A 144,179-nucleotide genomic window follows, 5' to 3' on the forward strand; every position below is an offset into this window, starting at 1 on the left:
GCCACCGGCTCTGCCACCCAATCTTGGCTAAGCTCCTTAGGATCCATTCCTTCTGAACAGGATTCCTTTATGTTTATCCCACGCATGTTTGAATTCCGTTACCGTTTTCATTTCCACCACCTCCCGCGGGAGGGCATTCCAAGCATCCACTACTCTCTCCGTGAAAATATACTTCCTGCCATTTTTCTTGAGTCTGCCCCCCTTCAATCTCATTTCATGTCCTCTCGTTCTACCGCCTTCGCATCTTGGGAAAAGGTTCGTTTGCGGATTAATACCTTTCAAATATTTGAAAGTATATATATAAAAGTAGGACAAGAAATGCTGCAAACCTGTTTGCTTGTTAACAGCCCTTTGCCCTCTGGTTACAATTTATGTTGCTGTCATTTAAAATGTATTATATATTTTGTGTAATGAATGAATATTTGTGTTGGTGATCTTTTTTTTTTGGTCCATCAGGAGACTTTTTGGATAGGTAATGTATAAAATTTAAACTACAAATAAATACAGTTCTGAAATGGCATCTCTTTGATATTGGGTTTAATTTCATACAATTGCTGGAAGGGAAAAAGATTCCACAGGAAAATAGTTACATAAAATAAAATAAATTACATTACATTCTTAAATTTAGGACTGTAGGGCAAAAATTCTGTAACACATTTTACTTATAAACTTTTTCTGTGGAGTTGCTTTTATTTCCTGGTGTTGCAGAAATCTAATATTTTAGACAAAAGATGTACCATTTCAAAATTGGGCAAAACTTTTTTTTTTTATTTTTTTGCCTCACTTCTGCCCAAACCACAACCTGGCCCTTTAAATATTTAATCTAATAACACTATAGGATTACTAATCAGACGTCTAAAATCTCACTTCCAAGCTCACTACTGCAAACCATTTTATGGTATTTGCGTGCAAGAGAAGAATCTGATGCAGCTCACAACAGAGCCTCTACTACAGAAAAATTAGGTTCTTACCTGACAATTTTCTTTCCTTTAATCAAACCAGACCAGTCCAGACTAATGGGTTGTGTCCATCTACCAGCAGAAGGAGACAGAGAAAATAGTTCCAAGTAAACCGCCCCTTAAGGGTATCGTGCAGCCTGGAATGTTCAGTATTTCGAATAGCCAAGCAATGGTGCTCTGAAGTCTAGAAGAAAACATAGTTAATACCAAACAGGCAAACTCTTGGAGCCAATATGCAGATCACTGTTCCTGCTTGGCCAAAGGCAACTGCAGCCTCCCCTCACAGTAAAGTAAGCGGGAGGGAATGGTCCATACTGAGCTTGCTCAAGCACAGAGATCTACCCCTGAATCCGGGGAAAGAACTCTGTGATGCCAAGTAACAGGAGTCATACAGAGCTGGCACAACAAGTGGCAGGAGATTGAATAGAGAAGATGAAGTAGGCAGTGCTGTAGGACATCCCAGCGTACTAAAACATCATGGAACAACCAGGGATACCTAAAGGAAACACTCTGACAGACTTTAGACAGGGAATCCATCTGGCCTGGTCTGATTAAAGGAAAGAAAATTACCAGGTAAGAACATAATTTTTCCTTCCTTGTCATCTATACCAGACCAGTCCAGACTAATGGGATGTAGCAAAGCAGCTTCCCAAGGGGGGGGGGGGGGGGGGGGGAGAAAAGAAGAATGCAGAAGGTTGAAAAATCAACAAAGCTATACGCACAGCAAAAAACTGATCAGCAGAAAAGGATCTGAATATCCGAACCACCAGGCTACCAAAATGGAACAGAGTTAGACACTAGAAAAGGAACTGAAGCCATAGGACATAAAACAAATGTCCTGAGCAAACGAAAAATTACGTACCCCTATCCCGAGAGTAGTAAAAGAAGCAGCAAAAGATACTCACACCAAAGGACTCCCCTTGGAAGGAAGGCAGCAGTCAAATCAGAGCAACAAGGAGAAGAACTGTCTCTCCTAGAGCAGGATCCATTTCTACAAACCCTGGCAGGACAAAGACTTCCTCCCAAACCTGCCAGTCTGTCTCGAGTCCAAGATGGTCAGATGAAACGACCCTAACAAGTACTAGGAGTACGCAACCCCAAACAGTGCGCCACACTTCAAAGAAGAAAGGAAGCAAGGCCCAGGAACCACCCAGACCCACGCCTAGTGAGAGAATCAAACTCCACAGAGTCAAGAGAACGAACTAACTGGAGTGCTAGTCTCTCCAGGAGAACCATGAAGAAAAGGGCAGCATACCAGGCTACAACCGTAGAAAGAGTACTCCTCAACCAGCTCGCTCTGGACTTAGGGATGAAAGAACAAAGCGAGACAAAAAGAAAGAGTTGAGAGCCACACTGTGGAGAAAAGACCCCCAAGGTGCCAAGTAGCCACAAAAGGAGCAGAGACTAATTCAAACTCCAGGAATGGAGAAGCTTCTCGCCAGCCACCAAGAGGCTATGGCAAGAAAAGGTGCCACAGGAATGGTAGCTAACAGGAGACAAGACAGCCTTGTCTAGCAGACTAAACTAAAAAGCCACATGCTGAGAAGTTACTGTATCCAACCCGTAGAAAAAAGCTGGGGTTGACCGACAAGGTGAAACAGTGCCCAACAGGCAAAGGAGAAAATATGCTCCACAGTCAGAGACTGAACTGTGCTCAAGGGACAGAAAAGAAGCTGCGCTCATCAGGCAGAGTAGGATCCGTGCTCAACAAGAACAAATGGATTTGCACTCAAAGAACACAAACTAAGCCACGCACCACGGGCACAGAAAGAGCTGCACGCCTATGACAAAGATAGAAATGCACTGAACAAGCAGAGAGGAAGCTGAGAGTAACAGACAGAGGATGTTAGAGGTACCTGCAGAACTGAAGCTGCGGTAGCGATGGAACTGTGTATAAAACGCAGACAAGGAGCTGCTTTCCACACGCAAACAAGGAACTGTGCTCCGGATGCCAGCAAGAAACTGGGCTCCAGACGCAAGGAGCAGCGCTCCACACACCGACAAGGAGCCATGCTTCCTACGCAGACATGAAGCTGTGTAGCACCTGCAATCACAGAGCTGTGCTCCACTTCACCCAATTTGCAGAGAAGAGTTGTGCTAAACATACAGAGATGGAGCTACACTCAACAGGCGATGGAGCTGCGCTCTGCACGCAGACAGTGAGCTGCATTCCATACGCAAAGAGAGCGCTGCATGCCACGCAAAGAGAGAGCTGCATGCCACACACAGACAAGGAGCTGCGTTCCACAGGCAGACACAGAGCTGTGCCCTACACGTAGACACAGGACTGTGCCCCACGCTGAGACCTGCAGAGAAAGAAATACACTCAACATGTGACAATGGAGCTGCATTCAACATGCAGAGATGAAAGGTTGCAGAATAAGCAGCGAAAGAACTTCATTCAACATGACATGATAGAGCTGTCCTCAACATACAGCGATGGAGCTAAAGCCAACCTGGAACTGTGGAACTGCACTCAGCATGCAGCGATGGAGCAGTGTTCAACACGCAAAATGCATAGATGGAGTCCCGGGGAACAGCCACAGAAGAAGGTGCTGCCAGGAGGCCAACAGGAAAGGAGCACAACTTGTGGAAATGCAGACCTGGCACTGCACTCCCCTGGCTCAGAGGGACTAAAACTACAAGAAGAGAAAGCCCCGTGCCCCAAGAGACACTCTCGGCCCTCAAGTGGTCTCTGAGCCACTATGACCGTCCTCCTAGGCAACTGATACGGAGCAGCAGTCAACGTAGAGCAAGAACTCCCGCCAAGAGGGAGGTAAGCATCACGAAGCTGGAATCCTCAGACCATAGGGAGCAAAATGCAGCCGTAAGGCAGTGAGGAAGAAACAACTTTCGCCAGGCCAGGAACAAAGAGGAAGCTGGCCACTAACACCAAACCGAGGAAAAAACCAGTTAAGTGAGAGTCAAACTCCAGACCTACAACAGAGCCACTTCCCTACAGAAAAGTAGAGAAAAGCGCAGAGCTAAGAGGTGATAATCCAGATGCACATTAATAGATCTGCTCAGCAGGAAAGAACTGCGCCCCTTACAGAAAAAGGAAGGAGTGCCAAATGTGCCAGGAGAGGCGCCTGAAACTAGAAAAGGCAAAATCCACCTGTGCCAAGCTAAAACTCCCGCCTGAAAGCAAGGAAGAGCTGTGGCAAACTAGTCCTAAAAAGGCACATTCCCATAAAGAGACACTGAACTGAGTCCAAGCAAAAGACTGGCAAGAATGGCGTTCCCGAGGGTACTCCGAAGAGGGATTTGAGCTAGCAGTTGCACACCAAGGGCAACTCGGACCCCCACCAGAAGGAAAGTACCCTGCAGACAAACCAGAGCAGACAGGAGGGATCCATGGGGACGAGAGAACCAGAACCTCCCTAAGGAAGGGAGGAAAAACTGCTGCCAAAACAAGAATCAAATAGCAGGGGCGTCTCAAGCAAAATTCCAGAAGCAGCAGAGACTGGATGGTCTGAAAAAGAACTGACCAACAGCTGCGTAAGGCCGACAGGAATGAAAAACATAGCCCTGGACTAAAAAGACCGAGCCTGCAGCCAGAGCCAGTGAGAGACTTCACCCACTTTGGAAATGGCAGACTAAGACCTCCGAACCGCAAAGGTACAAGTTCCAGCAATGGGGCCGCCCTCTGAACCAGCCACTGTCTAGGACCGCGAAGAGGAGAAAAACAACCAAGTTTCGTGATCCAGACATAAGCCGGCTCCACAAAAAAAAAAAAATCAAAGCAACTGGTACCAGCTCAGAAGGGTCCAAGATCAGATCAGACACCGGCCAGCGAAATTCAAAGAAACTTTGCAAGTGGCTCCCTAGAATACATTGCCAAAGGCAGAAAATAAATCAGGTAACAGGCAAGAGAAAGAAGGAAAAACAATTTTTTTTTTTAAAACAACCTTCTTCACTAGTGACAGGAATTAAAAAAGGTTTACCTCAGAGGCAGAAAGGAGGGAAAAACAAAGATTCTCTCTTTTTTTTTTTTTTTTTAACAACCTTCTTCATTAGTGACAGAAATAAATAAAGGCTTACCTCAGAGGCAGAAATTTAGATAAACCTACCACCACAGAAGAGAAGAACCCCACAGGGGAGACAAGTTACTCCATGCCAACCATCACCCTGCTAGAAAGACAGCCAGGGGAGGTAGGGGAGGGGAAGGAACCAGGGTCACTGGATATCACCCTAGCTGGCAGATGAGGAACTCAGGACCACTGAGTATCATCTAAAACTAGCCCCAACACGGCTACCAGCATACCCCTGGCTCCACTGTCACCAGAAGAATCTGGGACAGGAGCTACCAGCCAGCAATCCAGAGCAGCTGGCATGATCCGTCCACCATCCGCTAGGAGACAGAGAAAATACTGAACATTCCAGGCTGCACGATACCCTTAAGGGGCGGTTTACTTGGAACTATTTTCTTTGTCTCCTTCCGCTGGTAGATGGACACAACCCATTAGTCTGGACTGGTCTGGTATAGATGACAAGGAATGGGTCATTAAGGAGCAGACCAGGGCAGCCCTCCACTGCCAGGATGCTCAGAAGAGAAGATGCCAACTTGATGAGAGAGAAAAGGAAAGAACGCGAAAGCGGAAGAGGAGAAAGTGGTTGGAAGAAGGGAGACAAAAGATGAGAAGCTGAAGGACACAGGACAAAGACAAAAAAGAAAGCAAATAATAAAAATCGGGTAGTGCAAGGTGAAGGATTTGGCAAGTGGGTTACAACAGCACTAGCATCTCTTGCCAAGGTTGCGCCATCACTAACTGGTGTTTGTGGAATTCCTGAGGGTGGTGACAATGTGGAGAAGAATTGTAAAACAGAAAAATGGGAAATACAGCAATGCTGCTTTGAATGTTAAAAATAAGCAATATTTCAAGCACATACCAATGAAGAGACAGTTTATTTGACACTTGCAAGGGGGAAAGACTAATCAAGAATTTTCTATATTTAAATAGTGAAATCATGATAACATAGGACTATAAAACTATTTTATAACAGAATAACTTACAGACCCTCAAAGGGTGGTGCCAAGTTTATAGGGACATATACAAAATAACTTAAAAATATGAGTTGTCATAATGTAAATTAAGTCATTAGACCTTTAAATCATTAAATAAAAAATATCAAGCTTTTTCCTAACTAGGAGTCAACACCCCTATGCTACCTGTTCTCCAAAAGACTATAAATACCTTCTGGAGACTTTACAACCAACTGACATTTACATACATCTAGCTTACAATGAATCAGAAATCCAAATATATGGATATTCAGATCTGACTAAAAGAATGCTTGTGAAGGACATTTCCTCAAATATCGTAATTATTACTTTTTATAACAAGTTACTTTTTTTTATAAAAATACTTTAATATACAATTTGCAGAGCTAGAAATATGAACAGAATATATTACATTACTAAAATGGTCATATAAATATTATATAGCCACACACAGATTAACTCTTCAATGAACAGTCAAAGATAGTACATAAGATAAACTGTCTATATTCATGCTAAAAAAAATACATCGAGTGTCAAGGCGCGTTATTTCTTTTAAAAGAAATACTTGAATTTTATGAACTAGTTAAAGGAGCATTAAAGTCCAATTCTGTTCTTTGAATTAAATGCACATGACAGCTAAGTTACTCAAAGTCTTGTGAGATTGTACGTGTCTGGGTAGAAAAGTCGTGTGCTATAGTATAACACATATTCCAAGTTTTGCCACTTTTAAATTTTAGGATAATTGCAGTGGTGTTTTAAACTATTTTGTGTAGTTGAATTTCATATGTATGTATCGTATCTCCACAAGAGTTTGTTAGAGCGAATTTCAGATTTTCATATACCAGAATACAGTTTTGCACTCGGATATCTCTAAGAGTTTTAATGTTACTGAAATGTTCATTCCCAAGTATGAATCCTTCATTACAAAAATAAAGTATGAGATGACATACATTTGACTACAGTGACTATTCCAGTTCAAAGAGCTGAGGGGCAACCAATATTAAAAATCTGTACATCATACCGTTGCACAGATTTTAAAATGTATCTTAATCAGGCATGTCTATGTTTAACTTGGGAGGTGGAACAACATACTTCCCAGGACTCTGTGTAATGACTACATCAGTCTTTTTGCGAAACATGGGTGCAATCTTTGGAGGTTCAGGTGCAGGCATTTCTTCAGCTTCTTCATTATCCTCATGATGGAGATCATAAGAAATATTTCCATACTCTCTCAAGAATGGGAAGATTTCCAGTAGAAACTGGCAGAAGTCTTTGCGAATTCCAAACCACCCTGGACAAAACAAATTATTCACATATACATTATGCTCCCCACTATTTGACCTTTTAAGCATTACTCAATATTCAATTATATTTTGCTTTAACAAACAAATGTTTCTGCCCCAGGTCCAGTACTATATCTCAGGTCTTGGCAGTATCACCCACAGCTCCAGGTTCAGATTCCTCATGTATTGGGCCTGGTCAAGAATGGGCACATCATGAACATAATGCTTTGAGGGCCAGAGATGGACAGAAGATGGGTGACATTACTGTGGTGAACTCTGTTGACCAACAAGTGACCCTTAGGATGTAACCCTCCAGCTCACGCTAAGGTAAGGAGTGCAAAAACACAGGATGATGATTAAGAAAGGAGAAAAGTAAAACCCCCAAACCCTTCCCTCTGAAGAACCAAGATGTGCATCATGTGGAAACACATTAATACATACACACATTTAGAGACCATGAACTAAAGTGCTTTAAGCCTTGCAAAACGTCATTACATACGAAAACACAGCAACAGCTGTTGTCCTTATGTAATTTAACCACTGTACTACAAATAAAGGTGGCCATTCAACATGTTAAAAATCTTAAATTAGTTGGTTGCATCACCTCTCTTCCCTGCTCCTAACAATCCAGCATGGCTCCATCTCTCCCACCCACCAGCACCACCCTGTCTCCCTTTCCTCTCCACTCTTCCTTGTTCATTCACATGATCAGGCTGCTTCTTCTCTTTATCTACAGAGAGAAGGGACGGCAGCAACAATTAATAGAAAGCAGGCAGACAAGGGGATGGTGGTAGTGGTGGGGTGAGGGATGGGGCTTCACTGGATGATGGTGGGGCAAGGGGGGAGAGATGGGGCGATGCTAGAAGGCAGCAGTGATCCCATAAATGCATACTATGATTATGATCAAATGCACGATTACATTTTTTTTAAATCGTGTGGTTTATTTTGATTAAAATGTTAAATCTTTGCCCACCTCTAAACTACAAATGATTTTGCCACATTTAGGGGTCCTTTTACTAAGGTGCGCTAATGGATTTAGCTCATGCTAAATGATAAGAAGCTCATTATATTCCTATAGGTGTCATCATTTAACGTGCATTAATCGTTAGCACATGCTCGAGTTATCTGCTGCAGATAACTCGAGCTAAGCTTTAGTAAACAACCCCCTAAATCTGTTAGTGCACCTTAGTAAAAGGACCCCTTTAGTTTTTTTCTTTTTTGGGGAAATTAAAACAAAGTTCGTTGCTAACGAGCGACAGTGATGCAAAACTATGCAAAGCAAAATGCTAGCTACATATGAAAAACACTGTGCAAACAAATATTCACAAAATAGCTATACCTCAATGAAATGTGGATCTGCTTTAATGAGTATGTAGAAGAAGTTACCGAGTAAGATTTTTTTTTTTTTAAACCAAAAAAAAGGGGGGCCATAATTTAAATCTTGGCTTACACTTGAGTCTGCTGGAATGCCTCCACTCCCCCCCCACCTTACCTACAGTAAGGGGGATGAAGTTCTGTGCATAGAAGAGGAGCAAAATCTGAGGTACTACTGTTTTGTATGATCCTGAGGTGGCCAAACACATGGATAAGGTGATGGCAAGAGGCTGAAGTATGCCCCTGCATAACTCTCTCCGGCGAGACCTCATTTGGAGTATTGTGTGAAATCCTGAAGAGAGTACTCTCAAAAGGATCTAAACAAGATGGAGTCTTGTCTGTAAGGTGGCTACCAACACCGTCAACAGCCTTTGTCATAAAGCATATGACAAAGACCTAAATATGTATCCTAGAGAAGAGCCAGGAGGACCGATATGATAGAATGGAAGATGACAGAATAACCTTAGGAAATATTTATTTACAAAGGTGGAGACATACATGAGGAACTAGCTCCCAGTGGAGGTGATGGAGACATAGGAAAAGCATAGAGGATCTCTGAAAAAAACAAAGGGATTGTAAGAGCTGAGCAACTGGTGTGCATAGGCTGGCTGAATGGGAGAAATGGTTTTGATTTGCTGTCACTTTTTGATGTTTCAGAAAATTCTAGAGATGTCAGGGCATCCATCCTTGAACTGAAGTTGAGTCAAAAGTGGATCGTGCAGCAAGACAATAAGCCTAAACATTCAAGCCAGTCTATTACAGAATGGCTAAAAGGAGAATATATTCGTAACCAATTCCCTTTCCTTGATTCCTGCTAGAGATTATAAAGCATGGTGCAGCATGAACTTGCTTCACCCTAGGCAGTTCACAAAGTTCGCTATCAGAACCATACGTATTCTGAAGGCAGAGCTGTCATCTGGGGGATAACAGTATACTACTAATGTGTTTAAGCGGCAGGTCTACTTTGCTTTCAAGTTCTGAAAATTCTTCCCACACAAGCTTGCAGTATGGTTAGAACTTAACCTGTGTTCCAATAAGGTTTGAATTTACTACTGTTTTGTATGTTGCTAAATTTGATATAGGAAAATTCAAAAACCTACATCTTCATATATCTACTTACAATGATTTCCTCCTTTTTGTCCAAATGTTGTTGCCATTAATGTTATCAATGAAAGCCAAAGAGGAACAAATATAGGTATATATGAAAATAAGTTATGGCCATCCAACCTGTGTACAAGTAGAATCTAAAAAGGAAATGAAAAGCTGGGTCATTTTCAATGCTGAATACACTGGATCAGGATTAAACAGCTGTCAAAACACAATTAACTTGAAAGCAAGCATATAAATTCAAAAAAAAAAAAAAAAAAAACCTCTAAAGAGACTACAATTGGGCAAAGTTGTATAAACACCCTACCTGCCAACAGTTCATTACAAGCCCACAAAAAGGGGGGGGGGGGGGGGGGGGGGGGGGGGGGGGGAATCATTACTGAAAATGTTATGAGCACACCAACACTTCATAATGAGAATCTATTAACAAACTGGATCAGTGGCAAATGCCACCAACCGGGATGTGAAGCTGATTTGAATCACACAAGGGGCATAACATAAAACAAGCATTTGATAATCACATGTATCACTCCATACTACTCTCAAGCAATAATCAAATAACCATCCGTGCAAGCCAATTTTAACAATGTGTCAATTATAATGAACTTTCTGGCCAATATTCTAAGTGATTTAGCTGGCCACTGACCAGTTAAATTCGATTGGTCAAGGCTTGACGCTAATTTTCAGCAGCACTTAGAGTGTTCTTTTACTAAAGCTTAGCTCAAGTTACCTGCAGCAGGGCCCATTTTATTCCATAAGGGCCCTGCTGCAGATAACTCAAGCTAAGCTTTAGTGAAAGACCCCCTCAATAGGCTAAGTGCCACTAAAATTCACGGTTAGTGCTTAACTCAAAGCTGGCTATCTTGGGGGTGTTCCGGGGCGGAGTCAGCAATTGTTCACTTACCCCTGGATTCTATATATCACGCCTAGATATCCGCACCAAAATCAGCAGATTCTATAACAATGCAACTAACTTAACAAGCTTAACAAACTGATGAGCATTGATAATAGCACTAAACAAGCAATAATGAGCACTAACTGGCACTGATTACAATTTAGGTACACAAGTCGCTAAGCATATTCTGTAACGATGAGCACCGAACTTCTAACGCACATAGGCAAAAAGGGGTGGGGTTATGGGCAGGGAAATGGGTGTTTCGTGGGTGTTCTGAAATTTATGCGCCTAGTTATAGAATATGGCCCAGTGCTCCTAAATCTATGTGCTGGGATCTACGGTGCATTTTCGTTGGTGTACATGGATGCGCATAGATTTAGGCGCTGAAATATCAACTAAGCATATTCTATAACCGGTGCCTAAATCTAGGTACCGAATATAGAATACGCTTGGTTGGCACAGATATCAGTGCTGATTTTTTTTTAGACGCCATATATTGAATCTCCCCTTTGAGGGCTGAGGTTCAGCTCATAAATATCCTTTTTTTTTACGTGCTAGCCCATGGCCGCTCAATTGCTGAATTAGCAACTTAAGCAGCTATGTGTTAGCTGGCTCAAAGATAACCGGATATTCAAAGCGAAAGCCCGGAGAAGGCCCAGCTTTAAATATCCAGGAATAACTCAGCAGTGAGCAAAACACTCATCACCGCCAGCTGAATATCAGGCCCTTTACCTTTAATACATTTTCAAACTATTCCAAAAAATTTAATGGAAAAGATAAGAGCATTTGGAAAAATATCAACAGAACCTCAGTAGCTTCAGTTATAAAAAGAAAAAACAAGTAGAACATTTTGTGCATTTGTCCTTTTTCTGTCGGCTAACCCAGGCTTGTCTGTGTGAGAGACCTGCTGAGGAATCTTTTGGTAAAATCTCTCTTGGATATGTGTCTCTATGATATGTAATGTGGGAGGGGTTTGGAGCACAAACTCTCTCTCTCTCTCTCTCTATCCCAGCTTTTCTACCTTCTTCCTTTCTACTCCCCCTCTCTTTCCCCTCCAAACTTCCTAATCACCTGCTCCACCATCCTTCGGTCTGCTCCAGGTAGCAGCCATTCTCTCTCAGGTCTTTCTGGCCAAGAGTGAAGGGAGCTTCAGCCACTGCCACTTGTTCAGGTGGCATGGCCTAGAACCCTCACCACCTTCTCCGAGTTGTGGGGCAAAGGCTCCCCACCACACCATAGGTCCCCAACACTTGATATGTCTCTGTGTGACCATCCACATGTGCAAACAATGGGCAGGGGGGCAAAAAGATTCAACAACAGGTGCTCCTACTACAGCCCAGTATGCCTAAAAAGAGAGTTTTATTCCATCTCTGCCAATAATACATGAAAGAAGGAACATTTCCATAATAAAAAAAAAAGGTAAAATAGAAGGAAACATCTCTCCATTACATCTTGGCATAATAAATTAAGCAGCTCTCCATTAAAAGACCAGAAGATAACATTATAAAATCATGCTCTCTGACATGTCGGCGCTCTTCTCCCATCAAAAAGACATTCAAGTACTTGCTCATGTCTTAGTATTTTTTATGCTAGACTTTTGTTAACTATTACTAAATTCATCAAACTAATTTCTCTAAAGCATCTGCAAATTATGGAACTAGGACTGTTAAATTACTAACTCATGCTCACAAATATAACCAAGTGACACCTCTATTAATTAACAAACATGGGCTGTCTGTAGCTTTCAGAATTAAGATTCCAATTATGGAGCATAGAGCATATTATCAGATTATCCCTGATTAATAAGTTCAATTTTTGATCACATATACACTGTACCATACTGTTATATTTCAAAATAGGCTGCAGAGAATACCTTCTCCTGCTTTAGACTTAGCCTGGCCTCAAAATGACATCATATAGTATATCTCCTATCAAACTGAGCTGTCTTTTTCATCAAGCACTGCCATTTCCTCCCCTCACCCTCCCCACAGACAGTTTGAACTTCATGGGTGTGACTTGGATCTCTTTCAGGGAGAGAAAACTAACAACTTATAGCAGCAGCAGTGTTGCCAGGTGGGCGGTTTTACCGGCCAATTGGGCGGTTTTCCGCAACCCGCCGCGGGAAATTTTTGCCCGCGGCGGGTTGCGTTTTTTTGGGCTGTTTTTTGGGCTTCAGGGCGGTTTTTTGTGCGGCTTTTTCGGCCGCGGGGGGCGGGGTTAGTGACGTTTTTGGGCAGGGTTAGTGACGTGGGAGGCGGGGCCGATGACGTAGGAGGCGGGGCCGATGACGTGGGAGGCGGGGCCGATGATGGGGGAGGCGGGGCCGATGACGGCAGGGGCAGGGTTGATGACGGCGGGGGCGGGGTGATGACGCGGGGGTGGGGGTGTCAGGGGCGGGGTTTGAGTTTGGGCAGGTTTTGGGCGGTTTTTGTGTTGGATTGGGTGGGAAAAAAATTTTCCACCTGGCAACACTGAGCAGCAGCTTCAGAGAGCATTTTCCATCTCACAGATAGGCTGCAGAGAAAACCTTCTCCTGCTTTAGACTTAGTCCCGCCCACCCCTAGAGTGATATGTCTTATATAACCTCCCTATCAACCCACTCATTACTTTTACCTCACCCACTTCTATTCTTCTATCACCTTCTCCCACTACTCCAACCAGAGTTACACCTAATCACACTGACCACCCTTCAACATCTTCAGTCCTTCTGTGACTGTTCTCTTGTGCTTGGCTGCTTAAATATTTTAAATTTAAATGCTTTACTTTTTGTCTATTAGACTGTAAGCTCTTTGAGCAGGGACTGTCTTTCTTCTGTGTTTGTACAGCACTGCGTACACTTTGTAGCGCTCTAGAAATGTTAAATAGTAGTAGTAGTAAAATCTGTTGACTATATCCTCTTACCTGCCACAGCTTGATAGGAGTCTACTTGGCACTCATTCTTCACCCAAACTTTTGGAATAGTTTACTATGGGACCTCAGGTCAAGTCCAATTATAACAAATTTGGACTTAAGCCTTATTTTTCTCAGAAGGTCTATTACTTATGCTAATGCAGCACGGAGTATAGCTGCATGACTGTCCATAGTGAACGAGATAAGAGCCTGGGCTTCATATGTTGAGGCACTAAGCTGTGTTTACCTAGTTGCCTGGACTTGTGTGTTCTCCTTCTGTCTACTGTATCACATAATACTACTATTATAGTTATCTCTCTTCTTAGCGCCTTGTCTTCCACTTCTTTCTGTCTATAATGTAAATGTTTGTTTCTAATAATTGGTAAACCACTCTATTGGCTTGACCAAAGGGTGCTAAACAAAAACTCTCATTAGTCTTAACCAAAGGGTGTTAAACAAAAACTCATGTGTGTGAAATGATTTCAGACATTAATAAAACTAGTTTAAAAAGGAAATGTGTGTGTGTGTGTTTGGAATAGATCACACTACTTTTAAAAACACCCCAACAATGAGAAGGAGGACACAAAGATGTACCGAGTGGTAATGTACATTATTAGTGCACCCTTAAAATTTGTACAAGCTACATTTAAAATGTGCAGTAGGTCAATTAGTGCATGTTAAAACATTACAGTGTATGTTAAAAATTGGTATTAAAAAGAATGTGTGAAATGAACTGATTATGAAAAAAAAGCCCTGACAAAAAAAATATATATCAAGAAAAATGTTTTTTTGTTCTTTGGCTGTGTGCATGCATAGTACTGAGCTGCCTGCAGCAAAAGCACAAAAATTAAATTCATTATACATACTTCAAATGTAAGCAGAGGAACGACAACCGCCATCCAGCTGACAGCCATGGTTATGTGCGTTCTCCTTTGTTCAGCAATCACATCCATTGAGCGCAAGAACAGTACAGACCACACAATATAATAAAGCACTATCAGGCAGAGAAATGACATTAAGATCCACAGAGGAACACATACAACCTAGAAGGGAAAAAAAGGTACATTTGTCAGTGTTGGTATTTGTGTAGCACTGAAACCAATTTGTGTGAACATATACATAAAACTGAATTTGAAAGTATGCAGTGAACTCCAATGAAGGATTTACATTTTAATGCTACAAAAAAAGCTACTAAAAAAAAAAGTTACTAGTAGAAGCAAAACACAAACTGCGGTGGATTTTCAAAAGATGAAGTCTGAATTTACTAGCAAAGTGCAAACATTTAGCAGGTGAAAGGCATTCACCAAGGTTTGGAGGATGGGGGCAGGGGTTGACTTAGCAGTCAGCACAAACTTTCAGTGCTAATGGGCTAAATTCAGCAGCACAAGCTGTGGTCACACAAATAGTTGCCTGGCTAAACTTAGGACTGTCAATTACAAATTTTCAGTACTTGTTTATGCATCTGACAATCTGAATAAAGACAACCAGGTTTAAAAAAAGTGAGTTTCTGAAAATCGATCCAACAAGAATAATATACTCTAAGGCTATGATGAACACCACACTCAACCATTTTCTGACTATAAAATAAAGCGTTATCTTTGGCTTTTCCATTCAATAGTGAAATAAGAGCCCCCCCCCCCCCCCCCCACCACACACACACACCAAAGGCTAGAAGGCTAAGTTCAAATACTGTACTATTGACACATTTATACTCAATACTCTCCAGTTTTTAAGAACACTCAAAAGCTATTATGCATACACCAAAAATCTTTCACTGGGTGGAATCCTAACTAAACAATCAGGAATTTTCAAATGCAGAACAAAACTTAAAAAATGACAGACCCCAGAAAACAACAAAATCCCCTTTACAAAAAGGTTAAGTATGAAAAACATACAAGCCATGGCCAGGTGATAATCCGGTCTAGTCTCAGTGCAATAAATATGAACTGTAGAATATTGACAGAACACAAGATTTCCAACTAGAAAATGAAACAAAGCATAGTGTAAATTACTTTGTAAAGCAACGGCATATGCAGATAAATACAGGCTCAAACAAATCAACTTTTAAATATAAAACTAGTTTCTACAGTGGAGGAAATAAGTATTTGATCCCTTGCTGATTTTGTAAGTTTGCCCACTGACAAAGACATGAGCAGCCCATAATTGAAGGGTAGGTTATTGGTAACAGTGAGAGATAGCACATCACAAATTAAATCCGGAAAATCACATTGTGGAAAGTATATGAATTTATTTGCATTCTGCAGAGGGAAATAAGTATTTAATCCCTCTGGCAAACAAGACCTAATACTTGGTGGCAAAACCCTTGTTGGCAAGCACAGCGGTCAGACGTCTTCTGTAGTTGATGATGAGGTTTGCACACATGTCAGGAGGAATTTTGGTCCACTCCTCTTTGCAGATCATCTCTAAATCATTAAGAGTTCTGGGCTGTCGCTTGGCAACTCGCAGCTTCAGCTCCCTCCATAAGTTTTCAATGGGATTAAGGTCTGGTGACTGGCTAGGCCACTCCATGACCCTAATGTGCTTCTTCCTGAGCCACTCCTTTGTTGCCTTGGCTGTATGTTTTGGGTCATTGTCGTGCTGGAAGACCCAGCCGCGACCCATTTTTAAGGCCCTGGCGGAGGGAAGGAGGTTGTCACTCAGAATTGTACGGTACATGGCCCCATCCATTCTCCCATTGATGCGGTGAAGTAGTCCTGTGCCCTTAGCAGAGAAACACCCCCAAAACATAACATTTCCACCTCCATGCTTGACAGTGGGGACGGTGTTCTTTGGGTCATAAGCAGCATTTCTCTTCCTCCAAACACGGCGAGTTGAGTTCATGCCAAAGAGCTCAATTTTTGTCTCATCTGACCACAGCACCTTCTCCCAATCACTCTCGGCATCATCCAGGTGTTCACTGGCAAACTTCAGACGGGCCGTCACATGTGCCTTCCGGAGCAGGGGGACCTTGCGGGCACTGCAGGATTGCAATCCGTTATGTCGTAATGTGTTACCAATGGTTTTCGTGGTGACAGTGGTCCCAGCTGCCTTGAGATCATTGACAAGTTCCCCCCTTGTAGTTGTAGGCTGATTTCTAACCTTCCTCATGATCAAGGATACCCCACGAGGTGAGATTTTGCGTGGAGCCCCAGATCTTTGTCGATTGACAGTCATTTTGTACTTCTTCCATTTTCTTACTATGGCACCAACAGTTGTCTCCTTCTCGCCCAGCGTCTTACTGATGGTTTTGTAGCCCATTCCAGCCTTGTGCAGGTGTATGATCTTGTCCCTGACATCCTTAGACAGCTCCTTGCTCTTGGCCATTTTGTAGAGGTTAGAGTCTGACTGATTCACTGAGTCTGTGGACAGGTGTCTTTCATACAGGTGACCATTGCCGACAGCTGTCTGTCATGCAGGTAACGAGTTGATTTGGAGCATCTACCTGGTCTGTAGGGGCCAGATCTCTTACTGGTTGGTGGGGGATCAAATACTTATTTCCCTCTGCAGAATGCAAATAAATTCATATACTTTCCACAATGTGATTTTCCGGATTTAATTTGTGATGTGCTATCTCTCACTGTTACCAATAACCTACCCTTCAATTATGGGCTGCTCATGTCTTTGTCAGTGGGCAAACTTACAAAATCAGCAAGGGATCAAATACTTATTTCCCCCACTGTATATACTGTTCAATATTTGTCCTCTAGTGAATTATATTTATTGGAAAACAAAGCTTATACCTTAAGAAAAATATTTTTAAAATGTTTTGGTCTTAAAAGCATTTTGTAGGAACATCTGAAACTGCTAAACCATTAATCAATTTAGTTTCTTCTGAGGTCTAATAATGTTAATGAGACGAGCTGTGACAGTCAATCCCATAGGCACTATGTTTAGCAGGTGGGTGATAATTTAACAGTTTGTTGTGTTCTCAAATATTTCTAAACCTGATGCACCTTGGAACTGACCCTGAATACAGAAGGGTGTGAATGAAGTAGGCCATACAAATTTCATATGGTATAAAAAAAAAAAAAAGTACAATTATGCATTACCTGACATTGTTACTTGGGTCCTGCCAGACCAGTCCAGACAAATGGGATTCACCCCCTTTCAGCAGGTGGAGACAGACCAATTCTGCTCATTTATCTGTCTATATATCTCTATAAACTCTCCGTCACTCTATCTATACACACGCTCACACATACATACAGGAGAAAAGTGAGTCACTATGCTATTCTACTCTCCTGCATAATATCAAAATTATCCTCCTGCTTTTTTCTCTGCTCCTTTCCTTTGCAATTCTCACTTTTCCATTTTTTTCTTTTCACCCACTTCTCTCCTTCCTCATCACAATCTTGAAATCAAGAGGGATCAATCAGTGTTTTGGCTGACCTAACACACTGGGGCATGATCTGGACTGGTCTGGCAGGACTCAAGGAATGACAATGATTAAGTACAGCATAATTTTACTTTCCTATTCACCCATGCCAGACAAGTGGTATGAACCAAAGCAATCCTTAGGAAGGGTGAGGCGTGCACCAAACTGCACCCACTGCTTGACCTAAAACTGTGATCTATAATCATAGGAAAACATGCAAAGTAACTTCCATGTGGCTACTCTACAGATTTTTTTTTTGAGACCTGAACACTGCAAAGGAGACAGCCTGTGTCCTTGTTGAGAAATTCCTTTACAATTACCAGGGTAATACCTCTGTAGTAGCTAACATGGATCCCAGGGGCATTTGTTTGAAGGAAGCCTCTCACCTGATCCTGTAACTTGTGTACCTGTGCATCCGAAAGAAAACACCTAGTATCATATATTCTCACTGCAAGTGTTCTAGAACTTAGAGAGAGTACTGAAGAACTCTTGGCTATATTAACTAATTAACTAATCCATCCTAAATTCTGTAGAAGTTATACAACTGTGGAAGTTGCCTGCATGTTGTCCTCTTCTGATTTGGCCCAAATGAGTCAATTGTCCCAAATAGGGGTAAAAAAAAATCAGTTCCTCCTTTCTGAGTGGCAGATGGCACCAACATCACAAACCTTGGTGAATGCCCTCGGTGCCACTGCTAACCTAAAGGGCAGTGCTTGGAACTCAAAATGCTCTCACAATATGAACTCAAGGACACTGAAAATCTGTCTGCATTGGAATGTTTCTGTCAAGTCTACTAAAGTTAGCAACCCTCCTGCTTGCACAGCTAAGATCATATAACACAGGAATTCTATTTGAAACTCTGGAATCCAAAATGAAGCATTGGCTTGTCTGGAGATCCAGTATGGGACAAAAAAACAAAAACAAACAAACCTATTTTGGGGGAAAATATTTAGTCCTTGTCCTGTTCCTCGAGGATGAGCCAAGACAATGGCAATTAAGAGAGTGTGAGGTACAACTTCTTCCACACAGGGGATTAATAACTGGACTCCAAGGTGGTGGCTTCAATGGGACAAATGATCATTGGGCACAAAACCATTTGTTATGCTGGACAAAACCCAGCAGTCTCCTGTAATTTTGGCTGCCTGAGCAAAGTTCCACACCCTCCCCCCCCCCCCCCCCCTCCAAACATCACCACCAGTGCCACTGAAGCACAAGCCTCAACATCACCATTGCTACAGATTCTTACTGAAGGCAACCATGAACCCTAACCATACGCTCCTGGAGCTCGGAGACAGCTGCCTCTTATGATGGAAACTGGTCCCCTTCGCTGGTGTAAACCTGGCTTATGACAACATGGGAGTCTCAAAATGTCTTCTTTCCATCTCTACATGAGGCATGAACCTTGTCCTGTCCTCCAGAAATTGGTGTCCAATACCTTGCAGGTCTTTAAAGATATTCTCCACATCCTTACCAAACAGAAGACAGCCTTTAAAGAGAAGCCTGGTAAAGTAAGCCTTGGGGGTAGCATCTGCTACCCTATGCCTCAGCCAGAGTCTTCTATAGCCAGATACAATCAAAGTCATGCACTTAGCATATGCATGGATGAGATCATAGAAGAGCATCAACCAAAAGGGCTGATACCAATTTGATGAACTCTTCTATCAGAGTTTCCTGAATCCAATGTAGCAGAGTTCTGGTCACATAATCACTAAAGATGGCTAAGAGCCATTCCTGCAGCCTCAACAGCAAGGCACATAAAGGTTTTCAGCCACCTGTTTTGTGGATCCCTCGGAGCAGCACCTCCATGACTGGGATCACAGTATAGCGAAATACAGCCAAGACCAACACATACCCCGTGGAACCTACTACTACTTATCATTTTTATAGCGCTACTAGACGTAACCTATAAGCAAGACCTCCTGCTCAGTATTTAGTAATGGATACAACCTATTCATAGGTTCAGAAATAGCTTGAATTCCAGCAGAATTTCCTAGAGGCCATGGACTATCCATATGTGGATGAAAAGACAACTACAGTGTCAGAACAGGTTGACATTTGGAACACACACTTAGCCAGACCTTAGAGAAAACAGCATCACTAAAAAAAGGTCTTATGCCCCACTCACAAATGCTCACCTTGGTTTTCTCCAGAACTTTGGATCCTTAAAAGTGAAGGACGGAAACCGGAAAGGAGATGGCAGAAATCTCACCTGGATGAAGACAGGCTCAACTATAGGAAGCACGCAACAAAGTATCGCCAAGCCTTTATAGCAACCAAAACCAGTATTTCTCTCAATGCATTGCATAGGGTGCCAATTGAACCAAGCACCTGTTCAGTAAACAGCCTATTGCAACCCCCCACAACAGAACTAGCCTGCCCTGTGAAAACTGAATTGCAATGATTTTGCTGCAAACCTTGCCAACAAAACTGAAAGTCTCCGCCAGGATTTACAAGCAATCCCACCCAGCCTCCAAACAGTTAACCAGGAATGCACAAAGTCATCCCCTCCAGACAGAGACATAGGGGCCACTTTTAACCCAATAACAGAGGAGAGCCATGACAAAATCTTAAGAGACCTTAAATACCTGATCCCTCAACCCCTGCCCATCAAAGATAGTGCAGCAGGCAAGTATGGGCTTCAGATTATGTCACTAGTGTTTGCCGGCAAGGCATCGTTTGCACCACAGCGCAAATTTCCCACTGGGGATCATACAGCAGTTCGACAGCCAGGATCTTGACATCTTCTTAGTCAAGCTTTGTCGTCACAACACAAGAAATCAACTTGACTCCTGAGGCAGGCCTTTGTGCCAAAACACGGCCGTGTCGGGTCAATTTTATATTTTTTAGAATTAAAGACTTTTGGACATCCACCTTGAGAGTTCACCTCACTTTTTTGGTTTACTCCTCATAGAATATGCCACTAAAATTGTGAACGCCTCCCTTTCTATTGGGCAACTACCAACAGCATTAAAAAAGCCCGTGGTTCACATTTTGCTAAAGAAAAACAACCTTGACCACGACTAACTTGAAAGTTACCGGCCAGTATCCAACATCCAATTTCTAGGGAAACTTATTTATTTGTTGCATTTGTATCCCACATTTTCCCACCTATTTGCAGGCTCAATGTGGCTTACAATTTCCGTCATGACTTATGCCAGATCAGAGTACAGATACAATTGGTAATTGATGATATAATGAACAATCAGGTAAAAAAGGGGAGAATATACAATAGAACAAACAATCTGTGTTCAACTCAGTCATTGGGTAGAAGAGAGAAACTAGCTAGATCCATGTCAATCTGGATTCAGACCCGGTTATGTAATAGAAACTGTCCTCATATCTCTACTAGATCTTCACAGAAACCAAGACGGGGATTTGCTTGGTGTTAGTACTGCTAGATTTCTCAGCAACCTTTGACATTGTGGATCATGATATCATGCTAGCACTACTGGCAGAAACAGGTTATTAATGGAACAGTACTTGCGTGGTTCGGATCCTATCAGACAGGCTACAATCCATAATGTTTGGCAGCACCTCATCGCCACCATGGGCAAGAACCTGTAGGGTACCACAAGGATAGATACTGTCACCCATACTGTTCAATATCTACCTCAAGACACTAGCCGAGCTAATTTGGTCAACGGACACTCAGTTCTACATCTATGCGGATGTGCAGCCACTCATACCCATTGAACCTGACTTACCTACAGCCTGAATAAACTGATTACCTAACCTTAATTCAAAAATGGGCTAAGCACAACAAACTTTGCCTGAACCCAAGTAAAACAGAGCTTCTCTGGGTCCCTAACACAAGTGGACATGTACCTGACATCAAAATCTCTTTTGGGAAGTACGAAGTCCCCCTCAAATCACAAGTCAGGAACCCTGGAATACAGTTATATTCAACACTTACTCTGATTCCCAAATCCAAGCAACCTTCAAGAGCAACTTCTACTATTTGTGACAACTACGCTGCCTCTCTTCTTACATCAAGAAGGAAAATCTTATCCCAGTTGTGCAGAACATGATAACATCAAGACTGGATTACTGTATTGTCTGACTACTAAGGGTCTGCACTAGCTTCAATTGATTCAGAATACTGCAGAAAGACTTATAAAAGGTTGCAAGCTACGTGACCACATCACACCATTTTTGCAAAAACTTCATTGGCTACCAGTACAATACAGGGCTAAATTTAAAACTCTATGTCTGATCTTCAAGACACTTAAAGGACATGGCCCTGAGTACTTGAACAGGATGACCCTCTACACACCTCCAAAGACACCAAGGTCCTCCTATAGGGTACCCCTAACCATACCCTCTCCAAAAGTCATTACACGATGTGATACCCGCAAGCGAGGCTTCTCTGGAGTAGCCCCCACACTCTGGAATGCACTCTCTGAAAAGCTCCACAGGCGAAAGCTTGGCTCTTCAACCAGGCCTTCAATGGAAGAACTAACTTGTTAGTCTCATTCACACACACACAAGGAGGGACACAGGCTGCACATACTGCAGCAGACATGTTTACCAACTCCTACCCTAGCTGAGATAACATTTAATCATCACCTCTCTTACCTTATATGCAACTTTCTTTAGTCACCTTATTTTCTAAACTCCTCTTACTCTCCTACCTACCTATATGCCCTTTCTTTGCTTATACCCTACGCTGTCTACTAAATGTTCTATTATGTATTGTGTTGACACTGTAAGTAGTATACAATGCAATACTTTGTATTGTTTGAATATTTTTACTGCTGTAATTGTCTATTGCTTGTATTTGATTTATTCTTACTGTACACTGCCATGACTGAATTCTTTCAAAAAGGTGCACCATCTCCTTAATTGCCCAATGGACTGGAAATGTCTTTGGTGGTTTAGAAATACCTTCCAAAATGAGATCCCCTGCAACAGTAGATTAAGAACCTTCATCGCCTGGATAATCATGCTTGAAAGCTCCTCTCTTTTGAATGGTGAAACAAATGAAGCCTCTTGTTCCGTTGTCCTAAGAGGAACATATCGCCTTGTGGTTCTACTCAATCGCCTCCTTCCAAGAAGCAGGACTAGGGTGAATAGGACCCTGAGGGTAAATCTTCTCCACCCTAATCTTTTTAATCCCAGTGTCTGAAGACTGGTGACTTCCTGCTGTCCCCAGCTACAATACACCCGATAGGAAGGTCCCGCTAGAAAGCATTTAAGGGATTCTAACTCTAAATGTCTTCTTTGGGTCACAAAAGAGTTCCCTAGTCCTCTTCTTTCTCTGGTTGTAGCACAGAAATGGTCATTAGCTGAGGAAGGCTCCTGAACCCTAAATAACGTGTTCTCTCTCCGCAAGTGGGGCACTTTCTGCCCCTATTGTGCCCCTTAGCCACATGGAGCTCTGTCCTAAATAAATAACTGTGTGTGTGTGTGGGGGGGGGGGGGGGGGGGGGGGGGGATATGCTGATCCTAAAACCCACAGTAGGAAAAAAAACCTACTTCAAAACAGGTTAACTACTCCTATATCACCAAAGCCACACCAAGCTTTAAAGAGAAAGGACAGACAGATGAAGAAGCAATCAAATCTGCTTTTTTTTTTGTGTGTGTATATATGCTGTGATTAATTGGCTCAAACAAATACAAGAGAAAGAACCCATGGGCTTCCATTAAATTATGGCTGTCACGGCTGCAACAGCAGTAAGGAACTATCTTCCAACATGAAACTTTAAATACAGAAAAAGCCTCTCTTCCAACCTTGCTTTGACTCACTCCAGGTCTTAAGAGAAACTGTCTTTTCTTCTCTGCTCCCTTTATTAAAGCAAAACAAAAAACAACTATTAGTATTCCAGGCAATAAGCCTTAGCAAGGGGTTCTTGCCTGACCACCAAAGCCCCCCAAGAAGGAGAGAGGGAGGAAGAGCAATACCGCTGAACTTCAAGAGCACCCCCCCACCCCACAAAGGAAGGGTTCCTGTCGTCAGCACAGAAGAGTCAAAAACAAACAAAAAAAAAGGTACTCTCTAAAAGGTCATCTGTCCTTTCTGCACCAGCATATATACAGGGAAACAAGTGGAATGGCTATGTCTCCATCTGCTGGAAGACGGGTGAATCCTACTTGTCTGAAACAGGTTGGTATGGACAAACAGGAATTAGAGCTTCTAATCCAAGGTGTTTATCATTCAGGCAATCAGGTGTTTTGGAGGGTGATACAAGTAACTGCATGTTGTTGACTGACTCAATTTCAGAAAGATTATGCCTATATTAAAACTAAATTTTTCAGCACAGCACCAGCAGTCTCACTTTCTCCCACTGATATAGTCACCAAGGCAGCTTGGGGTTGTGTGTGTGTGTGTGTGTGTGTGGGGGGGGGGGGGGGGGAGAGCCATTATCTCCTCTGTAGTCTTAACAGCGGAAGATTTGCTGCTATCTGCTGTTATTTACTGTGTTCCTTGAACAGGCCACTCCACATCCAGTCCTCACCTGGCCCTTTTATATTTGTTCTTGCTATGCAAAACTTGACTGTTGCTCACACTATTTCTTCTACTCACACAGCAACAGATGCAAGATGGCATCTGTAAAGCAGGTCAGGTTTGATTTTTGTGTGTGTTTTTGCCTCACAGGGTTTTTTTGTCAATATTTTTTCAGATGCCTTAGGTATAATATAAGGCAGACCAATGCATAAAAAGATCATCCACTGACAATAACAAAGAAATAGAGGGTCAAATCATCCTTAGCTCCTGCAAGCCCTCATTTGGCAAGCTACAGCATTGTAACATAACTGTCAAACAAAAATATAATCAGAGGATAATCTCCAGTTTACATTACATTTTCTGCAGCAGTTCTTACTACTTAAAAAAAAAGTTAAACGGATGTTTTATCACTCCCTCACCAATAAAATACAAGATGCAAATAGTTAAGTTTTGAAAAGTAACACACATTAATTTCAAATTCTTGGGGGCAATTTCTCCAAATGGGTTATTTTTGTGCATACCATGAAAGTAATGAACCTAAGCCAGGGCTATAAATTCATGTGCAGTGTCTCAGACTCTCACCTCTAAAGACCTGTCATGGCGGAAGCCCCATACACAAGCTGCCACAGACACTGGAGATACAAAAAACAACGGCATGAACACTAACAACCAGAAATGGTGTCCTCTCTCGATTCTGTCACAGACCAAAACTTCAAACATCAGTAGTAGCAGGTGGATCCCTACTGCAATTAACATTGCCTTAAACTCCACACATGTTTCACCTTCTGCCCTGAAAAAGAGAGAAAAGAGAAAAAAAAAATCAATAGAAATGTATCGGCTGCAAATAGTACCACTGTCTTGTCAATATATTATCTTCACAAAAGCTGATGCCTAATGCCTTTAAGTAACAGGCAGGATTGCATAATTACACATACAAAAGGAGAAAATTACAATTCCTGTACATTAAAACCCCCCCAATTTGAATGAAATAAACTTGAATCAATATCTTGTTGTTGTCCCACGCCATAAAGTTGATGTCGACTCATGAAGATTCTACGGATAGTTGTCCTGAGCTGTGTTCGATCTTCAAATGAGATGGCTAATTTTTGATACAGGGGCATCAATTCATCAAACTGCCAGTTTTCTTCTTTTATGCTGGCCTTTAACCTTGCCAAACATGATGTCTCTCTCTAATGATCACTCTCTTCGGTTTGCTCAAAGTATTGAAGTCCAAGTCTTATCATTTGCACTTCCAAAGAAAGCTAAGGTTTGATCTCTTCCAACATTGATTTGCTCTTCAGCCATTCTACAGTATACACAGTATTCTTCACCACCACCATAAATTCAAAAGCATCAATTTTCTTCCTGCCATGCTTCTTCACTGTCCAACTTTCGCATCCATAGGACATTACTGAAAACTAGTAAAAAAAGGCCCGTTTCTGACACAAATGAAACATGCGCTAGCAAGGTTTTCCTCGGAGTGTGTATGTTGGAGAGAGTGTGTGTGTGAGAGTGACTGTGTGAGAGAGTGACTGTGCGAGTGTGGGTGTGTGACAGAGAGTGAGTGTGGGTGCGAGTGTGTCTGTGAGAGTGTGTGTGTGTGAGTGCATATGTGAGCCACAGTGAGTGTGAGTGTGAGAGAGTATGTGGATGATACACAGACTCTGTGAGACCGAGAGTGTTTTGAGAGTGACTGTGTGACACATAGAGAGTGAATGTGATACAGTGTGAGACAGAGTGTGTGATAGTGTATGAGAGTGAAAGAAAGACACTGACAGAGAGAGAGAGAGAGAGAATGAGAGAAAGACACTGTGTGAGAGAGAGAGAATGAGAGAAGACACTGACTGTGTGAGAGAGAGAGAATGAGAGAAAGACACTGACTGTGTGAGAGAGAGAGAATGAGAGAAAGACACTGACTGTGTGAGAGAGAGAGAATGAGAGAAAGACACTGACTGTGTGAGAGAGAGAGAATGAGAGAAAGACACTGACTGTGTGAGAGAGAGAGAATGAGAGAAAGACACTGACTGTGTGAGAGAGAGAGAATGAGAGAAAGACACTGACTGTGTGAGAGAGAGAGAGACTGTGTGATAGACAGTGTATATGAGTGAGAGAAAGACACCGACAGAGAGAGAGATACCTCCCCTCCCTGGACTCAGGCCCCGCCCCTGCCGCCACGCCTCCCTCTACCCCCCCCCCCCCCAGGGTGTCACCGCACCTCCCCTCCACCCCCCCCCCCCCCCCCCCCCCCCCCGGTACTGCAAGCCGGCATGCTTATTTTTTAAGGCAGGAGAGGACGCCGGAGCAAAAGAAACCTTAGACTCATTTTAAAGTCAGGAGAGTGAGAACCACAAACCCCAGTCAGGCATCAGGCAGAGAACAGGGGTTGAAGGGGGAGGAAGGGAGGGACCTGGCACCACCAGGTGTGCACCCAAGTCCCATGACCGGGACACCTCAGACCCCAGCCACTCAACTAGACCCAGGGGACCAGGCCAGGAGCCAATCAATCCAGAGCTGCACCCTTTCAACGGACTCTGACGCCGACATCGGCCCTAAGACCGGCTCCCAGCCTAGTGCTCACGTACCTCTGAAGCCTGGAACTCTGAGGACTGAGAAAACACTGCATAACCTGTAGGGATCTGTGTTTGTGTCTCTGTGAATTTTTTTTTTTTTTTAAGAGGCAGGAGAGAAACACCGACAGACGAATCCCTAAGCAGCAGTAGGCTGGTGGGCGGAGACGGGTAGGGACCTGGCACCACCAGGTGTAACCCCAACGTGCGCAAAGCACCTCAACCCCAAATCAAGCTCAACAACCCCCGAGGGAACGGGATAGGAGCCAAATCACTTCAGAGCTGCACAGCATGTCTCTTCACCTGCTAGATAGAGAGAATACTGAAGGTAAGCTGGCTGCACATGCCCTCTTGTAGGCGAACTTCGGTGTTCTCTCTATCTAACCTGCTAGTGGAGGGACATAACCCACAAGTCTCTGGATTGATCTGGGGACACTATGAAAAGGATGTTTCGGTCAATGTAAAAAAAAAAAAATGGAAAAGCATGTACCCAAAATGCATGCCATGATTAAGCGCGATTTATTGCGCACTTAAACATTTTTAATCGCAACACTGAATGTGATTAAAATTTTTAATCATTGCCCACCCTCTAGATTTTACCAGTTCTCAGGATTTTTGTCTTCCTCACATTAAGGGGCAGGCCCATTTTGAGACCAGTCTTCCTTGATCTTGATAATCAGATATTTCAGATCAACATCACTTTCAGCCATTAATGTGATATCAGCATAGTGAAGGTTGTTTATGAGTCTTCAATGTATCAGGTTTCTTCATACAATCTTATTTGTTGATTTCTTCTACATATGAATTGAACAGGTATATGGAAAGTATGCAGCCTTGTTGTATACCTTCAACAATTTTAAATCACTGTGTCTCTACGTTCCTTCTTAATGTAAACACTGTGCATCAGAACTAGGTGTTCTGGAATATCCACATTTCTTAATGTGACCCAGAGTTTTCATGATTTACGTAGTCAAAGGTCCTGATGCACTCAGCAAAACAAATGGAAAAATTAGATAAATTACCTGATAAATTTTCTTTCCTTTAGTCCGAAAGGATCAGTCCAGACAAATGGGTTGTGACCATCTGCCAGCAGGTGGAGAGAGAACTCTAATGAGTTGTGCCTCATAAGCTTCTGCACTTAGCAACCAAACCAGTATTCGATAACAAAACAGTGAAAGAGAATGACTTCCAGAGAAAAAATTCCAGCCTCTAGATAGAAAAAGAACTGTGAACTAAAGTGTAAACTCATGCCTTAGAAATAACGGAACCACAGCAATACAAACACCAGAAATTACAGAGAATCCGGAAAAACTGAAACCATCACAGAAGGGCGGGCTCTGGACTGATCCTTTGGGACTAAAGGAAAGAAAATGATCAGGTAATTAATTTTTCCTTCCATTACAACCCAAGAATCAGTCCAGATAAATGGAATGTACAAGAGGGGAGGGACTGTGATATCCCTGCAGCGAAAACTGTGGACCCGAAAGAAGCATCTGCTCGAGCAAACACATCCAAACGGTAATGCTTAACAAAGGAATTAGAAGACCATGTCGCTGACCAACAGATCTCTGTCAATGAAATTGCCCTAGACTCTGCCAAAGACCTGGTGGAATGAGCCTTGATGTGCATGGGAGCACATCTACCTCTCAGAACTTAAGCCGAAGAAATAGCCTCATTAAGCCATCGAGCCACTGTTGTTTTGGAGGCCAGCAAACCCTTCCGGGGTCCCGCAAAGAAGACAAAAAGATGATCAGACCGCTTGAAATCGTTGGTAGCCGTAAGATAGTGCATAAGGATGTGTTTCACATCCAATAGTCGCAGGGAAGTGTATTCTGCAGAACAGGCCTCCCTGGAGAAAGGAAGAGAAAACAGTCCGATTGACATGAAAAGGAGATATAATCTTACGGAGAAAGAGATCTCTGCAAGAGAGAGCTTGAAGTTCTGAAACTTTCCATGTCAATCAAATGGCAACTAGAAACATTGCCTTTAAAGTAAGATCTTTGACAGTTGCCGAACAAAAGGGCTCAAAGGGGGCCAACTGAAGAGCCTTAAGAACCACTCAAAGGCTCCAAGAAGGACAAATATTGCGGAGAGGGGGACAAAGATGAGTGACTCCTTTGAGGAATCGTACTAGAGCAGAGTGAGCAGCCAATTAGGCATTCTGTATCTTGCCTCTGACACACCAATGGTGCCATCTGAACCTTGAGCGAATTGAGAGCCAAGACTGTTTTGAATCCCTCCTGAAGAAAGGATAAAATTTGAGCCAAGGAAGCACAAAATGAAGAAACACCATTCTGTGCAGACCAGCTCTCAAAAGTTTTCCACACTCTAGCATAAGAAGAACTGGACCGTTTTCAGGCTTGCAGCAAGGTAACCCTTCTTCCTCAATCGCACCCCCGAAGAGCCAGGCGGGATCCTCCATAAGTACTGGACTTTGGTGCAATAAGCCTGTCTGTGGAGGAAGAGTCAACCGAGGAGTGATTTGATGACGAATGAGATCCACATACTAAGGACATCTGGGGCAGTCCGGAGCTACAAGAACGACCTTCCCAAGATGGCTTGCAATCCTGTGCAACGTCCTTCCCACAGCCAAGGCTGTACCAGTGCATCCGTTCCTAGGGAGTCTTTCTCCCAGAAACGGCTGTAGAATCTGTACTTGTGTATTGAATCTGGATGCCATGAAGTCAAGAACTGGAAAGCCCCACTTTGCGGAAATGAGGTGAAATGCAGTTGCCATTGCCCCGGGTCCAGAGACACTTTGCTAAGGAAACCCGCTTGCGAGACGCTGAAATCATCAGTATGTTCAATTCTGCCCACTGAAAAAGAAGACGCAAGATGACATGCCTCCTGGGCAAGAGATACACTTTTTGTTCCTTCCTCCTTGTCTGTTGATATAAGACAGCTGTGACCTTGTCTGAGAGCACATGCACCGGCCTCCCACAAAGAAGAGGTGCAAAGGCTAGTAGAGCTTTCCAGACAGCTCGAAGTTCCAATCTGTTGATAGACCAGGAAGCCTCCATTCTTGACCAGCAGAGATAAAGAGCGCGCGAGGCCTCCACTGTTGACCAGCGGGGTGGGGGGAGGGGAGAGAGACCTGAGAATTTGATCTTGGGCTGATGATGCTGAGGCAGGAAAACCATCCTCGTCTGGGTATTGAAGCACACTCCCAGAAACTCCATGGTCTCGGTGGGGGTGAGATGACTCTTGTTGTAATTCACCACCCAACCCAACGCAGAAAGAAGAGACTGTGTACTGCAAAGCGTCTGTTGATAAGAAGGCACCCGAATTAGCCATTCGTCCAGGTAAGGATGTACCTGGATCCCTTGCCAGCGAAGAAAGGCTGCCACCACCACCATAACTTTGGAAAAATTTGCGAGGTACAGTGGCGAGGCCAAAATGCATGGCCTTAAACGGAAAATGATCTCCCAGGATCGTAAACCAGAGAAATTTCCTGTAAGGAGGCCAAACTGGGATATGAAAATAAGCCTCCTTGAGGTTTAATGAGATGAGAAACTCGCCTGGCTGGACCGAGGCTATGACAGAACGAAGAGTCTCCATGTGAAACTGCAGCGCTCCGAGATACTTGTTCACCCCTCTGAGATCCAGAACTGTGCAAAAGGAGTCTTCTTTCTTTGGGACAACAAAATAAATGGAATATCGACCCGTGCCCCTCTCTGCCAGAGGAACGGGCTGAATGGCCCCCAGTCGCCTTAAAGAGGCTAAGGTAGTTAGCACTGCTTGACTCTAGCAGAGCTGCTGTAAGGGGACAGCATGAAAAGATCTGTTAGTGGCTTTTAAAATTCTAGCTTGTAGCCATGGAGAATGATATCGAGGACCCACTGGTCTGCAATAATGGTGGTGCACTCCTTGTAAAAGTGGGAAAGACGCCCACCTATGTATACGTACAAAGAGTGAACTTCGATCCCGTCATTACGAGGGCTACAAAGCGGGAGAGGTTCTTGAGGAAGTGTAAAAGGGCTTCTTGCCTCCTCGAAAAGAAGACTGAGGAAAAGCAAGGTTTTTGAGTGGAAGCACTAGCCTTCCCTAGTCTATACCACTGTACTTCTTGAAAATGAGACTTAGGCTTGTCCTCAGGAAGACGCTGGACCTTGGAATATCCCAGGTCTTTAACAATCTTCTCAAAATCTGCATCAAAGAGTACTTTTCCCTGAAAGGGCAACTTTGCCAGATGAGATTTGGATGCCTCATCACGGCCCAATGCCTCAACCAAAGCCAGTGTTGTGCTGAAACAGCCAAAGTCAAACCCTTAGCCGATGCTCGGAGAGTATCAAAAAGAATGCCTGACAAATAGGACACCACCACCTCTAGGGAAGGGAGAAAGTCTGGAGGTGAATCCAAAGTGGACAATTACTGAATCCACTATAAAGAAGCCCTGGCTACAAAACAAGAAATTGCTGCCTTAGAATTTTTTTTTATGAATAATTAAATTTACATTCATGCAATATTACATAGATGCACACTTCACACAAAGTATTAAGCATATTATTTCAAAAAAGGCAAAAAAATTTCCTCTTATTTAGTCCACAAATTGTTGACCCAAGATCTAGGAAATTAAAGAATCAATAAAAAGAAAAAAGAAATATTACCTAGAGGAGAGAGAGCCTAAAGTATCACAGCCAGGATAAGCGTTAGCAATCAAGAACTTTTACAGCAATAATTCTTTAGCAGAAATAAACTCTGTTAACTTCCCTGGATCAAAAAAATATATAATTCACTGCATTCAAAGAAACATAACATTTATAAGGAAATTTTAACATAAAGGATCCTCCTATACGGAGAACCCTCTCTTTTAACATCAAAAACTCTTTTCTTCTTCTTTGAGTTTCTCTGCAGAAATCCGGAAATATCTGTATTTTTGATCCAAGAAGGTAAAATTATGTATAATCATACCTGATAATTTTCTTTCCATTAATCATAGCTGATCAATCCATAGACTGGTGGGTTGTGTCCATCTACCAGCAGGTGGAGATAGAGAGCAAACTTTTGCCTCCCTATATGTGGTCATGTGCTGCCGGAAACTCCTCAGTATGTCGATATCAAAGCTCCATCCGCAGGACTCAGCACTTAGAGAATTACACCCACGAAGGGACACTCTGCCCAGCTCACCACCGCCGAAACGGGGGAGGGGAATTAACCCAGCTCATCCCCACACAAGTGGGGGAGGGGAATCCGTCCAGCTCATCCCCGCGGAGCGGGGGAGGGACACCACACCCGCCGATGCGGGGGGATCTGGCTTATCCTGCAACCGCAACCGCGGGAGGAGCTGACTGACCCTAACACCGCCGAAGCGGGAGGGGTACAAAGCTGCCCTACAGCCGCACGAAGCGGGAGGGAGTGCCGGCAGAATTTATGTCTCAATCCAGCCCCGTAAAACGGAGGGGAGAGGAATGCAGCAGCTCACTGTAACACAAAGTCGTCTCAACTCTTGAAGAATCCAAGTGAAAGAAGAACTTGAACACGAAGTCCTCCTGAAGTAACTGAAGGCTAAACTTGAACCTAAAATTCAACCAGAATATAAACAGTACAGATATCTGGGAGGGGCTATGGATTGATCAGCTATGATTAATGGAAAGAAAATTATCAGGTATGATTATACATAATTTTACCTTCCATATCATCAAGCTGATCAATCCATAGACTGGTGGGATGTACCGAAGCAGTACTCACCCAGGGCGGGACATAGAAATCCCTGACCTCAACACTGAAGCTCCAAACCGGGCCTCCGCCCGTGCAGCCACAGTCAACGGTAATGCTTGGAGAATGTATGAGCCGAAGCCCACGTTGCCGCCTTGCATATCTCTTCCAAGGAGACGGATCCGGCCTCTGCCATCGAGGCCGCCTGAGCTCTCGTGGAGTGAGCCTTCAGCTGGATAGGCGGCACCTTCCCCGCGGCCACATAAGCCGCTGCAATGGCTTCCTGGACCCATCTTGCCACTGTAGGCTTAGCAGCCTGCAGACCCTTACGAGGACCTGCAAACAGGACAAACAGATGATCCGATTTCCGGAAATCATTGGTCACTTCCAAGTATCTGATGATGACTCGTCTCACATCCAGATATTCAAGAGCGGAGTACTCCTCGGGTAGTCCTCCCTACAAAAGGAAGGGAGACAGAGCTGCTGATTCACATGGAAGCGAGAACCAATCTTGGGCAGGAAGGAAGGCACTGTGCGAATAGTCACTCCTGCCTCAGTGCACTGCAGAAAAGGCTCTCGACATGAGAGCGCCTGGAGCTCGGAAACTCTTCTGTCTGAAGTGATAGCCACCAAAAAGACTGCTTTCAACGTCAGGTCTTTCAGAGATGCCCTCGACAAGGGTTCCAAAGGCGGCTTCTGCAATGCTCTTAGCACCAGGTTGAGATTCCACGCAGGCACCACTGAGTGCAGAGGAGGGCGCAGGTGATTAACTCCCTTGAGAAAGCGCACCACATCTGGCTGCGAAGCCAGGGAAGCACCCTTCAGGCGGCCCCTGAAGCAAGCCAGAGCCGCTACCTGGACTTTAAGGGAACTGAGCGACAGGCCTTTCTCCAGACCTTCTTGCAGGAACGCCAACACTGAAGAAATTGGAGCAGTGAAGGGAGAAAGTGAGCCTGCTTCACACCATGCTGCAAAGATACGCCAAACCCTGGCGTAAGCAGTAGAAGTAGAGCGCTTCCTCACTCTCAGCATAGTGGCGATGACCTTGTCTGAAAAGCCCTTCTTCCTCAGACGCTGCCGCTCAATAGCCAGGCCGTAAGACCAAAGGGAGAGGGATCCTCCATCACCACGGGACCCTGATGTAACAGGCCCTGCTCCACTGACAGCCGCAGAGGATCGTCGACTGAGAGCCTGAACAAGTCCGCATACCAGGGACGTCTGGGCCAATCCGGACCCACCAGGATTACCCTGCCGGGATGCTTTGCCACCCGGTCTAGCACCCTGCCCAACATGGGCCAGGGCGGGAACACATAGAGGAGCTCTTGTGTCGGCCACCGTTGGAGAAGAGCATCTACTCCCAGGGATCGAGGGTCCCGTCCTCTGCTGAAAAAGCGCGGCACTTGGCCATTGGCAGATGACGCCATCAGATCTAGGCTCGGCTGGCCCCAGCGCTTCGTGATGTCCAAGAACGCCTGAGCAGATAGTTGCCACTCTCCGGGCTCCAAGGTATGGCGACTGAGAAAGTCCGCCTTGACATTCATGACTCCGGCAATGTGGGCCGCTGAAAGCTGCTCCAGGTTCGCTTCCGCCCACTGGCAAAGACTCATAGCCTCCTTGGCTAGAGGGGCGCTCTGGTACCTCCCTGGCGGTTGATATAGGCCACAGCCGTGGCATTGTCCGACAGGACCCGTACAGGCTTCAACACGAGTACCGGGATGAACTCCAATAACACCAAGCGAATGGCTCTGAGTTCCAGGAGGTTGATAGACCACTTGCCTCTGCAGGAGACTAGAGCCCCTGCGCTGTCCTTCCCAAGCAGTGGGCTCCCCAGCCCATCAAAGAGGCGTCTGTTGTGACGACAATCCACTCCGGGGTCACCAGAGGCAATCCTGCAGACAACTTGTCTGTCTGCGTCCACCAGCTCAGCGCCTTGCGCACTGCTGGGTCTACGGGAAGGCGCACAGCATAATCCTCCGACATCGGAGTCCAGCGCAGCAGCAGAGATAGCTGTAGTGGTCTCATATGAGCCCTGGCCCAGGGCACTACTTCCATCGTGGCAGTCATAGAGCCCAACAGCTGCACGTAGTCCCAAGCCCGAATAGGAGAGGCTACTAGGAACTAGTCCACCTGAGCCTGAAGCTTGACAATCCGATTGTCTGGCAGGAACACTCTGCCCACTTGGGTGTCGAATCGAACTCCCAGATACACCAGGGACTGAGTCGGGCGCAGCTGGCTCTTCTTCCAGTTGATGATCCATCCCAGGGAGCTCAAAAGAGCAACTACCCTGTCCATAGCTTTGCCGCACTCTGCATAAGAGGGGGCTCGGATCAACCAGTCGTCCAGATAAGGATGGACTTGTACTCCTTCCTTTAGCAGGAAGGCCGCTATGACCCCCATTACTTTGGAAAAGGTCCGCGGAGCAGTAGCCAACCCGAAAGGGAGGGCTCTGAACTGGAAGTGTCGTCTCAGGACTGTAAAACGCAGAAAGCGTTGGAGAGGAGGCCAGATGGGAATATGCAGGTACGCTTCCTTGATGTCCAAGGAAGCCAAGAACTCTCCTGCCTTCACTGCCGCTATAACAGAGCGGAGAGTCTCCATGCGAAAGTGCCTCACTTTCCAGGCCCGATTGACCCCTTTGAGGTCGAGGATAGGCCGGACAGAACCTCCTTTCTTTGGAACCACAAAGTAAATGGAGTAACGTCCCTTGCCAATCTGATTTTTTGGCACCGGAACGACCGCACCCAGGCGGATCAGGTTGTCCAAGGTCTGCTGCACTACCACAGCTTGACCGGAGACTTGCAGGGAGAGAGTACAAACCCGTCTCTTAAGGGTTGGCAGAACTCTAGCTTGTAGCCGTCTCTGATGACTTCCAGCACCCACGCGTCTGAAGTTATAGTGGTCCACTCGCCCAGAAACGAGGACAGCCGTCCTCCAATCTGCACTGGGGCGTGGACCAAGGCCCCGTCATTGGGTACGAGACCCTGGGGGAGGACCGGAGGGAGCACCTCCGGGACGGCGGTCTCTGCGAAAGGAATGCTGCTTGGGGGAGAAATTCCTCTTGAAGGAAGAGGGGGCAGAGGAACCCGACTTGCCCGGGCGGTATGGAGGTATCGGGACGAGTACTAACCCGAGCCCTGACCTCTGGTAATTTCTTGCCCTTAGACGTGCCGAGATCGGTCACGATTTTGTCCAGCTCGACCCCAAAGAGCAGCTTGCCTTTAAAAGGCAATCTAGCCAGGCGGGATTTAGAGGCGTGGTCAGCAGACCAATGTTTCAGCCAAAGCCACCGCCGTGCAGAGACTGTCTGAGCCATGCCTTTAGCTGAGGCTCTCCAGACATCATACAGCAAGTCTGCCAAATAGGCTAAGCCCGATTCCAGGGCCGGCCAATCAGCCCTCAAGGAATGATCCGAGGGGGAAGCCCGCTGCACCATAGTCCGGCACGCCCTGGCCACATAGGAGCCGCAAACTGAGGCCTGCAAACTTAAAGCAGCTGCCTCCAAGGACGACCTTAAGGCCGCCTCCAATCTTCTGTCTTGGGCGTCCTTTAGGGCCGTGCCACCTTCCACCGGCAACGCCGTTTTCTTAGTCACCGCAGTGATTAAAGAATCCACGGTAGGCCACAGATAGGCCTCACGTTCACTCACAGCCAAAGGATAGAGGCGGGACATAGCCCTAGCCACTTTAAGGCTCGTTTCCGGGACATCCCATTGAGCCGCAATTAAGGTGTGCATGGCATCATGCACGTGGAAGGTTCTAGGCGGGCGCTTCGTCCCCAGCATAATGGCAGAGCCAACAGGGGCTGAGGGAGAGACGTCCTCCGGAGAGGAAATCTTCAAAGTGTCCATGGCCTGTAACAACAGGTTGGGCAAATCCTCTGGGCTAAAAAGCCGCGCTGCAGAGGGGTCATCCGCTCCATCCGAGCGGGGATCTATCTCCTCCAAGGAATCCGCAAAGGATCGTTGGGAGACCTCAGACACGCTGCCCTCATCTACATCGGAGGAGACAAAAGTCCTCCAAGGCCTGGAAATCAACCCGAGGGCGTTTACCTCTGGGAACCTCAACCTCTTTATCAGAAGAGGGAGCAGGGGCAGCGTTTTGCATGAGGAAAGCCTGATGCAGCAGCAAAACAAACTCGGGGGAGAAACCCCCCAGACTGTGCACTTCCGCAGCCTGGGCAACAGCCCTAGACGCACTCTCAACCGGCGCTCGCAATAGCGGGGGAGAGACATGCTGCGCATCCAAAATGGCGTCCGGCGCGAACTCCGTGAAGGAGCCGCGCGGGAAGAACGGCGCTTAACTTTAGCCGCTTTTGTGCCGTCGCCCAAATTAAGGGCGTTCATGGCATTAATGTCTCCAACCTCAAGGGCGGCCCCGAAGAAGCCGTCCGAGCCGCGTGGCCGGCCAAGATGGCGGAGGCGAGGAGCGGGGGATGGGCGTTTATGGCGGGAAAAAAACCGCCACGCCGGAGGAACGACCGGGACATTCATCGGTCACTAAACTATCACCCATCAAGGGCGAATCAGGTTGTAAAACCCCCGCATCCCCTCTAGAAGCGCTCCAGCGATCCGGGGAGCGACCCTTTGCGCCCTCGCCCTCCGACGCCATTGCCACGAGGAGAAGAATCGGGGAACCCCCTGCCCGCTATAAAAAGGTAAAATTACCTGCTTGCCGCTCCGAGCTGTAACGAACTGGTGTCCCAGTGAGTAGCTGCAATGAACGTTTAAAGAAACGTCGAATTAAACGCCTTTAAAGACGTTTAAAAATATTTTTTTTTTTTTTTTTTTTTAAACGGAGCCAGCGGGAGGGGGGAGAAAAGGAGGGACCTGGCACCACCAGGTTTGCACTTGCTCAAAAGAGCCCTCAACCCCAGGCCTCAACAAAACCTAAGGATTAGGCTTGGAGGCCTAGCCAGAGCTGCTGCTGTGTGTGACCACCACCTGCTGAGATAGAGAACATACTGCGGAGTTTCCGGCAGCACATGACCACATATAGGGAGGCAAAAGTTTGCTCTCTATCTCCACCTGCTGGTAGATGGACACAACCCACCAGTCTATGGATTGATCAGCTTGATGATATGGAAATGGGGAGTTCATGTGTCGGAAGTTTAAATATATTATTTTGATCTAATTGTAAGGCAAATGTAACTAGCAGTGTAGTTCTTTCAGTCACTACTTCCAGAGAATGTTCTAGAAACTCTGTCAATTTTACACCAGCCTGAGGTTTAATAGGCAATTTACTCATGCCAGCACCTGAAATATACTGTGTCTTGGTAATAGGTGGAATTCTCTCTGAAGGGATACGTAATACCTCTGTAAAATATTTTTTAACCATCTCTAAAAGCCAGGATAAGAGGAGTTTTAGGGAAATTAAGAAATTGTAAATTATTCTCTCTGATCTGGTTTTCTAAGTATTCTATTTTTCATTGCTAGAAGTTACTATTCTTTATCAACATTAACGTTGAGGTATTCACTGCTACTAAGTCTTTATCAAAATTCTCCATTTTGATCTTCTGTTCGGCAATTTCAGACTTTACCACACTTTGAGCTTGCTTTAGTTCAGTCACATCTCCCCTCAAAATACCTGAAATTTGCTGTAAGTTGGTGTTAAGGCCTTGTATTGCTTCCCATAGAAGTTCAAGTATAACAGTCGATGGTTTAATCAACACTCCAAAATTCAATGAGGATTCGCCAGGCTTTCCTTCAGACAGCGAACCTGTCTGAGCTGTTGTTCTCACCGGTGTTGAAGAGGCAACGGGGTCTCCACTCACATCCGCAGGGAACCGACTTCCGGACTCAGCGAGACGCTCCCGCGTTGTCTCCGCTTCTCCTCCCAGTCTTGGGGGGACTGTTATCTGGGGAGGGCTCAACAAAACTCCCTCTACGCTCTGGCCTCCAAGATCTCCCGGACCTCCAGAAATGATACCTCCGGTTCCCAGTACTCGAAGACCTGATTCCTGCAACGTCATCTGGCGCAACGGAGGGGGATCTGCCCTGCCCGTGGAGGTAGGCAAACTGGGCTTCCCTTTCCTCTTACCAATTAGGGTTCCAGGAAACTCAATTGCACAAACTCCGAGTAGGTTTCAGGAGCTCCCACGAGTGCGTCTGCTCACGCCGCCATCTTGGGTCGAATTCGCTGCCTTAGAATTTAACGTAGCTAGTTGAAAGGCAAGCTTCAAGGAAGCCTCAAGCTTGCAGTCATGCACATCCTTTAATGCAGTACCACCTTCAGAAGGGATAGTGGTATATTTAGTAACTGCTGTAATAAGGGCATACACCTTAGGCAGAGCAAACTGCTCTAAATCAGATGGCAGAAGGGGGGTATAATTTGGACATAGCGCAAGCCAACCGGAGGTTAGAATCAGGGGTCTCCCACTGAGCTGCAATAAGCTCCTGCATAGCCTCATGAATATGGAAAGATACAGGAGGTCTCTTAGTACCTTACATAATAGATGTAGCAGGATCAGAGGACTGAGAAGCAGAGGAAGAAATGTTTAAAGCCTACATAGATTTTGTAATCAACAGAAGCAAATCCACAGTCAAAAACAACCTAGCTACAGTAGGATCATCACCCCCGTCCGCCTCTGAAATGTCCAACTCAGGACCATCAGCAGAACTAGGACAGTCAGAATACACAGATAAAGCCTCTTCTGAGTCCTGGGGAGGAACACTCTGCAAATCCTGCAAAACAGAAAAAGTTTTCATTTCTTAGGAAGCTACTCCTCAAAAGCAACATGACGGAAAGGCGAGGCTGCTTGAGTTGACTTTAATAAAAAGGCCCGATGTAATAAAAGAACAAATTCAGGTAAAAATGGCAGGGCAGAGACTTCTAACCCTATAAAACCAACATCCTGGGACACGGTAACAGGCGAGGAACCAGCTGACAAAATGGCCACCAAAGCCTTGCAGAGCGCAGGAGCCACTGGCGCTGAGCCCACCATCGAAGAGTGGCCAGATTGAACTCCCAGAGACGGAGTACTTCATGTCCACAGAAGTAAAGCAAAGCTTACAAGAAACGATAGCCGAGAGCTTACCCGCCGCAGCACGCACAAGACTTAATAGGCTCAGACAGAAATAATAAATATATTCACAGAAAATAGTCAGGTGACCTCCAAGGGACTGAAGCCCCACAATCTTCCCACAGCAAAAGAGCTCTCAAAAAGAACCGCAGTGGCTGGATTAGTTTTTTTTTTTTTTTTTTTTTTTTTTAAGACAGAGGCAGGAGAAAAAGAGAAGGGAAGTACGAGATAAAGAGATAGAAAGTGGCAACGGGGGGAGTAGGGAGGGACCTAGACCACTAGGTTTACACCTGGGGCACAGAATATTCTCAACCCCAAACTCAACTGAACCTTCAAGCAGGATAGGAGGCCACACCAATCACCACAGCACACAGGAGCTGCTATCCCACTTGCTGGAGATAAAGAATACTGGCTTGGTTGCTAAGCGCGGGAGCTTATGAGGCACAACTCATTAGAGTTCTCTATCTCCACCTCCTGGCAGACGGTCACAACCCATTTGTCTGGACTTATCCTTGGGACGTTAATGTAAATACATATCCCTTTGATATTCTTTTATCTTTTCAAGGATCCATCTCAAATCTGATGTCTCTTGTTCTTCGCCCTTTCTGGAATTAGAAAAGGTTCAAAGAAGAGCAGCCACAATGATAAAGGGAATGGAACTCCTCTCAAATGAGGAAAGGCTAAAGAGGCTGGGGCTCTTCAGCTTGGAAAAGAGATATGACTGAAGTCTACAAATCCTGAGTGGTGTACAACAAGCAGAAGTGAATTGAAGGGGACACTCAAAGTTACATGGAAATAGGAAATATTTTTTCACTCAACAAATAGGTAAGCTCTGGTGGTTACTGCACCAGTCTTGACATCCAGAGGTGGTCAGTTCAAATCCCACTGCTGCTCCTTGTGATCTTGGGCAAGTCACTTAACCCTCCATTGCCTCAGGTACAAGCTTAGATTGTGAGCCCTCCTGGGACAGAGAAATATCCAGTGTACCTGAATGTAACTCACCTTGATCTACTACTGAAAAAGGTGTGATCAAAATCCAAATAAATAAATAAATAAATAAATGTAGTAACAGCAGCGTATCTGGGTTCAAAACAGGTCTGAACAAGTTCCAGGAGGAAGAGTCCATAGTCTGCTATTGAGACAGACACGGGGAAGTCACTGCTTGCCCTGGGATTAGCAGCACAGAACGTTGCTACCTTTTGGGATTTGACAGGTAATTATGACTTAGGTTGGCCACTGTTGGAAACAAGATACTGCGCTAGATGGACTGTTGGTCTGACCCAGTATGGCTGTTCTTATGTTCAGGCAGTTCTTGTTCCAAGTATGGTTGATCTCACTGAATGATCCTGTTGATTTGATCTCACATGCTGACTGTGCAATAAATGTACACAGTTAGATCATTTTACTTCAGCACTGGTATCAAGACAGATCTTTTCCAGCCATAATACTGTATCAAAACAGTACAACCAAGAAGTGAAGTAAGACACAAAAAGGAGTGAAGGGGGCAAATTTTCTTGGAGACCCAACACAGGCCATATTTTAGTGTACACCTGCGTCAGCGGTTGTCGAATAACTTGATCCAAAATTCAATATGAATGTCTAAACCACACAGAAAATAGTATCGATCTGTCTTACTTGGAGACCTACTAACAAACTTCACGTGGAAAGAAAATATCTTCAAGCCATCACAGCACAATTCACATTACACGCATGCTCCCATTCACACTCCTAATCATGGCCAGAAAACAGGTTTCACCCCCTTCAAGGGAAAATTCTATGTTCAGTAACCCAGCCAGTGAGACTGAGTTAGCTGCCAAGAAACTTCTTCCAGCAGCGAGCGTGAGAGGGAACACAGTTTTCCAGGCTGCAATAAATATGTGTTTCCCATGTACAGTGTTTTGTAAATACTAACTAGCCACTAATGAAACTGCAGCATGCTACTATAAGTTTAAAAAAAATATGGACACTCCTTTAAGTGCTTAGAAAAAATAAATCAATATTTACATTCCTAGTACTATATAAGCGCAAAATATAAGGGACATATAGTTTTCCCACTTACTTGTAAAGCCTTTAGATTAACTGGCATTACTGCTTAGGAAAATGTGACACATTCTAACATTTATAACAATAAAGCACAAAAGTAAATTCAGTAAATACAGCATGATTATATAGGTTTCTATAGTATACTCAGAAGGCACTCCATACTTGAAAAAAAAAATCTTTATTTTACCTGTATTGTGGGTTTCGAGCCCACACTCCAGTTCCCACAGAAGCCCCAACTATGACCATTAACTTCCATAGCCATATCGGAGCAAACACAGCCCAGAAACTCCACTGTATAATACCATCCAAACGGAGAGACAAGAGAACAGAAAACAGCAACAGGCAGGCATAAATAAGAAATTTGCTAAAAGAGAAGGAAAAAAATATGCATTAATTTCATTTGCTAGATCTGTGCCCCCCACATAAACACTTTATGAAAGTCATAAATTTGCAGCATCAAAATTACCTATTGGAGTAGAGAAAAGGGGAAAGAACGGAAGAGGGAGAGGCTTCTTGAAAGATTAGATCACATGAAAAGAGAAGAGTGAGGGCAAGAGAAAAAGAACAGTGGAAAAGTAACAAGCCACCCAAAAAAGGATAGGCCAATATTCAAGTGCAGCAGTCAGTTTTTTTTTTTAATAACTTTATTTTTGATCATTATTATGAAAAATACATGATTTGTTCAACCACAACACTTCACACAATCAGAAATCCAGAAAATCCTTCCCAATCCCTCTAGCCTCTCCCCTCGCCACACAGGCAAGATCCAAGCTCCTCCCACTGGAGCCCAGTGTTCACTCTTCAGAACAGGAAGCTCCCCTGCCCCCCCCCCCCCCAACAACAAAAACTCCAATCCCTTGGCTTACTAAGGACTCCAAGAATGGGCCCGGAACCCCAGATGATCACCATTAGTGATAAGTGTCCCAAGTTTTATGAAAAGTAAGCATGCAGTATAGCAGTAAGCTTAGTCATTTCATAAATATAATCAATTTTTCATGGACCTTGTCCACAGGGGGTGTTAATGGCTGTTTCCAAGCGGCCGTTAATAAAGTTTGCTCGTCATAAAAGGGCTAGTAGCTAGTTTGTTGTTACTTTTTGACTCCCACAGGCTTAAAATGGAGCAAACAATATTCCACCTGAACTGGATAGGCCACCTGAAGAATCTGCTGTAAAGTATGAATTTTGGTAGTCCAAAAATGCTGTATCACTAAACACATTTCACCAGATATGATACATGTCCCCCTGTTGCCTACAATTTCTCCAACAATTCCCAGTGCCCATCTTAAATACCCAGGCAAGGCAACAGGGGATATAGTACCAATGATATAAAATTTTGTAACAGTTTTCCATTAAGCTACTGTAGTGCTTTATTTTTAAACACCAGTTGTAATGTTTAAATAATTTTATGTATATTCAGTACTGCTACCCACAGAAGTGCTACTATATACATATACTCAGTGTTGCCAAGTACCAGTACTAAACAGATAGCCAGTGATAGCCACCATTCATACAGCTGTGCTTAAATTTAGGACAGCCTGTTTGCTGACCTAATCTGAATAGTTATTCAAATAGCAGCTGGAAGTCTGCAGACTAAGCTGGAATGCCCATGCTCCGCTGATACTAGCTAGATAGAGCTGAGGTAGTTTGTAAGAATTTTCAGAGGCACTATATAACACTGCTGAAAAAGTCATAGATATAGAATTATCCCCTCCGGATTCTGTATAAGTCACCCAAAACTGCATATAAACTAACTAGCCTTTGAGCCCGTAAAAACGGGCTATTATAGGAAGGGGGGGTTGAAAGGCCCGCCCCCGCCGCCGAGTTCGCCGCTGCCCCCCCCCCCCCCCCCCCCCTCCGAGCCGTCACCACCCATCTTTCACCCGGCCGGGCCCTCGCTCCGCTATTGAAACAGCGAGGGTCCGGAAACGCAGCACTGAGCTCTGCTGAGCTGCCGACGTCGGCCTTCGTTCTTCTTCTCTGCCTGTCCCGCCCTCGTGTGACGTAACGTCGTCGAGGGCGGGACAGAGGCAGAGAAGAAGAAGGAAGAGCGATGTCGGGAGCTCAGCAGAGCTCAGTGCTGCGTTCCCGGACCCTCGCTGTTTCAATAGTGGAGCGAGGGCCCAACCGGGTAGAAGGTGGGTGGCGGCAGCGGCGACTCGGGTGGGGGGAGCATTAGACGGCGGTGTCCCTCCCTCAGAAATGCGCAGTACAGACCCTCTGTGTTCTGCCCCCCGTCATCACGTATTGACGCGGGGGTGGGGCAGAGAAGGTCTCTACTGCGCATTTGCGAGTGAGTACGGTCACTCGCCGTTTATATGTTTGATAATAAGTCAATTAGGTGCTACCAATTATTGGTGTTAACAAGCAGTTAATTGGCAGTAATTAGTTGTTATGCATGGATCTGCCCTATGCCCCATTCTATAACATGTGCACCTAAATTATACAGCTTACAACACCAAGGTGGCATGACCATGGGAGGGACAAGGGCACTCCTGGAAATTAGGCATGATGTTATAGAATACCTGCATTTGCACGCCCCACTGCCATCACTTGGGCACGAGCGTTCACACCAGCCTTTGGTAAGCACAAATGCTCATGCCAAAAGCTAGTATTCTATGAATGATGCTCCAGCAGAACATCCGTTACAGAATACTAGGTTAGCGCAATCATCTCAGCGCCTAACTTTGGGAGCCTTTTACGGATCTAGCCCTATACGGGAAAGTGCTCTAACAGTGCACCTACATGCCATAGATTATCTTCTAGATTGTAAGCTCTTTGAGCAGGGACTGTCTTCTGTGTATGGTGTACAGCGCTGCATATGCCTTGTAGCGCTATAGAAATGATAAGTAGATAGATAGATTATTATACCGTTCTATAAATTACACAGAGTCCTGCCCAGACTCTGCCTTCATGTACACCTAGCTGTAAAATACACAAAATATAAGGCAGAATTTGTAGATTTCTGTGTGTATGTGCACACTTACATGCATATTTGCCATTATTCTAATCATTTACATGCATAATCAGCATTTAAATATTAGCACCCACTTTATATACTTGTCCCCATAAAAGGCAATACTATAAAGAGGTGCCTTCTTTTCTTTACAGAATACTGCACTGAAAAGCCAGAACACAGTAGCTCAAATTTTTGTCAAAACAAAGCTAACTAGCCAGATGTACTGCAGTTACTATGCATTTCTTAATATGGAAGCCATTTAACATTTGGATGCATTTTCAAGCCATAACAAAAGTGCAAAACACAGCATCTGTTGATAAATGAGAAATAAGCTAGAAGACAGTACTGTATTAATTTTGGTCAAGAATTACATCATGGGGATTCATTTCTCTCATATTTACATTCTCAGCAGTTACTGTGTTTTGGTTTTTTAGAGCAGAATACTAGCACAGCAAATACATGCAAATAATTTAGGTTTGACTCCTTATACCAGCCACACAACTTTTTTTTTTTTGTTACATTTGTGCCCCGCGCTTTCCCACTCATGGCAGCCTCAATGCGGCTTACATGGGGCAATGGAGGGTTAAGTGACTTGCCCAGAGTCACAAGGAGCTGCCTGTGCCTGAAGTGGGAATCGAACTCAGTTCCTCAGTTCCCCAGGACCAAAGTCCACCACCCTAACTACTAGGCCACTCCTCCACTGTTGCTACTGTTTGAGATTCTACATGGAATGTTGCTATTCCACTAGCAACATTCCATGTAGAAGTCGGCCCTTGCAGATCACCAATGTGGCCGTGCAGGCTTCTACATGGAATGTTTCTAGTGGAATAGCAATATTCCATGTAGAATCTCAAATAGTAGCAACATTCCATGTATAATCTCCAATAGTATCTATTTTATTTTTGTTACATTTGTACCCTGCGCTTTCCCACTCATGGCAGGCTCAATGCGGCTTACATGGGGCAATGGAGGGTTAAGTGACTTGCCCAGAGTCACAAGGAGCTGCCTGTGCCTGAAGTGGGAATCGAATTCAGTTCCTCAGGACCAAAGTCCACCACCCTAACCACTAGGCCACTCCTCCACTGTTGCTACTATTTGAGATTCTACATGGAATGTTGCTATTCCACTAGCAACATTCCATGTAGAAGTCAGCCCTTGCAGATCACCAATGTGGCCGCGCAGGCTTCTGCTTCTGTGAGTCTGACGTCCTGCAAACAGAAGCCTGCGCAGCCTTCTACATGTAATGTTGCTAGTGGAATAGCAACATTCCATGTAGAATCTCCAATAGTATCTATTTTATTTTTGTTACATTTGTACCCCACGCTTTCTCACTCATGGCAGGCTCAATGCGGCTTACATGGGGCAATGGAGGGTTAAGTGACTTGCCCAATCACAAGGAGCTGCCTGTGCCTGAAGTGGGAATTGAACTCAGTTCCTCAATTCCCCAGGACCAAAGTCCACCACCCTAACCACTAAGCCACTCCTCCGCTTAGACTGCTACAAAAACATGCATAGATTACAGTATTCTATAATTTACGTGCATAACTATGCTCCATCCATATGTACATCCACCTTCAAACCACACACCACTGCATTAGTTGCATTTAACAGGATAGCACATAGCCAGAATATTGGCATTAATCATGTATGTGCACACATATGCATGTACATGTTGTTATTCTGGTACCTAAATGTTGGTGTCCTCTTTATAGCATTACCTCCATAGCAGCTATTGCTATATGGATAAATGCTTTTGAATATCAGACCAATGTGTAAGTGAAAAAAAAATCAGCATAACAAATGAATAACTGACATTTGAGAAAGAATTTAAAAAAATAAGTTTTGAAAAGAAAGACAAAACATTCAAAATTAGGTTAACCGAGCTGGCAGTGACTGGAATAGTGAAGCAAAAAACAATTCTATTTTATTTTTTATGTTTCAAGTAGGACATTCCTTTGCATTCATTGTGCTGAAAAAGTATTTGAGGCAGCACTAGCCACAGAACATATTTGTGACATAGTTTAACATTCAGAGGAAGTGAAACAATTTGGAATCAGACTGAATAATTTTCAGCTCCTAAACTAAGCCTCTCCACAGAAGCAGGTCAGGTCAGGTCAGAGGAAGCCTCCAGAGCATGGAGCATATAGACAGTGCTGTGCTGCCACTGCTGTCTAAACAACTTTGAAGGTACATGGCAGCGAGCAAGGGAGAGAACTGCAGAGAGAGATGCCGACTGTGCTGCTGACAGGGGTGGGAGCGGAGGGAGAGAATGATGTTGAACCCCGGGGGGGGGGGGGGGAGAGAGACAGACAGACACAGAGCAGAAATAAGATTCTGGCAAGTTGGACCCAAAGGGGGGGGGGGGGGGGGGGGTGAAAAAGAGGAAAGAGAAGGATAGATGTTGCATTGGGGGGTGGGGAACACAGATGGACACAGGGCAAAAATAAGATGCTGGCTCCGGAGGGGTGAAAAGAGGGAAGAGAGAAGGATAGATGCTGGACCGGGTGGGGGAGGGGTAACAGGAGAGGGAAGGAGAGATGGACACAGGGCAGAAATAAGATGCTGGCAGGTTGGACCTGGGGGGGGGGGGGGAAAAAGAGGGAAGAGAGAAGGATAGATGTTGGACTGTGGGGGGGGGGGGGGGGGGAGAGACAGATGGACACAGGGCACAAATACTACTACTAGCAGGCTGGACACAGTGTGGGGGAAGATGCTGGCAGGCTGGACACCACGATGAATCACATTTAAAATTTTTAATCGAAATGCAGCACTATCGTATAGGCCTCTATCATAGCTACTCTCAGCCATCTGTTCTCCAAGAAGAAGAGACCTAACCCTCCTTAGCTGTTCACTATAGGGGCAGCTGTTCCATGCCCTTTATGATTTTCACCCTTCTCTAGTTCTGCTGTGATGGCACCAGACATTATGATGGTCTGTATTATTCTCCATTCCTTTTCTAATAAGACTTAGCATTCTATTTGCTTTTTTGACTGCAATAGCAACTGAGCAGAGGATTTCAACACATTTTCCATGGGTAAGAAAGCAAGAAGGCAATCGGTCCACAATATCCACCGTAGAACAAAAGACAAAGAGCAGGCCTTGCTGAAGAAAATGCAGTCTCTATTAATGCTCCCAGGATACACTCTCAAATGCCCGACATGGCCATGTTTCACCTAGAATGCAGGCTGCATCAGGGGCATACAATATAAGCTGGTGCAAATCTAAACACTCCACTAACATGAATCAGTGTGTATCTTTCATGGTCCGTTTGGAACAGTGAAAATGGATCCAGGAAGATACACACTGATCCATGTTGGTGGAGTGTTTAGATTTGCACCAGTAGATATTGTATGCCCCTGACGCAGCCTGCATTTTAGGCGAAACATGGACATGTCGGGCATTTCAGAGGTTATCCTGGGAGCATTAATAGAGACTGCATTTTCTTCAGCAAGGTCTGCTCTTTGTCTTTTGTTCTATGGTGGGTATTGTGGACCGACTGCCAATGCAATTGAATCAACAGTGGAGTAGACCTTCCAAAGCGTGGCACATGCAGGACTAACCTGGACAAAGCATTCTGGGCAGTTTGAAGCTTCCTTAAAATACGCTCTTTGCAACCAGCATAGATTGATTATTGTAATTCTAATTGGGCCAGGACTAGAAGATTGGACAAGTAACCTGAAAATATCTACTGAAAAAAACGGAAAATGGTCTGATTTGCTTCAGCTTCCAAAGTACCTTAAAAGATTTAGTGACTACAGAGGACACCCGAGATTCAAAGGATAAGTGCCGATAACAACAACCCCCAATATTTTAAGAGTGGTTTTCAAAGGATAAGTAATGCAGTCAATGATAAAATTGCCACAGGGACCATCATGGTCAAGCGGATTGGTTAATACCAAACATTAAGTCATATCCCAATTTAATTTAAGCCTAAATTCAGAGGCCCAGGAATCCATTAAGTCAAGGCCCGATTTAATTCTATGGAGAATTCCATGGATGTCACCTCGAAAGGGGATGTAAATAGTGACATCATTAGCATAAATAAAAAGAATAGAATCCCATAGACTTGAGTTTCCCCCCTTGCGGAGACCTTGACTTTAGAAAACCCCGAAACCAGGATATGACTTTCCCACAAAGCCCAAACTGGTCTAATAAATTTAACAGGACTCCATGATCCACCACCACAAAGGCACAGACATCTTGCATTGCATAACTAGAACCTTGTTCCCCAAGCGTATTTCTTTCCTAAAGTCAGAAACTAAAGTGGCTAGGACTGTCTCAGTACTATAGCACAGCCTGAAGCCAGACTGGGACGCTTGAAGCAAGCAAAAGGTGGAGAGGTAGTCAGTGAGCTGGGCAGTAACAATTCCTTCCATCACCTTGGCTAATAAGGGTATGGAAGCAACTGATCTGTGGTTGGGAATATCACTCAACGAGCTCAAAGGATTCTTAGGTATAGGGGTTAATACAACAGAACCCTTCTCAACTGGGAAGAGGCCTTGAGTGAACAAGAAAGATATATGCTATGAAGTTCAATGAACAAGCCAGGGGCATTCTTCATCACATAACTTGGACAGGCATCAAGAAGACAATGGGAAGAGGAATACTTTGAAAGGAAGAACTTAAACTGTATCCGAGAAGAGCAACAAAAAAGAAGGGCAAAATCTATCGGCAGGTATTCCAGCCCAATGCTCAACCATTGACACAGGAAGCACAACACTGTAGCCAACAAGATGAGAAACCACCCCCCTTAATTTTTGCTATTTTCAACTCAAAGTGTGAAGCTAGCTGTTGTGCTGTAACTCTTGCTTTGGATGATATGTGCCTTATTTCCTTTTAGATATGATCTCATTTTCTATTTACTGTTAATGTCATGTAATATTCTTGACTCAGAGCTATACCTCTTAAAAACTGAATAAAAAAGATTTGGAAACAATAAGACATTGCCTCTTACCCATAGGTTTGTAATTTCCTTAGAAGCCTTTGATAAGGACTTGATCAAATGCCTTCTGAAAATTTAGAAACACTATCAACCAGCTCACCCTTATCCACACTATTAATACAGCATTTATTGCTAATTATTCCTTAAAAGTTCAAGGCAGATAACATTTAATCCCATTTCTACATACACAAATTTGAAACTTTAAAAATGAGCTTCCCTTCCAACATTATATAACATACTGCTCATCATATTGAAAAATCCAACCCTTATTCTTACCGTTCTAGAACAAATCCATTCTTCCTACAGTCTCAACCAGAATATTAGAATTTACTAATTAATAAACACTAAAATAAAAAGTTTCATATATCAATTTTTACTAAGTTTCTTCTGAAACCTTAAAAATTAGAATGCTGGCTGTAGATGGAAGATTCTAAAAGTAAAAGACTATGCTAATGGTCACTAAGAAGCAGACTAAGAGGAAAGGCAGTTTTCTATTGGAATCAATTGTCTGATGGAATTAAGATGGAAGTCAATCTCAGCCTCCAAATAGACAAATAATTCAACCCATTCCAGTAGATATTAAGCCTCACACAGTATCTTAATCACTGTGATCAGTAACTTAAATACCCTTCAACACACTAGCAATCAATGTATTTGTATCAACAGGGTAGCTTGCTCTCTACTACTACTTATTTCTATAGAGCTACTAGACGTACATAGTGCTGTACACTTGAACATGAAGAGACAGTCCCTGCTCGACAGAGCTAACAAGCTAATTAGGACAAACGGGACAAGATAAGGGAATTACTAAGGTGGGAATAATAAAATATGGGTACTGAGCAAGTGAGTAAGGGTTAGAAGTTAAAAGCAGCATCAAAAAGGTGGGCTTTTAGCCTAGATTTGAAGACGGCCCACCCCTTACTTCCCAAAAGGTCTTTGGTTGCAAAATTTTGAATGCTCTAAATGCGACATGACAATAGCCTGCATAGCCCATTTTAGATCATCTTCAAGGCATGCTTGAATTCAGCTAACCAACTGCATATTTGTTAATGTTTTCCATACCATATTATTTTTCCCATGAATACCAAGCCAATAACAATCTCCAGGCTATCTGTGTTATCGCTTAACACTATGCTATGTCATAGAAACTTAACAGCAGATAAAGGCCATGTGGCCCATCCCAGTTTGCCCATCCTCTGTAACCCCTAACTCTTCCTTTTCCTAAGCGATCCCTCATGCTTATCCGATGCCTTTTTAAATTCTGACAGTCCTCGACTCCACAACCTCCACCAGGAGGCCATTCCATGCCTCCACCACCCTTTCTGTGAAATAACACTTTCTTAGATTACTCCTAAGCCTATTCCCTCTTAACTTCATCATATGCCCCCTTGTTCCAGAGCTCTCCTTCAATTGAAAAAGTCTCACTTCCTGTACATAAATGCCCTTGAGATATTTAAACGTCTCTATCATGACTCCTGTCTCCCAGCGTATACATATTGAGGTTCATAAGCCTGTCCCTAAATTTCTTGTGTTCAAGACTGCTAATTTTGTAGCTGCCCTCTGGACAGACTCCAGTCATAAATCCACTTTAACATTAGTCAGTATTTTGCTAGACCCACCTATACAAAGAGGCATATTTTCAAAGCACTTAGACTTACAAAGTTATATAGTAACCTATGGAACTTTGTAAGTCTAAGTGCTTTGAAAATAAGCCCCCAAAGTAACTTAGTTTTCTCCAGATTTAATTTTTTAAAAATTTCTTATCCAGTTTATAATCTATTGCTGCACCTAATAATTCTTTATATTGGCACAATAAACTCCAGACTGCCCAAAACACAGCAGCCAGACTTGTATTTGGAAAAACACGTTTTGACAGCACCAAAACACTCCGAGAAAAACTGCATTGGCTACCAATCAAAGAACGCATCACTTTCAAAATCTGCACAACTGTCCATAAAATCATCTATGGCGAGGCACCGGGATAAATGACAGACCTTATCGACCTGCCAACCAGAAACACCACAAAATATGCACGATCATACCTAAACCTCCACTACCCAAACAGCAAAGGTCTCAAATACAAATCCACCTATGCATCCAGCTTTTCCTACCTAAGCGCACAACTATGGAACGCATTACCAAAAGCAGTAAAAACTACGCCCGACCACCTAAATTTTCGGAAAGCACTAAAGACAGACCTGTTCAGAAGCGCATACCCCACCGACCCAATATAATAATACCTGGACACCTGCAACAAAATGTAACCAAAGACCGTAACGGACATTACTGGACTCTTCTTCCCCCTTTCCCTCCCTAAGTTCCCCCCAATTGTACCTACCATACATGTACCTCACTTTGTATTCATTCATACTATGTATTTGCTCAGACCGGAATCGGCTAACACCGTTAACTGTTATATGTAAGCCATATTGAGCCTGCAAAAAGGTGGGAAAATGTGGGATACAAATAATAATAATAATCTGAACATAATTTGCATACATGAAAAATGTTATACAGAGTTCAACTAGAACTACCCCAAAAGAAATCAAATGTATTAAGATAAGATGAGAAAGAGGAGAGGGAACCTTGTTGAGTCCCAAGGCTCATTTCTTCCCCTCTAAAAATGACTTAAAGCATTCAAATATGTGACCAGCAAACACTATCTCAGAAACCAAACAAGAGGAGCTTGATGATAGTCTACCAAATCAAGTGCTGTTGAATGACCTCCACTTCCTCTGTCTACACCAAAGGGCTTATTTCCAAAACCCACTAAGTCCATATTAGTTCCATTGGGCTGAGAGGGTTTTGGACATAAACCCTTCAATTAATTTTAATTACTCCATGGAGGATGATCATCTTCATCTCAATACTATCACACTATTTCCTAAACACCTAAGGCAAACCTACACTTGGCTAAATCCATGTTGGCTCTCTGACCCATTAAACCACGTTTATTCCTAGAACATCTACTATTTTGCTTGACAAAGTTAGGATCACATCAGCAAAAATGTAAGACCCAGACCCAAAACTGGTGTTGTATTGATCACCCACCAATCCTCAGGCATTACAGCCAGTTTGAATGATATGCAACAGGGGTTTGCTATTTCGTTATTAAGACAGACATGGGGGGAAGCCACTGCTTGCCCTGGGATCGGTAACATGGAATGTTGCTACTATTTGGGTTTCTGCCATGTACTTCCATTATTTACAATGTATTGTAAGCCACACTGAGCCCGCAAATAGGTGGGAAAATGTGGGATACAAATGCAAACAAATAAATAAAAATAAAATACTTGTGACCTGGACTGGCCACTGCTGGAAGCAGGATACTCAGCTAGATGGACCACTGGTCTAACTATGGTTATTCTTATGTCCCTATTTACAAGTAAATACAGGACATAAAAATCACTACCACAAAATGTGAAGTTTAATTTTAAAACTCATAGAAGTTATGAACATATTCGCATAATTTCTAAATTACAAAAATTCAAGTAACTCCTAGGTACAAGGAGACATTCTACATTTTAAATAAATTCAAAGTAATCAGAAACATATCGGGGAGTATTTATTCCGATTTCTGAGTGACTAGTATCCACTAATAACCTCCTAGTACGTGTGAGCTTTGGCCCTGGTCAGCCTGATTACTGCTCATCTTCCTCGAGTTTCGCTTTCGCCCAAAGTTTCGGCAGGCTGCGCCGCTCTTCTTCCCGAGGTACCACCCTGCCTTGGCCCAGGTCACAAAACAGGTTAAAACATAAAGTGCAACTTTCCGTTCACCCCGCATTGCTTCTAAGTATAACAACCCCCCCCCCCCCCCCCCCCCCAACCTCCTCCTTCCGGAAGTAGGAGGCGCTGCGTTTGTTTTGGGGCGCTACAGACACTGCTCCCTTCGCGAGCTTTCTCCCGCTTCTGTCGCCCCGACCCCCCCCCCATCCTAAAATAGGATCTCACCTGGGATTGAAATCCTGGAAGAGACCTCTTAGATTCATGGTACTAAAAAAAAAAATCTCCCCCGGTGCCTCTATAGGGCGGACATACCGCTGCACCACACAAACTACACCGCTTCCGGTTCCTCCTGCAGCACAGCAGCTCCACTCCGAGAGCCTGCCCCGCCCCCAACTACACTAATCTCCGAGGCTGCGCACAAAACCATAACGAATACCCGAGCGCGCGCTTGCGCACACGCTGTCGCTCTGGAGAATATCAAGTCTATGCGTCTGATCCTTGATCTAATCTTCTTAGCCTGCCTGGCCTACGTACATGCTCTCGTGGGGGTGGGATAAGGAGGTTTCATTGGCCGGCTCTCTGCTGCCTCATCCCCTCGCCAGCTGTCTCTGCCAGACTTGTTCGGTGACAGCGGCTGAAAAATTCCAACTTTTCCTCCTCTTCGGCTTCGCCGTGCACACTGTGCGAGCAGATGGCTGTGTTCGGGGGGGGGGGGGGGGGGGGGGGGGGGGGATGTCTGCGCCTAGCGCAGCCCTGTCTGCTGCTCTTGATGGGGTCGTGTGCTTCTGGGTCAGTGGTGTGCTGGTACATGTTTAACAACAGGCTCTCCGGCCGGTCCACCTCTGCACCCCCCCCCCCCCCCCAAATTGTAGAGCTGGCTATAGCCAGGGAGAGAGCTTGGTGGGAGGGGGGGCAATGCATATCTCCAGGAAAAAAAATTAAATGATCCCAGGTTCCAATCTAATTCATGTTTAATGTGGGATAAAATGCCATAAATAAGTAAATAAATATAATTTTTTAATGGTGAGCACCTGATTCTCAAAGTGGACATATTCCAAACACTATAATGAAAATAAAATGATTTTTTTCTACTTTTGTTGTCTGGTGACTTTTTTCTGATTATGCTGGCCCAGTATCCGATTCTGCTGCTATCTGTCCTCTTAACTCCGTTTCAAGGGCTTCCTTTCCATTTATTTCTTTACTTTCCGCCTTTCTTCTTCATTGCTTGCCCTACATCCGTAAGTAAAAGCTGGGTCCTCCGCAGACTTGACTGACCAGTGGATCCAGCTTCTGCCTATTTTCTTTATCTATGTGCAGTTGTTCTCCTCTCTTCCTTTCCCCTCATCTCATCTCCTTCCTCACTCTTCCCTTCCCTCCATCCATGTCCAGCATTTCTTCTCTCTCCCTTCCCTCTCCTCCATCCATGTCCTGCAACCCTCCTCTCCTCTGCCCTCCCCTCCATCCACCCATGTCCAGCAACCCTCCTCTCCCCTCCATCCACCTGTGTCCAGCAACCCTCCTCTCCCCCCTGCCTACCTCTCCATCCACCGATGTCCAGCAACTCTCCTCTCCCCTGCCCTCCCCTCCATCCACCCATGTCCAGCAACTCTCCCCTCCCCTCCATCCACCCATGTCCAGCAACTCTCCTCTCCCCTGCCCTCCATCCATCCATCCATCCATATCAGCAATTCTCTTCTCTCCCCTGCCCCCTCCAGCCATCCATAGCCATCGATTCTCTTCTCTCCCCTGCCCCCCTCCAGCCACCCATACCCAGTGATTCTCTTCTCTCCCCTGCCCCCCTCCAGCCACCCATACCCAGCGATTCTCTTCTCTCCCCTGCCCCCCCCTCCAGCCACCCATACCCAGCGATTCTCTTCTCTCCCCTGCCCCCCCTCCAGCCACCCATACCCAGCGATTCTCCTCGCTCCCCTGATTGCCTCCGTCGAAGCGGTTGCGTTATTGAAAGCCCTGCCCATCTCTAGCCTTCCCTTCGAGTTCGTTCCCTCAGAGTCCCACCCTCGCGGAAAGAGGAAATGACGTCAGAAGGTGGGACTCTGAGGGAACAAACTCACGAAGGGAAGGCTAGAGACGGGCAGGGCTTTCAATGACGCGGCCGGACGGAGGTAATAAAAAAGATTTAAACCCTCCCAGGGCGGCGCAGGCAAACGGGCAGTGGTGGGAGGTGAGGTAAACAGGGTAAGCATGGCTTGTGGCGTTCTCCTGCCATGCTTACCTCGTTTACTGGAGCCAGCTCGCCCTGCAGAACAACCGGCTCGCAAGATGTTGAAAAATTTAACAACTGGCTCTTGCAAGCCGGTGCGAGCTGGCTCCAGCACACCACTGTTCTGGGTCCAGGAGAACCATCAATGAGAACCAGGTAAAATAAAAACCAAAAACCCAGCAACCTTCTTCCATTTTTGAGAGAGAGGGAGTTCGCGGATGCTTTGCTGGAATACCAGGAAACTGTTTGGTTTCTGCACTAGAGGAAGATGTGTGACAATGATGACTGAGAAGTTAGAGATTGTTTACAACTGCGCTTGGGATCCCCCCACCTTCATTTGCATGTAGTATTTTAAGTAATAAACCCACAAACACTGCTTTTATGGGTAAGGGTCTCGCTCTGTGAAGTGCTGAGTGCATTTTGTAACCCAATTTGATGGCCATTCTCGGGCAATGTGTCGCTGTACTACTGCTACTACTACTACTTAGCATTTCTATAGTGCTGCCAGGGTTACGCAGTGCTGTACAAGTTTAAACATGGGGAAGGACAGTCCCTGCTCAAGAGAGCTTACAATCTAAAGGTAACAAACTAAGTAGTCAGTGTAGGTATCATGAATGGGGAAGGTGGTTGGGCACCAAAAGCAAGAGAGAAGAGATGGGCTTTGAGTAAGGACTTGAAAATGGGCAGAGAGGGCGCATGGCGTATGGGCTCGGGAAGTCTGTTCCAGGCATAAGGTGATGCGAGGCAGAAGGGGCGGAGTCTGGAGTTAGCGGTGGTGGAGAAGGGTACAGATAGGAGTGATTTGTCCTGAGAGCGGAGGTTACGGGTGGGAACATACGGGGAGAGGAGGGTAGAGAGGTAATGGGGGGCTGCAGATTGAGTGCACTTGAAGGTCAATAGGAGAAGCTTGAATTGTATACGGTAGCGGATCGGGAGCCAGTGAAGCGACTTGAGGAGAGGGGTGATATGAGAGTATCGGTTCACGCGGTAGATAAGACATGCGGCGGAATTTTGGATAGATTGAAGGGGGGATAGTGGCTAAGCGGGAGACCAGCGAGGAGAAGGTTGCAATAGTCAAGACGAGAGGTAACGAGCGAGTGGACGAGGGTTTGGGTGGTCTGTTCAGAGAGGAATGGGCGAATTTTGCTAATATTATAGAGGAAGAAGCGACAGGTCTTGGCTGTCTGTTGGATATGGGCAGAGAAGGAGAGGGAGGAGTCGAAAATGACTCCGAGATTGCGGGCTGAAGAGACGGGGAGGATGAGGGCGTTGTCAACAGAGACGGAAAGTGGGGGAAGAGGAGAGGAGGGTTTGGGTGGAAAGACAAGGAGCTCAGTCTTTGCCATGTTCAGTTTCAGATGCCGGTTGGACATCCAGGCAGCGATGTCTGAGAGGCAGGCCGAAACTTTGGCCTGGGTTTCGACTGTGATGTCGGGAGTGGAGAGGTAAAGCTGGGTGTCATTGGCATAGAGATGGTACTGGAAACCATGTGATGAGATCAGCGAACCCAGGGAAGAGGTGTATATTGAGAAAAGAAGTGGTCCAAGGACAGATCCTTGAGGAACCCCAACAGAGAGCGGGACGGGGGTGGAAGAAGAGCCATTAGAAAATACTCTGAAGGTGCGTTGGGAAAGCTACGAGGAGAACCAGGAGAGGATGGAGTCCTGGAACCCGAATGAGGACAGTGTGTCAAGAAGTAAATTATGATTGACGGTGTCGAAGGCGACAGATAGGTCGAGGAGGATGAGGATGGAATAGTGACCTTTGGATTTGGCCAGGAACAGGTCATTGCAGACTTTAGAGAGTGCTGTTTCTGTCGAGTGTAGTGGGCGAAAGCCGGATTGAAGCGGATCAAGGACGGCCTGAGAGGAGAGGAAATCAAGGCAGCGGCTGTGGACAGCGCGTTCAAGTAATTTGGAGAGGAAGGGTAGAAGGGAAATATAGTAACATAGTAACATAGTAGATGACGGCAGATAAAGACCTGCATGGTCCATCCAGTCTGCCCATGACAAACTCATATGTGTATACCTTACCTTGAATTTGTACCTGTCCTTTTCAGGGCACAGACCATATAAGTCTGCCCAGCAGTATTTCTCGCCTCCCAACCACCAGTCCCGCCTCCCATCACCGGCTCTGGTACAGACCGTATAAGTCTGCCCTCCCCTATCCTCGCCTCCCAACCACCACCCCCCTCTTCCCCCCAACTGCTCCGCCACCCAATTTCAGTTAAGCTTCTGAGGATCCATTGGAGGGACAGGTGGGGTGAAGTGATGTTTTTTTGAGAAGTGGTGTGACTACAGCGTGCTTGAAGGTGTCAGATTGAGGGGTTAACTGTAGGGGAGATGTTGGTAAGCAGATTGGTGGGAATGGGGTCAGAGGAACAGGTGGTGCACTTAGAGGAAGAAAGAAGGCGAGCAGTTTCCTCTTCGGTGATCTCAGGGAAGGAGGAGAAGGAGGCCAGGTTAGGTTGGTTGAGGGAGTGGGTTAAGAAGTCACAGGGAGGAGAAGGCTTGGAAGTGAATTCAAGGTTTATCTTCTGCACTTTATCGCGGAAGTAGTCAGCTAGTGTTTGAGGAGAGAGTGAGGGGGGGGGGTGGGAGTGGAGGGCACTTTAAGTAGGGAGTTGAGGGTGGCGAAGAGGCGACGAGGGTTGGAGCCAAGAGAATTGGTTAATTGGGAATAATATTCCTGTTTGGCAAGGAATAGGGAGGACTGGAAGGAGGATAGCATGAATTTGTAATGGGTGAATTCTGACAGGGTGCGAGATTTCCTCCAGAGTCGTTCAGCAGATCGGGTGCAGGAGCGAAGGTAACGGATGCAAGGGGTTAACCAGGGCTGAGGATTAATGCGCTTAATGGGGCGAGAGACAGATGGTGCTAGGGTATCCAGAGCAGTGGAGAGAATTTCATTGTAGGTAGAGACAGCCGTGTCGACAGATTCAGAAGACGAAATGGAAGGGAAGAGATTGGAGATGTGAGAGGACAGGGTAGGGGGGTCGACAGCTTGGAAAGCTGTATGTGAAAGAGCTTCAGATCTGTGCTTGAGGTGCTCCTATCCTAGCTCTTCTTTAGTTGGTAGCATCTATCCCAGCTGAAGTGGTGTTGGCTTTTCACTAGCAAAAAACACTCTGGAGGGCATCCCTGAAATGTCCCAATTTGTCACCATCATTGGAGGAAATGGGGCGGGGTGGGGGATAGAGGGAAGAATGAAACTGTGTTGCAGGGTGGCAGTGAATAGGTGGGGAGGAAAAAAGAAAAGAAGCATGATTGGATGCATGGTGGGAGTAAGGGAAAGAGACAGAGAGCAGATACTTCATGGTGGTAGGAGCAGAGAGACAAGAAGGGATGCTAACTGGCAGCGGGGGGGGGGGGGGGGGGGGGGGGAGTGAGAAAGACAGAGACAAGAGAAGGGATGCAGGATGGCAGATGTGGGGAGTAGAGGAGAGAGAGAGAGAGACATAGAGGAGATGCTGGTTTCAGGGAGAGACAGAGAGGAAGTGAGAGAGGCAGAAGCAATACTGCATGGGGGGAGAGAAGGGGCAATGCTGGATGGTGGGGGTAAGGGAAAGAGACAGAGACGAGATACTTTATGGTGGTAGGGGCAGAGAGACAAGAAGGGATGCTAGCTGGCAGGAGGGGGTGAGAAAGAAAGAGACAAGAGAGGGGATGCAGGATGGCATGTAGGAGAGAAAGATGAGCGGTAATGCTAGATGGTGGTGGGAGAGTGAGAGAGAAGATACTGGATTGCAGGTGATAGAAACAGAAAGGGAGGAGATGCTGAATGAAAGGGGTAGAGAGAGGAGATGCAATGCTGGATGGTGGTGGTGGGAGAGAGAGAGAGACAGAAATGCTGAATGGCAGGTGATAGATACTGAAAAGGAGGAGATGCTAGATGGCAGAGGTAGAGAGAGAGGAGATGCTGAATGGCAGTGGGAGGAGGAAAAAGCTAGTGAAAGACTGGGGAATAAGAGAAAGGAGAATGGGAGGGCCAGAGTGAGGAAAAGAGAAGAAAAGCTGTAGGTAGTAGATGCAGTAAAAAGAGGGAGATGGAAGACTGGATAATATGAATGAAATCTGAATGGCTAGGTAACAAAAAAATGGAAGAAAGCTGAAAGGAACAGATTAGTGTTGATGATAGTTGTTATGGAATTGGTGAAGAAGACAGAAGAAGAGAAAAAATGACACATGGACAGGAGACCTATGGAAAGAGTGATCTGTGTGTATGTGCTGAGTGTTCCGCATGCTGATGGAACTTTCAGGAGAGTGACAAACAGCTCAGGCTGGCAGTTGGGAGAGAGCTCTATTGGTGAGAACATGTTACTAGGAAAAGACTGGAAGAAAGTTGATGCTGGAGATCATCACCTGAAAGAAAAGGCGCCCACCGTTCAGGAGAGCCAGAGAGAGAAAACAAAGAGAGCAGCTAAGTGACTGAAACTATTTTAAAAAGTGCACATAAGAGAAAATAGTAAAGGAAACCTGAACAATAAGTGAGAGAGAACTAAAAGAAGAAAAAAAGAGTAGAGGAAAACTTACTGGAAACTTACTGGAAAACATGTTGGGATCCTTGGGGGTCTCCGGGGGTCTGAGGGACAGGAGAGGGGAGACTTTGAAGAGTCTGGTGTTTTGCAGAATTGAATGTACCTAATTTATGTAACTAATATTTATACTTATCTGAGGATGCTCTCAATGTTTTTAGAGACCAAACTGATTTGTGTTGCAAACCTGTAATTGAAATACATATGTTAAATTTGCAAGTTGGTAAAATGTCATTAGCATTTAAATATAATTCAACTAATAAAAAAATATTTCCTTTTTATTGTTAAACTCCCTGGTTGGTGTTGAGCCATTTTGGGGAAACACTGTGACATATTTGGTACCATCATTGTAATACCTTGCTCTGCCACCAGGGGGTTTACAGTAGCAATTGAAATGTGTTAGTTTTTTGAAATTTACATCTGCTCAGTGGCGTACCAAGGGGGGGGGGGGGGGCGGTCCGCCCCAGGTGCACGCCGCTGGGGGGTGCCGCGGCGCGTGCCTGCTCCTCCGAGTTCGCTAAACTTCATTCGTTCGCTGCAGCTCCCTCTGCCATGGAACAGGTTACTTCCTGTTCCGGGGCAGAGGGAGCTGCAGCGAACGAACGAAGTTTAGCGAACTCGGAGGAGCAGGCGCGCGCTGCGGCACCCCCCCCCCAGCGGCGTGCACCCGGGGGGGGTGTCATTTCGCCGGAGGGGGGAGGTGTCATCTAGCGGGGGGGGGGGGGGGCGCATCCCAGTCCAGGAACGCCACTGCATCTGCTCTCTAGATTTTCCATAGTACAAAGGGATGTGTCACTGTTTCTATTTCTTTGGTTTTGCATTGTATGCAGAGTATGGCTTCTTGGGGTTCAGTTTAATTTTTGTCTACATATTTCTATTTTTAGTTTGTGGTTACTTATTCTATACTTGATCAGGGTCTACTTGTGATCATGTATGAAAAAGGCTGGGTATTCTGTTAGCACTGAGTGTCTGTGTAGGACTGATCTGTACTAATCCAGCTTGTTTAGCTTTCCAAAAGGTATATTGATGATGTTCTGCCCACTGCAATTTACGATGACTCCTGAAGTTTAGTGTTATGGTAAAATTGCTTTATGGGTCCTAGGTGGGTTTTTTTTGTTGGGTTTTGTATTACTTTCCAGTATGCCTGGTACTGGATTTTGGATTTGGATTTAGTTCATGCCCTTTTCAATTGTAGTTCAGTGAGAGTTATATTAAGATACAGTAGGTATTTTCCTATCTCTGGAGGACTTACAAATCTGTGCTAAATAATTGTATATATTTCCAGAATACTGCAAATATTGTCCTGTTTAATAGGTTGTATTATTTTGGTTCACTATATTCATTTTTTGGCACATAATTTCTGGAATGTATTCAGTGTGCATATTACAGAGATACTGGGGAGACAGCTGATAGAGCTGCACCAGAACCACACAGTGAAGGATTCATTCTTAGCAGTGTTCAAATGTTCTCCACTATCATTTTACTGCTGACATAGGTGTTTCCCCCCACTGCAAGCATTTTAACGTACTCTGTTCTATTCCATCTGTCCCATACCCTGATCTAAGCCCCGCCCTATAACTTCATCTAGCCCCACCCGCTTTAGCCTCCCCAAACAGCTGAGTCACCGACCGCCTATGTGCAAGGTCCGCATTGGCACACCTATGTGGAGGTGCACTCTCAGGCCATGTCAGTGGCAGGCATACGTTGTCATGCCTAGTTTGCAGTTCAGTGCTACCCTATAGAACAGTTCCTAGTGCACATGGAGGCTCATTTTCAAAGCACATAGACTTACAAAGTTCCATAGGTTACTATTATGTAACTTTGTAAGTCTATGTGCTTTGAAAATGAGCACCATAGGCTCCTGTCAATTTGATGGCGCTTTTTACACTCGTAAGTGGTGTGTACCTCTCTAGGTGCCACTTTGTAGAATTTCCCCTATTGTGGTTTTTTTTATTTTGCCAGGAAAAGAACTTACAGAAAAAGCTGGTACAAATCTCTGTGGGGTCCGATTTCCTTGAGAAATTTTCAAAAGGAAAGTGCATTTATAATTTCCTGCACCTGCCCGGTACAAGTTAAATGTCTCATCTGAAAAGTGCTTTCCTCTGCCTGGCTGAAAGTATATAGCCAGGCTAGTACAGTAACTCAGCAGCAATGTTCGCAGAGGCTCCAAACTTTGATTTCCAGATTGAGTCTTCTGCACTTTGACTCAGCTGGGACTCTGAATGCCGCAGGGGTGTTCATAGCCCCTGAAGAGGAAGACGTATTGGCCATTAACAAGGGTGTTGCGCAGAAGCTGGAATTAGAGTCTCTGATACATGGTTCCAGAAGGAGACCTGCAAAGATTCCAGCCTACTACTACTAGTACTACTTAACACTTCTAAAACGCTACTAGGGTTACGCAGCGCTGTACAGTTTAACAAAGAAGGACAGTCCCTGCTCAAAGGAGCTTACAATCTAATGGACAAAATGTGCAGTCAATCAAATTGGGGCAGTCTAGATTTCCTGAATAGAGGTATAATGGTTAGGTGCCGAAGGCGACATTGAAGAGGTGGGCTTTGAGCAAGGATTTGAAGATGGGCAGGGAGGGGGCTTGGCGTATGGGCTCAGGGAGTTTATTCCAAGCATAGGGAGAGGCGAGGCAGAAAGGGCGGAGCCTTGAATTGGCGGTGGTGGTGGAGAAGGGTACAGAGAGGAGGGATTTGTTCTGTGAGCGGAGGTTTCGGGTAGGAGCGTAAGAGGAGATAAGGGTAGAGAGGTAATAACGGGCTGCAGATTGAGTGCATTTGTAGGTTAGTAGGAGAAACTTGAACTGTATGCGGTACCTGATCGGAAGCCAGTGAAGTGACTTGAGGAAGATAAGACGTGCAGCAGAGTTCTGAACGGATTGAAGGGGGGATAGATGGCTAAGTGGGAGGCCAGTGAGGAGTAGGTTGCAGTAGTCAAGGTGAGAGGTAATGAGAGAGTGGACGAGAGTTCGGGTGGTGTGCTCAGAGAGGAAAGGGTGAATTTTGCTGATGTTATAGAGGAAGAAGCGACAGGTCTTGGCTATCTGCTGGATATGCGCAGAGAAGGAGAGGGAGGAGTCGAAGATGACTCTGAGGTTGCGGGCAGATGAGACAGGGAGGATGAGGGTGCCATCAACTGAAATAGAGAGTGGAGGGAGAGGAGAAGTAGGTTTGGGTGGAAAGACAATAAGCTCTGTCTTGGCCATGTTCAGTTTCAGGTGGCGGTTGGACATCCAGGCAGCAATGTCGGATAAGCAGGCCGATACTTTGGCCTGGGTTTCCGCAGTGATGTCTGGTGTGGAGAGATAAAGCTGGGTGTCGTCAGCATAGAGATGATATTGGAAACCATGAGATAAGATTAGTGAGCCCAGGGAAGAGGTGTAGATTGAAAAAAGAAGGGGTCCAAGGACAGATCCCTGAGGAACTCCAACAGAGAGTGGGATGGGGGTGGAGAAAGATCCATGAGAATGTACTCTGAAGGTACGGTGGGAGAAATAAGAGGAGAACCAGGACAGGACAGAGCCCTGGAACCCAAATGAGGACAGTGCGGCAAGAAGTAAATTATGATTGACAGTGTCAAAAGCGGCGGATAGGTCAAGGAGGATGAGGATGGAGTAGTGACCTTTGGATTTGGCAAGGAACAGGTCATTACAGACTTTAGTGAGTGCCGTTTCTGTTGAGTGTAGAGGGCGAAAACCGGATTGAAGCGGATCGAGGATGGCATGAGAGGAGAGAAAATCAAGGCAGTGGCTATGAATGGCGCGTTCAAGTATCTTGGAGAGGAAGGGTAGGAGGGAGATGGGGCAGTAGTTGTAGGGACAGGTAGGGTCTAGTGATGGTTTTTTGAGGAGTATACAGCCAGGCCAGTACAGTGACTCAGCAGCAATGTTCGCAGAGGCTCCAAACTTTGATTTCCAGATTGAGTCTTCTGCTCTTTGACTCAGCTGGGACTCTGAATGCCGCAGGGGTGTTCATAGGCCCTGAAGAGGAAGACGTATTGGCCATTAACAAGGGTGTTGCGCAGAAGCTGGAATTAGAGTCTCTGATACATGGGTCCAGAAGGAGACCTGCAAAGATTCCAGCCTCAGGACTGTTGCTGTGTTGACCAGACTAGGAATAGTGGGGGTCTATTAAAAGTAGAGGAAAAAATTCCCAGGTAGTTGTGTCAAAAGTAAATGTGTTGTTTTTTTTACTCCTACTCTGCACAAAAATGGGTACAAAGTGCATGAAATCTTTTATCACACAAACTTGGAGACTACTAATTTCAAAATGAAGACCAAGCAAACTGTTGCCTTCAACAATTGAGTGCAATGTGCATGGTGCCAAAATTACCTACATATATTGCAAAGAATGCAGTCTATTGAAAATTGTCTACTTAATATATAAGGGATCATTTACTAGTGGGTAGCACATGCTCCCCATTAGTAGGTGACCCCCCCCCCCCCCCATAATATATTAATGAATAAACTTATTCTAAATGTATTACTGTAGTAACAAAATTAAATTCATAAGGTTCTGTGCAGTGAATGGCAAATTGATAAAAATTACCACATGACACTCAGTTTAGATAAGAACTGCCATAACCTCTAGAAGGTTTAGTGATCGTTGCAAATATGCAGTTACAGCTCAGATGAGATAAATGTGACTGTCAGTTGAAAACATTCACTGCTGTGGTGTATTCAGCACAAATAAGAGCCCTGCTCTCCATCTATTGAAAGAGCAGGCAAATATTGATCAGCTGCCAGGCTGACATTCAGACACAGATTGTCTACTGGTGATTCATGTGCTGTGTAGAAAAATGACAGAATCCAATACTGCTTTTGCTGCTCTACTGAGGGTCAAGCTGCAGCAGTGTAACAATGAAGTTTAAAATAAGCCATCACTTAGTATTGACAGAAGAATAAAGTACCTTTAGAGGTGAAGCTTCAAATTGTAGTGCTGATTCATTCCTTTCTGAACTTTAGTCCCCTTTCTTTGGTCTGCTCTTAGCACTGCTTACATGGCAGTACTAGCTAGATGTGGTTCCCATACTGTGAGCTGGGACCCCCAAATGGGTCGTGTCATTTGTAGGTGTGGTTGTAGAAACAGGGATGTCTGTCTCTCTGGATCTGTTTTGTGACTTATGGCCAGTAATAGCAGTCAGTATAGGGCCTGTGAGTCACTGAACAGACCATGGCCCGGGGGTGTGCTGGTAAATTGTTAACAGGGGGCTTTCTCTCGCCAGCAAAGTAAAAGAGAATTCAGGAGGGGCCCAAGCCCACATTTTGGGATCCATTTGTTAAAGTAGCCATGGAGAACCGGCTCCCAAAATTCTTAAAAACTTAACAAACGGCTCTCGAGAGCTTGTGAGAGCCTGCTCCAGCACACCACTGCCATGGCCCCTCCCTTCCTGTTGGATTGGAAACCCTTGCAGAGTACTGGGGGTCTCTTAAGTGCACACTGACACACAGGACCTTGTGCTGACTGCTGCTGCTGCCATAATCTTTGGCTAAGAGTGTGGGGGGTGAGGGGGGGAGGAAGAGAAAGTGAATGCGAGAGGAGAAGGGCATAGTAGGAACCTGCTATTGTGCTTCAATCATCATCTAGGGCAGTGGTGCTCAAACCTGTGCTGGGAGACCTCCAGCCAGTTAGGTTTTCAGGATATCAACAATTAATATGCATGAGAGAGATCTGCATGCCTACTACCTCCGTTACAGGCAAATCTCTCTCATGCATATTCATTAGGAATATCTTGAAAACCGAATTGGCTGGTGGTTCCCCAGGACAGGTCTGAGAACCACTGATCTAGGGGTCATGCAATTTTTAAGTGTTAAATAGGACCATATTAGAAAATGTTTGGGAATATACTGAGCTAGATTTTTCTAGATATCACCTTTTTATTTATTATTTGCTTGCTTCTGTTACTTCCCTCTTTGATTTGGTTTCCTTTAATTTATAGGTAATATAATACTACTTTTTATACATTTTTGTACAATAGAAGGGTAGTTTTCCACTGCCTTTACGCACTCAAAAAGCCCCACTGAAACCTCTCTCCTCCCTTCCTCAACTATTACTTGCATCAAATGAGGGAGGGAAAATAGGCCTTGTGTGTACTTTCTGTGGGAACTTTTGCATCTGCTTCAAAAGAAAGTCAAAAGGCCAAGTATGTTAATTTAGATCCCAGTGTTCGTAGCTTAGGGGCATAGCCATGAAAGGGCAGTGTTGGAGGACAGGGCCCTCCACTTTTGGCCCTCTACGCTGCACCATTAGAAGGAGTGACAAGTTCCCTCTTCTCCAGTCTAATGCTGGCAATCTAGTACTGGCTGGGGAGTGGTTGAGATAGTGGAAAGGAATAGGGTGCTGTAGGGGTAAAAGTCAAATGAAAGGGACAAGTCAGTGAAGGGGTGAGAGCATGAAATGGGGAAAATCAGAGAAGAGGTGAGAAAAAGGAAATAAGAAACTGGCTTGGGTAGAAGACAGAAGGAACTAGTGAGGGAATGAGAGGTAGAGGAAGTGGGGTGAATAAGGGAGACTTGAGAGTCAATGATAAGGAGAACAGAAGACTGGGAGAGGAGCGAAAGAGAAATGGGGGAACTGAAAGATGGAGATCAAAAGCTACTAGGTAGGGGAGAAATGAAAAGAGAGACTGAATACTAGTAATATCTATGGGTGGCCAGAGAGGTAGACTAGAGAAATAAGGGAAAAATCATTGTCAGGGAGAGATGGAAGGGAGAAGAAAAAAGAAAAAAAAACCCTGGAAAAGGACTTAGGAAAAGATTGTCAAGGGGAAAAAATAAGATGATCTAACCTCAAAGTTACAAAAATAACATTTTATTTTGAATGTTTAGTAAATTTGGAATATGTCAGCTTTGGGAAACTGCATTTCCTACTTTTTTGCATTTTACCTGGAACAAAATAAAATACTTTTCTGTGTCTCTATCTTCATTGCTCTATTGTTGAGAGAATCAGGTTTTCGCAGCTTTCCATTTCTTTTCTCTTTTTTTTTTTGTCTGTGTGTTTCTTCTTTTTCCAGTGTCTGGCCCATTATTCTGTATATGATGAAGGTCTTGTCCTCCATGTGTGACAGAAGTGAGGTATTCTGTCAGCCTACAGCTCCTGTGTAAGGATTTCTAGTAGATGGCAGATGATGTTTAATGTGAGGAAGTGAAAAGTGATGCATGTGGGAAACAGGAACCCGAAATATAGCTACGTGATGCAAGGTTTCATGTTAGGAGTCACTGACCAGAAAAAGGATCTAGGAGTCATCGTTGATGATACTTTGAAACCCTCTGCTCAGTGTGGTGCGGTGGCAAAGAAAGCAAATAGAATGTTAGGTATTATTAGAAAACGAATGGAAAATAAATGAGGATGTACTACTACTACTACTTAGCATTTCTATAGCGCTGCCAGGGTTACGCAGCGCTGTACAAGTTTAGACAAGGGGAAGGACAGTCCCTGCTCAAGAGAGCTTACAATCTAAAGGTAATAAGCTATGTAGTCAGTGTAGGTATCAGGAATGGGGAAGGTGGTTAGGCGCCAAAAGCAAGGGAGAAGAGATGGGCCTTGAGTAAGGACTTGAAAATGGGCAGGGAGGGTGCACGGCGTATGGGCTCAGGAAGTCTGTTCCAGGCATAAGGTGAAGCGAGGCAGAAGGGGCGGAGTCTGGAGTTAGCCGTGGTGGAGAAGGGTACAGATAGGAGTGATTTGTCCTGAGAGATGTTATAATGCCTTTGTATTGCTCCATGGTGCGACTGCATCTTGAATACTGTGTTCAATTCTGGTCACCACATCTCAAAAAAGATATAGTGGAATTAGAAAAGGTACATAGAAGGACGACGAAAATGATAAAGGGGATGGGATGACTTTCCTATGAGGAAAGGCTGAAACAGCTTGGGCTCTTCAGCTTGGAGAAAAGACAGCTGAGGGGATTTGTAGTATGGAGTGTTGCCACGATTTGGGTTTCTGCCAGGTACTTGTGACCTGACTTGGCCACTGTTGGAAACAGGATGCTGGGCTTGAAGGACCTTTTGGTCTGTCCCAGTATGGCCATACTTATTTACTTATACCTAAATGGACTGAGTGTGATTCTGATAAGGATTCACAATAGTGGGAATGATCTGATGAAAGAAGCTTTAATAACTATAGTTAATGAAAGTGCAAAGTGCTACCACCCCAGTAAAGGCTGATTCCTAATTTAAACTGGAAGTCCTAAAGGAGTAGGAGAAAACTGATGGGCTGTTTCCCATTAATCCTCAGGTTATCAATAGAAATCAAACAAAATAAAACATGGAAAAGAAAATAAGATGATACCTTTTTTATTGGACATAACTTAATACATTTCTTGATTAGCTTTCGAAGGTTGCCCTTCTTCGTCAGATCGGAAATAAGCAAATGTGCTAGCTGACAGTGTATATAAGTGAAAACATTCAAGCATTACTATGACAGTCTGACAGGGTAGGAGGATGGGGGTGGGTCGGAGGTATGCATGGGGACATCAAAGCATATCATTAATCCTCCAAATCTCTTCCCCAGAGCTGCCAAGGGGACCTGATTTTTGAGTGGGAGATTTCAAGACATACACCCCCAGCCCTGCTCAGCCTCCTAGCTCACCATGTGCTTAGGAGTAGCCTAGTGGTTAGTGCAGTGGACCTTGATCCTGGGGAACTGAGTTTGATTCCCACTGTGGCTCTTTGTGACTCTGGGCAAGTCACTTAACCCTCCATTGCCCCTGGTACAAAAATAATTACCTGAATATATGTAAACCGCTTTGAATGTAGTTGCAAAAACCTCAGAAAGGCAGTATATCAAGTCCCATTTCCCTTCTGCTCAAGGCGCCTTACAGGCCCAGCTTGTAGTTACCATATTTCTGTGTCAGCAGAAGTTGCAGAGGCAGTGTGCAGGTGTACCGGTAAGACAAATCATGGTCACTGGGGGGGGGGGGGGGATTATTTTCTGGTAATTTAGTGTCAGACCCTGAGAGATTCATTTACTGATAGCATACTGGACTATAAACCGATATCCTCCCCCCTTCTCCCCAGAGAATTAATCGTTAGCTCTGTCCAATATACTGTGTTCTTGATGAAGGGATTTTCCATTACTGTGTGTATGCAGTCCCTCTTCTGGATCCAGATATTTTAAAAAGATTCTCTACGTTGTCTTGTTCGATTGATGCCCAGTATTTTCCCTCTTTTCCTCTTCCTACTCTAATATATCCCTCAATTATGTCATGTGACAGTATGCTTTAAAATTAGGCACCCCTAGACCAGGGGCCCTGGACCCCCCTACCGACGACCCTCGCAACCCCCCTCCCGCCGCCAACCTGCCATTGCCGTCCTTTGCTGGCAGGGCACCCCAACCCCCGCCAGCCTAAGTCGTCTTCCTTCGTTCATTTGGTTTCTTCTTTCTGAGTCTGACGTCCTGACATCCTGCATGTACAAGATGACTTCGGCTGGCGGGGGTTGGGGTCCCCCACCAGCAAAAGCAGGCGACAGCGGGCGGGGGGGGTCAAGAGGGTCGTCGGGCGGGCCACAGTTGTTGGAGGTGGTTCTGGCAGCGGCGGGGGGGGGGGGGGGTGGCAGCAATGGCAGCGGCGGTGGCGCCGGGGGGGGCTAAAATGTGCCCCCTCACCTTGGCTCTGGACTCTCCTACCGGCGAAGTCTAGATACGCTCCTGCCCTAGACTCCCTTTTCCCATACTCAAGTACAAAATATTCATTGCTATAATTGGCAGTGGTGTGCTGGAGCCGGCTCCTGAAAGCAATTTGTTTTTAAGACTTTTGGGAGCTGATTGTTAAAGTAGGCCCCCGTGACTACTTTAATAATCGGCTCCCAAAATTTGGGCTTGGAAACCCCTCATGAACTCCCTTATACTTTGCTGGCAGGGATGCCAAGCCCTGCCAGCCAAATAAATAGACAGCCTCTGCTCCCCGCTGCTTGTTTTTAGCTCTGAGCACCATCCTGGGACTTTTCACGCATGCTCAGAGCACGCATGAGAAGTCAGAAACAAGCAGCCGAGAGCGAGGTCAGTTCACTTATTTGGCTGGTTGGACTTGGTATCCCTGCCAGCAAAAGTATGCCTAGTGTGCCCACACCGGGGGAGGGGGGGGAGGAATGCCCCCCCAGAATACCCCTGGGCCCCACCCCCTCCCCAAATTGCAGGGCTGACTATGCCCGGAGAGAGAGCCTGTTGTTATGAATTTACCAGCACACTACATATGAAGTTGGGGTCAGCTGCAGCTGAGACTGATCAATCTGCAGAACTCTATGAGGTCTTTACTTTACTTACTTTACTTATATTCCACTCACATCTCAAGAGGTTCGGAGCGGAGTAAAGAGAATTCAACAAGATTGCATTGGGAAGACAAGTTTCATAGTAGATTACAGAACAGGTTAGCAGGTAGATAAGTCAGTCTAAAACATAGATGCAGTGAAAGGACTTCAGTTTGACATTAGACATATTGAAAAAGTCATGTTGGGGAACCAGATTTACGAGGAGTTTGGTAAGACGTGTTTCTTGAATAGAAACAGATTTTAAGGCTTTACGGAATTGAGAATAGCAGTTGATGTTGAGCATTGGTGTCTGTGGGGCCCTTTAACTTTCACTTTATTTATAGCTTTATTAAAACAGTAGGGAAGACATGGGTGATGCTGGGTCAGATAGATAGAGATGCATAGAAAAGATGGATGGTGGACATGGGGAGAAAAGTGCCAAATACATGGAGAAACTCTGCCAAGACAGTTAAGAGAAGAAAGCAGAAACCAGAGACTAGGTCCAACACATAAGAAAAATGACTAGACAACAAAAGTAGAAAAAACATAGTAACATAGTAAATGATGGCAGATAAAGACTTGTACGGTCCATCCAGTCTGCCCAACAAGATAAACTCATTTTACATGGTATGTGATACTTTATATGTATACCCGAGTTTGATTTGTCCTTGCCATTCTCAGGGCACAGACCGTAGAAGTGTGCCCAGCATTCTTCTTGTATTAAGTTCTGAAGCTAATGTTGAAGTTCCTTAAAATTTACACTCCAGCCCATCCCTATCTATTTAGTCACGATCAGGGCATAGACCATAGAAGTCTGCCCAGCACCGGCTTTGTTTCCCAATTACCGGCGTCGCCACCTAATCTTCGCTAAGATTCTGCGGATCCATTCCTTCAAAATAGGATTCCTTTGTGTTTATCCCATGCATGTTTGAATTCCATTACCGTTTTTATCTCCACCACCTCCTGCGGGAGGGCATTCCACATATCCACCACCCTCTCCGTGAAAAAATACTTCCTGACATTACTCCTGAGTAAGAATTTTATTCTCTATTTATTGATTGGAATATGTCAGTTTTTGGAATGTGCATCTGCCAGAAGTAGTTTTAGACATGGCTGGGACCCACGAGAAAAATATCATTCATTGGCCTTCAGTTATAGCATTGGAATGGCCCGCCCTTGGCATCTCTAGTTTCAGGAAGCTGCATCATAGTTATTTATGAAAAGGCTGCTAAATCATTTTTAGATAAGAAGCACTTCAACATGAAGTGCCATTTTCCATTTACCATGTCTCACTAGGAGAATAAAGAAAATGTGAGTAGAATTGTCAATGGATCATAAAGCAATCAACATTTTGCCCTGTATACAGTACATGTCATTTGCCTGTAACCAGCGGTGCACTATAATTACAACAAGGGAACAGAAAAAGCATCAGTTCAGAAACACATGTGAAAGTAGGGCAGTGACTCAGAGTGAAAAATGCAGAAGTGCTTCAATTATATTCCCCAATGTGCACTGAGAGCTATCTATTCACAATTCTAAAATTACAGGAGATTATTTTTTTCAGATCTGCATTTCTCAGAATGAATTAATTGAACACACAGACAGACATGCCTGAAGCAGACATTCATGAGTGATTGCTCTTCTCTCTTGAATATTTGCTGATCTTCAGAAAAGGAAGTTCTATTCTGCTCGAAATTGGGCAGAAACTTGAGAAAACTCAACTATTCATGATGACCAGAACTAAAAAAGCCAGAAAATGTTATGCAAAAATACGGTTTATCAGGTGAAACCAGTACTTGGTAATTTAGTGGTGTTGTTAGTCACTTATGCAAATCACGCATCCCAAGGGTGGTGGATGCCTGGAATGGCCTCCTGGTGGAGGTTGTGGAGATGAGGACTGTGTCAGAATTTAAGAAAGCATTGGACAGGCATGTGCCACTGCTTTTTCAAGAGCTGTTATAATACCGCTGCCAGTCAGTCCTACAAAAATGACCAGATTCAGTATTAAACTTACAAAGCTACAGGCATTTATTAGCAAATAAGCTTAAGCTCAAAACTATACCTTCCTTAATGCCAGCTTTGTTTTCTCTGTGAATTCAGCCTCTGAGAGTTTAACAAAATGGCGCTTCTGGTATTTAAATTAACGATGTCAGAGTACTCTCCAATCACATGTCAGTAGATGACGTATATAATTATCTTTAAAGAGCCCGCTTGTTGTATCATACAAACTAAAACTAAAATGACATTTCACTAATACATATTCTAAATGATTTGAAAATTATAAACTCTTCACAAAAAAGGTTTCCAATCCAAGCGGATATTATGCCCTGTAGGAATGACAGATTGGAGATGATATATCCAGTGTTGTTCCTTTTTGCAGTAATTTGTTTTACCCCTATCCCTCCTCTTATTGAGTTTTCCACCTTATCTTCAAAATTATGTGGAGCATTCCATCTAGACTGTTTTAAACAGGACCTGTTTTCATTTTTCCTAATGTGAAATGCACGCTCTGTCTTCCCAACATAGATTTTATCACAGGGGCAACGGATTATGTAGATAAATTCGCCCTTACAGATGGTATAGTTTCTCAATATGTATCTTTTAGAGTCTAATGAATTTACAAACTCTCTTAACTCTTCAGTGATTGAACATGTTTTGCAGTTGCCACATCTAAAATGGCGATACTCTCCCTTAGATCCTATGTGTACAAATGCATCGCTGGTATTTTGTAAGCATTCTTTTAGATTTAGATTTCTGGAGAATGCTATTCTCATTGTCTGATCATGAAATTGAGGGAGATTCTGAACTATTCTCCAATGTCTGTGCATAATTTGCGCTATCCTAGCTGTACCTACTGAAAAATGTAGTGCGCAAGTGGATACATTTGCCTCATCTTCTTGTGCCTTCAGTTCAAGCAACATATCCCTATGGTTATATTTTGCTCTTTTACACACTTGATTTAAAATTTCATGTGGATAACCTCTCTGTTCTAACTTGGAGGTTAACTTTCTTGCCTGCTTTTTAAATTCAAAGGTTACAGTACAGATCCTCCGAGAATGCAAATATTGTGAAAAAGGCATACTCTTTTTTAAGGCAAGAGAATGGCAACTTCTTTACATCAATAAAGAATTCCGATCTGTAGGTTTAATATATACTGTGGTTTGAAAAAAATTTTTTTTTTTTTTTGTTTTACCTTCATATCCAAGAAATTGACTTGCTTAGTGGACAAGTTTATACTGAACTTGATGTTATTGTCCCTTGTATTTATCCGCGTTAATTGTGTAGCAGTACCTTTCCAAAACCAGAAAACGTCATCTATATTCCTTATCCATCGTTTACCCATTGATCCTCACACTTGGCCATATACAGGCCGGCAACAGATGGAGCAAATGTTGCCCCCATCGCCACTCCCATTTTTTGCAATTGTTTTTTTTTTGTCAAACATGAAATAATTATTAATCAATACCCATTTTGCTAGCGATAACAAAAAACTTGATGGTATTTGATGAGGGTGGCATCTTTCTTCAAGGGCTTGTTCTAATATACTCAAACAGTTGTCTTGTGGCAGGGAAGTATATAGTGAAATCACATCTAAAGTAACTAAAATAAATGGAAAATCTCCCTCAGCAAATGTTGAGATTGATGGGCCACATGGCCTCAACAGTACATGTCACTCCCATGGCATGGCACTCTTTGACAGTATCCTCTATCCAAAGTACTCACACAACAATATATGTATATAATAATCCCAACATTTATTACTTAATTTTGTGCCTTTGCCATGCTGTTTCCTCAGAACTCACTTCAACTGTCACTCAAGTGTATTCGCTCCAAAGACCCACACACTCCTATCACCAAACACACAATTCACTCATGATATCACTACTAGTCAATATAGCATCAAACATAGTGCAGTTTTTACAAGATACAGATATAGACATAAAATAACGTAGAATATTCCAGAGCTTGCAAGCTCTTCTCACACATAAGTCCGTATCTTCATACAATGTTCTTTTCACACTCTCCAGAAGGTTGTTGTGCAACCACGCCTTGGAGCAAAGTCCCGATGATTCTGCTGTTTGGGTCCTCCCGACGAAGGAAGAAACGATATGCGGTCTCACAGAGGACATGGATGAATCAAGGGCAATTTGGAGAATCACTGGCACATGAATGATTTTTTCAGTAGCCTTCTCCTGTCGAGTATTATGACTCTTTCCTCTGACCAGCACTTATGTTTATGGTTGTTATAGCACCATTTAGGTGTGTGAAACTTTCCAGCAAGGCACCGGGCTGGTAAAGCCTGCATACATCTGTGCAACAGACTTAATTGTGAGCAGGTTTCAAGTAATCTCCGGAACCAAAAGACTGGCTTCTGGAGAGTGTGAAAAGAACATTGTATGAAGATACGGACTTATGTGTGAGAAGAGCTTACAAGCTCTGGAATATTCTACGTTATTTTATATCTATATCTGTAGCTATGTTTGATGGCTATATTGACTAGTAGTGATATCATGAGTGAATTGTGTGTTTGGTGATAGGAGTGCGTGGGTCTTTGGAGCGAGTACACTTGAGTGACAGTTGAAGTGAGTTCTGAGAAAACAGCATGGAAAAGGCACAAAATTAAGTAATAAATGTTGGGATTATTATATACAGTACATATATTATTGTGTGAGTACTTTGGATAGAGGCAGTGGCGTAGCGGGGGAGGGGGCTGCCACCCGGGGCGGGGCGGTTCGCCATTGCACCCCCTCCGGGTGCAGCACGATGACACCCCCCTCCCCCCGACCAGTTCCCGCACCCTACCTTTAAAAAGAATAGAGGCACTGCGCCCTGCACATAAAAGAAATGTGGACCGTCGGGTCTTCCCTTGCTGTCTGTCCCGCCCTCCGCTGATGCAACTTCCTATTTCCGCAAGGGCGGGACAGACAGCGAAGGAAGACCCGATGGTCCACATTTCTTTTATGTGCAGGGCACAGCGCCTCTATTCTTTTTAAAGGTAGGGTGCGGGAGCTGGTCGGGGGGGGGGAGGTGTCGATTTGCCGAGGGGGGAGCTGGCAGGGAGCACCCCCCCTGAGCTGACACCCGGGGCGGACCGCCCCTCCTGCCCCCCTTGCTACGCCACTGGATAGAGGATATTGTTTATTTCGTACTCTGATAATAAATGCTGCACCCCTGTGTGAATAAAACTCTTTGAGAGTAGCCAGGTGGACCCTAGCTTCCCAGTACTCTCAGGCAGCTAGGCATCTAGCGGATGTAATCCAGATTCCACCAGAGTTGACTCATGCCCTTCTCCGATGGACTTAAGAACATAAGAAAAGCCATATTGAGTCAGTCATCTAGCTCAGTATCCTGCTTCCAACAGTGGCCAATCCAGGTCACAAGTACCTGGCAGAAACCCAATTAGTAGCAGCATTCTATGCTACCAATCCTGGGGCAAGCAGTGGCTTCCCCCATGTCCACCTCAATAATAGACTATGGACTTTTCCTCCAGGAACTTGTCCAAACCTTTTTTAAACCCAGATCCGCTAATCGCTGTTACCACATCCTTCAGCAACGAGTTCCAGAACTTAACTATTCTTTGAGTGAAAAATATTTCCTCCTATTTGTTTTAAAAGTATTTCCATGTAATTTCATTCAGTGTCCCCTGGTCTTTGTACTTTTTGAAAGAGTGAAAAATCAATTAACTTTTACCCGTTCTACACCACTCAGGATTTTATAGCCCTCAATCATATTCCCCCTCAGCCATCTCTTTTTTCCAAGCTGAAGAGCCCTAACTCTTTAGCCTTTCCTCATATGGGAGTTGTTCCATCTCCTTTATCATTCTGGTCGCTCTTCTTTGAACCTTTTTAATTCCATTATATCTTTTTTTCAGATTTGGTGACTAGAATTGAAAGCAATACTCAAGGTGAGGTCATACCATGGAGCGATACAGAGGCATTATAATATTTTTGGTCTTATTTTACATCCCTTTCCTAATAATTCCTAGCATCCTGTTTGCATTTTTGGGTACTGCCCCACACTGAGCAGAATATTTCAGCATGTGGAGGGGCATTTTCAAAAGGGACGTCCAAGTTTTGATTTGGACGTCCTCGCAAAACGTCCCAATCAAGGGGCGGAGAAACCCGTATTTGTGAAACAAGATGGACGTCCATCTTTCGTTTTGAAAATACCGTCAGGGACGTCTAAATCCTTAAATTTGGTCGTCCCTAGACATGGACGTTTCAGGTTTTCAGTGATAATCGAAACCAAGGATGTCCATCTCAGACACGACCAAATGCAAGCCATTTGTTCATGGGAGGAGCCCGCATTTGTAGTGCACTGGTCCCCCTCACATGCCAGTACACCAATTGGGAACCCTAGGGGGCACTGCAGTGGAATTCATAAGTTGCTCCCAGGTACATAGCTCCCTTACCTGTGTGCTCAGCCCCCCAAACCCCACAGCTGTACACCACTACCATAGCCCTTACGGGTGAAGGGGGGCACCTAGATGTGGGTACAGTGGGTTTGTGGTGGGCTTTGGAGGGCTCACATTTACCACCACAAGTGTAACAGGTAGGGGGGGTATGGGCCTGGGTCCGCCTGCCTGAAGTGCACTGCACCCACTAAAACTGCTCCAGGGATCTGCATACTGCTGTGATGGACCCGAGTATGACATTTGAGGCTGGCACAAAATAGTTTTAAAGATGTTTTTTGAGGGTGGGAGGGGGTTAGTGACCACTGGGGGAGTAAGGGGAGGTGATCCCTGATTCTCTCTGGTGGTCATCTGGTCCGTTCAGGCACCTTTTTGAGGCTTGGTCGTAAGAAAAACAGGACCAGGTAAAGTCGTCCAAGTGCTCATCATGGACGCCCTTTTTTCCATTATGGGTCGAGGACGCCCATGTGTTAGGCACGCCGAAGTCCCATCCTTCGCTATGCCTCCGACATGCCCCCCGTGAACTTTGGCCATCCCCGCGATGGAAAGCAGTTGGAGACGCCCAAATTCGGCTTTCGATTATGCTGATTTGGGCGACCCTATGAGAAGGACACCCATCTTCCGATTTGTGATTATCTATTCAGCTTCTACCGGCTGGTGTTGATGTGTGTTACAGAATCGAGAGTAGAACACAGTGAAGGCGACAAGATAGATGATGCCAAACAAACTTCCACTCAGACCTGCCTCAGGAGTCCCTGTATGGCAAAGTATTGTTGGTTCTCTAGGAAAAGTCTTGTCCAAATACTGGACTTTACTAACAAGACCTTGAAAATGTTGAGAAAAGATTATCTCAACTTCTTTATACCAGTATGAGCAACACTGTTCGTAAAACTCTTGCTGTGAAGTTTTTCTGAGTCCAGTGGAAGTTTGTTTGGCATGTGTTCTACTCTTGGTTCTTCCATTGCAGAGGTTTGCTTTCTTCTGTGCTTACCGTGTTACAGAATCGGCCAGGTACTTTACTGAAGCAGGCAATGACCAGTAACTGAATCTCTGTTGAGCTATCTAGCTAAACTAGCTGTGTTATGGGATAAAGAAATTAGTTGTTTTTCACTGGAAATTCAGAAGTTTGAGCAAGGCACTTGCAGTGAAATGTAATATAAGTGGCTATAATAATATATCTAGCTGAATATAAATAGAAATCAGAAACTCCAATTTTAACTCAAAATTTAAATATACAATGAAGAGATTAAAACATTTTTTATGATATGTGCTCAGTTTTAGGTGTATACACTTAAACTCAGGAACTGAAGATTTGATTGAGTTATCAGGAGGAGGCAGGGTGTGCTATGATGTATGGAAAGGTGCTATAACATCTCAGTTCCTGAGTTTAAGTGTATATATAAGTGTAAATTGGAGTTTCTGATTTCTATTTATATTCATATATAAGAAACTGACTTTAAGAATACCCAGTGCATATACTTATATATCTAGCTGCCCATGCCCTTTATGTTGTTATTTTCATTTTCAGAAATTTTTTATTACATTTTAATAACAGGGGTAGGAAATACAAAATTACAAGAAATAATCAGGTAATCACACCAAAGAATATCAGTGGAGGTAATAGGGAGGAAAAGGAGGGAGGTAGGAAGCAATTTATGAATGCATTCAAAGCAAAACCTGCAATTTACACTCGAGTACTATGAAGAACGCTTGTTTAAAGAAAGATAGGTTGTTAAAGGCAGCCACACTTTATCAACATATAAGGAATTTCGAACTTTGAGGGCTAAAGATAGCTCAAATTTGTGGATCTGTAAGACAGAATGCCACCAAATATCTGTAAAATCTGTTGTGTGTCTCGTGAGCCGTGTGTGTGACGGATCCGTCTCGTGCAGAGACGCAGGAGATTACATTAACCAATCAGGGGCAAGAACAGGGAACCACCAATCAGAAAATAGTACACCGAGGCCGTCGCTGCTAGAGCTTCTTTGAGGAAAGAGGAAGGTTACTTAAGGAGCTGAGAAAACGCAGAAGGCAGCACAACAAAGCAACGCCTCGGAACTGAGGGAGGTTTATCTGTAACAGTAGCACTACTACGAGCGACGGGGCAGCTGAGAGTGCTGGTCATGTGCCGGACGGGGGAGGCAGCTTGGGGCTGCCTGCTGTTCCTGACCACATTGGGAGTGTTTGCTGTCCCCAGGAGCGAGCATCAGAGTGGCGCGGGTAGGGGCTTCACGTGCGACTCGAGCCTGCAGCTGCTTCCCATCCGCCCCGCTTCTCCCTTGCAGTTCTGTCCCTGCACTGAATCTCGAAGGTGTTGTTGCAGTGCTTGCAGGATTAATGCATCCCCTGCCTAGCACAAACAAACTTGTTACCTTTGCTTTTCGTGTGTGTGTAACTAACTTCTGCCGTGGAGGGTAGGGGGGGAGAGACAATACCATACCGTATTTGTGGACACAAACACCCACACACCAGTAATTTTATTTTTCTAAGTTATCTTTGCTCCCGACAGGTACACACATTTAAATGAGAAGTTTTCCTATATCGTTTTACACATGGGTTTTAGTTTCATGCGGTTGATTCTGGTTGTGTTTTGAATCCATGGTTAGAAACTCAAAATGTTTGTTCACTAATTGTTGCTAAGTGAAGGGGTGTGTGTGTAGTTTATCAAAATCTGTAAAAATCAATTAACTGTTATTTTTTTAATTAGACTAACGTGAGCTTATCATGCCCTAAAACTGGAAAGGGAGAACCGTCATAGCCTACCAATAGCTTACTTTGGTTTCTTTTAATAACATTTGTGTATTGAGCTGCATGCTCCTGAGAGTTTGAGGGTCCCTGCTCCCTAGGGATGTCGGGTTTTCCAGCACTACCTTGGAGCGTCTAGCAATTAAAGAAAGATTAAGATCGCTTATAGCAGTGTCATGGAGAAAGCTAATAGGGAACTCTCATGAATCCTTAGCTTCTTACCAGTTTGCATTAGAAAGTAAACAGACTATAGTATGCCTCATCTCTGCATAAATTAAGCACTTTATTTTCAGCATGGGGTGAAAACTAGATATTGTTTCAGAAGTTGTCATTAGGAATAGATTACCACCAGCACTGCCACAGAGATGAAAGCAACAGAGGAATAGATGGGTCACAGTAGGCACTGGTAGGTTACGACCTGTAACACCGAGGCATTCACCCTCCCAGCCATTGCCCTTATATAATTCTTTTGCTGCATTGGAGCATTATGATACTTGAAAAGAAGTATGGATGTGGAACCAGAGGCAAAGAATGTAACACAAACCAAAAGACATCCCCCCCAAAATTAAAGATCTGTGCAAAGTAGAAAATTATCAGATGCATTAATTTAGGGACAAAGTTCAAAGGATCTGACCTAGTGAAGTGCCTTCCAGGATCCTCAGCTACCGGAAGTACCAACTAAATTCTGAATTTGATCTGTGAGGAGAGTAAGGATTCTAGTGCTGATGTTATCAATAGAAATCAAACAAAATAAAACATGGAAAAGAAAATAAGATGATACCTTTTTTATTGGACATAACTTAATACATTTCTTGATTAGCTTTCGAAGGTTGCCCTTCTTCGTCAGATCGGAAATAAGCAAATGTGCTAGCTGACAGTGTATATAAGTGAAAACATTCAAGCATTACTATGACAGTCTGACAGGGTGGGAGGTTGGGGGTGGGTAGGAGGTATGCATGGGGACATCAAAGCATATCATTGATATTCTAACAGGATGGGTGTGGATAGGTGAGGGGTGGGGTGATCAACAGAGACATACAGCTTTATGGTTTATAATGGGCTAGGAACCCCAGATCCTTGTTAAGTCCTTTCTGTTGGGTGTTAAAATATTCAATCATTCTGACTTCAAAGGTCTTACGTTCTTGTATGGTTTTAAAGTTACCTTTCAGTGTCCTGGTTCTGTGAAGTGCTGTCCCACCGGGGTGGGGGCCACTGGGGTGGGGGCTGTATTGTTCATGTGATGTCTATGTAAATTGAATCTTGTCTTAAGCATCTGGCCTGTTTCTCCAATATAGCATCCTTCGTTACATTTTTTACACTGAATGATATATACCACATTGGAAGATGAGCAAGTGAAAGATCCCTTTATGTTGAATATCTTTCCTTTGTGGATTACTGTGGGGTCCTGTGAAATATTTTGGCATAGTTTGCAACTGGATAAATTACAGGGACGTGTGCCCTTCTGTTCCTTTTCAGTGTGTGATGGAAGTTTACTTCTGATTAGCTTGTGTTTTAAGTTGGGTGGCTGTCGGAAGGCCAGTACTGGTGGGGATGGGAATATCTCTTTGAGTAATTCATCCTCCTGGAGTATAGGTTGTAGATCTCTTATGATTTTCCTCAGTTTTTCCAGCTCTGGATTGTATGTCACTACAAGGGGGATTCTGTCTGTGGATTTTTTTCTTCTTGTACTGTAGCAGATTCTCCCTGGGTGTTTTGAGGGAGGAGGCAATATTCTTGGAGATTATTTTGGGGTTGTAGCCTTTCTGTTTGAAGGATGCAGTCAGGGGCAATGGAGGGTTAAGTGACTTGCCCAGAGTCACAAGGAGCTGCAGTGGGAATCAAACTCAGTTCCCCAGGATCAAAGTCCACTGCACTAACCACTAGGCTACTCCTCCGCTCAACATGGAGTGCCCCTTACAGAATAGTGCTGGGTGCCAATTTTTTCCGTTTACTGAATCTGGTCGATTGTGTGCATTGGAAATCAGTGTATGCAAATGGCCCTCTTGCATATTCATTGTGACTGTCCCAAAGACCAGACTGATTAGATTCTGTAAGCCTGTAGCTTTCTTAACCAGCTGAACTGATTTTGACAGTTTCAATTGGACCATGGCCTTCCCCCTCTCCTTGGCTCTTAAGTATTTACAATTTGGGGGAGAATGTAAGTTATAAATTTTAAGTGAGAAATACCTTCAGTTCTTCATCCTGTACTACCCTAAGCTGGGGTTTCCTAAATGTGGGTACTGTAGGTACACTAAAGCAATTATTCTGGACTCGTTTGTTCAGGGATATAACAGTACCTAATGGGCCCTATTTCTGCTAACTAGCTGTACCAATGAAAGGAATAATGCCACAGAGAAGATATATTATTAGAAATATAAAGATAACATGGCAAATGCAAACCAAATTACAATAATAAGCTTCTACTACAAAATAGATTATCACCAAGATTTATATACATATTTAGAGAGAGAGAGATGTGTGATTAGCCAATTAACTGTGTATGGATATGTGATAATACAACTAATCACACCACTAATATCCTAAAGAGATTGAGAACTTACACAACTAATATGTCTCGTGCAAAATACATGGCAGCTAATGATTCACTGACCATCAGTCTTGAACAACCAATCTTTCACAGATAACCGTGGACTAACTAAACCTTGAACCATAGGTAGTATATCCTGTTCTCACCTTGCAGTCCGAATTGCAGACTTCCAGTAGTAAAGAATCAGATTCCTCCATTGAGACTCAAGCTGAAGCCTTAGCGAGTCTCTCAATCCAGTAATAAAATCCAAGGTCTGTATTCTATTACTGATTGCACAGTCTTTCGGGTGAAGCCTAGTATCGTGGCTTAGCTGACCTTTTCAGTTTGTTACAAGGTATGCAGTTCACTGGTGTGTTTAGAAAATCAGTCTCTTTCTCTCTCCAGAGCAATGTATCCACCAAGTCTTCTGGTCTTCTCCTTTCTCTTGTTCCTCTTCAGTCCAACATTGGCATCTTTCTGGGTCAGATGATACCTATGGACCAGTCACAATGGTGTAACTCTGTCCAGCAGAATTCATGGTCATGGAGAGAGGCCTTGTTCTTAGCAAAGAAACTCTTATCAAATGGCAGCAAACCTCCTTGTTGGGTCTCTCACTCCTGGAGCCATCTGTCTCTGAGTTACGCTCCTCCACTCTTCTCAGGAGATAACCGGAGGCTAGTTTGCAGCAAACAATGTGTCCTTGGATGAAGTCATTATGGTATGCCTAGCAGTAATGTTCCTTTGTAGAAAACCTGATTTCTGATGGTTTCAGATGTATTTAGGCCACAGTCTATAGAATCCATACTGTTTATAAAAGAACTAGTATAAAAGGCCCGTTTCGGTAGGCAATGAAACGGGCGCTAGCAAGGTAATCCCCCCCCCCTGTAGCGTCCTTCCTGTCTCCCCTGCCCCCCCTGCAGCCACCCATCTGGTCTCAGGACCCCCTCCCCACCAACCGTCCTCTGCTCCTGCAGCCATGCATGTGCAGCGGCCCTCCTCTCTCCCCTGCTCCCCCTGCAGCCACCCATGTCCAGCGACTCTCCTCTCCCCCTGCCCCCCTGCAGCCACCATGTCCAGAAACCCTCCTCTCCCCCTGCAGCTACCCATGTCCAGCGATCCTCCTCTCCTTTCCCCTTGCCCCTGTAGCCACCCATGTCCAGCGACCCACCTCTCTCCCCTGCCCCCCCTGCAGCCACCCATGTCCAACGACCCTCCTCTCCTTTCCCCTTGCCCCCCCTGTAGCCACCCATGTCCAGTGACCCACCTCTCTCCCCTGCCCCCCCTGCAGCGTCCCTTCTGTCTCCCCTGCCCTCCCCTGCAGCCACCCATCTGGTCTCAGGACCCCTCCCCACCTCCCTCTTCCCTGCCCCCCTGCAGCCATCCATGTCCAGCGACCCTCCCCTCCCCCTGTCCCCCTCCAGCCACCAATGTCCAGCAACCCTCCCCTCCCCCCTCGGTGCTTCACCCAAAACCCTACCCCCCCAGTGCATCACCCAAGCCCCCCCCCCCCCCCCCCCCCTCAGGCACATCAACCCCCTTGCCACCCGCAGCCGCCAATACTAACGCTGTCCGGCCACTGCTGTGTCTCCTGTTGAGCAGCAGCGGCCGGTACAAAAAGAAAAAAGCTAAAAAAAAAGATTTTAAACCTGAAACACGGCTCCGTAGACAGCCATCTGGCATTGGCTGTCATCTCTGCAGCCGTTCCTCCTCTCCCCTCTGACGTCGCTGCGCTCCTCCGGGGTCTTCCTGCAGGACAACGTTAGTATTGGCGGCTGCGGGTGGCGAGGGAGTTGATGTGCCCGAGGGGGGGGGGTAGGGGCTTTGGTGATGCGCCGGGGGGGGGTCTTGGGTGATGCGTCGAGGGGGGGTAGGGGCTTGGGTGCTGCGCCGGGGCGGAGGGGCTTGGGTGTTGCGCCGAGGGGGGGGCACTGAGAGCTGATTGGTAGGCAGGGGGAGGAGTAGGGAAACACGCTCCGCATGTTTCCCTACTCCTCCCCCTGCCTGGCTCGCGGTTTTGCAGGGCAGGGGCTTGGGTGTTGCGCCGAGGGGGGGGGCACTGACAGCTGTTTCCCTACTCCTCCCCTTGCCTTGGAATCAGCTGTCAGTGACATCACTGACGTCAGTGCATTCTGGAACTGCCTAGCAGATCACCTCCGAGGGAGCCACGGTACCAGGCACATTAGAATGTTGAAGGTGAGAATTATTATATAGGATAGTTCAGGCTTGTTTAGGCCCCAGACCACCAAATGTGAGAGGGCAGGAAAATACCCCTACAGTATCCCCACAGCCTGTCAAGCTTCCACCTTGCATATGTATGTGAAGCTTGCATAAAGTGGAGACCTACATTTTCAGCTTGCTATCTGAAGCATTTTTATTGTAAATCTGATGCACCGTAAGATTGCCATTATAGGGTTTGTATCTAATACAAGTCCACTGTTAGCAAGTAAAGCTCTATGACTGGTATCTTTGCTTATTACGAGGAAAAGACTTCAGATACTTGGTGCTAGCTGATTTTACAGCCTCTAGGACCGGGTCGCTCAGTGTTTTACATTGAAAAGTTTATTTTCCTTAAGTCAAACTGCTGGCGAGTATCCTCACAAGTTAAAAAAAAAAACCTCGTTATCTACTAATTTTTATGCTTCTATGCTTTCTATTATTTTCATTGCATATTTTGTCATATAGATGAACATATTCTTAGCTGCTGTTTAGCTTTGATATCAATGGGTACGCCCAACAGCGAGCTCTGTTTCGCTGAAAGCTTCTTAAGGAGCTGAACCCAAAGCCTTCTATATCGCCCTGAATTTAAATGAACAGCAATAGTTTAAATAATTATTGAATTCTGATTGGCTGGTAATATTGGCGTCTGATTTAAAACGCCTTCGCCATATTAGAAGGCAGACAGAAATACTGCTCGCACAGATATCAGGTAGGAGATTAAGCCGATAACTCTGGTCCACGGGTCCTTTAATCTCTCTAGAAACGTATTGCTGTTTATTTAATTTTAGGGCGATATAGAAGGCTTTGGGTTCAGCTCCTTAAGAAGCTTTCAGCGAAACAGGAGCTCGCTGTTGGGCGTACCCATTGATATCAAAGCTAAACAGCAGCTAAGTATATGTTCATCTATATGACAAAATATGCAATGAAAATAATAGAAAGCATAAAAATTAGTAGATAACGAGGTTTTTTGACTTGTGAGGATACTCGCCAGCAGTTTGACTTAAGGAAAAGAAACTTTTCAATGTAAACGCTGAGCGACCCGGTCCTAGAGGCTGTAAAATCAGCTAGCACAGAGTATCTGAAATCTTTTCCTCGTAATAAGCAAAGATACCAGTCAGAGAGCTTTACTTGCTAACAGTGGACTTGTTGTATTCGATGCTTTTTGAAAACAAGTACCAGTAATGATACACATTGTAGGGTTTGGCAGTCCTAAGTATACTTGAGAGTTTACTTTTCCCACAAGAGGTACGACGGGTTTTAGAAGTTTTTCTGGCATGCAATGCAACACTTAATATGCCTTGGGATAAGGTTGCCAACTGGATCCAGATTCACTTGAATGGTGTTCATCCAATTCTGGGTTTATCCCATTGCGTGCAGAGATTTGTGGTCTTGCTTTTCTTAAGGAAGTCACTGGAGAAATCAGAGTTTAAATTCTTGCTGTCTAACAAAATCCTTTGTGAAGGAGAAAAATACTTTTTGCTTTTGTGGTCACCCTGGGCTGAAAGTTTTTAACACAAGAGAACTACCTAGAACAGGGATTCTCAACCTAGTCCTCGGGACACACCCATCCAGTCAGGTTTTCAGGATACTTGCAATGAATATGCATGAGAAAAGTCTGCATGCAAATTTATCTCATGCATATTCATTGTAGGTATCCTGAAAACCTGCCTGACTAGGTGTGTTCTGAGGACTTGAGTTGAGAATCCCTGACTATACTACGTTATGTACAAGGCCTCCCCTGCTTTTTCATTGGCCTCAAAATATGTTAATAGTTAAGAACTCAAGCTTAATAATCCCCTTTCCCTAAGGCAGCATAAGCAGAATCTGTAAAATCCGCCCCTTTCTTTCCGAGCACTCTACCAAAACCCTCATCCACACCCTTGTCACCTCTCGCTTAGACTACTGCAATCTGCTTCTTGCTGGCCTCCCACTTAGTCACCTCTCCCCTCTCCAGTCTGTTCAAAACTCTGCTGCCCGTCTCGTCTTCGGCCAGGGTCGCTTTACTCATACTACCCCTCTCCTCAAGTCGCTTCACTGGCTCCCTATCCGTTTTCGCATCCTGTTCAAACTTCTTCTACTAACCTATAAATGTACTCACTCTGCTGCTCCCCAGTATCTCTCCACACTCATCCTTCCCTACACCCCTTCCCGTGCACTCCGCTCCATGGATAAATCCTTATCTGTTCCCTTCTCCACTACTGCCAACTCCAGACTTCGCGCCTTCTGTCTCGCTGCACCCTACGCCTGGAATAAACTTCCTGAGCCCCTACGTCTTGCCCCATCCTTGGCCACCTTTAAATCTTCCCCCATCACTTTGGCCTTGGTGACCTATTGCCCCCAAGCCCCCCCCAGACAGCGACATGGGGGGCTTGGGGGCAATAGGTCACCAAGGCCAAAGTGATGGGGGTCCAATGAACCCCCAGGACACAGTGGCAGCTCTGAGCTGGCGTTAGGGCGTGATTCCTCCCCTACAATCAGAGTGCTGTTCTCTGATCATAGGGGCAGAATACCGCAGAGCTCATTTAAATCAGATTTAAATGAGGTCTGTGCTATTGCTTGGCATGGGTGCTGTTTGCCCGATGATCATGTGTGCAAAGGTAAATGCGGGCGCCAGTTAGTGGCCTCTAGCGACCGCATTTATCTTTGATCATTGGGCTGTCAGTACCCTAGCATTTAAATGAGCAGTTATCTGATTACCTATTAAAGGGTTGGAGATATCCGCAAGCTTGGCCTAAGGTTTACTGTTTACCATGGGAATGACAGTCAGGAAGAGCTTCTTCCCACCTGTCCTGAGAGAGGAGAGAGAAGGCTAAAACTACTACTACTACCTTCAAAATGGCGATGCACTGGGCAGGGCTTCCCTACAATTTAAGGAAAATTCCTTAAATTGTAGGGAAGCCCTGCCCAGTGCATCGCCATTTTGAAGGTAGTGCTGGAAGAGGAGGGAGTATGGGGGGAGGGTGCTGCTAGATCACCAGGGTGGGGGGGGGGGGGGGGGGGGGAGGGCGGTTGGGTTTGCAGCCCACTGGGCTACCAGGGATTTTTTTTGGTGTGTGAGGGGGGTTAGGGAGATCCAGTGGGTCCCCCATGTTGCTGTCTGTGGGGGCACTAGGCTACCAGGACCGAAGCGAAGGCAGGGGTCCGGGGGGGGGGGCACCCACGGACCTCCATCTCCTGCATTTGACAGGTCTGGGCTTTTGACAGCCCGGAGCTGTCAACAAGTGCTGGAAGATTGAGGCATAATCCTCCTGCACTTCCCCCTATGATCAGAGCTAATATGGTGCTTAAATTTGTATGCCATTTACTCTGATCATAAGAACGTTATTGCCCTGTTCTGTAATTTTAGAGCACTGTTTGGAACAGCGTGGAGCTGATTATCGGGGCCTGAAAGCATTAGCTGTTAAACCCCAACACAAAGAAGTAACTACACCACCAGAAGGTTGAACACCCTTGGGGGGGGGGGGGGGGGGAGGTGTTACGTGATAGTGGCTCTCTGGCCCAATCTGGCCAGCAAGATTTTTAACAAATTTTCTTGAAACTAGATGAAAATGGAAGCAAACTATTTGGGAGTCTGAAACCCATGTGTTTCCCCCCCCTCCACTAGCAGCCATTTAAATTTGTAGGCTTCAGTTATTTCTGATTTCGTAGTAGAATTAGAACAGAGAAAATGAAGCATGAATGAAACTGAATCAGTAAGCCACCCAGCAGCAATAAACTATGGCAGCATTGGGTATTGGAGGGCTGCATGATGTGTTTTGCGTATTCTTTCCCTACATCATGAATTTTTCCAGTCCCTTTGTGTTTTGTGACTGGAGCAATAGATAGAGGGGAGAGGCAGTCTGAAAGGATGTAATGCAATGAAACACAGCAGTTATGTAACTTATTTCTATACTAGAGATGCTAGGACTGCATCCACAGGCTTGCATTGGTCTTTTTTGAGAACTCCATGTAAGCCACATTGAGCCTGCCATGAGTGGGAAAGCGCAGGGTACAAATGTAACAAAAAAAAACTTATTCTGGATTTTTTCAAAGCACAATGTGCCTTTTCACTAAGTTTTCCTCACACAAAATTTGGTCCCTATCATGGATGGCTATGCTCTTTATGTATAATTTCTTTCCAATGTATGTTGGGTTGGAAAGAATATAAAGTTGGGGTGGGGCAGGGGTAACAGCCAGGGGCGTATCTGCGTGGGGCCTGGGCCCCCGCAGATTTCGCCCTGGCCCCCCTCCCCGCCGTCAACCCTCCCCCGCTGCTTACTTTTGCTGGCGGGGGGCCCCAACCCCCGCCAGCCGAGGTCCGACCCACAGTCTTCATATTTCGTTTTCCTCCGTGGCTGTGCTGATTCGTTGAATCCAGTTCGGAGTCTGACGTCGCAGCACGTTGTAGGCGCGTACAACGTGCTGCGACGTCAGACTCCGAACTGGATTCAACGAATCAGCACTGCAGCGTTACTTCCTTGCAGCATGGCCACAGAGGAAGACGAAATATGAAGACTGCGGGTCGGACCTCGGCTGGCGGGGGTTGGGGCCCCCCGCCAGCAAAAGTAAGCAGCGGGGGAGGGTTGACGGCGGGGAGGGGGTGGAGAGAGGGGGGGGGAAGGGAGGCAAAAATGTGCCCCCCCTCTTTGGCTCTGGCCCCCCCTACCGCCGGATTCCAGATACGCCCCTGGTAACAGCATTCTTCTTCTGCATCTGAATACTTTAGCTCTCTCCTAACTGCCAGCTACTCTGCCATCTGTACTGGTAGTGCCAGCAGGTTTCAAAACTTGTGGGCTGGCGCCTTCTGATTACTGATCCATGGTTTATCTAAACCTCCTGGTGGTGCCACTGCCAGCACAAGACACTGTAGAGCAGAGGGCAGTGACATGACCTGCTCTGTTGCCCTTCCTGCTTGGTCCTGTCTCCATGCCACTTGCTTGTGCTGGCTCATCCTACAGTTGGGTTGGCAGTGCCTGGAGAACTCAACCAGCCATTCACTTCCCACCACCAGCGGGTATGTTAGATGTCTTTCCTTCCGGTATTTCCTGCTTTGTCTGACAACTAAAAGACTAAAAAAAAAACAAAAAACCCAAGGTCTCTTTTTGTTTCATGAGACGTACTGAAAAGTGCTGGCACATTAATGTGATATGTGAGCGTTTTAGCTCTCGTGTAGGATGTCTTGTACCCGATAAATGCAGATTATCTTTCTCTTCACAGTTGGCATGAATGTTCTCTTCATAGTAGTAGATGACTTGCGGACTAGTCTCGGCTGTTATGGAGACACAATTGTAAAATCTCCAAATATCGATCAGTTGGCGTCTCGAAGTGTAGTGTTCAAAAATGCCTATGTTCAGGTAAGTGGACAGAGCAGCATTTCAAAGTTCCTACTGCTGGTTGACCTTGTTTAATTGTACGTGGTTTGATTGTTGTACATGCCATTTCTATCACTTAGCTTTCATTGCTCTGTTTTTGTCTTCCAGCAATCGGTATGTGCCCCAAGCAGAGTATCGTTTCTAACAGGACGCCGGCCTACCACAACCAAACTTTTCGACTTCTTCTCGTACTGGAGAGTTCATGCAGGCAATTTCACCACGATCCCTCAGTACTTTAAGGAGAACGGCTATGTGACTATGTCTGTTGGAAAAGTGTTTCATCCCGGTACAGATATTTTTGGAATGGGACTTTTTCTTTTTCTTTTCCTTTGCAGTTGTTAAACTGCAAGAGCTCTTCACAAGTTGACTTTGCTGGAACTAAATGCTGTTTGCTAAATACAACCATGTAGACTGCTCAAGTGCCAGGGTCTTCTCAGGCATTTCAGCTATGTCTTCTGCAATTAGGGATTTTTCTCATAGTTCCCACAATACTGTGGAATAGCCTTCCAGAGGTTATTTAGAGCAGAATTGAATTACTTTCTTTCATGAAAAAAAAAAAGTATTGGCTGTTCCTGGTTAGCAATAGCATACTACAGTGGGGCAACATGAGTTAGCAGGATTGGGAGTGTGGATGGGAGAACTGAGGGTGCTGTACTGACTTTGTTTTTATGCTGTATTGTTTCTATGTGTTCTGTATTTTAATGAAGCTGCAAGGAGATAAACTTAACAGCAGCATCGGGAAATAGTTTTTTCATGAAGAAGGTGGAGGATACCTTGTATGCCTTTCCCAGTGAAAGCAGTAGGGACTAAAATAAAGGAATTGAAAACGGAGTGGAATCAAAGCAAACCTTAAATAACTTTCACACTTCCGAAATGGCATAGAGAAGTGTAACCTGCATGGAGCGGCAAATAGAATTCTAGTCACCTTACTGGGAAGACTAGATGGACCTTACCAGTCTTTATCTTCCATTGTTTGCTATGTTACGATTTTACTGTGTGAGGAAACTCCTGTAGAAAGTGCAACCAGCTGGAGACTTCTAAATGTACGTAGTCGGGTAAATTTTCAGTAGGCAGTAAAGTGGCAAGCAGCATGTGTTGAGCTATAGTGGAAATGCATGAGAAGTCTACATAGCCCAAGCACATTGTAGCATTTCAAGTGTACTGTAAATTTGTGCGTTGTATGGCAGTGTGCATGGAGCTTGCTGCATCAAATGTGCATAATTTAAGTAAAAATCCATTCAACCACATAGGACTTAGGAGGGTTAACTTTTACCCGCCCCAGAGGCACACATTGTGCTATAAAATAATGCATGGTCTACCTGGGCTTCTAGCTTGTGTGTTACCAGTTAGGTTGCATCTGGAGTTGGTGGTTCTTGCTTGTATATTCTGGGATGGCTTTATAGATCGGTATGTTTAATTTTCACTGATGCAATTTAAACAGATTTAGTGGTGTAGTAAGAAAGTTTTGAGAATCATTTTCCATGCATGGCTTATGAGTTTAGCCCATTTCTTGACTTTTATATTGTTTAATTGGTGATCCTTTCTTGTATGCTTCAAATTTAGAAACTTTTGAGTTCTATGTAGTGATGGATGTAATTAGATCTAGTAGCAAAAGTCTTGATGGAAAATGCTTAGTACATCTGGAGGCATATTTTAAAAGCACTTAGACTTACAAAGCTACATAGTAATCTATGGAACTTTGAAAGTCTAAGTGTTTTGAAAATGAGCCCTCTGGCCTTTGCTTCCTTAAATGGCAACTAATTGGATTACATATCGGAGCATGGAACAAACCCCCTCCCCTGTGCTTTGGATAGAAGTTTTAATGACTTGTATATTTGTGTTTCTCTCCAGGCATTTCTTCTAATCATAGTGATGACTTCCCACTCAGCTGGTCCATCCCACCATATCACCCATCTTCTGAAAAATATGAAAATAAAAAGGTAACACCAAAGAGCAGTGAAATCTTGCTTGTATCCTATTCGGTTAGATAAGAACTTGAGTCATCTAATGTCCCTTTGCCTTGGTCTCTGAGTAGGAGTCCCTTGTATGTTTATCCCTTTCAAGTGTTAGTTAGCAATTTGGTCTTGAAGACCTTTAGCCACTCCAAAGCATGTGCTTGCCTAGTCCCCATGCTTACTCACACACTTTGCCATACCTACAGCTAGGCTCTGCACATTTATCACCAAGGAAGATTTGGGTGGGATACCGGTGCTGGAAATGGTATTCGAAGCTGAGGAGTCGGAGAAACTTAATGAATTCTCTGTAAACTTGGAGGATGTAATGGGGCAGTTCTGCAAACTGAAGAGTAACAAATCTCCTGGACCGGATGGTATTCATCAGAGAGTACTGATAGAACTGAAAATGAGCTTGCGGAGCTATTGTTAGAAATATGTAATTTATCCTTAAAATCGAGTGTGGTACCGGAAAATTGGAGGGTGGCCAATGTAACGCCGATTTTTTAAAAAAGTTCCAGAGGAGACCCGGGAAATTATAGACCGGTGAGTCTGACGTCGGTGCCGGGCAAAATGGTAGAGACTATTATTAAGAACAAAATTACAGAGCATATTCAAAAGCATGGATTAATGAGACAGTCAACATGGATTTAGTGAAGGGAAATCTTGCCTCATCAATCTACTACATTTCTTTGAAGGGGTGAACAAACATGTGGATAAAGGGGAGCCGGTTGATTTTGTGTATCTGGATTTTCAGAAGGTGTTTGACAGAGTACCTCATGAAAGACTACAGAGGAAATTGGAGAGTCATGGGATAGGAGGTAGTGTTCTGTTGTGGATTAAAACTGGTTAAAAGATAGAAAACAGAGAGTAGGGTTAAATGGTCAGTATTCTCAATGGAGAAGGGTAGTTAGTGTGGTTCCCCAGGGCTCTGTGCTGGGACTGCTGCTTTTTAACATATTTATAAATGACCTGGAGATGGAAGTAACTAGTGAGGTAATTAAATTTGCTGATGACACAAAGTTATTCAAAGTCGTTAAATCGCGGAAGGATTGTGAAAAATTACAAGTGGACCTTACGAGACTGGGAGTCTGGGCGTCTAAATGGCAGATGACGTTTAATGTGAGCAAGTGCAAAGTGATGCATGTGGGAAAGAGGAACCCGAATTATAGTTACGTCATGCAAGGTTCCACGTTAGGAGTCACGGACCAAGAAAGGGATCTAGGTGTCGTCGTTGATGATATGTTGAAACCTTCTGCTCAGTGTGCTGCTGCGGCTAAGAAAGCAAATAGAATGTTAGGTATTATTAGGAAAGGAATGGAAAACAAAAATGAGGGTGTTATAATGCCTTTGTATCACTCCATGGTTCGACCGCACCTCGAATATTGTGTTCAATTCTGGTCGCTGCATCTCAAAAAAGATATAGTGGAATTAGAAAAGGTGCAGAAAAGGGCGACGAAAATGATAAAGGGGATAGGACGACTTTCCTATGAGGAAAGGCTAAAGCGGCTAGGGCTCTTCAGCTTGGAGAAAAGGCAGCTGAGGGAAGATATGATAGAGGTCTGTAAAATAATGAGTGGAGTTGAATGGGTTGATGTGAAGCATCTGTTCATGCTTTCCAAAAATACTAGGACTAGGGGGCATGCGATGAAGCTACAATGCAGTACATTTAAAATGAATCGGAGAAAAGTTTTCTTCACTCAACGTGTAATGAAACTCTGGAATTCTTTGCCAGAGAATGTGGTAAAGGCGGTTAGCTTAGCGGAGTTTAAAAAAGGTTTGGACGGCTTCCTGAAGGAAAAGTCCATAGACCGTTATTAAATGGACATGGGGAAAATCCACTATTTCTGGGATAAGCAGCATAAAATGTATAAGCAGTATAAAATGTTTTGTACATTTTTCAGGTATTTGTGACCTGGATTGGCCACTGTTGGAAACAGGATGCTGGGCTCAATGGACCTTTGGTCTTTCCCAGTATGGCAATACTTATGTACTTATGACGTGTAGGGGGATGGCCATAAAATGAATATCTGGGGGTAGGGACCAGGGAAAGTGAATATGACTATAGAACGGGTTGTGAAGTAAGTGGGGGCCCGTGATAGGGGGGTCCACAGCTGTATGCTGTGTGTATACATATATTACGCACACACTTATTGTGCATGTGTGTGTAAAGTGGTTAATAAATCCCAATAAACAAATGAAAATATTTGCCTAATAGTGTTAATCCAGTCCTGTTAATAAAGAAAGGTTAATGACTTCAAGTGGTGCTATGAACAGGAGACAGTCCATGAGACTAACTTGTGGATTTAAAATGAATGTTTCTCCTCCATTTATGTCATGGGACTTGCTGTAGAATGTAGTTAAGATTAATAACAATAGACTGGGTTTCAAGGTTTGGACAAGTTTCTAGAAGAAAGATGAATCAGTCAGACCATTTACCATCACCCTCTGACTGACAGGTGGCAGAGAGTTGGTGGTAAATAGAGTCTGCTCAGAGGAAAGTAAGGTGAGTAGTGGAGTGCCTTAGGGGTCATTACTGGGGTTGATTGTGTTTAATATATTTGTGAGAGACATTGCTGAAGGGTTAGAGGATAAGACGAAGATAGCCAATAGAGTGGTTACTTCAGTTTGGCAGTTAATTTAGTGCCAAGAAGTGCAGGGTGATGCACTTGGGGTGCAAAAATCCAAAGGAGATGTACCAGATAGAAGGAGAGAGATTGATAAGCACAGTTCAGGAAAGGGACCTTTGGGGTGGTGGTGTCTGGGGATTTCAAGATGACGAACAATGGTGGCCACGACCAGAAGGATGCTAGGCTGCATAAAGAGGGATATAAATAGCAGAAAAAAGAAGGTGCTGATGCTCCTGTACAACAGATGATGCCTTGGTGAGGCCCCACTTGGAGTATTGTGTTCCGTTGGAGGCCATATCTTGCGAAGGACGTAAAAAGGCTTAAAGCGGTTCAGAGAAAAGCGACCAAAATGGTATGGGGTTTGTGTCTCAAGATTTATGAGGAGAGACTTGATAACCTGAACATGTATACCCTGTAGGAAAGGAGAGATGGGTGATATGATACAGATGTTCAAATATTTGAAAGGTATTTAATTTACAAACAAACCTTTTCCAGAGACAGGAAGGCGATAGAACTAGAGGACATGAATTGAGGTTGCAGGGGGAGGGGGCGGAACGACTCAGGAATAATATCAGGAAGTACTTTTTCATGGAGAGGGTGGTAGATACATGGAATGCCCTCCCTTGGGAGGTGATGGAGATGAAAACGGTAACAGAATTCAAAAATGCCTGGGATAAACACAAAGGAACCCTGTATAGAAGGTATGGAGATTAGACGGCAACCCCCAGTAATTGGAAAGCTGGGCAGACTTCTATGGACTGTGCCGTGATCGTGGCTGGACAGATTCCATAAGAGGAGAGCATGGCCAGTGACATGTAGACTTCTATGGTCTGTGCCTTGAAAATGGCAAGGACAAATCAAGACCAAGTATGCGTATCATACCTTATATTATGAGTTTATCTTGTTGGGCAGACTGGATGGACTGTACAGGTCTTTATCTATTATCATCTACTATATTATAATGTTACAGTTCAGGAATATCCATCCCTTACTTTGGTATGAGACTCAAGACATGGGTTTCTCCTGTCAGTACCTGTTGAGTACTTACTGTTGATCAGCATAGGTGAAGATCACAGGATGCTGAGTTCACCAGACAGTGGTCTGATGCAGCATGGGCCTTCTGTCCTGCTTGTCTGATTCCTATCAGAAAACCATGCAGGCGTTAAAGGGATGCATATGAGCATGACAAAGAAAAAGCACCCATAGGGTGTGGATGGTATGAAGAAGGATCTAGCGAAGCTTGAAAAAATGGTCTGATAATTGGCAACTGAGATTTGATGCTAAGAAATGCAAGGTCATGCACTTGGGGTACAAGATTCCAAGGGAAAGGTATATTTTATAGGGGGTGAAGTGCTACTGTGTACGAAAGAGCAGGATTTGGGGGTGATTGCCTCTGATGACTTTAAGGTGGCCAAACTGATAGAAATGGTGACGGCCAAAGCCAGAAAGATGCTTGGGTTCATAAGGAGAGGGATGACCAGCAGGAAAAAAAGAGGTAATGGTGCCCTTGTATAAGTCTCTGGTGAGGCCCTATTTAGAGTACTGCGTGCAGTTCTGGAGACCCCACCTACAGAAAGATATAAACCTGATGGAGTCGGTCCAGAGGGCGGCTACAAAATTAGTAAGCGGTCTGTGTTGTAAAACATATAGAGACAGGCTTAGGAACCTCAACATGTATACACTGGAAGGGAGATGAGAGAGAGGGGGTATGATAGACATTTAACCACCTCAGTGGCATCACTAAACAGAAGGCAAGCCTTTTTCAAATGAAGGAAAACTCTGGAATTAGAGGGCATAGGATGAAGTTAAGAGGAAATAGACTTGGGAGGAATCTAAGAAAATACTCTAAGGGTGGTGGATGCATAGAATGGCCTCCCAGTGGAGGTTATGGAGATGAAGACTGTATCAGAATTTAAGAAAGTGTGGGACAGACATGTGGGTTCCCTTATGAAAGGAAGAGTTAGTGGTTACTGAGGATGGGCAGGCTGGATGGGCCATTTGGCCCTCATCTGCCATCTATATATATAAAAGGCAACCCCAACGTTCTGAAGCCTCCACGGAAGTTGAGGCGCCCGAGATATCCGGTGTGCCCTGGAGTGTCTGCACCGCCCTCGCGTCAAAACGTCATGACGTTGAGGGCGGAGCTATTGACACTCGAGGGCCGAAACGGCCCACAGCGAACAAGGCAAGTAGCTTCGAGGGACGGAGGGAGGGGGCCCCTTGCTAGCGCCCGTTTCATTCCACTCAGAAACGGGCATTTTTTCCTAGCGTTTCATGTTTCTAAGTAGACTTTCTCCTCTTTTAAAGGTATGTTGCAAGGAATAACTTCGACTTAATTTTATTTTAAATTATGTGCCAAAATAGAAATGTGTTTGTAATTTTTCTTGTTTAACCCTAATGAAGTAGGGAGTTTAGGTGCAGATATTAATGTTAAAGCTTATTTGTTTTTTATGACTTTATGGTATTGATGAGCTTTTTATCCACTTCTATAAGAGTGTGTTAAACGTGTTTTTTTCCCCTCATGATCATATTTTGCTTTCTAGTTATGTGAGTTGATAGAAAGAGGCCTAACTTATATTTACCTTTTTTTTTTTGTAGACTTGTAAAGGGAAAGATGGAGCCCTTCATGAGAACCTGGTTTGCCCTGTGGATGTCTTGGAAGTTCCCGAAGGAACTCTGCCAGATATACAGAGTACCGCGGAAGCCATAAAGTTATTACAAGTCATGAAACAGCATAATTCCCCCTTCTTCCTAGCTATTGGATATCACAAACCACATATCCCTCTAAGGTATCCTAAGGTGAGACTGTTAATTAGTATTTTACAATACCGTGCATTTAGAAGTCATAGAATTATTGAATGTAGTTCCTGCACATTTGGGACATTTGCAGTTAATATGAAGGAATGAAAGCTACTGTATGACTATTCTGTTACCTTGGTCAGTTATAGTAATCAATTATGAAAGCTTTTTGGTTTTGCTTTGCAAATTGAAAATGCGCTGTTGGTGTTGCTGTGTGCTTAACACTGTTGGGCATGCAAGCATGTAGCTTTATTTGCAAGTGCTTGAATATGTGACCTGCTGCTAAACATGTCTCAACACCTTATCTAGCCCTTGGTTTCTGACAGCCATTCTGTTATGGATGGAGTCCAGTGGTATGCAGACTTTTGCTGAGATCTTTTGCTGTTCTTCCGGGCAGTACCGGAGGTGGACTCTGTTCTTGAGTAGAATATTTTCTTTCATCCTTCTGACATTGTCCTTGTCCTGACTTAGCTACCTAGGTATTTACTTAGATTGTTCTAATGATATCCCATAATCAGAAATCTCCTTTATATTTTTATAAAACCTTGACTAAAACTTGACTCTAAATTGGAAATCCTAAAAAAAAAGTAAACCTCAAATTTCAAATGTTAAGTGACCCTAGAATCATGGTGGACATTTGATTTTAAAATTTATAAACTCACACTCAAATATTCTAGGTGGGGTACAAAAACCATACAGAATAAAATTCAAACAAACTTGGTCATCGGTATATAACATTTGTGGCTTGTTGCAAAACTCTTTTATCACTATCTGCTGAATACCATTATAAGCTTATTGGAACAGTCTCTAGCCTTGCCAAGGCAAGTGTATTCTGGACCCGCAAAAATTTGTTTTAGTTTGGGTTTCAGACCAGTTGCTCTGGATTATACAGATTCATTTGGCTGTTCTATATGGCCACACCATAGTGGCACCATTTTTGTCTACATAGTGGTTCTTGATTGCAGCTTTCTATAGTGTTCCTCCAGACTAGCACAGATAAATGGGTTATGCACTTCAACCAGCAGATGGAGGTTGATAACCACTGACTTGTGCTACCCCCTAGAGCCAGTCTGTTCTCTGTCTCCAGCAGTTGGTAGATGTGGTAAGTCTGTGTGCAGTCCTGGGAGTGGGCCTTGAGGGTTGTTCTGGTTCCGCTTATTAAATAAAGAATAAAAACAAAAGGAAATACCGGTTAGGTGTGTTTCCCTCTCAGTGCAGTTTTATTCCCTTCTGGACTGAGCAGGGGCCCGCTGGGGTCTCCTTTGCCTTGCGGGTGCTACACCTGGGTTGTCGGGTACCTTCGTCCCCACCTCCCCTCCCCATGTTTACTGCTTTGATTGCTTACCTTGTTGCTCCTTTTAGGCTCAGAAGCATGTTGTGATTGGGCTGTTTTCAGCTATTCAGCAACTTGTCTTGCAGGTATCGTCGCAACACTTTGGGGCTGCTTTGGGCTGTATTTGGCGGTTTCATCAGATATCCGCGGGGACAGTAGTGTTGTGCAGGGGCTGGTTTCAGCTTGGCGGTATGAGCACTGCATGGCTCAAATTCTTTGCACAGTGTGCTCTGAGGTTTGGATGGTCCGGAGTCTCTAAATATTTTTCAGACTGTGTGGGATCCATGATGGCGGTTGCACCCAGTCCAGGGGCTTCTCTGGAGGTCTCTGACCACGGCGGCATGGCAACCGATGAGAGTGCTGGTGATGTGGAGGTGCTGCCTGATGGCCCTGGCTTTGTTGGGACCACTTCCATCTTGGCAGATGCGTCTGCAGCACCAGGCCCTGAACATCCTCTAACTGGATCCAGCTTGAACATCCTCTAGCTGGATCCAGTTTCTATCCCTGCACTGGATCTCATGCTGGGCTGTTTCTGGAACCTCCTGAGGGGGTTTGCCTCTGGATTTTATCCTCATGATGTGTCATGCCTTTTGTTTGTCTGGGGTTGTTCCTGATTTGGAACAAGGGGGTCTTCAGGCTAGGCCCTTGCCACCAGCATTTCCTCCTCTCCCCCTCTCAAAAGGGAAAGGTTAGATTAGATCTGAACAGAGAAGAATTTCTGGAGGCAGATTCTCCTTTTTCTGTGGATGAGCGGGACTGAGTTCGAGTTCAGGAGGGAACCCTTGGAGCCAGAGGGGACTGGGGAGACAGACGCCTGGATGGAGCAGTTGCTTTCTGGGGAGGACTCCTCTATGGTGCACATTTTTCACAGGGTGGAATTGCAGGAATTGATCAGGTGTCCACAGTGTTACATTTTGAAGAGGAGCCAAAAGAGACCATGCGGACCATGAATCCTTCATTGAAAGGGATCACAAGTCTTCCAAGTTGTTCCCAATGCATCAGGATATTGGAAGACTTTCAGATGCACTGAGACTTCCCGAATGCTCCCTTTAAGGTGGCCAGGTCCATAGTATGCTTGTATCTCATACCTGACTAGGATAGGGAGTCCTTATTTCCTCCTATGATGGATGCCATAGTCTCTACTGTGACTAAGAAAAATATGGTCCCCATGGGTGGGGTTACAGCTCTGAAAGATCCACAGGATTGTAGCATGGAGTCTCTTTTTTGAAGCAGAGTTTTGATATGGCAGTGCTGGCAGTTCAGGCCGCCATCTGCAGTGGCTTGGTGACCAGGGTACGTTTTCACTGGGCTGAGCATGTTTTGGATTGTTCTCTAGATGACTGACGTTGGTGGCCCAGGAGCTTGCTAAGATTGAGATGGGTGTGTCCTTTCTGTTGGATGCCATGTATGATTTGCTGTAGCCAAGTCCATAGTGTGGCGGCCAGAAGGTGCTTGTGGCTTATAGGCTGGTTGGCAGATGCAGCATTCAAGTCTAAGCTCGGTCAGTTCCTTTTTAAAGGGTTTTTGTTATTTGGTGAGGAGCTGGACAAGTTGGTTAGGAATCTAGGTGAGGCTAAGGTTCCTCTTTTGCTGGATGGCGGTGATGATGGATTGTAGTCTCTCAGGCTATGGGGTTCATTGTTTGGGACAGATGACACAAGGTCAGTGGTCTCCTCAGGAGGCATGTTGGGTCAGCCAGTCGGTTCAAAACCAGAGCAATTCAGTTTGTGTTGAAAGCCTTCCCTAGTCTTCTGTGGGGCCAGGCAGTTCGGGTCCTGTTGGACAGTGCCACAGCAGTGGCCTACATCTGTCGCTAGGGCGGCACCAAGAGCCATCTTTATGGCCTGGGCAGAAAAACATCTATAGGACCTGTCGGCGGTGCATGTAGCTGGTGTGGAAAACATGCAGGCGAGCTATCTCAGCCGGATGGTGCTGGATCCCGGGGAATGGAGTCTGAAGGATATCGTCTTCCGGCTCATTGTAATCAAGTGGGGAGAGCCTCTTTGATCCGATGGCAACAATTCACAATGCCAAGGCCCCACTGTTTTTCAGCCAAAGCAGGGATCCTCAAGCAGAGGATCTGGATTCCTTAATGCAGAGTTAACCAACTTCGGGGTACCTGTATATGGTGCCCTGTATATGGCAGGGCTCTTCAGAGTTAGCCACCGCGATGGTCTGGTAGTAGTGTTGCGCTGGATTGGCCTTGCAGACCGTGGTACAGGGATCTGATTAGAGGAACCACTGTGTCATCCACCTATGAAGGATCTTCTGTTACTGGGCCGGTGCACATGCAGGATCTAGCACTATTTTCTCTTTTTTTAAAGATTTATTTATTCATTTTAACATTAAATTTACAAAGATAGATCTTTGAGGCAATATTATAGAGCACTGGAAACATTTTTTGTCTACAGGTAATATTTTAAACAAATAAATCAGCTTAACTCCTCACTCCAAATAGTCCACAAATTAAAGATCCAAGATGCCCTACACATTAACCAAGAGGAGTTGGCAATAAATCAAAAATAGTAAAACAAACATTTAGCTTCTCATTATAACATAGGCCTATTTACTATGAGGGTTGTCCCGGTTGCCTCCTGGCCTTTATGAAATCAGAAAGTTGTTCAACCTCATAAAAAATATATTTCTTATCCTTGTATATCACCAAACATTTGCATGGAAAACACAGTTGAAATTTAGCTTGCAACGAAACCACATCCTCTCTTAATTCCAAAAACCTCTTTCTACGAAATTGTGTCCACTTAGATACATCAGGAAAAATAAGAATTCTCCCTCCTAAGAAGTCTCTTTTAGTTCTCTGAAAATAAAATTTCAACAAGACTTCCTTATCTTGGAGGAAGACAAATTTCACAATGAATGTAGATCTCTTTTTTTCCTCTTCAATGGATTGTTCTAGAAAAGTAGTTAAATCCAAGCCCTCAGCTTGATCCTTTAATTGATCTTGAATTTCTCTCTCATTTTGCTGTAACTATTCCTGTTTGATTGGCAAGTAATAAAATTTTATGAACAGGAGAATACATCTGTTCAGAATACTTTAAACTCCTCTCTCAGGAATTTAAAAAACATCTCCGGTGATATTAAGTCGTTCAAAGGAAAATTCAAGATTCTCAAATTTTGATTTCTCACAGAATTTTCAAGATTTTCAATTTTTCTCATTGTCAACAGTTTATCTCCAACCACTTGGGTTTGGACTTCTTTTAATTTTCTCAACTCTCTATCCATATTCAATTGTTTAGCTGTAATAGTTTCAAGTTCAGTTTTTATAGATTTTACTTGTGTGGAATTATTCAGAGATTAAAAAACAGACCTTATGGAGGCTTTCCAGCGCAGTCCAAATAGTCTCCAGCGATACTACGGCAGGTCTTATCAGTGGCTGTGTCCCCGCCAACAACAAATTTGTTTCAGCTTGCATCGGGACCGCTTCTGTTGCCTATATTCGCTGGGTTTCCTCCATTTTTCCCCGCACCTCTATGGTCTCTACCGGAGGTTTAGGATTCTCCTTCTCCGGTACTACAACACCGGTCAGGTGCGGAAACGGAGGAGTCAAAGGACCTGCAGGGCTGAGTGAAAAATCACTCTCCAAGCCGGTGCTCTCCCCAGCACCGGCAGCAGATGCACCCATCGGTGTCCTATCCGGCGGCCATCTTGGATCAGCACTATTTTCTCTTATGGCCTGGCTCTTGAGAGGGTGCACTTGCAGAAGAAGGGATATTTGGATTGTCATCTTGACACTCTTGAGCTCTAGGAAGTGTTCTACGTTCTTGGCATGTGGTCGAGTGTGGCATATTTTTGAGGATTAGTGAGCAGTAAGTGTATCACTGTTTCACTGTGGGCATCCCTATCGCATATCTTGGAGTTTTTGCAGGATGGTTTGGATAAGGGGCCTCCTCGTTGTGCATGCAGGTGGTGGCCCTGGTGCGCTTCAGAGATCTGGTGCGGGGGAAGAATTTGGTCTTTCATCCTTGAATCTGGTTTTGTCGGCAGCGGGTTCCTCTCCATTTGAGCCTCTGGAAGGGAGCATGCTGAAGGACCTGATGCTGAAGATGGATTTTGGAGCTGCAGGCTGTTTTCGTGCAGGGAGCCCTTCCTCCAGTTTTCCAAGGAGCAGGTGGTTCTGCGGCCAGTTCCATCCTTTCTTCCCAAAGTGATGTCTGATTTCCATCTTAGTTGGTTTTGCTGCCAATCTTGGGCAAACTAGGAGGCTTTCTGGAGCAGCACCGGTTGTGCAAGTTGGATGTCCGCAGGATGCTGTGGATGTCCTTGGAGAGAACTCAGGAATTTCTGTTTTCGGACCACCTGTCATTTTGATTGGTTGTAAGAAGTGTGTGGCATTGTCCAAGGCTACCATAGTGCAGTGGATTAAAGGGACGATGGCCTCAGCATATCTTAAAGGGAAATCTGTTCCCTTTTTCCTGAAGGCCCATTCCATCTGGGGACAAGCAACCTCGTGGGCAGAGTGTTCCATGGTTCCTCCTCAGGATATTTGCAGAGTGACAGTCTGGTCCTCCTTATATACCTTTTGCGTTTCACTATTGGGTGGATGTGTAGGCACAACAGGACGCAGCCTTTGGAGCATGGGTTTTGCAGGCCGGGCTCCAGGGGTCCCACCCTTAATGGTCACTGCTTTGGTAGTTCCTATCTGTCTGTACCGGTCTGGAGGGAAACTATAGAAGGAAAAATTAGGGCTTACCTGCTAATTTTTTCTTTGAGTCCCTCCAGACTGGCACAGAGCCCACCATTTGTCAGTCAGTGATGATTGGAGGCGGGAGACAAGACAGTAGTCCAATGTTAATTAGTTGCCCTGGGGTCATGGTCAAGGGGAGTTTCAGTGAAACTGTATGAGCAGCAGCAACATATGGTTTTCTGGATTAGATGGAGGATGGGCAGCACTAAGGGAATCTGTAGGTTGGTGGTTTTTTATTTGCAGAGGTTATGTGCTTGGCTATACGTGGACTGGCCCTAAGGGGACTGCACAGTCTTCTTACAGGTAATGCAGAAGTCAGTTCTTCTCAGTCTCCATCTGCTGGTAGAAGTTCATAACCCATTTTTTTTGTGTTGGTCTGGAAGGACTGAAAGCAAATTAGCAGGTAAGCCCTAATTTCTCCCAGACACGTTTCTGTATATAACCAAGTTGCTAGAAAACTGTGTGGGCTTTGTTTCTGAACTTGATAGCTGCATCTTAATTTCCAGTTCCCATCAATTTTATGAGTAATTTTTATATTACCTTTGCATTGCTTAGATCTGATCTAGGGCAAGGGTGCTGAGCTCACCCAACATCTCGGTGTTCAGTATATTCATTTGATTTGCCTACATCATGCTCTGTGAGGGTAACTTTTTTTTTTTTTTCACTGCTGTCTGTCGCACACCCCAAACATTTTTAACAAGAGTTTAGATCTTGAAGACTAAAACACTTGAGCTTCTTTTGATCAATTTGGCTAGGAATCTCTCCTTGATAGTATGGAATAATTTATACAAATGTTAAGACAGGGCTTGGTTTTAATTGGCTGCTTCTTAATTCTGTTTTGAAGGAATATTTGAAACTATACCCTCTGGAAAATATCACACTGGCTCCAGACCCTGACGTCCCTATTGATTTGCCTCCTGTGGCGTACAGCCCCTGGGTGGATATTCGCAAGAGGGAGGATGTGCGGGCCTTAAATGTTAGCTTTCCGTACGGTCCCATTCCACAAGACTTTCAGGTGAGCTCTGCTACTGGAATTTCTGAGGTGTTGAGAATTGAATTCCTCTGTGAAAAAACAACTTGCATAGAAACAAATCCAGACCTGAAGTATTACTTTAAATACCTTGTTTTCTAAGAATATAAGTCTAGCCAGGGCCGCCAAGAGACTGAGCCGGGCCCAGGGCAGAGCTGCCGCTGGGCCCGCCCCTCCCCAAGAATTGTGGCTGCCACACCCCCCTCCCCCTGCCCATAAGGGTTGTTGCTCCTGCCACCCGTCTGCCACAACTGAGGGGAAAATCAGCCGCTTGAAAGGCAATGCGGCAGACTGTGAGGAAGAGCAGCGCTGGAGGAAGATCTCTTCTGCTGGCAGGGCTCCCTCGCCAGCCCACTGTGTCTGCTGCTCTGGGTCCTCCCCAGCCTCCAAGGGGGGCCCGGCACCGGAGCTTTTTTCTCTCCTGTCGGGATGTGATCACCCGGGACCCGTCAGGAGCAGGAGAGAGAGAGACCTTGGCGTCGGGCCCCCCTTAGAGGACTGGGGAATCTTGCCCCCCGCCCCTCTCTCTGCAGCCCTGAGTCTAGCATCATTCCTTCTGTGTCCCTGTCTCCCACCTCTTGCCCAGCATAGTCCAGCATTTTTTCTATCTGCTACCCTTCTCAATTCATCTTTCCTTCTGTGTCCAATATTTCTCCCTCTCTGTTCCCTCCATCCTCTGCAGTCCAGCATGTCTTCTTCTCCCCATGTTCTAGAATCCTTTCCCTTGTTCCCTGGTACCCACTGTGGTCCAGTTCTCGTTTTCCACCTACCCCCTTCCAGCATTTCTCAGTGTTTCTCCATTCAGTGCCTCTTGCCCCTCCCCCAGTGGGTCCAGCATTTTCTGCCTTCAGCGTCCCCTCCCCCCCATGGGTCCAGCATCTCTTCCTTCCCCTCTCTGCCCATGATCCTTCATTCCTGGGTTTTCCGGTAGTGGCAGTGATTTAGCGTGGCCCAAAGAGTTTCCTCTGCTGTGTGCCAGTCCTGCAGAAATAGGAAGTGAGTTAGAGAGGTTGGCACATGGCAGAAGGAAGGTTTTGGGGCCACGTTAATTGCTGCTGCCAGCAAAGCCAGGCTTAAAGGATCGTGGGTAGAGAGGGGGGGGGAAAGGACAAGGGAGACACACTGAAGAGAGAAATGCTGAACCCATGGGGGTGGTGAGCAAGGGACAAGAAAGAGGGAGAGCAGTGTTGCCAACCCCCCCCCCCCAAAAAAAAACAAAAACAAAAGTGGCAGCAGGGCTGGGGAATTCACTGAATCCCTGGAAGGCATTGACCACATGCCACTGCTCCATATACCGTGTTTCCCCGAAATAAGACACTGTCTTATATTAATTTTTGCCCCCCAAAATGCGCTAGGTCTTATTTTCAGGGGCTGCCTTATTTTTCGGGGAAACATCGGGGTTGGATCAGGGTTGGCCCGCCCGCCCTCCGTCGCTCCCGGAACTAACCTTACATGCCTCCTTTCACCTTCGCAGCAGCAGGGCAGGCCACTCCTTCCTTCCGTGTCCCGCCCTCACCTGATTTAATGTCCGCGAGGGCAGGGCACGGAAGGAAGGAGTGGTCTGCCCTGCTGCTGCTTGCTGCGAAGGTGAAAGGAGGCATTTAAGGTTAGTTCCGGGAGCGACGGAGGGTGGGTGGAAGGGGGGCCCGGAGACCTCGGGTGGCGTGGGGGCGGCCTTGTCTGGCTCTCGGCGGCCCTGCTTTCAAACAAAAATTTGCTAGGTCTTACTTTCGGGGGGAGGCCTTATATCTACCAATTCAGGAAAACCTCTACTAGGTCTTATTTTCGGGGGATGTCTTACTTTCGGGGAAACAGGGTAGTTCAACACTGAAGAAAGAGAAAAATGCATTTGTGTGTATTGTGAATAATATAAAGACATGAAATATATTTTTGCCAAAGCTGACCTAGTCAATAAGTAAAGTGAGGGTAAACTGTTTTTAATCTCTGGGCATTTATTTTCTAATATATTAGGCCTCGTCCTTTTTTCTGCTTTCCTCTTGTCTGCCATCTTGTAGGGCCATCTTCCAATTTTTTTTGTCTTCACTTTCATGTTTCTACCTCTAGTTTAATAGCTAGATCTAAAGGACTGGGTTAAAATTTTCTCCTTTGATGTCGCTTACCAGTTTTCCATCTTCCTATCACTTAGCTACTGTCCCCCACTGGTCACCCTGTTCGTGTCTCTAGCTCCCTTTTTATTTTGTTTTACTTTTACCCCTACCCAGCCTTTCCTCTGTAAAATAATATTTCAGATGTCCTAGATGCTGAATGGGTTTAGAGGAAGTGCAATGAGTGGAGGAGTGGCCTAGTGGTTAGGGTGGTGGACTTTGGTCCTGGGGAACTGAGGACCTGAGTTCAATTCCCACTTCAGCTCCTTGTGACTCTGGGCAAGTCACTTAACCCTCCATTGCCCCATGTAAGCCGCATTGAGCCTGCCATGAGTGGGAAAGCGCAGGGTACAAATGTAACAAAAATAAAATAGATACTATTGGAGATTCTACATGGAATGTTGCTACTATGGGAGATTCTACATGGAATGTTGCTATTCCACTAGCAACATTCCATGTAGAAGGCTGCGCAGGCTTCTGTTTCTGTGAGTCTGACGTCCTGCACGTACGTGCAGGACGTCAGACTCACAGAAGCAGAAGCCTGCGCGGCCACATTGGTGATCTGCAAGGGCCGACTTCTACATGGAATGTTGCTAGTGGAATCTCAAATAGTAGCAACAGTGGAGGAGTAGCCTAGTGGTTAGGGTGGTGGACTTTGGTCCTGGGGAACTGAGGAACTGAGTTCAATTCCCACTTCAGCTCCTTGTGACTCTGGGCAAGTCACTTAACCCTCCATTGCCCCATGTAAGCCACATTGAGCCTGCCATGAGTGGGAAAGCGCGGGGTACAAATGTAACAAAAAAATTAAAAAAATACCACAGCAGGAGAAATACCTTAGACCATGTTATGAGTGCCAGGCTGGTGACATAGAGAAAAAAGGCATATCGTGTAAGGGGAAAAGGAAATGGGACTTGATATACTGCCTTTCTGTGGTTTTTGCAACTACATTCAAAGAGGTTTACATAGTATATACAGGTACTTATATGTAACTTGGGGCAACAGAGGATTAAGTGACTTGCCCAGAGTCCCAAGGAGCTGCAGTGGGAATTGAACCCAGTTCCCCAGGATCAAAGTCTGCTGCACTAACCACTGGGCTATTCTTCCACTCAAGTAAACTTGAACTCTAGTAGGAGAGAGCAAAGAGTCAAGCCCTGAGGTAATCACAGCAGCCCCCTCCATGTTCCCTAAGTGTACAACTGCCTGTTTCAGTCTTTAATGCCTTGTGGACAATATTCAAGATGGGGGGAATCTCTACGCCCTTATGTGGGAAATGTGGGAGGGCTCCGGGATCTTTTTTTCATTGCTTATGGAGTTGCTATAAGGTGAGACATTTTTGGGACTCCATTGCTCAATATCTGGCGGATCTCTTGGACTTGAGAATCATGTGCTCTCCGATGGGAATTTTGTTAGATAAATATGAAGCTTTTCTATTACAAGGGGGCTCAGCCCGTCAAATGGTTCGGAAGGCCTTCTTGATTGGTAAGAGGCTAATAATGAGCCGGTGGGTGGAGGAGACCCCTCCGGACTTCTGGCACTGGCGCAACAAGTTACATGAATTTGTGTTGTTTGAGAGGAGGGGGGTGGGAAGGTCCACTGGGAGGTTGAGGCGATTTTTGGAAGTTTGGGGGCCATACATTCATAGTCTGTCTCCTAAAGGGCGAAGTTTAATGGTGAACTCGCTTTAGATATATGTTGAAATTGGATCATCCTTGGTGGAAATAAGTTAGCAATCTGGATATCTCTAAATAAAGGGTGGGGGGTAGAGGGGAGGGAGGGATTTGAATCTTGAATATATTACTTCAAATGTTGATAGGAGGGGAGATGATGATGATTATTATTTGTATAATGACATCCATGAGAACTGCTGATAAAGCGGGGTTGGGGGGGGGGGGGAGGATAGAAATGTTGAAAACATGATGACTGTAAGCAGTGGGGTATCTTTGTTATGTTGCAATTGTGAGTGATGCAATGTTATACTACCATTAATCTGCTGAGATGGAATTGTATTTTCTAATTCATCAATAAAAATCGTTGAAACATAATGCCTTGTGGACAAGGCAGGAACATAGGGGTGACAGCTGTCCATGTTCTAGGACTGGCATTGACAATCTCAGGACTCTACCCTTAACATTCTTTATATATATAAAAAAAAAAGTAACTGAAGATTTAATTTTGTGAGGCTTCTTTAATCTAACATAGATTTTAATACTCATTTTCTCAGTTCTGGTTATTTCTTTTGTTCTGTAGCTGCTGATTCGTCAGAGCTATTTTGCTGCAGTGTCCTATGTGGATGCACAGGTTGGTCAGCTGTTGAGTGCTTTAGATGACCTTCACCTTACCAATAACACAATTGTGGTGTTTATCTCTGACCATGGTAAGTACACCAAGGAAAACTTGGTATGCATGATACTGAGCTCAGAATCCCAAAATGTAGCAAATCATCTAAAGTAATGCAACAGAGCAGTGGCGTACTAAGTGGGGGCGGTCTGCCCCGGGTGCATGCCGCTGGGGGGGGGTGCCGCTCATCTGTCGGCAACGCTCGTTCTCCGCTCCCTCTGGCCCTGGAACGGGTTATTTCCTGTAACGGGGCAGAGGGAGCAGGAAACGAGCGTTGCCGACAGACACGCGCCACCCCCCCCCCCCCCCAGCAGGTAAAGATGCACCGGGGGGGGGGGGGAGCTGCCCCTTTCACGTCCCCTGCCCCGCCCCTTCCACGCCCTCACCCCGCCCCTGGCGCATATTCCCCTCCTCCCCCAATCACCTTGCCTCCCCCCTGTCACCTCCCCTCCCCCCCCGTCACCTCCCCTCCCCTTACTCTACTATCCCTGGTGGTCTAGAGGTACCTCTTCGAGGCAGGCAAGAGCTCCCTCTTTCCTACCCGGAGCGCTGCTGACACCTGCCCTGCATCCTGTGGTGAGTCCAGCTCTCGGCGTTTGAAAATGGCTGCCGAGAGTTGAAGTCTCGCGAGGCTGCTTAAACTCTCGGTGGCCATTTTGAAACGCCGAGAGCCGGACTCACAGTATGCAGGGCAGCTAGCAGCAGCGCTCCGGGCAGGAAAGAGGGGGCTCTTTCCTACCCTGAAGACGAAGAGGTACCTCTAGACCACCAGGGATAGCAGAGTAAGGGGAGGGGAGTCCTGCCCCCACCCGCTAGCTGGCCCGTTTGTGTCCGTAATTTCGCCGGGGGGAGGGGGGGAGTGCGCATCGGCGATCCGCCTCGTGTGTCAGCCCCCCTAGGAACACCACTGCAACAGATTCTCTTCTTAACTAGGGAGGAAAAGACTTCACAAGTTCATTAGAGTGCTACCTTGCACACAATTCAACATTTGAGCAATACTGTCATGAGTCTAAAAACCTCCCGCTATATTTTTTATATAAAAAAAACCTGCCATTTATCTAAATAGCTTCATCAGGAGTAGCACTAATTATACTTTCTCATCATGCCCTCAAAAATATACTTGCAAATTGACCGCTATTGTTTGTATTGTAGCAGGAAGTTATTATTAGATTCGTGACAATATTGCTCAAATATTGAGTTGCATGCAAAGTAGCCTTCTGAGCTTCTGAAGGTTTTTCCTCCCTAGTTAAGAAGAGACTCTGTCGCATTACTTCAGATGATTTGCTGTGCTTTTGAGTTTTGATACATCTTTATATTGGCAGGCATACAGCTTTTTTGTTTGTCTGATACTGAGCTCAGCCTTCCAAGGGATTTTTCTCCATTCATTATCCACAGCAGTGTCTTGCAGAACCAGATCTTAGTTCCTTTTTTTTTTTTAACTTTAGCTTAAAATGGTTCAAACCCTAGAATGTATGAATATTTTGACGGTGTACATGCTGGGGTCAGAAGGGTACCCAAAGCCTGCCAGCAGGCTGTACCGCCTTCAGCTTTGGGCAAGCTTGGGGGGCAGGAACACCGGGCTAATTGCCCTGGTTGCACCTCTAACTCCATCCTTTCAAAAGTTGGATTAAACTTTAGGGCTTAACTAGTAGTTTGGGTTATTCTGAGGAGTATTTTCTTAAGCTTAGTAATGAACTCTGCTCTTGCCCTGTGCCTTTTCATTGGTAAACATCTGAGAACAGGAACATGTCTAAACTTAAAAGATGAAAAGTCTTGCCATAAGCATGAAACCGAAGCAACTAGAGCGATTCTACCTCTGTCTGTAAATCAGTGGTTGAAATGCTAAGTTTTCCCAATTCCAAGAGGGGAGATCTTAAGTCAGTCTGGTTTTTCTGACAGTCCTAGCCTGGATTGAATTGGAGACTGCAGATATCGTGCCTTGCTTTGGAAGTTGAAAAACTAGGATTGACCAAAACGGCTCCCTTCTAGAACTGGAGTGGAGGAGTAGCCTAGCGGTTAATACAGCGGCCTTTGGTCCTGGGGAACTGGGATCGATTCTCGCTGGAGCTCCTTGTGACTCTGGGTAAAGTCACTTAACCCTCCGTCGTCCCAGATAGATCACTTTGGATGTGGTTGCAAAAACTGTAGAAAAGCGGCTAACTTGGCCATTTGTGTAGATGAATAATGTAATCTTTATTATAAGGAGATAGTACTCCTAAGACGTTTTGCTGTGCTCTTTTCTAAGCCCAGTGTGTGTGTGTAAGCGTCTGCCTCAGTTTTGGAATTTAGTTCAACTGACTTGTCGGCTATTTCCATCCTAGATGATACATGTTCTCACGGATCAAAGCACAGCTTGGTATTGCAGGGGACATAGTTGTCTGGTTAGACTGATTTAATCATTACATATTTTGAGTAATGCGACTAGAAAGAAGATCCATTAAGTAATTATATCCAACCAAACTTACTCTGGAATTCGTTGCCGGAGAAAGTGGTGAAGGCGGTTAGCTTAGCAGAGTTTAAAAAGGGGTTGGACGGTTTCCTAAAGGACAAATCCATAAACCGCTACTAAATGGACTGGGGGAAAAAAATCCACAATTCCAGGAATAACATGTATAGAATGTTTGTACGTTTGGGAAGCTTGCCAGGTGCCCTTGGCCTGGATTGGCCGCTGTCGTGGACAGGATGCTGGGCTCGATGGCATTACTTATGTACTTATGTTTTATTTTTAAAATAGGATGGTCCCTAGGCGAACATGGAGAATGGGCAAAATATAGCAATTTCGATGTGGCTACTCATGTGCCAATGATGATCTATGTGCCAGGAATGACTGCAGATGTTCATCCAGACAGTCGTATGTTTTCTTTCATTGATTCCCTAAGCTATGCTGCAGACCAGATTCCTGAAGGTGAATTTTCTTGACTTTGGGGTTCAACTTATGCTTAATTTCCAAGAAATAGTAAAAAAAACATCCTAGGTACAGAAGAAAATGGTAAAGCAAGGTCATCTTAGTCAAAATGCATGAGAAGTGTGCAAGTGTTAGAGACATAAGCAAGTGCAAATTTTTTATGGATAATCTGCCTGCACCAGAGGAGGCTGCAGCTGGACATGAGGCATTATATGTAGACTTAGGGCCAGATGCATCAACCAAACGTAAAAAAATCTAAAACGTAAAAGTCCTTACCGAAGTTGAAAAAATGAAGAATGCACTAAAAAAACAAGTTGCACATGTTCGGTGCGGTATTCTAAAGTCGAATGCATTAAAGAAGTGTAATCCCCGTCGTTAATCTGCCCATAAAGCATGCGCAGAGCAGCCAAGCGTTATGCTGGCTGCTCTGTGCATGCCAAAAAAGTAAAAAAAAAACCCCGAAACATCTTTTATCGACGTCCTTGCCCGCCCGCCCGAGGTTGCCGCTGCTCCCCACTCGTCAGGAGCGTCTTTTACTGCCTCGCCCCCCCCCCCCCCCCGCCCAAGGTCGCTGCTGCTTCCCGCTCCCCCCTGCATCAAAATCACAAGTTAAGGCAGCCCGGCCCCCCCTCCTCCCTCCCTCCCTTGACAGATCCCACCATCCTCGGCCCCCCCCCCCCCCCCCCCCCCGAGGTCGTCGCCGCCGCTCCCCCCCTCCGCCCCCCCCCCCCCCGTCTTACCAGGCCCGTGCAGCGCCTCTCACCTCTGTGTGAAGGCGCTGCACGGGCAAGAACAGCTGATCGGCGATCAGTGATGCCTCCTCCGACGTCCCTCTGTTCTTCCTGGGCCCGCCCTCCTCTGACGTAAGTAACCTACATAGGGTGGAGCCAGGCTGGTGGCATCAACATTTAAAAAGGCCCACAGTTGCTCAGAAGTGATGGTTTGAAACAAGATATCTTTGAAGGATATTACCAAAACAGGGAAGATAGGGCACCCCGATAATGAGGTTGCAATAAAGGCCCTAGACCAGGGGGCATATTTTCAAAACGCTTAGACTTTGAAAGTCTGAGTACTTTGAAAATGAACCCCCAGACAGATTTTAAAGACTGCAAATTATCACTGTGAACCACTGAAAAAGTTGTAAATAGGAATAAAAAACATTGTCTGAAGTGTCTGTATGTAAACGCCAGAAGCCTAAAAAATAAGATGGGAGAGTTAGAATATATAGCACCAAATGAAAAGATAGATTTAATAGGCATCTCTGAGACCTGGTGGAAAGAAGATAACCAGGGTACAAATTATATTGCAGTAATAGTTTTTCTCCAGTGTGTCCAAATTTCAAGGGGATGTGTTCTGGGCGGGACATGAGCTGGTTTATGGATGCTTTTCTCTTGGACTTCTTTTTCCAAAATGGTCCCAAAAGAAAAATGCACCGAGCACAAAACCTCTAGAAAAAGGTGATTTTCAAACGAAAAAGGTGTTTTTCAGGTTCAAAAATAGCTGGCTACCACTCGGTATTTGGATGTTTTTACCAAAACATCCAAAATCTTACTTAAGATGTTTTATTGAAAATGCCTCTTCACATGAATTCTTTGCTTATCTTCACCAAGGAAGATTTGGGGGAGATACTGGTGCCAGAAATGGTATTAAGTGGTGGTGAGTCGGATAAGCTGAAACTTCTGTAAACCTGGAAGATGTAAAAGGCTAATTTGACAAACTAAAGAGTAGCAAATTGCCTGGACCGGACGGTGTACTTCCCAGAGTACTGATAGAACTGGAAAATGATCTTGTAGAGCTATTAATAATATGTAATTCATCTTTAAAATTGAGCTTGGTACTAGAAGATTGGAGGGTGGCCAATGTAATGCCAGTTTTTAAAAAGGGTCGTAGAAGTGACCTGGGAAATTTATAGACCAGAGAGCCTGATGCTGGTGCTGGGCAAAGTGGGAGAGAACAAAATTACTGAGCATATACATAGGCATAGATTAATGAGACAAATCCAACATGGATTTCGGCAAGTGGAATCTTGTTGCACCAATCTACTACATTTCTTTGAAGGGGTGAATAAACATGTGGATAAAGGTGAGCCGGTTGATATTGTGTATCTGGATTGTCAAAAGGCATTTGACAAAGTACCTTATGAACAACTCTTGAGGTAATGAGTCTTGTAATAGGAGGCAGTGTCCTATTGTGGATTAAAAACTGGTTAAAAGAAAACAGAGTAGGGCTAAATGGTCAGTATTCTCAATGGAGAATGATAGACAGTGGGGTTCCCCAGAGGTCTGTGCTAGGACTGCTTCTTTTGATCTAGAGATGGGAATAATTAGTGAGGTAATTAAATTTGCTGATTAAGTTGTTAAATCACAAGAGGATTGTGAAAACTTGCAAGAGGACCTTACGAGACTGGGCATCCAAATGGCAGATGACATTTAATATGAGCAAGTGCAAAACGATGCATGCAGAAAAGAACCCAAATTATAGCTACATGATGCAAGGTTCCATATTAGGAATCATTGCCCAGGAAAAGGAACTAGATATTATTGTTGATGATATGTTGTAACACTTTACTCAGTGTGTAGCAGTGACTAAGAAAGCAAATGTAATCCTAGGAATTATTAGGAAAGGAATGGAAAACAAAACTGAGGTTATAATGCCTTTGTATCACTCCATGGTATATTGTAAGCCACATTGAGCCTGCAAAAAGGTGGGATAATGTGGGATACAAATGCAATAAATAATAATAATAATAACCTTATCTTGAATATCGTGTGCAGTTCTGGTCACCGCAGTTCAAGGATATAGCAGAATTAGAAGAAGGTACAGAGAAGGGTAATGAAAAGGATAAAGGGGGTGGAATGATTTCCCTGTGAGGAAAGACTGAAAAGGCTAGGGCTCTTCAGCTTAGAGAAGAGATGGCTAAGTTGCAATATGATAGAGGTCTATAACCTGCTCTGTGCTCCAGCCTTTCCTTTTCATCCTAGGTCAAGGAGGTTTTATGACAGGAGACAGCACAGCATGACATCAAAAAGTTGAAGCCATCTCCCCTGCACACCTGACATATTGTGTGACCTCCCCCCCCCCCCCCCCCCCCCCAAACATTCACAGATGCTATTGAAAACAATAGCAAACTTGTAAGGTTTATGAGTTCTATGTGGGGTTTTTTTTATTTTTATTTTTTTTTTTATTTGCCAGCTTATTTATTTGAAAGCTTCCCATATGTAACCCAAGATGGGGGGGGGGGGGGGGGTTTGTTTATATTTTTTAACCTCTGGGGGAGGTCCCCACAACTAGGTCCTGAGGCTCAGGCAGAGCCCAGGGTCTTTCTTAAAGCACCCCCTACAAAAAGCAAACCTCCCATGGCTCCAAAAACAAGCCTGCTGCTTCAGACCATCCGCGGACTGTGGCTCACACTCCAGAATCCCCCTAGAGCAGGGGTAGGCAACTCCGGTCCTCGAGAGCCGCAGGCAGGTCAGGTTTTCAGGATATCCACAATGAATATACAGGAGATAGATTTGAATACCATGGGAGGCAGTGTATGCAAATCAAATTCATGCATATTCATTGTGGATATCCTGAAAACCTGACCTGCCTGCGGCTCTCGAGGACCAGAGTTGCCTACCCCTGCCCTAGAGGTTTAAAAAAAAACAACAACCCAACCTTCTGGTTATATATCGGAAGCTTTAAGAAACCCCCCCTCCCCCACAAATGTTTGAGGCCACACAATGTGGTGGCAAGCTCCGCCCACTGGATATAGCCCAGAGAATGGGATAGGCAAGCTCATGCCGTCTCCTGTCATCAAACCTTAGTACAGGTACTGTACATTTATGCCTGATCTACTGTGCTCATCATTAGCAACTTGGTATTTCTAGAGCTGGTTATGAAGGGCTGTAGGGGTGTTTACTGTTGATGGTATGGAATATTCATATGGTGTTTAAAGCGGTGATCTTATGTGACTTTTGTAGAGATCAGAAACTGTTCGGTGTGACATATTCAACAGTAAAAGAAATCAGGAAGGGGTAACTACTTTTCATATCATAAATAGGGGGATTAAACTGGGTCAGTTTAACTTCATAATGAATGAAGATGTAAAAGAACTCAGTGGAAAGTGAGAACGTTTTCATGCAATAGAATACAATTGGGACTGGGTACTGTTTGTTTTTGAGTTCTTGAGCAGAGTTAAACTGTTTCCCCCCATCATTTCTTGTAGGGAAATCCAGGAAAATAGTTGTTGAACTACTCTCTCTTTTTGCCACGCTCTCGGAGCTCGTGGGACTTCAAGTGCCACCGAGATGTCCAGAAACATCATTTGATGTTCAGCTGTGCACAGAAGCATCAAGTCTTGCAGCTTACATCAACATTACAGATGATGAAGAGAAGGGTCTTGTAGAGTCTGTTGCTTACAGTGTGTATCCCCGTCCTTCAGACACCCCTCAGCAGAACTCTGATCTTCCTTTTCTGAAAGATATTAGAATCATGGGACATTCTATGCGCACAGTGGATTATCGATACACTCTGTGGGTTGGATTTGATCCAAATACTTTTAACTCCAACCTGAGTGACATCCACGCTGGAGAACTGTACTTGGTTGAAGTTGACCCTAATCAAGATCATAATGTATATAACAGTACCTTCTATGAGACTTTATCCAAGAAGTTTCTAAAGTTTTTGAGAAAATAGTTTTGTATATATTTTTTTTGTACTTCTATATTGTTATAAATGAAATTTTCAGATTACCTAATTATGTATAAGCAAAAATAATTTATGATAAAACACTTTACTAGATCCTCAAGTGATGTGTAGTTTTTCAATTTTCTTTTGTTCTTGTGGAATGGCAAATTGATTCTGAGCATGTCCTTCTCCCATTTCTTCTTTCAGAATTAATATAAACCAAGCTAGTAAGGGCCTCGGATCAGCTGGGATAAAATTTAACTATTTTTTTGTTTGTTTTTTTGTTCAAATTTTAGTTAGATATATTTTTCAAGATATGGATTTTAGATGTAGTAGCCTTCAAAATATTTTTTATTTGCATTTGAAATGCAATACAAAAACCTTTAAACAGAAGCTCAAAATAGGAAATACCCTTATCAAGTCAATAAATCTTGAACAGCAAAATATATAAGCTTCATATTTGACCACAAAAGAGAATCAATTCAGAAACTCCAAAGGAAGTTGGATGATAAGACAAAAGTATAGGAAAAACTGTGAATAATCCTCTTAAATTACATACTGAATAGATATGGATGGGCTGGAGTGTAAATTTAAGGGGCTTCGACGATAGCTTCGGAATTTTGAGTACAACAACAGTGTTTGGTAGACTTCTACAGTCTGTGCCCTGAGAATGGGAAGGACAAATCAAACTTGGGTATACATATAAAGTATCACATACCATGTAAAATGAGTTTATCTTGTTGGGCAAGACCGTTCAGGTCTTTATCTGCCATCATTTACTGTTTTACTATGTTACTTTCCGGGTTCTACATGGAATGTTGCTACTAATTGGGATTCCGGAATCTTGTAACTCTTTAGGATTCCAGAATCTTCAGAACTTTCAGCACAAGAGTGCTGGGCAGACTTCTATGGTCTGTGCCCTGAGAATGGCAACAAACTCGGGTATACATATAAAGTATCACATACCATGTAAAATGAGTTTATCTTGTTGGGTAGACTGGATGGACCGTTCATGTCTTTGTCTTCCGTCACTATATAAGACGTGTGGGGGGGGGGGGGGGGGGGCACAAAATATTGCTCAGACACTAAGGATGCCATGAACCAAAAATGTTTGGGAAGCACTGCTCTAGTTAATATTTTACTTGCATTGCTTCTAATGTTAATACAATTCCTCGACACAGCACCATACCCTTTATGCCGATGATATTCAAATTATCTGTTTGGACCCTACTAACCATTTGGAAGTTCATACTTCCACCCCTGTTGGTCAGCATTTTACAGGACCAGGACATTGTACCAGTGACTTCACAGTGAGAATCCTGAAAGGTAACTTTAAAACCATACAAGAACGTAAGACCTTTGAAGTCAGAATGATTGAATATTTTAACACCCAACAGAAAGGACTTAACAAGGATCTGGGGTTCCTAGCCCATTATAAACCATGAAGCTGTATTTCTCTGTTGATCACCCTCCCCTCACCTATCCACACCTATCCTGTTAGAATATCAATGATATGCTTTGATGTCCCCATGGATACCTCCTACCCACCCCCATCCTCCCACCCTGTCAGACTGTCATAGTAATGCTTGAATGTTTTCATTTATATACACTGTCAGCTAGCACATTTGCTTATTTCCGATCTGACGAAGAAGGGCAACCTTCGAAAGCTAATCAAGAAATGTATTAAGTTGTGTCCAATAAAAAAGGTATCATCTTATTTTCTTTTCCATGTTTTATTTTGTTTGATTTCTATTGATAACCTTAAGAGTGGACTAACACGGCTACCACACTCCTATACTCTCAACTCAAAACTTGATTCTATCACTGAATGGCTCTCTAAGAAATGAACAATACCCCTTCCACATAATCCTATTTTACCACTCCAGTTATAATTAAGTGTACTTCTACCCTTATCCTACTCTGTATTGCTCACTAGAAGCTGTAGTCCCATCCCCGGAGACTTATCAGCCTCATTGGGATTACTTTTCTCTATATGCTACTATATATTCGTCCCAGAGTTGTATTCTCTCTTCCAGAACCTTATCAGCTTCCTTGCACCTACTGTTACTCTATTTTCCACTCTGTATATATTCTCGGAGTTGGTACTCTCCTCTCCGGAACCTGTAAGCCACATTGAGCCTACTGCTACGCGGGAAAATGTGGGATATAAATGTAATAAATAATAAATAAGATACAAACTGGAAAAACGTCTCCTAAGTGATTTGAGGTACAGACAATAAGACCCCTCTCCCGTCATGGAAAAATAGTAGCTGTGAGGGTTCATAGGTCTCAAGAATGTTGGTCTAGGTAAATATTTCTGATTCCAAAAGGGAGATCTTGAAACCACTTCTTCAATAGAACTTTTAAAAATGTTAGTAGTAGTCAAGCTATTTGAAAAAAAACAAAAAACACCCGCAATAGAATTACCAACAGGAGAACTAGAACATTGTTTAGGAACAGGCAAATAGTGTATCTTGTGAAGAGGCAGCAGCCCAGAATCAGAATAAGTACATAAGTATTGCCACACTGGGAAAGACAAAAGGTCCATCAAGCCCTGCATCCTGTTTCCAACAGTGGCCAATCCAGGTCACAAATACCTGGCAAGATCCCAAAAAAGTACAAAACATTTTATACTGCTTATCCCAGAAATAGTGGATTTTTCCCAAGTCCATTTAATAAGGTCTATGGACTTTTCCTTTAGGAAGCTGTCCAGACCCTTTTTAAACCCCGCTAAACTAACCGCCTTTACCACATTCTCTGGCAACAAATTCCAGTATATTTAAGAGGTTTTTTTGTTTTTGTTTTTCTTTCTTTCAAGAATCTATAAAATAGATCCTTTGAAAGTCACAATAAGCAGTTTAGGAGAGTTCAAAAGTCTTAACTAAAGTTATCAAAATTTTCTATCAGTGTAATTTTTTTCTCTTAAACCAAATTCACTTGCATTGCTAGCCATTGCAAATTGTAAACTCAGTGTGATTTGCATTCAAGTGAAGTACTTCCCTGCCCTGCAGAGTTTACAATGTAGGTTTGTACTGAGGTGAAGTGATGGAGGTTGAAAACGTTCCTAAGATCACAAGGAGCACTGGTGGGAGTAATGGGAGTTCGACAATCTTCCTTGAGTCTCAGGCTAGTGTTGCAACCACTAGGCCATTCCTTCCCTGTTTGAGGCAGTTTACAATAGTCCATCAGCAATAAATATAACACTAAGTACTGTGATTGGATTATATGATACTGTATCTATCACCAAACAGCAATTTAGAAACATCCATAATAACTTTAAACTGCAGAAAATTATGGGAAAAATATTTCAAAGTATACAGTGGTTATAGGACATCTATACCTTTTCTTGTTTTTCACATTTTTGTCAGTGTCATAGTAACATAGTAGATGACGGCAGAAAAAGACCTGCACTGTCCATCCAGTCTGCCCAACATAACTCATATTTGCTGCTTTTTGTGTATACCCTACTTTGATTTGTACTTGTGCTCTTCAGGGCACAGACCGTATAAGTCTGCCCAGCACTATCCCCGCCTCCCAACCACCGGCTCTAGCACAGACCGTATAAGTCTGCCCAGCACTATCCCCGCCTCCCAACCACCAGCCCCGCCTCCCGATCTTGACTAAGCTCCTGAGGATCCATTCCTTCGGCACAGGATTCCTTTATGCTTATCCCACGCATTTTTGAATTCTGTTACCGTTTTCATTTCCACCACCTCCCGCGAGAGGGCATTCCAAGCATCAACTACTCTCTCCGTGAAAAAATACTTCCTGACATTTTTCTTGAGTCTGCCCCCCTTCAATCTCATTTCATGTCCTCTCGTTCTACCACCTTCCCATCTGCTTCTGAATAGTTTCTATTTCCACACCTTAAACACAACTTGCAATCCCATCTTTGCCATCTGCTAGGTCTCCACCCCATAACTCCCCTCATAGTAACATAGTAGATGACGGCAGAAAAAGACCTGCATGATCCATCCAGTCTGCCCAAGACAAACACATATGTGTATACCTTACCTTGAATTTGTACCTGTCCTTTTCAGGGCACAGACCGTATAAGTCTGCCCAGCAGTATTTCCCGCCTCCCAACCACCAGTCCTGCCTCCCATCAGCGGCTCTGGTACAGACCGTATAAGTGTGCCCTCCCCTATCCTCGCCTCCCAACCACCACCCCCTCTTCCCCCCAACTGCTCCGCCACCCAATTTCAGCTAAGCTTCTGAGGATCCATTCCTTCTGCACAGGATTCCTCTATGCATATCCCATTCTTGCATTTGTTTAGTTTCAAGGGGAACATGTATTTTTAAATTGGGATCAAGCATATTGGATAGTCGTCGTCGTCCCCCCTTCCAGTTAATACCATAATACTTGGTGGTAACATCTTTTTGTCAGTAATTACAGCCTCCACTATCTTTGCCTACCTAGATGTGTCAGTATTGAAACCTTTGTCATTGTAGAACTGTCCATGATCTGTCAGGTTCCCTGGCGTGTTGGACAGCAAGCCATGCCAAAACTTTGATTGTATTGAGGTTAGGTCAGGGCTCAAGGACATTTTCCTTTTCTATCTTACCTACTCTGCTGTAGCTTTGGCTGTATGCTTCACAGAAAGGGGGTTGGTGAATGTGTGGAACTACCGTGGTGGAGATGAAGACTACCTGAAATCAAGAAGGCTTGGGGCAAATAGTAACATAGTAGATGACGGCAGCAAGAGACCTACACGGTCCATCTAGTCTGCCCAACAAGATAAACTCATATGTGCTATGTTTTGTGTATACCTGACCTTGATTTGTATCTGCCATTTTCAGGGCACAGACCATAGAAGTCTGCCCAGCACTAGCCCCGCCTCCCACCACCAGAGCAATGTACTTGAGGCAATGAAGGGTTAAGTGACTTGCCCAAAATCACAAGGGAGCAGCAGTGGGATTTGAACCAACCACCTCTGGATGTCAAGACTGGTGTGCTAACCACTAGGCCACTCCTCCTGTATTCTTTGGAAGAAAGGCAGCAGAGGGGGAGATATGATAGAAATATTTAATTATCTGTGCGGCATAAATGCACAGGAGGCGAGTCTTTTTCATTGAAAGGACGATCTGGAATGAAGGGGGCATAGGATGAAGGTGAAAGGGGATAGACTTAGAATATAACATAACACACAGTCTTGTATGCCGCTATAACCTTACAGTTCTAAGCGGCTAATTAAAAAAGAGACTAGGATACAACCCCAGGATAGCATCTAATGGGATCTAAGACTATCAAACATATAAACAGCAAGTGACCGACTCGCCTGCAAATGCACATTAGAGACTTTCCTCTCCCGCCCTCGTGTCAAGACGTGATGACGTCAGATGGCGGAACAGAGGGAAACGGAGTCGGAGTCACTGTCAGATGCTGCCGCCTGGAAATGAACATCGCACGCACCAACCTCCACCTTCCCCTCCCTCATCCCCGCCGCTTCCGCCCTCCTCTGTATCGGGCCCCTTGCACTGACCTGACAGCGCCTCTCACCTCCGTGTGGAAGCGCTGCAGGCAGCAGCAGAGCGATCTGCTGCTGCCTGCAGCGCTTTCACACGGAGGTGAGAGGCGCTGTCAGGTCAGTGCAGGGGCCCCGGCACGGAGGGGGGAGGGAGCGGCGGCGAGGAGGATAGCTGGAAATCTCGCCCGTTTTAACAGACTTAACGGGTAGTTATTATAGAATGTCATCTACTATAATAAAACGCAGCCTCAATGTTCTGAGGACACTGACGTCACTGAAGTCACTCGCACACCGGTTCGTGGTTTCATGGTGGTGAAGCCACACAACATCTTCATGCCCCGCCCTCGTCTCACTTGTGATGACGTCGAGGGCGCAACATGAAAACAAGGCTAATTAACGCACTGGGGGCAATATGCGTGTTTCCCTACTCCTCCCCTTCCAAAAAATCCCAGCCGCCCAGGACGTCCACATCAACCCGGCCCCTTTCCCCACATAGCCCCGCCCCTTTGAAGTTACCGCCCTGCCCACGGTACCACACTCACTCTCAGCAACGTCCCTCCACCCCCCTGTCACCTCCCCTCCCCTCCCCTTACGCCTGTCTCCCTGGTGGTCTAGAGGTACCTGTTCAGTGGGGGCAGGAAAGAAAGAGCCCCCTCTTTCCTGGCCGTAGCGGTGGTGGTAGCATCCTTGCTACATCGTGTGGGGGTCCGGCTCTCGGCGTTTCAAAATGGCCGCCGAGAGTTCAAGCTGCATCGCGAGACTTCAACTCTCGGCGGCCATTTTGAAAAACAAAAATAAAAAAAAAGGGTCGGGAGGGGGCAAGGGCGCTCATCAGGAGCGTCCTGTACGGACGGCCTTGCCCCCCCCCCCCCCGCTGCTCGCCACTTTCCACCGCTCCCCCCACCCCGAAAAAGCAAAATGCTAGCTGCCCCGGTCCCCCTCCCTTCCTCACTACTCTGTCACCTCAGCTCCGCCTCCCGACATCCTCCGTCCTGTGCCTCGCCCCCTTTTGGGGTCGTCGCCGCCATTCCCCTCTTCCATCGGGCCCCCCTCCCTCTTACCGGGCCCGTGCAGCGCCTCTCTCCTCTGTCCGAAGGCGCTGCACGGGCAAGAAGAAAGCTGATGGCTGCCTTCGCCCAGCTTCGATGGCGCGTCTTTCTCCTGCTGGGCCCGCCCCTGTCTGACGTCAGTAACTACGTAGGTTACTGACGTCAGACAGGGGCGGGCCCAGCAGGAGAAAGACGCGCCATCGAAGCTGGGCGAAGGCAGGCATCAGCTTTCTTCTTGCCCGTGCAGCGCCTTCGGACAGAGAAGAGAGGCGCTGCACGAGCCCGGTAAGAGGGAGGGGGGCCCGATGGAAGAGGGGAATGGCGGCGACGACCCCAAAAGGGGGCGAGGCACAGGACGGAGGATGTCGGGAGGCGGAGCTGAGGTGACAGAGTAGTGAGGAAGGGAGGGGGACCGGGGCAGCTAGCATTTTGCTTTTTCGGGGTGGGGGGAGCGGTGGAAAGTGGCGAGCAGCGGGGGGGGGGGGGGGGAAGGCCGTCCGTACAGGACGCTCCTGATGGGCGCCCTTGCCCCCTCCCGACCCTTTTTTTTTATTTTTGTTTTGATTTGATTTGGGAGCCATGTGCTTGTGATTTGACTGTTTGTGGCATGCGCAGAGCAGCTAACATAACGCTTGGCTGCTCTGCGCATGATTTGGGGGCCGATTAACGATGTGTATTGTGATTCTTTGGTACATTGTACGTTTCAATACCGATCTCAGCATGTGTGACTTTTTTTTTTGGTGCATTTTTCGTTATTTTAAAATCGTTAGGGACTTTAACGATTTAGATTTTTTTACGTTTGGTTGCTGCATCTGCCTCTAAGTGGCTTGCCCAGAGTCACAAGGAGCTGCAGTGGGAATTGAACCCAGTTCCCCAGGATCAAAGTCCACTGCACTAACCGCTAGGCTACTCCTCCACTCACAAAGGCAAAAAGAACTGGATATCATCAGCGTAAATATGATATGGGTATCCTTATGACTTCAACACCTTAATGGGTGCCAGGTATCCCAGAGCGAGTGGATCCCTGTGGTACTCCTGTGTTTACCACCTGCAGGGCAGATGTAGTGCCCACCCACACCTGCATTTTGTGACATGAGAGGTATGATTTGAACCATTCCAGCACTCTTCCCGATACCCACAACATACCAGCTGATAGTTTAATGTATCAAATGCTGCAGATATACCCAAGAATACTGCAAAAAAACAAACAAAAAAAAACTAGTATGATTATCCAACCCCAAACAAACTTCATCTAAAGTGGCAGAAATCCATGCCTCTGTGCTGTGGGGCCTTTCGAAACCCGTACTGGATTGGATCAAGGCACTGATCCCTCATGAGATGCTTCTCAGGTTGCTGGAATACAACCTGCTCAATTACTGTTGCAAACATCGTTAGCGATGCTACTGGACGAAGGTTAACAAGCAGGTTTTCCCCAACCTTAGGATTTTGTACTTTAGGAAAAATAGTGGACTACTTAAGCGGTTCAGGAACACAACCATAGGTCAGTGACTTAATAACCATCATTGTTAATACCGGCACAACCAATTTATCCACACAACATAACACACACAGGGACCGCAGAGATCCATTACTGGTCCAGTAGAACGACATGCTTTCAGGTGCCTTGAGACCTCTCTCCCAGTTACTGCTACAAACTCATCCCAACAATCACCGGCATTCATATTTGTCCCTCCTCCCCAACCTCCAATTCATCAGGAGAAACGTTTACCAAATTCAACACCTTCCTCAAAATAGTCAGCAATCGCATCTGGACGCAACGTTAAACTGGAAGACAAGAGGCCGTACTTCGGCTGTCAAAGAATATACAACAGCAAACAGTTCTTTAGGATGATTCAAAGGTTCCTCAATCTGCTTTTGATAAGAGCCCTGGCTATCATTATCTTGTACTCATGCAACTTAAATAACTTTTGATGTTGGGATTAGTAGAAGGTATGGAAGGGTGCTGGCAGGAAGAATTCCCCTGTCGTGGGCAAAGGCGAGTTTAAAATAAACACGGGAGGTTATAGCAGGCTAATATGGAGCTGCTTTTTATTGAAATGAAGCAGCTTTCACGGACTTGGCAACACTGCTTGCTGTCTCTTGTAGGGAGAGTACAGCTGGTAATAATAATACTCCTTTCTCAATGGTTTTACACACTTCAGCGCTTTCCAATTGTTCTTAAATGGATGTAAATGAAGGAATGGGATTCTAGGCAGGCTTTTAGGGAAGGGGAAGAGGCTGAGGATGTGGCTATCATTACTGCAAGCAGGGCCGTGCCTAGGGTCTCTGGCGCCCCCCTGCAGACTATCAGTTGGCGCCCCCCCCCCCCCCCCCCATGAAAATGATCGCTCACCACTTGCCACACTGAAAGGAATTTTCAGCAATATTCTTAGAAACAAATTGCTATACATTGCAAAATAAGATAGCAGATGTAAATTCTCAAAGTGGACATATTCCAAACGCTAAAATGAAAATAAAATAATTTTTTTCTACCTTTGTTGTCTGGTGACTTTCTTTTTTCAATCATGCTGGTCCAGTATCTGATTCTGCTGCTATCTGTCCTCTTAACTCAATTTCCAGGGCTTCCTTTCCATTTATTTCTTTACTTTCCTCCTTTCTTCTTCATTTCTTGCTCTATATCCATTTCCAGCAATTTCTCCTCTCTCCCTGGGTCCTGCCCTCCCATCCATGTCCATTCTTGTCCCTCTCTGCCCTTCCCTCCTCCATCCATAGCCAGCAATCCTCCTCTCTCCCCTCCCCTCCATTTCCAGCAATTTGTCCTCTCCCTGGGCCCCCATGTCCATCCTTGTCCCTCTCTGCCCTTCCCTCCTCCATCCATAGCCAGCAATCCTCTCTCCCCTCCCCTTCCAACAATTTGTCCTCTCCCTGGGCCCTGCCCTCCCATCCATGCCTCTCTGCCCTCCCATCCATTCAGGGTCTGCCCTCCCCATTCCATCCAGGATCTATCCCCCCTCTCTCACTGCCCCCTCTTTTCGGCTCCCAGTTCCCACCTGCGGCTGCCCCTAGTTCCAGATCCATTGATTCTCCCATCCACCCCTGCCCCAGGCATGACCCCATTCTCCCTCCTGCTCACTTTTCAGACCCCAGTTCCAGCTCCATGCCCCTTCTCCCATCTGTCTCCCACCCAGTCCCTTCTGCCCATCCGAGTCCCCCTCACCCCATCTGTCTCCCACCCAGTCCCTTCTGCTATCCAAGTGCCCCCCACCCTCACCCCATCTGGCTCCCACCCAGTCCCATCTGCCCATCCGAGTCCCCCTCACCCCATCTGGCTCCCACCCAGTCCCTTCTGCCCATCCGAGTCCCCCTCACCCCATCTGGCTCCCACCCAGTCCCATCTGCCCATCCGAGTCCCCCTCACCCCATCTGTCTCGCACCCAGTCCCTTCTGCTATCCGAGTCCTCCCCCACCTTCACGGTCACCCCATCTATCCCCCACCCTCACCCTGCCTCGTCTTCTCCCTGACACCCGTCTTCAAAAAGACATTGCCGACGCGATAGCGAGCGCAGCACCTCAAGTAAAAGAAGCGAATCCGATCATCTCATTGGGCCTTCCTTCACTGTCCCGCCCTAGAGGAAATAGGAAGTTGCGTCAGAGGAGGGCGGGACAGTGAGGGAAGGCCCAATGAGATGATTGGATCCGCTTCTTTTACTTGCACACGAGGTGCTGCGCTCGCTCGGCAAATAAATTTAAAGGGCTGGTGCGGGAGGGGGGGGGGGTGCCAGGATGAAGAGCGGCGGCACCCCCCTTTCTGGTGACACCCGGGGCGACCAAAAGTTTTAAAGGCCTCGGCGGGGCGAGGGTAAGCACCGCGGCGGCGCCCTCCAGAGGTGGGCGCCCCCCTGCGGCGCTTACCTCGCTTACCGCATCGGCACGGCCCTGACTGCAAGCCCCTAAGATGAGATAGTCCTGGGCTCCCTGACCTTCAAAGATATCAAAGCTATGTGTGGAGGAGTGGCCTAGTGGTTAGGGTGGTGGACTTTGGTCCTGAGGAACTGAGTTCAATTCCCGGCACAGGCAGCTCCTTGTGACTCTGGGCAAGTCACTTAACCCTCCATTGCCCGCCGCATTGAGCCTGCCATGAGTGGGAAAGTGTGGGGTACAAATGTAACAAAAATCAAATGGTGTACCTTTTGCAGCAGGTGCAGTATTGGGTGGGAGAAACAAGTAGGTTTTGAAATTTGGAGCTGGAAGAGTGGATTAGCAGGCCTTACGTTCTGGCACATATAATACATGTGAAAAGGAAGTTTTTACCCCTGAGGATAAAATGTAATATGACCCTCTGGTCAGTATATTGGAGAATGGCAGTTTGTTCCCAGTATATGTCCCAATGGTGAATTTCCCCCAGGAATGGAAGGTATGGAGTTTAAGGAATGGCAGAATAAGGGGGTCTGACTGTCTGTTGCAAGAGTTGACACTACATAGTAGAAATAAAATCAATCTACTTACAAACATCACGCTTTGAAGATCCTTAAGAGGTCTTATTTTCAGCTTTTGTCTACCTGTTTTTCTTACCATAGCACTTTTTTTGATCTAAGTGACAAAACCAAGTTAGCTTCATAGAACAGTGGGCTGAGAACCAAGGAAACCCAGGGTTCAAATCCCACATCTGCTCCTTCTGACATTGGAAAAGCCACTTTGAGGCCCTTGTATTAAAATGTATTAGGTGCTAAAGTGCACATAATGCAGGATGCACTAAAGCATTCTGAATTAGTCTTGCCATCTGTGTACACTGTGTCATTTATTTATTTTGAGGGGGCAGAGAATGGGCATGGATGTGCTAAGCAGCTAGCATACTGACATTACTGCTGGTTAGTCATCCATAACAAAGGAGCCCTTATTTCTTCACTCAATGTGTAATTAAACTCTGGAATTCATTATCAGAGAATGTGGTAAAAGCCGTTAGCTTAGCAAGGTTTAAAAAAGGTTTGGCTTTCCTAATAGACCATCAGGCATTAATAAGGTGGACTTGGAGAAACCCACTGCTTATTTCTAGGATAAGCAGCATAAAATCTGTTTTACTGTTCTGAGATCTTGCCAGGTACTTGGGACCTGGATTGGCCACTGTTGGAAACAGGATACTGGGCTTGATGCACCTTTGGTCTGTCCTAGAATATGGCAACGCTTATGTTCACCTTCTAAATAGGAGGCAATAACTGCTCTCATGTTACTGTTTTTAAATTACAGCATGCTAATGTTAATATTAACACATGGCCAGAAAAAGATATAATAGAAAAAGGCCAAATTTATAGCCACACTAGAACTGAGCTTAGTGTGCAGGAAAGACATGTGTAAGGATCAGGGGTGTAGCCATACTTCGGCGGGAGGGGGTCCAGAGCCCAAGGTGAGGGGGCACATTTTAGCCCCCATCGGCGCTGCTGACCCCCCGCCGCCACCACCACCACCAACAACAACAACTTTGACCCCCCCCCCTTGCCGACAACCCTCTCGATCCCCCCTCCTGCTGCCGCTGTTGCCTATCTTTGCTGGCGGGGGACCCCAATCCCCACCAGCCGAGGTCCTCTTCTTCCGGGGCAAGGCTTCGTTCAGGACATCAGACTCAGAAACAGAACGATGCCTTGCGCCAGAAGAAGAGGACCTCAGCTGGCGGGGGTTGGGGTCCCCCGCCAGCAAAGGTAGCCCACGGCAACAGCGGTGGCGGGGGGAGGGTTGTCGGCGGTAGGGGGGGTCGGGAGGGTTGTCGGCAGGGGGGTCCAGGGCCAAATCTACGGGAGGCCCAGGCCCCCGTGGCCCCACATAGCTACGCCACTGGTAAGGATGCGCTATGCCCATTTCTTAGTACAGCTTAGTAAAAGGGCCCCTTAACTCTCTATTGCCTCAGGTACAAACAGATTGTGAGCCCTCTGGGAACAGGGAAATACATTCAGGTTCATAGACAACTTTCCTCGAGTTATTACTAAAAAGTCATAAACTAAATCCACATTCTTCCTCCTTCCATCCCCTTTAACTTAGAGCTGCACCTGACATCCAGTTCTGTAGCTTTAGCATGCTCTGAGATTGTAATCCAGAGGGCATAGAATTCATTTTAAAGTCTCTGATGCCCTTTTATTAAACTCTGCGTGTGTGCAGCGCATGCCCAAATGAGACTACCAGCAGGCCAGCGGGCCCTCCTGGCGGTAATTTCAGATTTGGCATGTGCCCATACTGCGTGGACGAATTATTTATTTATTTCCACCTACACGCGTGGGTTCTGGCGGTAATCAGCACTTGGCGCATGCCGACTGGTCACCATGCAGGTAGCATGTGAGCCTTTACCGCTAGATCAATGGGTGGCATTAAGGGCTCAGGTCTGTTTTGGGCGCATGCTGGTTTCATTTTTACCTCAGGCCCTTTTCCCATCCCATTAAAAAAGAAAAGCCCTTTTTTTGTAGATGCGGTAAAAACTGGCCCGGCGCGCGCCCAATGCACGCACCAACACTACCGCAGGCCACTTTTTTTTTTACCTCAACTGAGTAAAAAGGGCCCCTCAATTCCTAAACAATCCAGCATTCATAATGCTTTCTCATTTTGCACACACTTTGGTCTCAGCTTTGAATGTATATGCATGTGAAAACCCTGCAAATCGGGTTGCCTACAGTAATTTCACATGTAAATTTTGTAATAAATGTAGAAAACTGCAGGCACAGGCAACTCCTTGTGACTCTGGGCAAGTCACTTAACCCTCCATTGCCCCAGGTACAAATAAGTACCTGTATATAGTATGTAACCCTACAGAAAGGCAGCATATCAAGTCCTAGTTCCCTTTCCCTATTTCAAGATTCTACATGGAATGTTGCTACTATTGGAGATTCTAGATGGAATGTTGCTACTATTTGAGATTCTACATGGAATGTTAATGTTGCTATTCCACTAGCTATTGAAAACAGTACAATCCAGATTTGTATTTTCTTTAGATCCTTTTGATCTTAAATATAATAAAGTCCTTTTACAAAAGCACAGCTTATAGCACAGATACGTCAAAGATTAATCATATGTTATTCTCAGAACCTCAGTGATGTTAATCGCTATCCTTTAGATAAAAGCGATTACAGTAACATCAAACTCAAAAGTTATCTTGGCTGATAACTTTTGCTGAGCTGACGCTATAAGAAACACGGGGGGAATGTCCTTGAGACAGCCCATTATGGGCAAAACGTGCATGTCGGGCAGATGATCCCCTGGGTCCGACAAATATGATAAATTGAAAAGATAAGTGATGTTAAAGATCTATATATATATATTTAAATCAATAAATTTAAAAGAGAGAAAAAGAACCGGTGAAGAGTTTGATGTTACTGTAATCGCTTTTATCTAAAGGATAGCGATTAACATCACTGAGGTTCTGAGAATAACATATGATTAATCTTTGACGTATCTGTGCTATAAGCTGTGCTTTTGTAAAAGGACTTTATTATGTTTAAGATCAAAAGGATCTAAAGAAAATACAAATCTGGATTGTACTGTTTTCAATAGCTATTTGCAATAATCCAGTTTTTAAAAAAAATATTGATTTTTGCCTGTATGTTGAGTGGCATGCTATTCCACTAGCAACATTCCATGTAGAAGCCTGCCCTTTCAGCCGCGCAGGCTTCTGTTTCTGTGAGTCTGACGTCCTGCACGTACGTGCAGGATGTCAGACTCACAGAAACAGAAGCCTGCGCAGCCGCACTTCTGATCTGCAAGGGCAGGCTTCTACATGGAATGTTGCTAGTGGAGGAGTCGCCTAGTGGTTAGAGTGGTGGACTTTGGTCCTGGGAAACTGGGTTCGATTCCCACTGCAGGCACAGGTAGCTCCTTGTGACTCTGGGCAAGTCACTTAACCCTCCATTGCCCCAGGTACAAATAAGTACCTGTATATAATATGTAAGCTGCATTGAGCCTGCTATGAGAGGGAAAGCGCGGGGCACAAATGTAAGAAAAATAAATATTGGAGATTCTTGATGGAATGTTGCTACTATTGAGATTTTGTTGCTACTATTTGACATTCTACATGGAATGTTGCTACTATTGGAGATTCTACATGGAATGTTGCTATTCCATTAGCAACATTCCATGTAGAAGCCTGCCCTTGCAGATCAGCAATGCGGCTGCACAGGCTTCTGTTTCTGTGAGTCTGACGTCCTGCACGTATGTGCAGGACGTCAGACTCACAGAAACAGAAGCCTGCGCGGCAATGGCAGGCTTCTACATGGAATGTTGTTAGTGGAGGAGTAGCCTAGTGGTTAGTGCAGTGGACTTTGATCCTGGGGAACTGAGTTCAATTCCCACTGCAGCTCCTTGTGACTCTGGGCAAGTCACTTAACCCTCCATTGCCCCAGGTACAAATAAGTACCTGCCTATAATATGTAAGCCGCATTGAGCCTGCTATGAGTGGGAAAGCGCGGGGTACAAATGTAATAAAAATAAAATCTCTCCGTTTGGTATAACATGCCTCTATGTATCACGTTGTTGCCTTTTGTTCTGTACCTGTTCATTATTTGGAAAAACTTCAATAAACAGATTCAAACATAAAAATAAAATCTCTTCTTGTAGTTTCTAAACTGCAATACTTTTATGTAAAGCAGTTTAGTGAGATGTACCACTAGAGGTCAGTAGCCGCTTGATAATTTGGCAACCTGCACCAGTAGATGACTTTTTTCCCATATAGCACATATGCCCATTGTCAAGTTGTATATTGCTTCAGACTTCTCTAAACCCAGGTTTCAATACCTCCTTATAAGGTTATCTTTTAATAGGAGGAGTGAAAATAGAAGATCAAGGACATATAAAGAGAACATGTGGAACATTAGAGAAGTGATATGTAGGTATTTTTTCATCTGACCTACAAGGCACTTTTTTCTACAGATAACACTAGGTATGTTCTCTATTTTGATATCATATAATGTTGTGTATTGTATTTTATTCCCTGTCCTCATTATCTCTATGTGGATAAGTTTATTTCCTCATTGATTTAAATTCATATATTCATATTCCTCTCATTTTTATTATACACACTTTTCATTTTTCATTCTGATGTTTTAATGGTTTAAACATGTATAATAAAGGTTATTTGTATGTTCATGTTTTATTCATGTTTTTAATTATATTTGTATTTTTATGCATTTCTATGTATATTATTTTATAGACCCCTGACGCAGGCCTCACGGCCGAAACACGTCACGTGTCGGGTCAATTCTGCTACTGTTAATAAAGACCTTGTTCAGGAAGACACTCATTGTGAAAGGACCTTTTTTTTGGATCCACTGTTTGTTTTGCCTATTGTATAATATGTATGCTATTTTAATTTCTTACATACTACCTGCAAGCCTCAAGTTCTCTACATTCAGGTATTTTTCTGTCCCTAGAAGGGCTCACAAGGAGCTTCATAGTGAGGGAGTCATTGCTTTATTCATTATACTACCATTCTATGGTTCTGATATAATAGAGACTGTGGTAAGCTCAGGGCAGCTGTTTACTTCTGGCTCATTGCTGATTTTATGTGTGTTATGACTTTCTATTGTAGGAAATGTAGCACGCAAAAAGCAGCACTAAGTCAGAAATATGGGCTTGTGTGCAGGAACTCCTATGTTAAAACACAATGAGCTCAGATTTTCATGTTTTAGTAAAAGGACCCCTTACGTGAAAAATCAGTGTTAACAAAAAACAATTAAAAAAAATCCCTAGGTTAAATAAGGCTGTAGGGGGTCCGTTTACAAAGGCACGCTAGCGTTTTTAGCATGCATTAAAAATAATCATGCCCCAAAACGTTAGAGACACCCATGTGTTTCTATGGGTGTCTATATCTGCTGTCTCATCTTTGCTGGTTAGGCCTGAACCATCCTTTCCTGAACCAAATATGGATTCTGCAGCCTGAGGCCTGAATACACCATTTACCAGCTTTCTACAAAGGAAAACTACTTGTTGGCATAGCTGTGCTAGTGACTTCATCAAGGACACGTGTACGTGCACTAGCCTTCCAGTTATCTCCTGGGAAGGTGCATAGGAGCATGCCTTACAGAGACAGAGTCTCCGGGAACATCTGTGAACCATGGAGGGGAGTTTGCTACCATCAGGCATGTGACTATTAAGATATTCTCGCTGGAAGCTCATAAGGCCTCATTGTCATGACTGTGAATTCTGCAGGACAGTGATACATGGTTCGTGATTGGTCCATGTGTGTCACCTGACCCAGAGGAATGCCAATGCTGGGCATGAGAGAGAGAAAAAAGTGGGAGAAGAGAAGAAGATTGCCAAGTGGATAGCTCTCTGTCAGAGGATTTAGAGACTATTTTTCCCTAAATTCCTGTTAACTGTGATTCCTTGTGATGAGAGCTGACAAGGTCAAGTTCAGCCGCAGAGAATGAGACTGAGTAACCAACTGCACAGAATAGAGACTTTGGAGTAAACACCTGATCTACAGAGGCTGCTGGAGCCTGAAGGAGAATCCGATTCTTCACATCACCTGAAGTCTGGAAACTACATAGCAGCAGTATGAAGAACAATAGTTGAAAGCAGTGGCATCATTCTGCCTTAGTGGTACAGAAATATGGAGCAGTAAAATCCTTAAGGTGTGAGTGTTGGGGGGGGGGGGGGGGGAGGAGGGGGCAACAACTATGTCAGCAGTAAAGGGACAATGCATCTTAATTGAATAATTAGCCAATTTGTGCCAATAATCTATAATTGGTGCTAAATGGAATCAATTAAGATGCACCCATGTAAATATAGGCATGCGATTCACGCCTAAAGAAATGGGAGGGTCATGGGTAGTTCAGGATGGATCGTGGGTGTGGTTCTTTGGTTATATGCGCAATTATAGAATAAGGGGGCTCAATGCCTAAATATAGGCACGTCCATTTGCACCATGTTTTCATTGGCGCAAATGGACGTGCCTAAATTTAAGCATGACCCCGGGACTTAAACGTTATTCTATAAACAATGCCTAATTTAGGTGTGGTTTATAGAATAGCACTCAGTGTTTTTTTTCAGTGCCATTTATTGAATCTAGCCCTTAATGCATGTTTGTGTATAACTATCTATTAGTGGCCCCTGTAAGGCCTGTAAGTGGTGCTTACTATACACTTAGGTGCCAATTTATAGAATTAGCTCCATAAAGTACACGGGTTGGGTTGAGTTGATGCTAAACTGGAAAAGCTTCAGTTTGTGGCAAGATAAGGGCAGGTATTTGGGGAGAAAGTGGAAAATTCAATGGGAGATGGGGGCCAAAAATCAGTGTTACCGGAGACACCTCTTTTTTAAAAGGACACGCCTTTATGAATAAGGAGGACTCCTCATTAATCATTAGTTTTAAAAAAAAACTCCATGTGGCTTTTATATTCATATAAATACCCATGCACCTTTTCAAATACCTATGGGATGAGACACTGATCTTAAAGTAGAAGTAAACGGTAAAACGTTTCTTATCTTGGATGGCAAGTGTACGATATTCTTCCACAGATTAATACAATCTCTCAATCTGATCATGCAATTTCTCAATCTCCCAACAGGGAAACCCTGTTTCGCCAACAAAAGGCTGCTTCAGGGGAATTTCCTTTCATAACCACATCCAAGAAAATTTGTTCGCCTAGTGGTCTCCGTTTTGGCGTTCATACAAAATGGCGATCTGCTTCTTCTCAAAAAGTCCTAATTATATACCCGGCATGTGACGTCTACTGACACATCATCCAGTCAATTATGCAAATCTCTTAAAGAAAGGCCTTCCATTCAACGGAAACATTTAATCCTTTCGGAATAACTGGTTGTAATGTAAAAATCCATCGTTGTTCTTTTTGTCGTAATAGCCGTGGAGTTTTTTTTTAAAAAGACTAATGATTAATGAGGAGTCCTCCTTATTCATAAAGGCGTGTCCTTTAAAAAAAAGAGGTGTCTCCGGTAACACTGAGGTCTTTTTTTCTCCACAATATTTTTCATTGTAACTTACCACATTCACCTTTGAATACCTTAACCATAATTGTAGGATTATTGGTAGATTAGATATTGTATTCTGCATATTCCAATATATACAGGCCAAAAATCCTTCCCATTGTATCTAAGCAGGCAGCTTTGAAGAAGGCGGCTTTTGACTTTCTTAACATGTGAATGTGAATTTTAATATTCGCTTCTATACAAAGTGCGCTGCTGATATTCGGTGTAGATGGCAATTGTTTTGACTTCTTTTTGGCAGGTACCAATAGTGAGCTAGTTTATTCCCCTTTAGCAGCAACCAATTCACTCTCTGAAATCGTGTCTGAAATCTCTGGCAACAAAAAAATATGTGATCTGTTGCATGAGGAGGTTTCATCATGCTCCCTAGTCAGGGTATTCATCCTGCTGCAAACAGAATCCAGGTCCAGGATGTTAAAGACAAATAGACTAGCTTATTGAACTTGATAGTATAATCACTTTTCACTGTTGCTGTTGGTCTCTACTCAGTGCTTTATCAAACAAGATTAATGCAGATTAAATGTAGTATTTGTTAGATGTAATTTTTTTTAAAGGAAAATGCATAATAACGTAGTCTTTACCTATGCTAAAAGCTTATTTTTTTTATAATGCATGTTATTACATAATGTAATGTTATAATGTAATGTTATTACAGTTCATCACTTGTTTCATTGGACATGCTTCAATCTAAGGGCAAGTGGTTGAATCCCACATGTCAACACTCCACACACTGGGAAGTATACAGGCTACACCTTCAGCGGGGTTTAGTTTAGGAATGATTCAGGGCAAAAGGGATCATCAAGGTTATAGATCTTTGCATATTTTACAAAATGTATGACTCAGGCTCCTTGAATCCATATAATAGTTCTTCCAACCTATTCTGAAATGTATTCTGTCCTGCAATAAATACAGTTAGCTTGAGCACAGATACCTATAGGTCAACATTTTTTCAACCGGTGTGCAGTGTGCCGCGAAGAACGGCCTCCTCAAGTGTGCCACAACGAACATGCCACGATGAACAGCTGAGCCGCGGTAATCCTGCGGAGCATAACTAGTTCCTGGCAGGGTTCTGACAGGAACAGGGAGAGCGGTAAACCGCAGTGAAGAGTACTGCTTTACCAGGGGTTTACTGCTGGGTTCCAGCCGCCCTCCTCCCGTTCTGCTGCATGTCCCTCCTCCCTGATGCACCGCCTCCCACTGATTGCACTCTATACAGCCAAACGACGGTCTTGCTGCTCCCCATCCACGTCCCCATGCATGACATCATCATACAAGGAGGACCATGATTGGCCTCTTCTGCTGCTACACTGTCCGCCACTGCAAACCACATAGTTAAATAGCAGCCCCCCAGGGCATGCTATTTTGTGGGTTTTTGAGAGTGGCATGACGAGGCGAGTAGAGCAGCAGCGATTTGTCTGGATGAGCAAGTATTAGTGTAAGGAGGACTGAGCAAGTGTCGAGAAGAGTAGGGAACGAGGGTCAAGGAAGGACTTGGAGCAAGAAGAGCAAAGCAGCAGGAGGATTCAAGGAGCCAACTTTGGAGACGATGGTAAGGCGCCTCCAGTGGTGTGCTAGAGCAGGCTCTCACAGGCTCGCAAGAGCCGGTTGTTAAGTTTTTATGAATTTTGGGAGCCGGTTGTAAAGTAGGGCCCTCCATGGCTACTTTAACAACTGGCTCCCAAAATGTGGGCTTGGGCCCCCTGCTGAATTCTCTTTTACTTTGCTAGTGGGGATGCTGAGCTCTGCCAGCCAAGTAAATAGACTGCTGCTGCTCCCCGCTCCTTGTTTCCAGCTCTGAGCAGCAGGCTGGGGACTTCTCCAGCATGTGTGAGAAGTTTCAGCATGCTGCTCAGAGCAAGACGTTGGGAGTGGTGGCAGTCCATTTATTGGTTGCCAGCAAAGGTATGCCTAGCGTGCTGCACGAAGGGAGGGAGGAGAGAGAGGCGAGTGTTGCTCCCCCCCCGGCCCCCCCTGGCCCTTCCAACTGCAGAGCTGGCTACGTCCGGAGAAAGAGCCTGTTGTTAAAATTTTACCAGCACACCCCTGGGCGCCTCCCCCCAGCCCTACCCCCAACTATGACTTTCAGCTCTCCCTCCATTCCTGGGACTGGCTGTGTCCTGCCTTCCTTCCCCAGCTATCTCTCTGTCCCCTTTTCCAAAAGAATGCCAGACTGTGTCTCTCAAGTCTTACCCCCTCCCCCTCCCCCTGCCATGTTGTAACAGCACCTTCTTCTGCTCTTCCTCCCTGTCTTTTGCCTAGTGCGTTTCCAAATCTCTCCATGGGGCAAAAGACAGAGATGGCTGGAGAGGGAAGGCAACAGCACAGAAAGATGTTTTCTTTTAATGAGTCTGACCTAAAAATGCCAATGCCATAGCAACACTGGTAAGAAAAACTCCTGTAACCCTATGGTGCCAGGGGAAAGGTAGGGGAAAATTGACTTTTATTTCTATAACCAATTCCTTTGAGGTACACTGTAAACCTCAAGGAAAAGGCTATATTTTTATACAGTCAATTTTCCCCTACCTTTCCCCTGAGCATCCAACTTATCCATTCCCAGGAAGTGCCATGGGGCCACGGGAGACATTTTGCCCAGTCCTAGTTTGGAATTTATGTAACCCTGATTCTACCTGTTGAAAAATCAGTGCTGCAGGCCCCATAATACATGTGAATAAGTTTGAAATGGTGGAGTGGCTTCAAATCTCCCTCTCTGTCTCGATTTCCGAATTAGGGCTATTTGGTCCCTGTAGAATTTTCCACAGCTGTAGGGTATATGAAGAGGGGGAAGGAGGAGGAAAGATGTCTCTGTCATCAATAAGTGACATCTGCTAACCAGAATTAGGGAGCCAAGGTCTGTGGCTCCGCGCTAAGGCCCATCACTGCAATGACTGGACTACTCTAGGAGAGAGGAAAATAGCCCAGACAGTCGTTTGCTGCTGTGTATTTCTCAGGTCTTAGAGAGATTGTTGAGGTTGGACTAGGGTGTCAGAGGGTTTTATTTAAGTTGCTCATTGCATTGGATCATTTGTGTTCCTGTGGCTGTGCTGGCAAGGGCCAGCCATAACAGCTCATGCCCTTTCTGGCACCTTTGGATGTGGGGCAGGGAGGGATGTTTATGAAGGGGGAGATGGGGGTGGGGCTTGTTGATCTTTGATCTGTATTTTCTATTTCTGATTTATAAGCAACAAGTGTTACATATTGTTCCTTTTGATACTAAAAACTTTTAAATATAAAATCATGTCTGTTTGAGGCTTATGTGGATGGGCACGGAGCTCATTTGTTAAATGATTTAAAAATATTAGATAGATAGATAGATACTTAAAAAACTGATGGTGTACCTTGACAATTTTTGTACCTTGTACGTGTGCCACAAGGTGAAAAAGGTTGAAAATCACTGCTATAGCTGCATGCCAGAAAGTTTGCTTTTTGTAAGATGCAAATGTCTGGAGGTTTCAACTGCTAGAGGTGTTGATCAGGGGTGTAGCCAGATGAGGTATTTTGGGTGGACCTGAGCCCAAGTTGGATGGTCACATCATCTCTTTATATATAAAAGGCACCTCCAACGTTCCATTGAAGCCTCAAGCCGGATCTTGAGGCGCCCGAGATATCCGGTTTGGCCTGTTGCCTGTAGCTCCGCCCTCGCGGTCCCGCCTCTCGCGATTATGTCGATGGCGCGTCCTCTCCCGCCATTGGCTGAGCCACGCATTAGGCAGGTCGTCAATGGGCGAACCTCCCCTAGAAGGCGCGGCAAAATACCATCATTGGACGAGCCTTCTGGATGGGCGACGATGTGGAGAGGAACAAACAAAACCATGACATGCGCACGGTGACGAGTAGGCCCTGCCCCCCTCCTTGGCGCATCGCCCACCACCTCCCCCCCAAGCACATACCTCCCAAACAATCACCATGCCGCTCATCAACAGTGCCCACAGGGAACGCAGCTTGCCAGACAGCATGGAGGAACTGTGAAGGCAGGCAACCTACAGAGACACGCAGGAAGCGACAGCCCATTGCCACAGAGCCTCACACAAACACTGAAGAATCATTTCTACACAGAACCCAGGTACCTCTGTCTCACACAGAGGGAAACAGCAGGAAGCTATGTACAACATACAGAGGTATAGAAAGTATGACAGCCTCCATCACGATAGCTCAGGGACCTCATGGCACAGATGGCAAATAGCCTGGCACAGCCAGCCTCCCGGGAAAACCCCCTCAACTACAGAAACCAGGATCACATACGCACTTGCACACACTCATTCTCACCCACACACTCTCTCTGTCACACCCAAACTTGCACTCACACTCATTCTCTCACACACACACACTCGCACATTCACTCTCACACACAGTCACTCTCACATACACTCTCTCAAACATACACACTCCCAGGAAAGCCTTGCTAGCGCCCGTTTCATTTCTGCCAGAAACGGGCCTTTTTTACTAGTTTTGCAATAAATACCTGACCTTGCGGGGATCCCCAAGCCCCTCTAGCTGAAAAGGGCCTCTTCCAGCAGCTGGAACAATCCTGTACTCTGCAGCCCATGGCTGGAACACTCCTATACTACTCTCTATAGGCTACTGCTGCCACAGCTGTGCTGACTCCGCTGCACATGCGCAAAAACTGAGCCTGCGCCGAAGGGGGGGGGGGGACTGGAGCAGCAGCAGCAGCAGCACATAGAGAGTAGTATGGGAGTTTCCAGTTATGGACTGAAGCATACAGGATTGTTCCAGCTGCTAGAAAAGACCCGTTTCAGCTGGTGGGGCTTAGGGATTCCCACCAGTCTGAAATAGGATGCCACAGTGGGTGGGCCTGGGCTGAAAGGACAGAATCAGACCAGGGACACTGTGCGACAGTGCATAGCACTTACACTGAGCCATCACCCAGCCTTACTTTCTCTTTTAAAAATCTTTGGGGGGGTTGGGGTTGTTCACTGTATATCTCTCAGTGGAAAGGCTTGTGGAAGTAGATCTCATTATGAGCTTTACTAAAACATCTTGATAGTAACAATGGCTGTCAATATCTAAGAGCTGTTTTTCGATTTGATCTGAAATTGGATTTTATTGTTGACACAGCAATTCCCTCTGCCTCGTTTTGGGCTTTGAGCTCCATTAGAACTGACTCATATTGGACTATGGTGCAGTACATCTTCATTTACGACTGTCTGGGCTATTTTCCTCTCTCCTAGAGTAGTCCAGTCATTGCAGTGATGGGCCTTAGCTGGGAGCCACAGACCTTGGCTCCCTAACTCTGGTTAGCAGCTGTCACTTATTGATGACAGAGACAGCTTTCCTCCTCCTTCCCCCTCTTCATATACCCTACAGCTGTGGAAAATTCTACAGGGACCAAAAAGGCCCTAATCCAGAAATTGAGTCATGATTTTTTTTTGTTACATTTTTCCCCCTTGCTTTCCCACTCATGGCAGGCTCAATGCGGCTTACATGGGGCAATGGAGGGTTAAGTGACTTGCCCAGAGTCACAAGGAGCTGCCTGTGCCTGAAGTGGGAATCAAACTCAGTTCCTCTGTTCCCCAGGACCAAAGTCCACCACCCTAACCACTAGGCTACTCCTCCACTGTTGCTACTATTTGAGATTCCACTAGCAACATTCCATGTAGAAGTCGGCCCTTGCAGATCACCAATGTGGCCGCGCAGGCTTCTACATGGAATGTTGCTATTCCACTAGCAACATTCCATGTAGAATCTCCAATAGTATCTATTTTATTTTTGTTACATTTGTACCCTGCGCCTTTCCCACTCATGGCAGGCTCAATGCGGCTTACATGGGGCAACGGAGGGTTAAGTGACTTGCCCAGAGTCAACAAGGAGCTGCCTGTGCCTGAATTGGGAATCAAACTCAGTTCCTCAGGACCAAAGCCCACCACCCTAACCACTAGGCCATAACTGTGCTCCGGTCATTACACAGGAGTGGACAACACAGTCACTGAGCCATTAGCCTAGCCCTAGAGCTATCCTTCAATTCCATTCTAAGATTTGAGGTCCCGGAGTTTCATTTTTCCTTACTGAAGGACTACTGCTTCTAGCATAGTCTGATGAGTGTTTTATAAGGAAACGTGGACTGGTATCTTAACCTGAATCAGGTAAGCTGACGCTCCCGGGGCCACCCTGTTCCCCAGTATCTGTACAGAAATAGTGTTGCTCATGTTGCTCTACAAAAGACTGACGGCACTCATAGATGAGCCCTAGAATGGAAGCATCTGTCTTCAGTAACAGGGCCGGTGCTAGCGTATGATGGGGCCCAGGGCAGACATTAGGGAGGCGGAACCCAAAGCTGAAGGTTGCCCCTCTTTCAACTTCAGGCAGGTTTGGGGGGCCCCCAGAGATATGGGGGCCCAGGGAAATTAGCCTGTTTGCCCACCCCCAATGCTGGCCCTGTCGACTAGAAAAAAAAAATGCTGCTAGGCTTACCCTAGATATGGAGTTTTACACATTTTGCTCCCTTTTAGATCAATTCTGTTTATGCCATTTTGTAATATTTTAAATGTTGTTATATAATTACATTGTAGATTTTTATTAACACACTAGTAAAAAAGCCCCGTTTCTGATGCAAATGAAACGGGGGCTAGCAAGGTTTTCTTCAGAGTGTGTGCATGTGGGAGTGTGTGTCCCTGCCCTCTGCCCTCTCTCCCTCCCCCTCCCCCTCCCCCCTTGGAGTGCAGTCCTTCAGTGTTAAGTTTCCTGCTGTTCTGTGTTACAGAGAGACTGAGGGCATCTCTCTCCCCTCCCCCTCTGAGTCCTTCACTGTTACAGAGAGAGGGATTTCATGCTGTGCTGTTTTCCTTCACTCATGGGGAAACCGGATATCTCTGGCGCTTCACACTTCCGGCTGGAGGCTTCAGAACGTTGGTCTTGCCTTTATATATATAGATATTAGTACCCCTGCTTTTTTCTTTTAGTGTATAATGAACACTTAATGTGGTATAATTTTTCCCCACTATAAGGTCTGACATCTCAACACTGCCTTTGATATGTGTCTATGTGCTTTTGATACCTTTAGACATATTGTTAAATCGTTTTTAACTTCTATCTCTTATGTTTTTAATTTTTTAAAATTTGGAAGAATTGTACTTTATATTTAATATGTACATATGCCAATTTATTTGTTTTGTTTTATTTTTAGACCCCTGAGGAAGGTCTGCTGGCCGAAACGCGGACCGTGTAGGGTCCTATTAAACTTTTCTGGCGCTCTAACTCCCTTGTTTTTTGGTCTGTTTTGGGTTGTCTTCCGCCCTCTTTGTGTTTTGTTTTGTCCTCACGGGAGATTTGGACTTCCTTTTTTGTATGCTCAGAAATAATGTTGCTCATGTTGCCCTACAAAAGACTGACGGCACTCATAGATGAGCCCTAGAATGGAAGCATCTGTCTTCAGTAACAGGACCGGTGCTAGCGTATGATGGGGCCCAGGGCAGACATTAGGGAGGCGGAACCCAAAGCTGCAGGTTGTCCCTCTTTCAACTTCAGGCAGGTTTGGGGGCCCCCAGAGATATGGGGGCCCAGGGAAATTAGCCTGTTTGCCCACCCCCAATGCTGGCCCTGTCGACTATAAAAAAAAAATGCTGCTAGGCTTACCCTAGATATGGAGTAATTAGGCAGAATTTCATTTTCAGAAAATCCAGCTTTGTGGGGCACTCTTCCATAGTGCTGAGAATATCTTTTAATTGGAAGGCGGATCGTTTCTTCGGTCTATGGCACTTTCTACCTGTCCTTGACATTAGCACCGCTACGTTTACCCAGTATGGTGCTGCAGTGATGAATGAATCCCTCCAAACAATCATTCTTATTACCCAAAACAAATGTTTTCTCCCTTCTAAGCTTCTGTGCGTGCTGCAAGCATAATGCCTCTCTCCTGCTTCAGATTTTATCTTCCATCAAGGTTGATGCCGAACTAGAAAGTGAGCCTGGAAAATGTCTGCATGGATAGTTTATTCGCTGGCACAGACCTGTGTGTATCTGCAACTGAAATCACTGAATTGTGTTTATAGAACTGCCATTGAATATCGTGAAAGAGAAAACAGTCTTCGATTCTGATATCTGCAATTTCTTCCAGCAGTGGAGGGGAAAGCAGGGATGCGATCATGCTTAAGATTGTATAATGTTTATTTCCTTGGCCACATTCAGACATAACAAAGCACTTAATGTCATAAAAATTCAATTGCCTTCAAGTTTATTGTGTTAAAGTGCACATTATACACCTCCTGTTGAGGTTCTCCAGGGCTTCATTTCTCAACCTCGTCTCTCAGTATCATAATCATGGTTGGAGAAATACATTTAATATTCATTTTTAATTTTGTTTCAAAATAGTTATTTAATACTTCCTACTTGTGACAAATAAAATGTGCTCCGAGACAACAATGTGTTTCACACAAGTGAAGAGCAGTGATGATTATGGAAATGCTCCAAGAGTCTAATATTAATTGATATTCACGCTTTCAATGTGACAAAAATTAAGCCTCCAGTTGAACAGAAGCTTCTAAATCCAATAGAAAATTCAGTTCTACATTTACCTAATCTCATTTCGTTTCTGATCTAATAAATGTGGATAAATAATTTTAGACTGCTATCCTAACACGGGATGCACGTAAAATCACAATTATTATTTATTTGGGTGTAGGTCACACTTTTTTCAGTAGCAGCTTGAGGTGTGCTATATTCAGGTACAGTAGATATTTATTTCCCTGCTGCTGGAGGGTTCAGAATCTAATGCTGTACCTGAGGCAATAGAGAGTTAAGTGACTTGCCTAAGAAGCAGCATTGAGATTTGAACCAGGCTCCCTTGCATGGCAAGGCTGGTACACTAATCAGTGTGCTACTCCTCCACTCTGTTGGGCAAACAAGGCACTTACCTAGGGGACACAAATACCACCTAGAATCAAAGCAAAACTCTAGATTCTAACAGCCACATAGATTTGCCCATCTTCACATAATTTTAGTTGCAAGAAGGCACACAATTTTCAAATAGTTAATTTATCTGTGTAAATACTACTACTACTTAACATTTCTAGAGCGCTACAAGGGTTACACAGCACTGTACAAATTAACAAAGAAGGACAGTCCCTGCTCAAAGGAGCTTACAATCTAAAGAACGAAATGTCAAGTTGGGGCAGTCTGGATTTCCTGAGTAGAGGTGTAGTGGTTAGGTGCCGAAGGCGACATTGAAGAGGTGGGCTTTAAGCCATTTACTTGCGAAAGTAGTGTTTGGAAATTCGTCTTTGTGTATGGGGGTGTGTGTAGTTGAATATTTAAAAGGGTAATGTACAATCTTATGTTTTTACCAGATGATTAGGGGAGGAGTGATGTTAAATTCAATAATCAAAATCCCCTTTCAAATTCTTGGGTGGGAGATGGTGAGATTAATTGCTGCAGATTGGCTTAGAGCAGGGGTCTCAAATTCTGGCTCTCAAAGTCACAAACCAATCGGGTATTCAAGATATTCCTCTTGAATATTGTAAGGAGGAGGTAGAGGGAAAGCAGAGAAGAGTTGACAGGGGCAGTCAGCCAAGAAATGAAGAGCACTCTCTGCCGGGAAAAGGGGGTAGGAGGCTTGTAAGAAAGGAAGAGAACTACAGAACCCAGCAGCACTTGCAAGGGAGGGGGGAACATGAGAAACAGCACTCCCACTCCCAGCAGGCAGAAAAGTCAAGAGGTGATTGGGAGATGGAGGATAATCAAGTAGAGGAGCAGCACCTGGGAGAGAGGGTGGGGGAAGACTCCATGGAGTGGGAGGAGATTGAGCTCGAGGAAAAGAGTGAAAA

The 144,179-nt window shown here is 44.9% G+C and overlaps 2 protein-coding genes across 3 annotated transcripts; one reads left to right on the top strand and one right to left on the bottom strand.

Annotated features, from left to right (window-relative positions):
* Positions 1–5,390: 5,390 nt before the first annotated feature.
* Positions 5,391–53,612, bottom strand: TMEM185A (transmembrane protein 185A). Of its 2 annotated transcripts, none has more exons than XM_030210383.1 (7): positions 53,461–53,612; positions 41,799–41,975; positions 24,912–25,119; positions 15,405–15,488; positions 14,376–14,552; positions 9,739–9,862; positions 5,391–7,252 (listed from the first exon to the last, which is right to left on the bottom strand). In XM_030210383.1, the coding sequence occupies exons 1-7, from the start codon at positions 53,496–53,498 to the stop codon at positions 7,008–7,010; spliced, it is 1,053 nt and encodes a 350-aa protein (XP_030066243.1). In that variant the 5' UTR covers positions 53,499–53,612; the 3' UTR covers positions 5,391–7,007. The 2 variants fall into 2 exon arrangements, with proteins under 2 accessions (XP_030066243.1, XP_030066244.1); XM_030210384.1 differs by lacking the exon at positions 53,461–53,612 and adding an exon at positions 53,113–53,195.
* Positions 53,613–78,626: 25,014 nt separating this feature from the next.
* On the top strand, positions 78,627–116,662 carry IDS (iduronate 2-sulfatase). Its single transcript, XM_030210130.1, has 9 exons — positions 78,627–78,874; positions 89,340–89,476; positions 89,603–89,780; positions 91,346–91,434; positions 96,675–96,875; positions 103,755–103,925; positions 108,293–108,419; positions 111,117–111,287; positions 115,495–116,662. Exons 1-9 carry the CDS (start codon positions 78,778–78,780, stop codon positions 115,962–115,964), a joined length of 1,641 nt encoding a protein of 546 aa, XP_030065990.1. The 5' UTR covers positions 78,627–78,777; the 3' UTR covers positions 115,965–116,662.
* The last annotated feature ends 27,517 nt before the right edge of the window (positions 116,663–144,179 follow it).

The sequence above is a fragment of the Microcaecilia unicolor genome, chromosome 7 (assembly GCF_901765095.1).
Source record: "Microcaecilia unicolor chromosome 7, aMicUni1.1, whole genome shotgun sequence".
Classification (NCBI taxonomy): domain Eukaryota; kingdom Metazoa; phylum Chordata; class Amphibia; order Gymnophiona; family Siphonopidae; genus Microcaecilia; species Microcaecilia unicolor.

Excerpts from the sequence above, each read along its gene's own strand:
- TMEM185A (XM_030210383.1), bottom strand. The coding sequence starts at position 53,498 with ATGAATCTAAGAGGTCTCTTCCAGGATTTCAATCCCAG. Across the intron at positions 15,489-24,911 it reads GCCATGACAGGTCTTTAGAG|TTGGAAATCTTGTGTTCTGT; the intron begins GTGAGAGTCTGA and ends TTCATTTTCTAG. Across the intron at positions 7,253-9,738 it reads ACAAAAAGGAGGAAATCATT|GGTGGTTTGGAATTCGCAAA; the intron begins GTAAGTAGATAT and ends TGTTTTGTCCAG.
- IDS (XM_030210130.1), top strand. The coding sequence starts at position 78,778 with ATGTGCCGGACGGGGGAGGCAGCTTGGGGCTGCCTGCTGTTCCTGACC. Across the intron at positions 89,781-91,345 it reads TGGAAAAGTGTTTCATCCCG|GCATTTCTTCTAATCATAGT; the intron begins GTACAGATATTT and ends GTTTCTCTCCAG. Across the intron at positions 103,926-108,292 it reads CCATTCCACAAGACTTTCAG|CTGCTGATTCGTCAGAGCTA; the intron begins GTGAGCTCTGCT and ends TTTGTTCTGTAG.